The sequence below is a fragment of the Eschrichtius robustus genome, chromosome 2, assembly GCF_028021215.1.
Source record: "Eschrichtius robustus isolate mEscRob2 chromosome 2, mEscRob2.pri, whole genome shotgun sequence".
NCBI classification, from domain to species: domain Eukaryota; kingdom Metazoa; phylum Chordata; class Mammalia; order Artiodactyla; family Eschrichtiidae; genus Eschrichtius; species Eschrichtius robustus.
This window is the reverse complement of record NC_090825.1, coordinates 13604254-13748432: the sequence shown is the minus strand read 5'-3', so window position 1 is coordinate 13748432 and position 144179 is coordinate 13604254. Positions and strand designations below refer to the sequence as shown.

Here is a 144179-nt window from a genome sequence, read left to right as displayed (position 1 = left end):
TATGACTTGTTTCTTGTATCCTTTTAGAACTAATCAATGCACATCCAGCATTTAGGTAGGTGCTTCCTTTTTATTTCTTTCAGGTGATAATATGATATAAATACTATCCAGGACTCTGTTTTCTTTTCTACTATTTCCAACACATCTCGGCAATTATTCTATGTTTGAATGACCAGGGTTATGTCAGTGTTTTCAGTGTTGCATGGTATTCCATCGTATGATGTCCTATAATTTATTTTATAATTTTCTTATTGATGGAAATTTAAGTTGTTTTAATCTTTTGCTGCTATAGAAGTTGCCGCAATTAAAAAGTCTAGTACACTATCTTTAAGCGTATGTGTAAGTGCATCTGTAAGATAAAAGCCCCAATGTGGAATTGCTGAGGCAAGAGGTATACACATTTTAAACTTTAATAGTTATTGACAACGTTCATAAAGATAGTACAAAAATTACACCACCAATAACAATGTATGATGTTCCTATTTCTCCAAACCTTTGCCCACTCAGTGTGCCACATAATTTTGCCAAGATGACAGGTAAGAAATGCAGCCATATTGTATTTCATTTGCAATTCTCTTATTTTGAGGTAAATATATTTTCATAAGTATAAAAATATTTATATTTCCTTTTCTGTGAATTATCTATTCATGACATTTGCCTATGTCTATAAGATTATTGGTTTCTTTCTTATCAATACATTATAATAAATCAATAATATTTATAGTAAGCATTATATATATTTATGAGCATTAAAGACATTAACCTTTACATGAATATTGCTAAATGTTTTGCAGTTTGCTATTTGTCAGTTGACTTTGATCACGTTGTGGTGGAATGTTTTTATATGTTAACCTATTTTATAAGCAACATATTCTACCTTTGAAGGTTCCTGTTTGGAAGTCAAGACTATAAAGAATATACCATATTTGTTCTGTGACTTTAGATTTAATCTAAATTTTAAAGAAATGTTTGCCAGGGCCATGCAGATCATCATGCTTTCTAGGTGAAATCTGAGATGATTCTAAGAGTAACCAGGTGGATAGTGAGTCCCCTGAAGGAACTTATATTCCTCATAATAGTGGATCTTTGAAAGGATTCTGCACCTCAGATGACGGAGAACATAGCACTTAAGATACAGGAAGAGAGTCTACATTTAAAATTTTACTATGGAAAACAAAGGTTAGTTGGGGGAAACATTTGCTTTTATGCTCAATACAATTTAAGAGTAGATAAATTCTGGAAAGAAGAGATTGCTGAAGAGATGAAAATCCCAGTCTCACATGAATAAGAATACACCTGAGAGGCAGGTAGAAATAAGAAATAACTGATTGCAAAGGGGAAGACTGAAAACAATGCAAAGAAAAAATTACAGAAGTCAAGTTGTCATTTGAAGACCCATTGATACTGCAGAAAAACAAATCATTAGGTGAAACACACACACACATATCTTAGAATACACAGGAAAGGACAAAAATACAAAAAGGTGAGGCAAAAGAAGCAAGAAAAAAGAAATGAAAATGGAAGATGAAGAGCAGAGATGGAGAGCTGCCGATCTTGATGAAGACGCTAGAAGGAATGGAGTAAAGTGGTAATGAGGACACTTGAGCACTCAGCTTTCTTCACTGCAAGCTAAAGAAAACCATTCTGGTTAATTTAACAAAAAAGGAATTTACTTTAAAATATTGGTTAATTCACAAAATCTCCCAGAGGGTCCCAGAATCAGGCTTGGAGTCTAGGTAACCAGGATGTAGGCAGATAATCAGGCAAAGATATTACAGCTTGGACTGCAGAAGTATTGAATGCTGGATCCAAAATGCTTCCACTTCGCTGCTGTGCCTGGCACTTGGATACCGCTGCCCTGCTGCCGCCACCCTGTTTCTTCCCATAAGATGCTTTTATTTCAACGTCTGCAGTGGCACACCTCAGTGAATAAGCATAGATCATGTATCTGTAGGCCAGCCACCAGGAAGGTAGTGAATATGTGGCGTCTGACATTTTCATTTTCTGTAGAGGTTTATAGGCTTTTCCAAGTACAGCGGGGGATTCTTCAAACATAGAAAAAGCCTAGATTAAGAGGCGCAAACTTCTATGTATAAAATAAATAAGCTACAGCTCAGGGAATATAGCCAATATTTTGTAACAACTTTAAATGGACTATAATCTATAAAAGTATCAAATCACTATGTTGTACACCTGAAACTAATATAATAATGTAAATCAACCATACTTCAATAAAAAAGAAAGGAAGAAAGAAAAAGCCTAGAGGGTGGGCTGGACCTAGGGACTTGCTTTTAACGAATAGAATACAATAAAAGTGATGGGATATTACTTCCAAGAGTAGGTTACAGAAGACTGACTTCCCTCTTGCTGAATTCCCTCTCTCTGGCTCTTCTCACTTGCTCAGTTGATGAAGACAGCTGCCCTGTTGAACTGCCCACCTGGCAAGGAACTGAAGACCCCACAGGGCAGCAGCCAGGGCGGAACTGAGGCCCTCACTTCAGTATCCTTTGGAAAAATGGAATTGAGCCAACAAACCCATGAGTGATCTTGGAGGCAGGTCCTTTCCCAGTGGAACCTTAAGGTGGTTCAGTCCTGGCTGGCACCTTGCTTGCAGCCTGGGACAGGTGCTAAGCCAGGGGCACTCAGCTGAGCCCTGCCCAGGTTCTTGACCCATAGAAATGGTGAGATAATTTATGCTGTAGTTTTAACCTACCAAGTTTTAGAACAACAGCAATAGAAAACTAATTGACAAAAACAAAACCCAATATACTTCTTAATGATTCTTCGGCCAAGAGTTAATCAAAACTAAAACTCTTAATTATTTAGGGAAAAATAGAAATGAAAAAAATCACAAATCAAAACATACAGGTGAACTTTCACTTCTGACCTCAATTATACGGTTTGTAGTAGACCAATGCTTCTAGGAGAACTACCAGGAAAGCTGGATATATTGAAAAAGGGATTCTGTTTGAAAGCTTAGAGACAGCTGAAGCAGCTTGGACTTGAGGGGCCAAGTTCCTGGAGAGAAAGGAGCTTATTGGGTTGGATTTCTGCCAAGGCTGGGCATTGAGGAGCTAATATCCCAGAGAGAAAGAAGGGGATGGAAACTGGTAAAGTATTTCCCCTTCCTTGACAAAGAAGGTGCCATTCTTCCCCATCCCCTTCACATCCCCCAACACCCACACCGCCAAGACTGGAAGTGCAGTTCACAGAGCTCCTCAGGGGTGGGTCCTGGGCTCGGGGCAAGCACACCTACAGGCAGCCATCTCTGTAGCGCATGCTCACGTGGAATCGCCCATCTCCCCCTCTTCACTCCCCTTGTGCCTCTTTCCTGCTTCCGGGAATGGTAATTCCTAATAACTAATAGCTCATAAGCCCTCTGCCTGAGGCTTTGTTCAGCATTAAACTAGATTCAAAATAAATGAACAGAAACTAAAACATTTTTAAGACACCAGTGATGGGTAATTAGGAAACATAATGGAAAACACACCCCATAATTTTTATTAGGTTGTGTTTTCATTATCAGTTCAATATATTTTCTAATTTCCATTGTAATTTCTCCTTCTGAACCATAGATTAATATATGTGAAGTGCTTAAAAGGTACATGGTAAGTACTATATAAGTGCTAGCCTTTATTATTGAAAAGCATAAAGATATGTACACACACTCCTATACATATAGACACATAAACATACAGAATTACAAGTAGAAGACAACTTTTACAATATATATGACAGAGAAAATAATAACAACAGCTAGATTTTACGGAGTGTCCTGAACAGGGTCTCTCTAAGGCAACACTATGTCCTATTATTCACATTTTGCAAACAAGGAAACTGAGGCACAGTAATTTGTCCAAGTCAAACAGCTGGTAAATGATAGAGCCTAATTTTGAACATAGGCAATCTTATTGCATAAAGAACATTTGAATTCTGGTCCAGTTTACATAATGAGAGGCATAGTTAAAACCTTCCCTTCTCAAACCCTATTAAAATTAGAATATCTAAATAAATCCACAAGATATTGAAAAGCCAGTGGGGGGTGCCAGTGGCTTAATAAAATCAAACATTCTGTGACATACAAAGCAGTTGGTAATTGATTAATAGTAAATGCTAATGGAGCTGAGAAACTACAACCTTACCACTCTGTAACTTGAGCTCCAAAAAATTCGCAGGACCGGGAGAAAGCACGAGTACTGGTGGTCTGCTAGATTCTGAAAAGGCAACAGCTGAGAAAGAATTAGTTTTTTCCCCAACCCCACCCCTAGAGAGAGGCTGCTTCTGGAACTGATTCCCACCTCACTCCCTCTGGAATTGTGAAGGAGGAATTCTGATGTGGGAGGCCTTGGGAATGGGCCCCGGGCTGGAACTCATCCCAAGATGCAAGGTTCCTTAGGATCCCAGGTCCCCTAGGGCATGACGAGGGATGTGGGATCTCACATCCACAAACATGGAATATAGCCAATATTTTATAATAACTATAAGCAAAGTATAATCTGTAAAAATATCGAATCACTATGTTGTACACCTGAAACTAATATTGTAAATCAACTCTACTTCAATAAAAAGAGAGAAAGAAAAAGCCTAGAGGGTGGTCTGGACCCACACTTGCTTCTAACAAACAGAATACAATAAAAGTGATGGGATATGGCTTCCAAGAGTAGGTTACAAAAGACTGACTTCCCTCTTGCTGAATTCCCTCTCTCTGACTCTTCTAATTTGCACAGTTGATGAAGCAAGCTGCCATACTGAGCAGTTCCACATGGATCCAGCTTTAGATACCTACATAGTTTTGCAGGAAGCAAAGGTCAAGGACCTATCTCAACAAGCACAGCCAGCAACTGTTGAGATTCTCAAAGTTCAAGGCAGGGCCATCTGGAACTTAGAGAGTAACTGCAGCTTGGTTTTACATCTGTACTGTGTCCATCCCATTATGGCTTCAATTTTATACTGTTTGGCCCATGGGTTCTACTTTAGTGATTTTCCTTTAGGAAATAATCAGAAAAATGAAAAGAAAAATGTCTGTATTGATGCATATACAAACATTATTGCTAATAGCCCTGGCCTGCCCTTCTCGCATAAAAAACACAAAACAAAACAAAACCCAAAAATAGAAAAAAGAGAAAAGAATAGGCAATAACCAAAATATCCTAGGAGGAAATAAATAAATGAGACATCCATGTAATATATGGTGCCATCTCTCCAATAAAAAGTATATTTTAGAAAGATATTAAAAAAATGATCAAAATATACTCTCTGCAGAGTAGATTTCCCTTAGCTGAGCCATAATGCTTGGGAGGGCTAGAGGGTTTAGTTAATTAACTAAAGGAAATCTTTCTGATAAGTATGCATCCTAAAGACTAGCTTGTAGAGAAGATTTCTTATGCTGATAAGGGTGTTCTTGGTCCTTATGTCCCCTCCTAAAGTAATTGGTCCGTCTCTCCTCTGGCTCTTACTCTAGCATTAAAGCCCATCTTAAAGTTTCCTTGTCTTTGTCTTCCCTGGAGGCTATTGGTACCTAGTCAGTTGGTACCTTCCTGTTTACCCCCACCCCCAGGTGGAATGGAGGGGCTTGTGGAAGGTATCTCTGGGTGCTTCAGAGAAAAGTATGAAACAAAAAGAAAGCATTTGCACAACATAACTTTTCCCTCCTAGCAGACACTCTTTGACTCTACCTCTGCTGCATCATTATTCCAGTGGAGACTGTGGCTCTTTTCCTCCTCTTACCAAAGATCCTCCTCCTTGGAAGGGGTTTCTAGAGTGGAGAGAAAAGTTCCTTCCCTACAAATGCACATGTTTGTTATTCCCGGATGATAGAATTAGGAGTCACTGTTTTCTTTTTCTATTTGGTTTTCCGTGTTTTTCAAAATTTCAACAAACAACATATAGGTAGGGGAGAAAAAAATAATTTTCTCTCTACCTTTCTAGGTTCGTGGCTGAGAAGCCCCTGTTAGTAAAATGGATTAACAGGAGAAAAACAAACAGAAGTTTAATGACATGTATACCTCCTGTATACATTTAAGATATGCAGGAAAACTGAGTAACCCCTTGAAATGGCCCAAGCCACCACCTTAAATACCATCTTCAATTAAAGACAAAAGATAGATATGTGTGTGTTGGGACGGTGGGTACAGTTATGGGGAAAGCACAGTAAACAAGGATAAGGTTGTTTTGCAGATTTAGGTCATTGCCTTCTCCATTGACAAGAGTTTCTAGAGATTTAGAGTCATTCTTCTCTTTCTAATACAGGGAAGGATACAACCTTACAAATGGAGATTTTCCTTATAAATATGAATGTCCCTTACAAAGAGCAACTTCTTAGTTTTCAGAGCTTTTCCTGAGTCTGCTGTTTCTTAAAAATAATCAGCTCTAAATAATCCTTATGCCAAAGAGGCATATTTTGGGGTGGCATATTCTGCTCCTCTTCATATATAAGTGATAAAATTTGAAAAATAAGCAACTAATATCATATTAAATATTTTCTTTTTGTCTGTTTAAGAGTTACTAACATGATCTTTTTAATGATTGAGGATTTCTTCTGTGTGTTTTTGGTTTCAAACTCACTTTATTAGGATAACATTTTCTTATACTAGTCAGATTTTTTTTCATATCATCACTAACACCTCTTCTAGAAATACAGATATCATTCTCATTACCATCATCAAAATATTTATCATTGTTTAGTACACGTTGTTTAGTAGCATGTCCTTTTACTTTAGGAGTTTCAAAATCTAAATGACCAGGAGTCTATAATTTTTAATGTCTAATTTTTAGCTTCTATAAAGCTAATCTCAGAGCCAAAATATACTTTGAAATAAGTGGGAAGGCTGTCCACTGAGCATTGGAAAAGATGAAAAATAAGCTGAAAGATAGTGACTCTCACCAGTCTGAGTTACGTCATGCACATGCATTACTTTAATCTATTTTAAATTAGCGTTTTATTTTAAGCATATGCTCTTGTATTATGCAGAGCCTGTTCAATTAGTCTTTGGACATTGTCCTTCTTTCCTAATTGTTTCTACTTCTTTCAAGATTTAAAAAACTCTAATTTTAACCTTTCTTTTTTTTAATTCTAAGAAAAAATTAGAATATCCTCCTTTGTATAATTTATCATTTCCTTTTTAGTGTTGCTTTAAAATTTTTAGCTCTTTCTCCTTTACTCAGATCTTTGGGGAAATTCTGCTGTTATCTAGGGTGAGGGTTCTCTACCTCGGCACTATTAAAATTTGGGGCCAGATAATTCTTTGTTTTGGGAGCTGTTCTGTGTATTGTAGGATATTAGGCTGCACCTCCGGCCTCTACCCAACTCGGGGCCAGAAGCAGTACCCCACTAGTTGTGACAATCAAAAATGCCTCCAACCACAGACAAGTGTCACCTGGAGATAGGAGCGAGAGGGGGCAAAGTTGCTTCCTGTTGAGAAACAAAGAGTTAGGGTAAGTTTTAGGCTTGTGTTTCTGTTTTCAATCATGATTTATGAATGAATTATTCTCTGAAGCATTAAAGTAAATAGTTCTTCTATGGCAGGATTTCTTTTTTCAGTCAGTACACAGAGAAGGGTGTGCAAATTAATAAAGGGAAGCCTCAGTAAAACTGAGTGAGGAGATTAGAAGGGAGAGCAGTCATGCACATACCACTGGACATCAACATAAATCCCAATAAGAAGAGACATACCTGTGTCTCTGGAGGGAAGTGACACTACTTTACTACTGCCGGCAGGAGGAAGAAAGATTTTCTCCTAGCCTGGCAACAACTCAGCCAATCAGAGACTGTCACAACTCAGCCAATGAAAAGCCACTATATTTCAAATTCCCAGTTTCCTCCAATGAATTTTTTGTTTATAACAGTCGTTCCCAGTTTGCCTCTCTCCTCTATAAAAGAGCTTCCTCTCCTTTGCTTTAGTTGCACATCCTAAATTGCAATTCTTTGCTGCCCCCAAATAAATGCTGGTAAAATGACTGTCTGTTTTATTGTTTTAAGTTAACATTGCACCAGGAAATGTATGTCCTACTTACTCAACTCAGTGCCCCTCCTCTCCTGTTATTTTCTTTCTGCCAGCAGCATCAAAAAACAATTAAAAGGGTATGGTTTTGACACTTCATGCTATCAATCTCAAAAGGTCAGGCATGTAACACTCCCACTCCCTAACTTTCCCTGCTACTCAGGAGCAAAAATCTGAAAATGTAGATGAAAGTTCAGTTTACCTCTGTTAAAAACAAGACAACAGGCCCAAGACGGATTTACTTATGCTAAGCCCAATGTCACCAAAATGAGACATAATTATAGTTTCAGCTCTTCCAGAAATGAAATTTTAAACCAGTCAATCAGGAATCACCTGATCAGTACTAGTTAGGTAATCTGCATGATAGCTTGCTGCCATCCCCTAAAGAAAAGTAATCTTCCAATAACTAACCAACTTTTTTTTTTTACCTCATATAGCTTCCTTGTTCCTGCTCCCTTCTGCTTATAAAAGTCTTTCATTTTGTACAGACCTCTGAAGTTCCTTTCTATCTGCCACATTGGATGCTGTCCCATATGAATAAATTTTTACTCAAACTCTTAAAAATTTTAATATGCCTCAGTTGATCTTTTAAGACTGCACTCTCATGTCCATTGTGGCATTAGTCACAATAGCCAAAATATGGAAACCATCTAAGTGTCCATCAGTGGATGAATGGGCAAAGAAAATGTGATTTATATATACAGTGGTATATTATTTCGCCTTAAAAAAGAAAGAAATCCTGAACTGCTGAACAATCATTGACAGGAAGACACTGGAACTCACCAAAAAAGATACCCCACAACCAAAGACAAAGGAGAAGCTGCAATGAGGTGGTCGGAGGGGCGCACTCACAATAAAATCAAATCCCATAACTGCTGGGTGGGTGACTCACAAACTGGGGAACACTTATACCACAGAAGTCCACCCACTGGACTGAAGGTTCTGAGCCCGTCAGGCTTCCCAACCTGGGGGTCTGGCAACGGGAGGAGGAATTTCCAGAGAATTAGACTTTGAAAACTAGCAGGATTTGATTGCAGGACTTCCACAGGACTGGGGGAAACAGAGACTCCACTCCTGGAGGGCACACACAAAGTAGTGTGTGCATCAGGACACAGGGGGAAGGAGAAGTGACCCCATAGGAGACTGAACCAGACCCATCTGCTAGTGTTGGAGGGTCTCCTGCAGAAGCGAGGGGTGGCTGTGGCTCACCAAGGGACAAGGACACTGGCAGCAGAAATTCTAGGAAGTACTCCTTGGCCTGAGCCCTCCCAGAGTCCAACATTAGCCCCACCAAAGAGCCTGTAGCCTACAGTGCTGGGTCACCTCAGGCCAAAAAACCAGCACGGAGGGAACTCAGCCCCACCCATCAGCAGACAAGCAGATAAAAGTTTTACTGAGCCCTGCCCACCAGAGCAACACCCAGCTCGACCCACCACCAGTCTCTCCCATCAGGAAGCTTGCACAAGCCTCTTAGACAGACTCATACACCAGAGGGCAGACAGCAGAAGAAAGAAGAACTACAATCCTGCCGCCTGTATAACGAAAACCACATTCACAGAAAAGTAGACAAAATGAAAAGGCAGAGGATTATGTACAAGATGAAGGAACAAGATAAAACCCCCCAAAAACCAATTAAATGAAGTGGAGATAGGCAACCTTCCAGAAAAAGAATTCAGAATAATGATAGTGAAGATGATCCAGGACCTTGGAAAAAGAATGGAGGCAAAGATTGAGAAGATGCAAGAAAAGTTTAACAAAGACCTAGAAGAATTAAAGAACAAACAAACAGAAATGAACAATACAATAACTGAAATGAAAAATACACTAGAAGGAGTCAATAGCAGAACAACAATAAATAAGGTAGAAGAACAGATAAGTGACCTGGAAGACAGAATGGTGGAATTCACTGCTGCGGAACAGGATAAAGAAAAAAGAATGAAAAGAAATGAAGACAGCCTAAGAGACCTCTGGGACAACATTAAATGCAACAACATTCGCATATAGGGGTCCCAGAAGGAGAAGAGAGAGAGAAAGGACCCGAGAAAATATTTGAAGAGATTATAGTTGAAAACTATCCTAACAGGGGAAAGGAAATAGCCACCCAAGTCCAGGAAGTGCAGAGAGTCCCAGGCAGGATAAACCCAAGGAGAAACACGCCAAGACACATAGGAATCAAATTAACAAAAAATAAAGATAAAGAAAAATTATTAAAAGCAACAAGGGACAAATGACAAATAACATACAAGGGAACTCCCATAAGATTAACAGCTGATTTCTCAGCAGAAACTCTACAGGCCAGAAGGGAGTGGCATGATATATTTAAAGTGATGAAAAGGAAGAAACTACAACCAAGATTACTCTTGCTGGCAAGGATCTCATGCAGATTCGATGGAGAAATCAAAAGCTTTACAGATAAGCAAAAGCTAAGAGAATTCAGCACCACCAAACCAGCTCTACAGCAAATGCTAAAGGAACTTTTCTAAGTGGGAAACACAAGAGAAGAAAAGGACCTACAAAAACAAACCCAAAACAATTAAGAAAATGGTCATAGGAGCATACATATTGATAATCACCTTAAATGTGAATGGATTAAATGCCCCAACCAAAAGACACAGGCTCGCTGAATGTATACAAAAACAAGACCTATATATATGCTGTTCTACAAGAGACCCACTTCAGACCTAGGGACACATACAGACTGAAAGTGAAGGGATGGAAAAAGATATTCCATGCAAAAGGAAATCAAAAGAAAGTTGGAGTAGCAATACTCATATCAGATATAATAGACTTTAAAATAAAGAATGTTACAAGAGACAAGGAAGGACACTACATAATGATCAAGGGATCAATCCAAGAAGAAGATATAACAATTATAAATATATATGCACCCAACATAGGAGCACCTCAATACATAAGGCAACTGCTAACAGCTATAAAACAGGAAATCGACAGTAACACAATAATAGTGGGGGACTTTAACACCTCACTTACACCAATGGACAGATCATCCAGAGAGATAATTAATAAGGAAACACAAGCCTTAAATGACACAATAGACCAGATAGATTTAATTGATATCTATAGGACATTCCATCAGAAAACAGCAGATTCCACTTTCTTCTCAAGTGCACATGGAACATTCTCCAGGATAGATCACATCTTGGGTCACGAATCAAGCCTCAGTAATTTAAGAAAACTGAAATCATATCAAGCATCTTTTCTGACCACAACGCTATGAGATTAGAAATCAATTACAGGGGAAAAAAGGTAAAAAAACACAAACACGTGGAGGCTAAACAATACATTACTAAATAACCAAGAGATCACTGAAGAAATCAAAGACGAAATCAAAAAATACCTAGAGACAAATGACAATGAAAACACGATGATCCAAAACCTATGGGATGCAGCAAAAGCAGTTTTAAGAGGGAAGTTTACAGCAAAACAGTCTTACCTCAAGAAGCAAGAAAAATCTCAAATAAACAATCTAACCTTACACTTAAAGGAACTAGAGAAAGAAGGACAAACAAAACCCAAAGTTAGCAGAAGGAAAGAAATCATAAGATCAGAGCAGAAATAAATGAAATAGAAACAAAAAAAAACAATAGCAAAGATCAATAAAACTAAAAGCTGGTTCTTTGAGAAGATAAACAAAATTGACAAACCATTAGCCAGACTCATCAAAAAAAGAGGGAGAGGACTCAAATCAATAAAATTAGAAATGAAAAAGGAGAAGTTACAATGGACACTCAGAAATACAAAGCATCCTAAGAGACTACTACAAACAATTCTATGCCAACAAAATGGACAACCTGGAAGAAACTGACAAATTCTTAGAAAGGTATAACCTTCCAAGACTGAACCAGGAAGAAATAGAAAATATGAACAGACCAATCACAAGTAATGAAATTGAAACTGGGATTAAAAATCTTCCAACAAACAAAAGTCCAGGACCAGATGGGTTCACAGATGAACTCTATGAAACATTTAGAGGAGAGCTAACACCCATCCTTCCCAAACTCTTCCGAAAAATTGCAGAGGAAGGAACACTCCCAAACTCATTCTACGAGACCACCATCATCCTGATAACAAAACCAGACAAAGATACTACAAAAAAAAGAAAATTACAGACCAATATCACTAATGAATATAGATGTAAAAATCCTCAACAAAATACTAGCCAACAGAATCCAACAACACATTAAAAGGATCATACACCGTGATCAAGTGGGATTTATCCCAGGGATGCAAGATTCTTGAATATACGCAAATCAATCAATGTGATACACCACATTAACAAATTGAAGAATAGAAACCATATGATCATCTAAATAGATGCAGAAAAAGCTTTTGACAAAATTCAACACCCATTTAGGATAAAAACTCTCCAGAAAGTGGGCATAGAGGGAACATACCTCAACCTAATAAAGGCCCTATACGACAAACCCACAGCAAACATCATTCTCAATGGTGAAAAATTGAAAGCATTTCCTCTAAGATCAGGAACAAGACAAGGATGTCCACTCTCACCACTATTATTCAACATAGTTTCGGAAGTCCTAGACACAGCAATCAGAGAAGAAAAAGAAAAAAAAGGAATCCAAATTCGAAAAGAAGAAGTAAAACTGTCACTGTTTGCAGATGACAAGATACTATACATAGATAATCCTAAAGATGTCACCACAAAACTACTAGAGCTAATCAATGAATTTGATAAAGTTGCAGGATACAAAATTAATACACAGAAATCTCTTGCATTCCCATACACTAACAACAAAAGACCAGAAAGAAAATTAAGGAAACAATGCCCTTCACCATTGCAACAAAAAGAATAAAATACCTAGGAATAAACCTACCTAAGGAGGTAAAAAACCTGTACTCAGAAAAGTGTAAGACGCTGGTGAAAGAAATCAAAGATGACAAAAACAGATGGAGTATACCACGTTCTTGGATTGCAAGAGTCAATATTGTGAAAATGACTTTACTCCCCAAAGCAATCCACACATTCAATGCAATCCCTATCAAGTTACCAATGGCATTTTTTACGAAACTAGAACAAAAATTCTTAAAATTTATATGGAAACACAAAAGACCCCAAATAGCCAAAGCAATCTTGAGGGGAAAAAAAACGGAGCTAGAGGAATTAGACTCACTGACTTCAGACTATACTACAAAGCTACAGTAATCAAGACAAGATGGTACTGGCACAAAAACAGAAATATAGATCAATGGAACAGGATAGAAAGCCCAGAGATAAACCCACACACCTATGGTCAACTAATCTATGACAAGGGAGGCAAGGATATACAATGGAGAAAAGACAGCCTCTTCAATAAGTGGTGCTGGGAAAACTGGACAGCTACATGTAAAAGAATGAAATTAGAACACTCCCTAACACCATACACAAAAATAAACTCAAAATGGATTAGCAACCTAAATATAAGACCGGATACTATAAAACTCTTCGAGGAAAACACAGGAAGCACACCCTTTGACATAAATCACTGCAAGATCTTTTTTGGCCCACCTCCTAGAGAAATGGAAATAAAACCAAAAATATACAAATGGGGCCTAATGAAACAAAAGCTTTTTGCACAGCAAAGGAAACCATAAACAAGACGAAAAGACAACCCTCAGAATGGGAGAAAATATTTGCAAATGAAACAACTGACAAAGGATTAATCTCCAAAATATATAAACCGCTCATGCAGCTCAATATTAAAAAAAAACAAACAACCCAATCCAACAATGGGCAGAAGAGCTAAATAGACATTTCTCCATAGAAGACACACAGATGGCCAAGAGGCACATGAAAAGCTGCTCAGCATCACTTATTATTAGAGAAATGCAAATCAAAACTACAATGAGGTATCACCTCATACCGGTGAGAATGGGCATCATCAGAAAATCTACAAACAACAAATGCTGGAGAGGGTGTGGAGAAAAGCGAACCCTCTTGCACTGTTGGTGGGAATGTAAATTGATACAGCCACTATGGAGAGCAGTATGGAGGTTCCTTAAAAAACTAAAAGTAGCACTACCATATGACCCAGCAATCCCACTACTGGGCATATACCCAGAGAAAACCATAATTCAAAAAGACACATGCACCCCAATGTTCATTGAAGCACTACTTACAATAGCCAGGTCATGGAAGCAACCTAAGTGTCCATCGTCAGGCGAATGGATAAAGAAGATGTGGCACATATATACAATGGAATATTACTCGGCCATAAAAAGGAACGAAATTGAGTCATTTGAAGAGACGTGGATGGATCTAGAGACTGTCATACAGAGTGAAGTAAATCAGAAAGATAAAAATAAATATTGTATGTTATCGCATATATGTGGAATCTAGAAAAACGGTACAGATGAACCAGTTTGCAAGGCAGAAATAGAGACACAGATGTAGAGAAGAAACGTATGGACACCAAGGAGGGAAAGTGGGGGTGGTGGTGGTGTGATGAACTGGGAGATTGGGATTGACATATATACACTAATATGTTTAAAATAGATAACTAATAAGAACCTGCTGTATAAAAAAAATTAAATTAAATTAAAAAAGAAAAAAATCCTGCCGTTTGCAACAACATGGATGAACCTTGCGAGCATTTGTTAAATGAGAAAAAAAAAGAATAATGTATGATCTTACTTATATACAGAATGTAAAACAGTTGAACTTACAAAAACAGAGGGTAGAGGAATGATTTAAAAACTGAGTTTTTTTTCAAACTGGTGAAGCTATGTTGATGATCTTAGCCACCTCTTGTAGCACAAGTTTCTTTTCGGGTCTGTAATAAATTCAATAACACAGAAGGCAAATAACTGTGTGGTAAAGGGTGCAGGCATGGGAGCCAGAGTGCCCAGTTGTGAAGGCAGCCCCTTGTCTCTCACAATTCAGCTTCCTGAATCGTCACAACTCATTTTCCTTGGCCTCACTTTCCTCATCAGTGTAACGCGGGTAATAGTACCTGCTTCACAGACTGTGGCTGAGGATTGAACAAATTAACACATGTGAAGTGCTTGGACCAGTGTCTGACCCAGTAAATGATCAACCAATTTTAGTTATCACTGGTAAGTGCAAAAGAATTGTTCACGTAATTGGAGGCTCATTCATTTTTAACATAAATCTTCTTTAAAAGTGTTACAAAAACTTCATTTTTCTCTTGTTCATCATATTAAACTTTTTTGAATACCCATTACATACCAATGCATTTGTACTAAGCGCTGGGGACAAACTATAAATTTTATATGTATATAAATGATCTGGCCTCAAATAACTTGCCATCTGCTGGTGGAGTAAGGGGAGGGCGCTGGTAGCACATGCTCACAAGGGCGCAGTGCGATTGAATACGGGCACAGCCCAGGGTTGGGGGTGGAGGGAGGCTCAGAGGGCTGCCCAGAGAAGGATAAGGGAACTTTCTAATCTGGATATTTTAAGTGGTAAAAATTTGCAATTAACCATGTTGAAAGGGGGTCTTATGAACACATGTCTCATCATGCTTACAGATTAATCAACATACATGCCCAGGTGTAAATGTTTCTTGGATATTTGCACCCTTCATTAAAATTACCAGTGATTGTGCAAGTCTAAAAGGCAGACAGACCTCCAGTGGCTTACTACACTGCCTACAGAGCTGTTTGCTTTTAAATAAACACTTAAACTGCGGAGGTTTAAAAATCACTGGATCTGCTTCTTCAAGAGGGCTGGATTATTAGCTGTTGTTTCCTGAAGCTGCTATTCTGCTTACATTTCTAAGTTTGTTATTTGTAATTTGCTGTGGACAGAGAAATTAGGTAAGCATGTTTATTAGGATTATATTTAAAATCAAATATAACAGATTTAGTAGTCTCACCTGACAGGAAAGTGGAAGCATTTGTAAATGGATTTTTATGCGGTAGTGTGTGGGGTGGACTGTAGTGGTTTTTGGAGGCTGATTTACTTATTTCCTGGTCCTTGGGTGGCTCTGGTTGCATTTGATGGGATAGTGACTTCTTGGTAATTAAATGATCTAAATTCTACTTATAGTGACATTTTTCTAACAGAAGGTGTGCCTCTCTTCTAGTATTTCAGTATGTAGTAGGTCCACTTTTATCCTACTTGTCACCATCTTCATTTTTCATGAGCTCGAATCATATCCTCTCTCATCCTTCCTTGTCTCTATAGTCTTCACACTTAAATCTAAGGTCCACAGCAGTTTCTCTAACCTATTGAGTTTGTTGCTGAGATGGATCGTACCTGGCACACTCCTATCTAGCCTTCAGAGCCCAGCTCAAATACCCACTCTGAGAAATGTTTTCTTAGGATGAATCGTCTTTCTCATGCAGAATTGTTTATATCTGTACTTCCATAACACTTTTAATCCTTCTGCTGTAACTTGTAATGTATGTAACATGTTTATATCTATGTGCTTATCTTCTTAGTTGGATTAGGGCTTTTTTGAGGTCAGGTCCATCCATCCATCTCTCAAAGTGCATTACCAAAAATTGTCACTTGCTGATTATTGATTGCACAAAAAGATGGTGTTTTATGGCTTGCACTCATTTTCTTTTCGATGATACCCATCATTTGTGAGATACCCTGCCCAGTCATCCACTCATCCTCCCACCACACAGACATGTGGTCACGTGCGCGTGCACATGCACACACACACACACACACACACGTATGTTGAACTCATGCTTATAATATCAAAGGTTATTTTTCTTTAATTGTACTGTTAGGTCCACTTATTTAAAACTTCCTGCATTTAAGAAGCCTTGCTATAGCTGCAGTTTATAACTCTCGATTTCGCATTTCTGTAGCTTTTGGAGTGCAGCTTGATGTTGTTGGCTTAGCTGGGAGGGGCTAAGTTCAGGAGTTCAGCTGGGCAGGAGGAAGGAGCTGACAAGTACTGTAAATTGTATGCGCTAGATGTCAAATTCCACAATGTGGGGAGAGTTGGCATCTAGTTGTATCTGTCAAGCAGTCATTCCCCTGAAAGCAACATTTCTCTTCGAGGAGTTGCTGTTTACCCATAACGATGTAATTCTGTTGAAGATGACTTCAGCGACTGGTCAGCCGCTCATCTTCCAGACTGAGGCACTCATGGTCCTTTCCCGAAAACTTTAAAGTCTGGAAAAGGGGTGGATTGAGGTAGAATTGGGGATGGGGTATGAAATTCATGACCTGGTGTAGGTGTGGAGTTGCCTCCTCTTCTTGTCTGAACAAGGACTTTTCTAAGACAGAGGGAAACAGACCAGTGATCCTAATCTAGGCAGAGGCCCTGTGGAAAAAGTAGAGACCCCAGGATTCTACGGGCAGAGAAACCAGGGTTGAGACCAGGACCCCACTGGAGCCAAGCTCTGGCATAGCATCCTTGCATGTTTCCTGCTTCATTTCCACTCTTCTCAGATTGGTGGTGAAACTGATCACATCCTAGGTGAGTGAGATAAGTATCCTAAGGAAGAGTGGGCAGGGGAAGGGAGAAGAGAAAGGACACCCGGGTGTTTCACTGTACTTATTAACCTCAGATTGATCCTGACGGACTCTGAATCCTTTACCCATACAACGGTTTGTCTTTGTCTAGCAAGTTCTCTGTCTAGTATATAAACTAATTTACTGCACTTCATCCAAACATCATGGAAGCATAGCTATCTTTGAGTTGTTATTTGTGCAGAACTCTATCAGTAACTTTTAACAAGTAAATAGTAGTTCTTTTGAATTAAGATTTCTGTTAATATTTACTAGTGCACATTTATTGAGCTGCCACTAATGTCAGCCATCAGAGTATATGAAGATAAAAGGTTCATTTAAACAGTTAGGCTCAAACTCCAAGTAGCTTACAATCTAGCACAAGAGGAAAAAAAAAAAAACACACAAAACGCAGATAAGTGCATAACAAACCACAAGGCAAGGTATAATATAATAGAGGTCATAAAAATCATATTTAATATGTGAGTTTGGTAGAAAAATAGATGGTTTTCAGCTGAGGGGAATCAGGGCTAGCTTTATTCAAGATCCTTGTAAAGCTTGGGTGGTCCTGTCAGGTCCTGCTGATTCAACTGCATTCCAGATGTCAGTCAGGTCTAGGATTTCCAGTGTACATAGTGATTCAACATATTTCCATGTTTTCAATCTGTCAGGTAAAAAGCCCTTCTACATTTCCAGGTTTCAAGGTAGGGAGACCAAGGGAGAAAGGGAGACCAAGGGAGACCAAGGGAGACCAAGGTAGGGACAAGGAACAGTGGAGAGATACAAGAGGCAAAGATAGAAAAATGGAAGGAGAGTATGGTATCAAATTCTACAGGTAGAATTGACAAATGTTAGAACGCAGTGTAGTATAAAATCAAAAGAGGAGCATGATTCATGATCAATGAAATTGGTCAGAGATGGAGACCATCCATCCACACTCCTTCACTTTCCCTTAAGACCAATGGTGTGCGTTTTCGAATTTCTGATATCTTCATTGAACGTGAGGATCAAGGTCAACCAAGACTTTGACTTCACATACATGGTAGCAAATGACAAATTAGGCAGCTAATATAAATTACTAAGGGAAAGAATATTTTTAGGTAATTTGGCTAAGCAACGAAAAAAAATGGCATCACTTGGAGTGCACCAAAATGCTGTGACTACATCCTTCCTTGTCCTACAGATTGCATTCCCACCTGGAAACTATGGTTTAACAAGCTGCACAGTGCCTTAAACACAGAAGCTGATTAATAATTACCTGCTTGATTGCTTGAATTCTTCATATAATTGTTCTCTAAGTATTGGCCCAGCACTACTCTGACCAGGCACAGTTCTAGGCACAGTAAGGACAGAGCAGTGAACAAAATAGTCTCCAGTCGAGCCAGTGTTCCAGTGGAAGATATTAGATGAGAAAGAAAAAAGCAAAAGAAATGCACACAATATGTAAATATCAATATATAATGTTGAATAGTAAATTGATATGAAAAAGAGTAAAACTGGGCAAAGGTTAGAGTTCAAAAAAATGGGAGTGGAGGATTCTATTTCAGTTAGGAAGGTTGAGGAAGGTCTTTTTGATGAAGTGTCTCTGAGCAAGATCTGAAGGGAGTGAGGGAGTGAGCCATGATAACTGGAGGAGTGAGGAGGGAATGTACTTGGGGAGCAGCAAGGAAGTCAGTGGGGTAGGAATGAATAATAGGGACCGGGAGAGGGTGGCAAAGAGGATATGGAGATTGATGTCTTCAGAGATGTAGCCAGGAGCTAGACTGAGCATTGGTAGGGCGTGCTAAGATTTTTGACATTGCACCAAGTGTGTTGGGGAGCCATTGTTGGGTATCAAGCAGTGGGATGACATGACTGGATTTACATTTGAATAGGATTATCCAGGCTGCTGTCGGGGACAGATTCAAGAATAAGAAGCAGGGTGACAGCAGGCTATTTTGATGATCCTGGTGCATCACGTTGGTCTGAACTGGGATGGCGGGGGTGAAGTTGAAATATAGTAGTGAAATTTGAAGTATATTTTGAAAGTACATGCAAAATAATTTTGTGATACACTGAATATATGATGGGAACAATTAAAGTCAAGGGATGACTCCAAGGCTGAAGTAACTGGATGAGTGAACAACTGGTTTACTGGCATGATGAAGACTGGGAAATGAGCAGGTTTGAGAGTGTTGTTTGCTTTTGGACTGGGTTAGTTTAGAATAGCTCTTAGGTATCTAAGCAGAGCAGTCATAGAGGCGACTTGACACAGAAGGCTGGAATTCAATCAAGAGGTTAGAATAGGAGATATAAATTGTGGACTTTTCTGTACATGGCATTGGGCTGACACTGCTTCGTTTCTGGTGTACGACAAAGCTATACTCTGCACCAAGTACTCGCAATCCACAGATCACACTTCACTGTCCTCTTTAAAAATTACCCTCCCACTCACACAACATAACCTTATTGCTCTATAACATACTTGGAGTTCTCAAGTTCTTTTCTCTCAGATATTTGAAGACAGTTGAGAATTCTCTGTTCTGTACTCAGTGACCACAGAGACAAATAAATGCACCTCAAAGGTGCCAAGTGCAAAATTTTGGAACATCTCTAAAAGCTAAACTTAAAAAGAATTGAAAGACCATTTTTTAATTTTAATTTTTTATTGAAACTATACTTGGTTTACAAAGTTTCAGGTGTACAGCAAAGTGATTCAGATATATATATATATGTATATGTATGTATATATACATTCTTTTTCAGATTCTTTTCCATTATTACAAGATAATTGAATATAGTTCCCTGTGCTATACAGTAGGTCCTTGTTGTTTATCTATTTTATATATAGTACTTTGTATCTGTTAATCCTAAACTCCAAATTTATCCCTTCCTACTCCCCCCCCCTTCCCTTTTGGTAACCATAAGTTTGTTTTCTATGTCTGTGAGTCTATTTCTGTTTTGGAAATAAACTCATTTGTATCTTTTTTTTTTAAGATTCCACATGTAAGTGATGTCATATAATATTTGTCTCTGTCTGACCTACTTCACTTAGTATGATAATCTCTAGGTTCATCTGAAAGGCAATTTTAAAGAGCTCTTCAGGCTAACTCTCCTATTGGAGGACACATCAAGGTCATCACACCTAATATAGCTTCAAAGTCATTCTGAAACAACTCTGACCTAGTGTAGCCTGGATTGTTTTCTACCTAATATCCCTGAGGTGACTTCAGGGTACACCTTCAGGACATGGTCACTTGGGAAGTTCAAGGAGAATATCCTACAGATATCCATTAATATCACCAAAGAAATTTTTGGGACATACTTGCCTGGGACCCTCCCACCTCCCCTCCATCCTTGGATTCAACTCAAGAGATTCCTGGTGTCTAAAGAGTTTGCATGTTCATAATGGAAGACCTCTTTTGGTAAAGGGTATATTTAACTCTCTGCATGTATGGGTGCGTGGGTAGGGAGAAACATGAGAATGGAGACTTTTCAAGCATTTGTTGTATTTATATCTTTCTCTTCATTTATATAGGTTGAAGCAGGTTGGATGTGCCTTTCACTATTTGCTCAAATTGATAGAATTGCCTCTCCCTTCATCCATTTTTTAATTGGTGGATCCATGTTGGCTATTGGGTAGCTGTCAGCGGCTGTGGGTGCCCTGTTTTTCTTTATGCGATGTCTGTGTCTCTCTAGCAGCTCTTCTACTTGGGTCCCAGCAGCTGAGAGTGGTTCATCCTTTTTGTGTTCTCCATTGTTCTATATTTTTATGGCAGAGGACGCAATCAAAGTTACAAAGGTATTTTTCCTTGATCCATCGAAGACTCACTGAGTTAACTGAAGATCATGAAAAAGTCTCCCTTTTTCATGGAAAGGTCATCTTTGGAGGTCACAGATGCTAGGAAATAATGTTTTTATGTGGCTACTCACCATATCAAGGAAGGTTAATTTTCTCTTACCGGAGTTATTTTCCAACAATCAACTGAGAGGATACATCTAGCATTGTGGCCGTCTCTTCTTCCATCCATGTTACTTTGCTGCCTGAGTCACTGTGCATTGTTTATCCAGAACCCACAGCTTTTATGCTGTCCTTCAAATAATAATGTACTTTATCATACTTGGTAGAAATGTATTAGTCATAAATTGAATTTAGACACCGTTTAATTCAAGAATTTAGAATCAAGGCTTATGATTATCTTATGACTGTGGCAATACACAATCTTGTGCAATGTCATTTTGACAGGTGAAGACTGAAAATGAAAGTATTATCTACAACCACATTTCTTCAGTGTGGTAAGTTCCTAGGGCATTCAGGAATTATTATTTTTAACAAAACGTGCTTGCTGCTTGCCATTCTGCCACCAAAAATAAGCCGGTCTGAGGGGGCTAAGTGTTAGAGGACATTTCTGGGAACTATTTCATCTGGGACCATTTGTAACAAAGCATTCTTGACTTTTTTTACTACCTCCGTCTCTGCTTTCCAACCAGACCAATTTCTGTCAAAAGAGCTGGACCTTTTTTTTTTTTTAAGCAAATATACTTCTTACTGCCAAAATGTATACTGGAAAAATTAACTTAAGCTGGTAGTTTATCTTAACCATTTAAGAACATCTAACTATTAATGGGAGTCAGTGCCACCAAACACACCATGTATTACATATTGTTTTAGGAGGCAGGAGAGAGAATTGGGGGGGGGGGGAAATCATTCAGTGTTTGGGCCGGAAAATCTGCAGTCAGGGAGCTCAGAAGTTCTGTGTTAATAGTTCTGTGACCTTGAACAAGTTACTTTGCCTATCTGATCCCGGCTCTTCAGCTATGAAATGCAGCCAAAAATGACTGCCGGAAGAGCAAGTCGGTTGCGTCAAAGACATCAAAGGGTTACACTAGCGAAAATCACCAAGGCTTTGACTAGACACATTGCACTATATATAAATCTATTGCTTTATGCGTTTACACGGTTCGAATTTAGAAACTACTGCCTGTGCACTGTTTTCCGTCTAGTTTCCTGCAGGTAAGGTAGTTTATTTTCAGAAAAGAATTGAGGGCACTGTTGCCCTGCCGGAAGATAAGCCCCAGTAGAGGTTTTGCGGAGTGGAGTTAACTATAGAGAAACCAGCTGGCTTCGGGGTGCACACAACCGAAATCCACGGTTGCAGCAACTTCTGCACGAGAGGTGTCCTTTGAGTCCTTTTTCCTACGGCAAGGGTGGAAGAGCCCGCCCGCCACAGAACGTGGCACCAGGGTTCACTAGGAGGAACTACTGCAGGTAACGATAGTCACAAAGTCACCAGAACAGTTTCAAATAAACCCAGATCCTCCCTGCAGGAGGGAGAGGGCGAGGAGGGCAGAGGGAGGATGCAGGTTCCAGAGGCGTCGGTTCTGGGGGCTCTGGAGGGGCAGTGAGAGTGTGAGGGCGCACAGGACTGGAAGCGGTCTCCTGGCAGCGTCCGTTCGTCCTCGGGGCCCACGCGCCCTTGCCCTCGTCCCTCGCTTACCCGGCTCGGGCGCGCCCGCGGCGTCAGTCTCGCGAGCCCCTACGCCCTCGCGAGCCTCGCGTTCGGTCATCGCGGCCCCTTCCAGCCCGGCGCCGTGGCATCCCGCTCGCCCATCCAGTAACGGTTTCTGGACCCGTGGCCTCCGACCCTTTCCCCACCCCCCCCACCCGCCCCGCTCACGAGAGCTGCAGCGCCGCGCGGCTTGGGGAGGGTAATCCGCCCCGGAACACACGTGAGCGGCCCCGGGGCGGCGTCGGCCGAGGCGCCTGAGGGATTTCCCCCGCGCCCCCAATGCCGGCCCGCGGTCGCCGCACCTCCCCCGGGGTTCGCGCCCGCCCCTCCACATCCCCCTTCCCGGGAACGACCCTCCGCGCCTCCACACCCACCGCCCCGCTCCAGTTCCCTCCAAACACCTCCCGCCCGGCGCACCCCCTCCGCTGCGCCGCTCCTCGCCCCTCCCCCGGTTTCCCTGGCCCCCGCCCTCGGCCCCCCGCCCCCCAGCGGCCCGGCTCTCACGCGCCGCGGAATTCGGCACCGCCTCCTTCAGAGCCGAGCCCGCGGCGCCGCGGAGCAGCCGCCGCCGCCGCCGCCGCCGCCGCCGCCGCCGCCGCCGCAGCCGGGCCCTCCGCGTCCCCTCCCCGTCCCGCCCCTCGGCCCCTGGCGCCCCGGGCCCCGTCCCCACCCTCCTCCCGCCCCGCTTCGCTCCCTCCTTCCTCCCTCCCCCTCCTTTCCCCCGTCGCCTGCAGCCCGAGCCGGGCGTTCTAGCCGGGCTGGCAGGAGGGCGGCGGCGGCGGCCCCACCACCATGAGCTTTGAGGGCGGCCCCAGCGGCAGTCGGCGCCGCGGGGAGGAGAGCGGGGACGCCGAGCCGCCCCCGCCGCCGCCGCCGCCAGGAGTGCCAGCCTCGGCCCCCGCTCCCCCGCGCTACCTGCCACCGCTGCCCGCGCCGCCCGCGTCCCCCGAGCGCCCCGCGGCGCCCGACGAGCCGCCGGCGGAGGTGGCCCCGCGGCGCAGTGGCGCGGAGGAGCTGCCGCCGGCAGGGCAGGAGGTGGCCGCGGCTGGCGACTCCGGGGCAGGTCCGAGGCGCCTTCCGGACACGACGGTCCCGGAGGCGGCGGCGGGGAAGGGCGGCCCCGGGGAGCCGGAGGTCGGCGCGGGCGGGGAGGGCGAGCGGCGGGGCTCCGGCGAGCAGCCCGAGACGCGCTCGGTATGTAGCAGCCGCAGCAGCAGCAGCGGCGGCGGCGACCGGCGCTCCGGGCACCAGCACCAGCACCACCAGCCCATCTGCAAGATCTGCTTCCAGGGCGCCGAGCAGGTAAGGCCCGCGGGCCCCGGGGCAGCTGGCTGTGGGGTCCGGCAGGGCTGGGCTGGCTCCCGCTCCCGACGGCGCCCTTTCAGCACCACGGACAGCGCCCGCCTCTGGGTTCCTGGGCTGAGTGGTCGCCTGGCGGCTCCTGCGCGTTCCCTTTTCCTTTCCTGTGAAGGCAGATAAAATTGTCCCGGTGGCGAATAGTGTTTGCTTTGGGCTACACTTTATTTTTTCCACCTGGTTTTGCAGTTACACATTCCTCAGGTGTTTTAGTGTTAATGCCATAAGTATCTCTCGTGTGAATTCCTTGATGGATCTGGTTTATAGAGACAAACCTATATTCCTTTTCTACAGGTGTATCGTGAGGCAGATAGTCTTAGAGGACAAACAGGGGGTGAGTCATGTCAAACCCAAAAAGGGCAGGGTCTTTCCTTATTGCCCATTTTGGGGACTCAATATCACTGAGGTGAAAAGCATGTTAGAGTTTTCATAAGGGAACTAAAACTGTACTTTGACCTTGTGAAAGAAAGAAACACAGTTATAAAATTATAAACTCCATTAGAGGTGCATGCAAACTTACATGGGAGTAATCACAGAGACAACAGGGATAATACATCTCTCTTACAAAATGTGTGGTCTGAGAAAACATTAGGTTTAATATTTTTCAAAGTAAGGAAATTGCATAAGAATATGCAGGCTTTCAAGAATATAGTCCCCTAAGTCAATATTTATGATGCTACAGTTAGAAAGAATAAAAGCATAATGCTATTGCAAGCTACTTTCTGGGACGGCATGCATTTCTTCTTTAGCAATGATTAAGAATAACTGCAGAGGAATTGCATCGGACCGTCCACTTAAAAGTTATTAAAGAGATTTAATAGTACAGCTTTTCCCCTAGGGTATTGGGAGCTGTATCCTGCAGACATTTCGTATGTTGGTAGAACATTTATGTCATAACTCTAAGTAATATCTTTGAAATAGTTTTAAGACTTTAGTTGCATTCCCACCAGAGATATGAACATTTAATTTCATTTTCTAGGATAGAGTTTGATGCTTGTATCCTTCTGGGTAAATGACTTTGAAAGAAAAGAAAGCAAGTGTTGGATTTTTAAAATAGAGACACAATATAAATATTCATACTGAGTTGTTTTCTTTCCAGGGGGAGCTGTTAAACCCCTGCCGATGTGATGGGTCCGTTCGGTATACACATCAGCTGTGCTTGCTGAAGTGGATCAGTGAGAGGGGTTCCTGGACCTGTGAACTCTGCTGTTACAGATACCATGTCATAGCCATTAAAATGAAGCAACCTTGCCAGGTAGACATTTGTGACATTCTTTTTCCCCCTGAAATAATTTTGCTAGACATGAGAATATTTGCATATGCTACTTAAGACATTTTATGCAAATCACACTAAAACCAAGATTTAGAAATTGTAGAGATGTGCTTTGAGAAATCTGTGACATTTTTATCTGAGAAACTCAAAAGCCATTTTTATTCAAATGGTCTCCTTTATTTGTTGTTTATTGATGAAATTATACCCATCCTTGTTTCTAAAAGGGCAAGTTGGTACAAATGTCTTACACTCAGTTAACTCAATTTTATTCATTAGAAATGTTACACAAATTATTTTGTTAATTTAAGCATTGAAACCCTAAACGGGCTCCATTTACAGAAAATAGACGCACGTAAAGCAAAACTTTACTAGTCTGGAAACTTTGGTTGAACCTATTAGTTCTAATCTGAACAGTCTTTTTACTTAACCAAGCTTTCTTTTTCACATGAGTTTTTTTCACAGTTACATTTTGGCTACTTTCATTCATTGTTCTGTTCAGCTACATAGTGGATGCAGAAGTATTCCCAACAGTTACTCTCAATAATACTACTGAAATTGTATATATTCTTAAAACTTTTAGTGCATAATCACATAGTAACATAATGCCCATAACCCGACAAAAGCCCATGGAAAAATAGGCTTTTGAGTTTTTTTGGTATAGTGGAACGGATTCAGGTTCTTGGAATAGACTGGTGGGATGTAAAATAATATTAAGAATGACATCTTAGATTAAAGCAGAATAGTGTGTAATTGATGAGATCTGACAGTGACATGGGACTGAAGTTTAGCAGACATAAAAGAGTAGGTTCAAAACACAGAGACGAAGGAGGTAATGGAAGGAAAAGGAAGAGGGACTTAAAGTTAGGAGGGAAACAAAGTGATAAAGTTTAGTGTTCTCTATTTCTATTTAAATTACCAAATTTAGTTTGCATTGAGCAATAAAACAGGTGAAATTGTTAGTGATTGCAGAAGGAATCTGGATGCTGAATTAATAATTTAAATTTCATAGTTTTTAATTTGTGCAGCCTTCATACAGTTGCAATTAATTTGCATCTCTGATAGTCACCATTTAAGGCATGACTAGCAGGTATGAAATGAAAGTATGAATTTTCTCAAGGTGACCTCAGGCTTATAAATAATTTGGAAAGAAGAGGAATAACTAATTTGGATGAATGATGTTATCATGGTGAAGATAGGCACAAACCTGACATATTTTCTCAGAACTGCTAATTGATTGAACTGCTTGGTATCAATTTATTGATCCATCATAGTTCTCTTGAAAAACAGAGGGAACCTTGTCCAAATACCAGAATATGAGTAGTATAATTGAATCTGCAATCATTTTATGAATAGAGTATGTGGAGATGAGAAATGGAGAGCTTTGAGGCTCCAGTGAAAAGTCCCATGAGAAGTGCTATGGTCAGATGTTCAAGAGCTGAAATAGATTGCTAAATATTTCAAAAACTTTAACTTGTGGCCACAATATATTAATTCACTTGGGCTGGTTACTTCTGAAGTAAATATAAATAGGTCCTTGATATAATTTTAAAATAGAGAAGAGACAAAGGGTTGGGGCAAACAGTACTATTTACTAATTCTAATCCTATAGCAAAATGAATTATTACTGTATTTTGCTTCATTTAAAAAAATCAATAATCATTTTAACAAAAGCAGTTCCCGAAGTGTGTATATGATATGACCAAGAAAATCAAAAGAAAACAAAAAATAACCAAAAGCCAAAAACTAACCTGGTATTACTAATACATTTAGGATTAATTTTATTATGACATATGCAAAAACTGCCATAATCTGTAGCCTGATCTGTTTGTTCCAGTGAACTGCAAAATAATATTTAGAAACAAAATTGATATGAGTATGATGATGATAGTTCAGATCATGCCTGAGAACATAACTTACCAGGACTGCATTATGTGCTTATAAAGCTCAGGACACTTAATGAACAGAAATCAGTTATAAAATCTAAAGTGTGGATTATTATACCTAGGAGTAGTTTATTCTCACATAAAATGTGACTGATTGTCTGACATTTCTGTTACTGATGACCCAGAAACTGAGCATTTACTCTGATTTTTGGTTTTCTCCCTTGCTGGTGTGAGGCTAATCAGATTTAGCATTTATCATATTCATGCTTTTATGGCATGGCAGAGATCCATTTCCTCATGGTACAGGATCAGACAGGAACCATCGTATGGCCCTCCCCTTCACTTTCCATATCCCTTTGTTCTAAGTATAGAGCCCTCCGGTAGCTGTGAGTGGGTGGTTCCCTGGATGTACAAGAGAATAATAAACATTTACCGAACACTTACTTTGTGCCAGGCACTGTTCTAAGTGCTTTACACATAGTGATACTGATATTTAGTCTTCAAAATAAACCTATGAGGTAGAGAATATTATTATCTCTATTTTATATGAAGGCAAACTGAGGAACAGAATAGTTAAATAACCTCTACTAGGTGCATATCTAGTAAAAGGCAAAGCCAGGGTTCAAAGAGTCTGGCTCCGAGGTTCATGGTCTTAGCCACTGTGCCCCCGTTGAAAAGTGTTCTTTTCAACTTCATTGTAGCCATCCTGATGTTTCTGGGTCCACCACGACTTATCCTGTGTTATGCTAAGTCAAGCAGGAACTGGTTTCAGCCTGAGTCTCTTTGAGGGTCTAGAAAGGCTTTGACTATCTATTGCTGTATAGTCAAACTACCTCATATACTTAGTGGTTTAAACAACAACCATCATTTATTATCTCTTAAGAGTCTGCGGGTTGACTGAGATCAATTGGGAGGTTCCTCTCCACATGTGGCATCATTCTGGGGCTGTGATCACTAGAGTTTTGACTGGATGGGAACATCCAAGGTGGCTCACTCATTTGACTTGCTGTTTGTGCTGGCTGTTGGTTGGAAGCTCAGTTGGGGCTGTCAGCTGGTGCCTCACTTCTCTTTCCATGTGATTTGGATGTCTCACAATGTGATGATTGGGTTCCAGGAGCATAAAAGAGGAAGTCACAGATCTCTTAAGGCCCAGCCTTGGAAGTGACATGGCTTTATGTCTGCTGCATTCCCTTGATTGAAGCAAGTCACAGGATCAACCAGATTAAAGAGAAGGAAAAATAGACTTCACCTCTGGAGTCTGCCCTTCTTTAAAGGGAGTGGACATCTTTAATCCACAATAGGAGATAGCTTCTAAAATGGCACTATCTACCTACTCTGGTCTTTACATTTGGTCCTCATCAGGTCCAGGTCAGTCAACAGGCATCACCATAACTTCCCTCGCAGGGCTCAGAAATCAAGAAGGTTAAAAAAATGTATGGGAGTTTGACTTCATCAGTGGTGCTTGATGCATATACTAAACCACTTTCAGAAGTGATTATTGCCATGATGTACCTCTGGGTGCTCAGAGGGACATGGGGACAGAGAATGAAAGGAAGAGCTAACCAGGAAGCAGGTGTGTGTGAGGAAAACATGTTGCACTGTGTCTAAAACCTTAGTTTTACTTGTTTTTCTCATTGAGATTAGAATTCTTTGAGAATTTGGGTCTAAATCTCCCCATTTCGTGAGATTTTAGTGATGATTAATCTGTTTAATCACGTTGAATGCTTAAACATGACCCAATAGAAAACTGATGTATCCTCTACAATATATTTAAACCTTGATTACTGTATCATTAGCAGTAGGAGTTAATTAAGACATTAGAAATAATTAACATGCATTTACGTTCCTACTTCCTTGCAGAATCTCTTTTATTGATTACCATATTCAAGATGATACATTAATGATATTTTAAGAGTAAAAGCTAATTCTGTTTTGAATCTCACAGTATGGTATAAAATAAGTGCAATCTAAGAACCTATAAGATCAAATTTATTTTGAGATGGTGATATTTTAAACTAATTAAGCGAGTATATTTAAGTTTATGAATGCTTTCAGTACTTTTTCGAGAAATAGAGATGTTTGAAGAGATAACATTTACTAGATGAAGTGTTGTATGGGAAACTTTAAACTTTCTGTAAGAGATGGACTATAATGTCTAAACATAGGAAAATAGAGTGTTAACGGAAGGCAATGGCTATGTTACCGTGGACGAGTTACTTAACTATTTGTGCCTCAGTTAACTCATCTTTAAAAGATAATAATGGCACCTGTTTTACACATATTTTGAGGATGAAATACATATGTACCTATAGAGTGCTTAGAAGAGTGCTAACACATAGTAGGTGCCATTTTAACGTTGGCTCTGATGATTTTTACTTGTTCAATCAGCTAACAGATGGGGACCTTCATTTGCTCACAGCAGCAGTGCTCGCAGGTCCCTGTTGTCTCCTTCAATCTCTTGTCACCAAAATGAAGTTAATGACTCTTCTTTCCATATCATTCTTTATCTCTGGATATTTACTCCCTGCTTTTTCTAGGCGAGCCCACCTTGGTTTCTGACCAAATTTGTTATTGTAAATAAAGAAGGAATCAGCATTTAAAAAATCAGATACAGTGAGCTATAATGATCTCAGCACATGGGAGCGTATTACTCTCCAGTCGTCCCTCCCCATGGGTCTTCACTGGAGTCAGCTCATAAGCGGAGTTATGAGATGCTTTTGCACGTGGCCAAGCACAGGGCAGTGCTCTTCGGCATCACTGGGTACCAGTGTGTGTTTATGCTTTGGAAAGGCCCCTGGTGGTTGGGGTGTATGTGAGTAAAGCAGGAGGTTGAAGAACCCCCAGAGGTCCTGGGCAAGGGGCAGTTGCAAAGGGCACAGGCAGGTAGGTAGTCCAGCATCAGTCACAGTGAATCGTGGTGTCCATCAGCTTTCTTTCCTCCTTTGTTACTCAGGGCACCAGAGGAAAGGACTGGAAAAGGACTGGCAAAGGACTTGCGGGGTAGGGATTGAGACTTGCAGATGGGCCACCTGTCTTTGTGGATAGTACAGCCCTGGCCATCTTTACCAGCCTTTAACTTTTGTATTAGTCTTCCCCTTACTGCTTTTCCTTTAAACTCTTAAAATGGGCTGTCAGCAGCAAGTCTTCTTACAGCAGTGAGAATGACTGGAGAGACTCCTAGGAAGGAGAGTAGTTTTCATTTTTATCCATATTCTTATCGTGATGGGGTTCATCATGATAGTTTTGAATTAGACAGGAAGTTGGTACCAAGTAGGTTCACCTTGGCTACTGTTCTAAGGTACAGCTTCTGAACCTATTTGTAAAGCGTTTATAGAACTTTAATGAAATTCTTGAGGGCCCTCTGATCATTATTTTCCTAAGTAGGGCTCTGTCATGAAAGGGGTATTTCCTCCTTCAGAACTGATTAAGTTGTTCTCATGACATAGCTGATGCACCAGAAGAAGCTGACAAATCCTCATTGAAAATTGACTGCAATTTTGAAAGTGTATTAAGAAGACGTCAGCGCATGACAGTGTTGCATGCTGTCAGTTGCAATACTTCAAGGCGTTTGTATTTTATGGATTAAGAATGTTTGCATACATACAGCCTGGTTGAAGTGGTAAAGCCACCACTTTTCTTTTACTTTTTCTCTAACTGTTGCTCTTATTAACATTCTCTGTAGGTTTGATAGCAAATGACGAGCAGAGGGGAAGCTTTTTATTATCATGCCTGAATAACTAAGAAACAATGTTAAAGCGTAATATTTAAATACATGTACTGACGTATTTGATAGGTAATTAAAAACGTCAGAATTAACAAAGACCACATCACGAGGCAACTCTCTGGCCTTTGAGGTGATTTTTGTTTCATTTGCTTACTAATTCTCAAAACACTCAAATCTGCATTTTACTCACTAGAACAGATTAATGATCTTCTAGTGAATAAAATATGTAAATTATACTTTGTCTACTACTATAGCCATCTTATTTACTGTATAGACCATATGTACAGTGATTTTACAATTTGTTTCAAAGCCAGATGGTTCTGAGATGGTAGTAAAAAAAAAAAAAAAAAAAGATGGGGACCATTTAGGGCATCGTGGACTGGTGTTTGCTTTTATCCTTTATGCAGAGAGGATTGGGGTTGATGTGGTCCCGATGGTGATAACTCTCCAGAACTTTCTTCTCCACATGTGTTTGCTTTTCTACATTCTTTCTAGCTCTTTTTAAATGTATTTTCCTTTCGACTCCTTTCTCTTCTTTGCTCTCTTGGCCTCTCCACTCAGCTGCCTGTAGAAGAAAGGAAGATCTGAGTGGGGCAGATTTTGGAAAAAATTATGTGACACAGCTCAATGTAGCTTGACAGTCATTTTCTCGGTCACTTTATGGGTATTCAGTGAGTATTTGTGGTATGAATGAGTGAATGAATACATGAGTGAGTGTTTTAGAAAGGTAGAGAGAATCATGGGGGTCATGTTCATATTTCTGCAGTGAGAATAGGACTTAAGGAAACAAGTTGCATTTACTGCTCACCCATTAGCCATCTACTGTCAATTTTCAACTGGTTCTTAAATTGATCTGATAATTCTCTTCTGAATCTGCCTGGGAAAATATGTTCAGACCACAGGAAGAAGTCTTAAGAGCAGGATCTATTTTTAAAAACCTAGAATTAAAAAAATGCTTCCAGTGAGACATATCTGCTCTTTTCAGAAAATAAAATGTCATGAGAAAAGACTCCGTGAATGTGAAATTACCCATGTGTGACACACTTGGTTTCTTGAGGTTGTCACTGGTTGAAGGATTTCTTCTAGCATTTGTTCAGAGAATTTGAATAGTTTGTTGGAAATTTTACTGTATGATTGAGGATATAGATGAACTGCTAAGAATGTCTACTGGGTATAATTTTTTTGATGTGAAATCTGCCACTGGGCTGAAAACAAGGTGACGGATTTTTTTTTTTTTTTATGAGCAGTTTGTACAGCTGCAACATAATTTCGAAAATGAGTTTCCACTGGTGAGTACGATACTCCAACACAGGGAAGGGCGGCAAGAGAACAGACTCTTAATCCCTTACTCATTTCCTGCTTTGTCTTGGCGTGTGGCTTTGCTGTGATATGACTGATGTTTGCTGAAAGGATTGGAACAAAGGAAACTCAGCTTCCTTCTATTTTCGGACCTTCTAAGAGTAGAATGGGATGACTCTGAGGGCAAAGCTAGAGTGCTTCTGACCCTTCAGAGTCGCAGGGAGGGGACAAGATAATCACCTACAATTACAAGTAAATGGATGGCAGACACTGAGGACTTGGCCAAGAAAAACTGCACTTGTGGCTTGTGCTTTCTGTATCCTTGGATATTTGACAGCTTCTTGCCTGTGCCCATAACTCATAATTCAACAGCTGTTCTTATGATTCAGCCAAATGAAGTCCCACATAAGTAGAGGTGGGCTGGAAGCAGTCCCATGGGAAGATGTGACAAAAACCTGGAAGCATTTCTTTGTAGGTAAAGTCAATAAGAGAACTTATTGGGGAGATATTTCTTATTCAGTCCTTCCTTTAGGTATATATGCTCTGAAAGCTACTGTCTGAAAACTTGTTTTTTTCTCCGGTTTTCTTCTCTTTGACATAGTTCATTTTGACTGATGACACCTGGGCAGTGTATCCTTAACATGGTAACAGAGTTCCATTGCCCTAATATGCCTTTTGGTTTCATTTCTCGTTTTGGTATGCTAATTATGTGCAAGTGGCCAAGGCTTAATTTGGGCATAGGGGGCCCTCCCCATATGAACTGAGCATCAAGCTCTTATTTCGGGAACCCTCTGGGCACTCCTTTGTTATATATGGACCTGCAGTTGTGCGCTGACACTTATGTCATGGCTCCGAGGTACAAAATAGTTCAAATAAACAAGGAACTATTTCAAGAAATGTATACAGGCTTGCCTTGGTTTGTTCAGCTTGTTTTTTAATTAATTTATTTTATTTTATTTATTTATTTTTTATTTATGGCTGTGTTGGGTCTTCGTTTCTGTGCAAGGGCTTTCTCCAGTTGGGGCAAGCGGGGGCCACTCTTCATCGCGGTGCGCGGGCCTCTCACTCTCGCGGCCTCTCTTGTTGCGGAGCACAGGCTCCAGACGCGCAGGCTCAGTAATTACGGCTCACAGGCCTAGTTGCTCCGCGGCATGTGCGATCTTCCCAGACCAGGGCTCGAACCCGTGTCCCCTGCATTGGTAGGCAGATTCTCAACCACTGCGCCACCAGGGAAGCCCCAGCTTGTTTTTTTAAAAAAAAGTTTTTAAGAAGGATAACATCGATCACAAATATTAGGGGATTTTACTTATGTTATTGTGAAAGAATATTCCAGAAGCCACGGGAAATACTTTTGCTCTTTTCTCCCCCCCGCCCCAGTATTAACTTCTTTTCTGTGTTACATTTGCAGATTTTAATATCAGTATGTATGTAAGTGTCCCCTCTATTAATTTAAAGGAAAAAAATAAAGAAAATTTTAAAAACTTTACCAAATGTTGGTAAAATTAGTTGTAATCTTGAGAGTAGAGTAGTAAAGAGCACAGGATTTGCCAGGCATACATTGAGCATTCAGTATTTCTCTTACCCTCCTTCCACCTCTTTCTTTCTTTTCTTGACATGCCCGTATCTTTTTAGTGGGAGCAAGTAGATGGGAGGTTTCCAGGGGAACCTCCAGTTCTTTGGAGAGAAAGACACAGTGAACAGGGGTGACAGCCCTTGCCCACATTGTGTTCTCTAGGACCAACAAGCATGCCCAAGTGCAAACCTGGAAGGTTAAAGAAAATCTTGAATGCAAAATCCCTTTCAGTTCCCTCCCAAACTGTCTTTCTTTACCTTTCATACCACAATAGCTTCTATGAAAGGCATTTTCAGATCTAGACAAGACTTTTCAGCAATTTGAGCAGTAGAAAGAAGTAGAAAAATGCTAAGCCAACAAAATTACAACTAACTGTAGCTTTGAGTGACACATGGTCCTTAGACTGTGGGGGGAAAGACACTGAAACCTCCTTGGGTAGTTTAGTGAAACATGTAAGGATGGGTGAGGAATCTCCCTACCTCCTGTCTGCCTCTTCTCTCTGACCTACACCCTACTACGACTGAAGATAGTATATGTTACATAGGAGGAAATCTGAGGTAGAAATACGTTACTTTCATTTTGGACATGATTAAGCTCTACTACAGTAAACTTCAGGGGAAAATTGTCAAGCATTCCTTGAATTGCTTGTGGGGGAAATGTCAATGCCAAGTGATGGTGAATGCGTGGAGATTATTAATATAACAGGGCATAGCGTTGGATGAATATGTGTTTATTTTTCATTTAGAAGATGATCTTACTCGTATCAAGGGGTAGCCTCAAAATATTTCATCTTTTTTCTTCTACTATAAATTAAATAATCAGTACTTCTTTATTGATTATTTTTTCACTGATCAATAAACCACTACCATGTTGCAGGCACTGTTCTAGGTTCTAGAGCTCCAGAATTTGTTAAAACAGGCAAGACCTCTGCTTCTAAATTTAAATTCTTGATGATGAGGGGCAAACAATAAGGAAACAAACTAGGTAATTTTAGATTATGTTAATAATTCCAGTGGAAAAGAATCTGAGTGATTAAAAAAATGGAATCCTACAATGAACCATGTGATTCTGGATTAGAGGTAGGAACATCAGTATAAACTCATGTTTTGCTTAATATAGATACAAATGGTTACATATGGAAATATTTATAGAATATTTATATTATATTTATATTATATTATATTTATATATTATATATATTTATATATTATATAAATATTATATATATAAAGTATATATTATATTATTTATATATTATATATATTTATATATTTATATATTATATATTATATATTTATATATTATATTATATTTATATATTATATTATATTTATATATTATATTATATTTATATTATAATATATTATATATATTTATATTATATAAATATTATAAATATTTATAGATCTGTGCTTGTGCATGGGTTAGTATACACACATACATTTCCTAGCTCTGTTTATTGAGAAGGCCTAATAGTAACACCCCAGTAACAATAAGTTTACCTAGCACCAGATCTTGGTTTCCAAAACCATTCTCCAGTAAAAGGAACCAGTCTCATACAAGGTGCTATTCTTACACAAGATGAGACTGGAGTATCTTGTTCCAGAAAATAAAGTGCTCAAAAAGACAAAAGGATGAGGCATAGCAAAGGAACATAAGAGCCAACTTGAAAGAGCCCCCAGTGGCTAAACCAGGAATGATTTGAGCAATGAAACAAATAATGTAGTTTTGGATTATAACCTAAATTCTAATATGAACATCTATGAGTGCATATTGTTATAAATAAATGACTGAATGAATCAGTAAATGGGGGAAATAGACAATCTCCCTTACAGAAGAATTCCAAATTATTTATTTATATACCGTCCCCTCCAGGAGGTAGACCTCAACTCCCCCTGGCCCTTGAGTGTGGGCTGTAGTTAGTGACTTGTTTCCAAAGAGTAGGTTGGTTACAGAGTGGAAAGGGGGAGAGGGAGTAACTTTACAGTGGAGAAGCCTGGCAAATGCTACCTAAGCCCGGTGGCCAAGTTTAACACTATCAGTGATAAGTCATGTTGTTACTGTATGCCTTCGGTATGATGTGATGAGACTACTTTATCTCTGTGGTCTTCCTCCTAAAAATCCATAGCCCTAGTTTAACCATGAGAAAAACAGCAGATCAAACCAAGTCGGGGGACAGTCTGCAAAATACCTGACCGGTACTCTTCAACACTGTTAAGAAAAAACAAGGAAAGTCTGAGAAACTGTCACAGAGCAGAGAAAGCTAAGGAGACGTGATGACTAAATGTCATGTGGTGTCCTGGATGGAATCCTGGAACAGAAAAAGGACATTAGGGAAGAACTAGTGAAATCTTAGTGAAGTGTGGAGCTTAGTTAATATTATAGTAACGTACCAGTGTTGGTTTACTAAGTTGTAAATAAATGTACCTTAGCAATGTAAGAGGTTGACAGTAGAGGAAACTGTGCGCAGCATATATGGGAACTCTTTGTACTATCTTTGCAACTTTTATGTACATCTACAGCAACTTTAAAATGCAGTTTCTTAAAAATTTTTTTAAATTTTTTTATTTTTTGTACGCGCTGTGCAGCATGTGGGATCTTAGTTCCCTGACCGGTGATCAGCCCTGCATCCCCTACAGTGGAAGCACTGCAGTCTTAACCACTGGACCGCCAGGAAAGTCCCCAGTGTTTTGTTTGTTTGTTTGTTTTAAAGGGTATGGGGAAGGCTAAGTGTATTTAGATAGAAAGGGTAGGGAAAGTCTTTCTGAAGAGATGACATCCGAGCTTAGATCTAAAGATTGATGATGATTCCCCTCTGAAAAAACTCTTTGAAGAGCATTCTGGAAGGGGGAGCAGCTAGACTAAAGACTCTAAGTAGGAAAGAGCTTGTGTTGAAGGGAATAAGAAGAAGTCCACAAGTGAGGAGAAGTAGGAGATCTTGGGGAAGTAGGGATGCACCTTACCATGTAGGCCATCGTGAGGAAGGTGTGTTTCATTCTAAGAGCAATGGGATATCACTGTAGAGTCTCAGGCAGAGGAGTAATATAATAAAAGTAACAAATGCCTTGTAAAGACTGGATTGGAAGGAGCCTGGGCTGAGAGCAGGGGTGCTGTTAAAATTCTCCCTGATGGGTGGGAAGGACATAACAGGGGCTCATATTAGGATGATGGCAGCAGAGATGAAGAAAAGTGGATCCATTTGAAAAATGCTTTGAAAGTAGAAGCAAGAGTTAAAAAATTTTTTTGTAATTTATTTTGTGACAAAACACCTGAACTGAGTTGAAGCTATTTATAGTCTTTATCTCAGGTAGTGTCAATTTTCATATATTTTGCCATAGAAATATTGTGATTGGTTACAGGATGTTGACCTAGACCCTGCTGAGCATGTGGGATATTACATAATACAATAAAAATGTACCATATCATATTTTAAAAATCTGTACAATTTGGAATTCTGAAACACATATGGCCCAAAGTGTTTTGGGTAAGGAATTTCGGTCTAACATACGGTCTATCTTGTAGAATTGTTCCATGTGCTCTTAAGAAGAGTGCGTATTCTGCTGTTGTTGAGTGGTGTGTTCTATAAAGGTGTGCTTGGTGTAGTTAGTTTATAGTGTTGTTCATGTCTTTTATTTCCTTGTTGATCTTCTGTCTAGTTGGAAGTGGGGTATTGAAGTCTCTAAATGTCATTGTTGAATTGTCTTTTTCTCTCTTCAATTCTGTCAGTTTTTGCTTTATATATTTTGGGGCTCTGTTATTAAGAGCAAATACATTTATAAGTGTTAAATCTTCTTGACAGATCAACTTTTTTATCATGAGAAAATGTCCTTGGTCTCTAGTAACAATTTTTATCTTTAAGATATTGATATAGCCACTCCAGCTCTCTTTTGGTTACTGTTTTATGATGTATCTTTTTCATTCTTTTACTTTCAACCTATTTGGTTTTTGAATCTAAAGTGTGTCTCTTGCAGACAGCGTATAGTTGGATTATTTGGACCTGTATATAGTTATTCCTGAAATAGAGCCTTACAAAACTCAACGAATGTTGTTGAGATTGCTTTTTTGTACAATTATCAATTTAGAAGGATCTATTATTCTGTTGGAACACGTACAGTTCTGCCAGGTTTTGGATTTGTTGTTTATTCATTTATTTATTCATCCATTTAATAATCCAGCAAATATTTATTAATTACTTTACTAGGTGCCAGGCACTGTTCTAGGGACTGGAGATGAACAAAAGAATAAACAAAAGAAATAAAATCCCTGCCCTCAGAGGGCATACATTCCAGAGAGGGAGATTGATGATATACAAGTAAAAATTCCAAGTAAAAGAATTAGTAAATTAATTAATGGTAAGTGCTAAGGGAAAAACACTGGGCAAAGAAGGGGGATATGAAATGTTGAGAGGGGTGGTTAAAATTTTAGATGAAGTGTTTAGGGAAGGGCACCAATGCATGATCTTTGACATTGATTGACAGAAATTCTTCATCTATGGCTTTCTAGAAATAGGATATACTAGTGAATGTTTGCCATGATTAGTTTTCCTGCTGAAGTACATTTCATTCTGAGTTTTAGTTTTCCATGAGTGGACTGGAGAGGTCAATATTTTACAGCCTATAGTTTTATAATTTGCATCAATATATTAAATGCCTCAATAGGGGCCCAATTTCCTTGATCCATTGTATGTATATCTTGGATGTTATGGTGAATATTCAAGACATTGGTTTTAAAAGCCAGGAAAAAAGGGTACCATCAGACAGGTATTAAGAGAAAAAGAATAGGGAGAAATAGTGAAAAATGTATTCTAGATTCTAAGAATCACAAATGCTCAATTTGCTCTTCCTGAGTTATTTAAAATATATATTTATGTTGTCACATTCACTGTTCAAGCTACAGAATTATCAAGAGGTTAGGATCTTAAAAGCCATCATCATATATGAGAAACATATGAGAAATTCAGCCTATTTGTATTATAACTATTTTTAATACTGATTTTTATGAGTATATTTTGTAAATATAGTGATAGTAAAACACTCTTCTAGGACAAATACACTTTTTTTCTGTTGAAAAACACACATTTTCTGAGATGGATTGTTTTGAAGAGAGGCTCCATCATCTCATGGAATGCCATCTAGAAAACTTGGCTCTTTGGAGAATGAGTGTTTGAGGCTGTAATTTTCAAGTTACTGTAATTAGGAGCTATTGATGTGGCTTGTACATGACTTGGCCACTGTGAAAGTCATGCAGTGGCTGAAAGAGGGGAAATGACTTTTTATGTTGTTCTTAGAGCTACAGAAATTGATATTTCAGCTTCCAAAATCCACTTGACATAAATGGCTTCCATTAATCAGTACAGTGGAATGCCGGGCAGCCCATCTTTGTTGAATCTCTGTCATTGACAGAGAATGAACACAAAGGAGTTCTGAAGGTTGAACACTTCTTCCTCCTCTTCAGAAAACTTTTAATAATATGGAGACAAATTTTGTTTGAGCTTATGGTACTTGGAATAAATCATTCCCCAAATTTGATGGGAAATGTCTTCTGAAACTCAAAACCCCTAGCTTTCGAAGGCATGAGCATAGGTGGGTTAGTAAGATTTTTTATTCAGGAGAAAAGTGATGGTTGTTTCATGGGGAGTGAGATGTTATAGTCATGAACATGTGTAGGAAGGAAGATAGATCATTCTTAGGACAAGTATTCTCCATGGAGCCCTAGTGTGGGTTTCCTGTGTTTGTTTGATTGTACTGGACTAGTTTAGATCATCTGTTAAAAGTCTAAAACCTTTCAAGACAAGTCAGTATCTTGAGGGTTTATATAAAGAGCAAGCATCTGATTATTGGTATCCCTTTTGCTAATTAGATGTCAGAAGAGCTTCTCTGTGCAACTCTGCCCTCTAGTGTCTCCTGATAACTACAGTCATGTTCTTGAAATTTGACCCATGGTGCCCAGAATTCCATTAGGTTAGAGATATTTATATATATTTTTTCCATCTCATTTGAAAATAAATTTGGCCTAGGTTCCATTTACTTAAAAGGCTTTGACATCTGTTATTATTTACCTAATTTGTTTCAGAAAAGGCACTTCCCCCCACCCCCCCCACCCCGATTTGATTAGATTTTGATTATATGAAACATTGTCTGTTTTCTTTATTCTACTTTGCAAGTTTGGGGGTTTAAACTTTAGTCTGTTCAGAGATTTTGGAATAACTACTTATTAAATAGTTTAAGAATATAAATCATGTGAACTCAAGCAGAATGTTAAATCCATTTAAAGTTATTTTAGGGAATACATTCACATTTTGATTGCCCATTGAATATTTGGGTACAACAAGTTTAAGCAGAAGATAATTATGACATCTAGCGTCTCTGCCAAAGTATTTGTAATATATTGATGATCAAGTATTTTAGATATTTTTGAAATAAGACAAAAAGAATATCCCTTATTTGGATTCATATATTGGGGCAGTTTTATTATTTGAAAGAGAAACTGATTATATTTTGGCTCCTTTTGTTCAGCTTTAGTCTTTTTCAAAGAGGGCCTTTTATTTTGCTCAGGGCAACATTTTTAAAGAGTATTAGATGAGAAGCAATTTTCATGATGTAAAACTTAGGAACTATGTGTGAAAATGAGGTTTTTAATTACTACTGATTGTTTTTACTAATGGCAGGCCATCTTGCTTGAGGGAGAAAATTTTTTCCAAGAGGGTTAAGTTCTTAGTTAACAACCAGAGGAACCTTAATTAAGCGGTAACTGTTGAGGTCCCGGCCATCTCCTGAGGTTCATCACTCGGGGGAGGGACCATGAAGAATGAGTGTTTCTGTCTGGTTTTGAGTCCCCAGGAAAGGCTTTATACCCTGGAAATAACTGGAATAGATAAAAAGGAAATAGAGGAAGGAAAAAGGAAAGATAAATAGAATTTTCTTTTTCTAAATGGGAACTATATTTTTATTTTGGAGGTACAAAGCATTTCAAGAACATTAATAGTGGGTATTAGACAAACAGATTATTTGTCTGGAAGCATGTGACTATCCTTTCCAGAGCAATGAGGCCACAGTTACTCTTGGTTCAATGCTTGGAAAAGGTGACCTATTAGTTACTGAAAATGAACAATACATAACTAGCTCAAAGAACTTGGTTAGTAACACTGTCCCTGCCTTCTCGGCTGAGTAACTCATTTATTAAGAAGGACAGGAAATCATGGTAAAAGGTGGAAAGGATGTTATGCTCTGTCGGGGAAAACCATTTCAGCACTGTGGCTTCCAGCATCACAGGCAGGGTGGGGGCCTGTAGGTACATGAGGCTTCCGATAGATGACTATGGGAGCATAACATTCATTAAATATATTTTAAATAGAGATAAAGTGGGGGGGGGCGGATTTTAAGTGAACAGATAAATATATAAAAGAAGTATACTGCCTTTTACATAAAGATACACATGTAATACTCTTGCCTTATTAAAAATTGGAAAGTATTTTGAGGCCAGCATAGATTTCAGAGAAGATTTAAAAAGCTAAACATGATAATGATTGCATAAATTAGCAATTAATGGTTAATTGCTGAATGGTTAATTTATAGCTGAATATCTTGATCGTGTATGTTTTAGTTTGGACAGCTAGAAAAATGTTCTTCATCAGATTTTCATAGGGTGAGAAAAATGGCTTATGTTACTTAGTAAATGCTTTTTTGTCTGAGTAGCAGACCATAGGTGCTAAATGAAATAAACACAAGTAAATTAAAATTATTTCACGAGGACAATAACATGTTTTCAGCAGTTAAGTCTTTAGCAAAATACAGAGCGTATTCATTTTATGGTGCTATTGCAGCAAAGGGTTGATAGCAAATTGGGACGGTTTTCAATGAAATAGCATGAAGTTTCATTGGGAGTAAGGAGAGAAATTCTTACATCAATAATGTATCTGCATTACACGTTCTGTATTAAAACATATTCATTCAACCATTTCCCAGCAGCTCCACATTGACATAAGACTAGTATTTCCATAAAGAACTAGGAGAATATTGGCCACTGTTGAAGGCAGTTTTAGTTTATAGTTTGAAGGCAAACTATACTTCAGATAAGGTGCTAATTATATATGGATGACAGTTCTATGATATAAAAAGTAACACAGAACTCCTTATCAATTGTGAGTCAGCATTTGGCCAGCACTTTAGAAAAGAGCTCATTTCTCATGTGGTATCAGAGTCTGATAATGGAATTTCTTCTACATGTCTGATCAAAACCAAACAGTGCCAGCAAAGTGACTTTACAATGATTAAATTATACGATTATTATCTTTTAAGGATCTAGTAAATCCATTCAGAACTCAGTACAAAAATTATATTGCTTTGTATACTTAGAGATATTTATGGATTAAAACTAACTTGATTGCATAGCAAGCAACAGTGTAAAGTGATGTAGATCAGACAAGCGTTTACTTTAAGCAAATCCCAATATGTCATTTCCAGGACTGAAAATATTTCTTAAGTGTGGTTGAGAGCGATCTGGTGTAGGAGGATTAGAGTATATTCGGGCATCTCGCCTTGTACACGCTTTCTCAGGCTGACTGTGGCTGAGCCTTTGATGAGCTCGGAAAATAAGCACATTTATTGTAAAGTTTGTGTCGCACTACAAGGACTGCTTGTAGAGATTCTAACTGATAATAATAATAATAGCTGCCATTTATTGAGCTCTTATGTGCTTAAGAGGCATTGCCTGGCTTAATTCTCACAAATGCTATAAGAACGGGCATCTAGAAAAGTGTATCTCACTTGGAGGTGCTTCAGTATAAGTTGTGCCCACATTTACAGGATCAATCAAACTCTCTGGTGTTCAGAAAAGTTTAAATCATTTTGGGAAAATGGAAAAACACTTTCTGATCTGTTAAGGAGACTGAATCCTAGTTTATGAGTCACCACATATCACTGTGAGATTTGGGGTAAATTTAATAATTTACTGAACTGTTTTTAACTACACAAGTAACTCAGGAAAACATAATAAAAAGTATGTTAAAATTTTAATAATTCAGATAATATAGAGACCAGTAAAAATGGATAATCCCTCTCTTTTTTTACCCCCAAGGCCCCACCCCAATCCAGGTAATCACTGTTAAAACATTGGTCTGTAGCCTTCTAGTACTTTTTGAAGAATGCATTTACATGTATATACATATATGTTTGTGTATTTATAGTATTTTTCCCTCGCTTCGTGCCTTATTCTTTAGTTTCTTTTACTTGACAGTATGTCATCACATATGACTATTATTTTTTTAACTAATGCATTAATTATATTCTTCAGAATGAATCTATTTATTTAACAGTTTTCCTGTTGAGGGACACTTAGGTAGTTTATAATTTTTCACTGTTATAAAAATGCTGCAGATAACCCTACACACATGTTGGGAACATTACGGTAGGATTGAGCCAGATGTGGAAATGTTGGGTTATGAAGTATGTGCCATTAAACTTTTGAAAGACACTTCCAAATTGACCACCCTCAGCACTGTATTAATATGACTCTCCATCAGCAGTGTAAGACAGTGGCCATTTTCTGTATCTTCACCAACACTGGAAATCATCAATTATTAATTACTGGTAAACTAAATTATTAATGTTTTATAAAAGTAATACCTTGTTATTTTAAATTGCATTTTCTTAATTATTAGTGAGGTGGAATACTGCTTTCTGTGTTTACTAACCATTGGCATCTCTGTGTGTGTGCAAATACGTCCATATCCTTTGCCTATTTTTGATTGAGATCATGTTTATTTGTTTAAGAATTTACGTTCACATCATTACAAACTTTTCCCCTTTTCTTGGCCAGCTTGATCTGTCAGTTTCTCTTATATAACTTAGAATCTGATTGGGATATAGACATTAACAAGTCATCATGCAGTTAATTTTTAAACGTATGAGGATTATCTTTGTGTTACTGATAGCCTTGTGATTAGAAAACATACTTGATATGAATTCAGTCTTTCAATATTTGGTGAGACTTGAATTTTGGCCAGCTATATGGTTAATTTCTGTAAATGTGTAATGTGTGCTTGAAAAGAATGTGTTTTCTTCAGCTATTGGATGCAGTTTCTCAAGTTTAATTGGATTGTCCAGTATGACTTGCCCCATCCCTTACAGAATTCTTGAGTTCCTAAGGTGAAGCTAACAGATTTGTTGGACATGTAGCTACAGAAAGCTCCTTTCCCAACCATGTCAGATAGGATTTGGTTTAGGTGCCAGTGGTGAATATCCAAAATATCTGAAGCTCAGAAAATAAAAGAATTTCTTTCTTTCTTTCATAAAAATGTCAGGTAAGGTGCTCCGGGCAGTGCAGGTGCTCCATGTGTCAGAGTCCAAGCTCTTCCTCTTATTGTCCTGATATATGTGACTTCCATCTCAAGTTCATCTTATTGCCGATAATGGCTGCTTCAGCTCCAGACATTACATCTACGTTCCAGGACAAAGGAAAAAAGAAGGGAAAGAACACTCCTCTAGAGATGTGTGGAAATGTCTAGAGGCCACTGCTCAGAAGTGGGGCACAGCACTTCAGACTATGTCCCATGGGCTACCATTTAGTCTAATGATCACATCTAGCTGCAAGGCAAACTAGCAAGTGTTTGGTCTTTATTCTGGTAGCCTGTGACCAGCCTAATTTTGGGAGTTCTTTAACAAAAGGGATAAATAGGTATTGGGCAACGATTAGCAGTCCCTGCTATAAGTTCTATCAGTACGTACATCTATCAATTAAGACTCAGTTTATTGAATACAAGTGTCCTGAAGTGTAAAGAACACCACACTTAAGTTTGTGTGCAATCTTTGTTAAAATACTTAGAACTCCACCTTTTCCACATCTTAAAGACAACTCTGAGCAAGCTGTACCCCTTCTTAAGAGCCTCTTCAGCAACTACCAGTTGCCTACAGAGTCACGTTCATGCTCCCTAGCATGGTGTTGACGTCAAGGGCTTAATTGAGCTGGCCATATCTGAAGCTACCAAATGTGTGCCTGCTTGCTGTGCTTCTTCTTGTGATCCTGCCAAAGAGTTATTCTTGTTTTCCCAGCACAAACCGTGAACCCTGTCTTAGTTCCTGTGCCGATGACACTCCTTTGTCATCTAGGAATACGATTTCTCTATTTTCTACATGGAGAAATCTCCTCTTGCTTCTTGAGTCTAATCCGAAAGCCACGTGTCCATTGAGACATCTCTGATCACTCCAAAATGTGCGTAATCTTCCTGTTGGAACCACCACGACACTTTATCTTTTCTGTGCTTCTGTAACTGTGTCCACATTTTGTCTCTCCACTACACCAGGAAGCACTTGAGGGCAGAACTGGTGCCTGAGTTACTTTTCCATCTTAGCCATGTGTATAACATTGGACAATGATACATCAATAAAGGAGGTTAAATAAAGTGAATGATTGATTGCTTGTAAAATGTGTGCATTTAGTGCCATAATATTTATTTTATACAAATCTACAGTATTACATTACATTAACGTAATCTATTCTCTGTGTGGTCCAAATGACATGGCCAGTGCTTGATCACAGTAATAAGCAGAGATGCTTTTAGTTCAAAGATACTATAAGTAGCTGCAGGTGGTGAGAGAAAACATGATACCACTTACTGGCATATCTTAATATTTTAACAGATTTATTCTTAGCCAAATAGAGGAAGCAGAATTTAGAAACAATGCCAGTTCCTGAAATTGGATTCATCAGAGGGCACTTTATTTCATAAACTTTGGGAAGGAGTGATGAAACATCTTGGGCTCCATTTGTGTCTCACTGAGGGTAAGAAATGGATGTCTGATTTTGCTGTGAAAGCTGTTTATAGGTAATCTTATCCTGTGGTTTTATATCTATCTTGTCTCAAACAGGATTTCTTTACATCAGACTGTATCTTGCCAAAAATTGGCTTAGTTTCTCTAAGATGAAATTAATAAACAGGGCTTGATACGGTTTGTGACATGGATCTTGATAATAGTTATTACTCTTATGCTGTACATACACTCAGGACATGTGTTTTAACTATGTTTTTGTACGTTAGTCCAGAAACGTGGAACAAACCTCGTGTTTGGACAGAAACTGAAAAAGTTCTTTGTTAGACAGACGGGTAGGCAGGTAGAAACTGTCTGGTTTATATCACACCCATCGTAAGCATCTCAATCAGTGTGTATTTATCTTGAAAGATAAGCAAAAACTTCATTTGTTAAAAGTCATTTAATTTTAAGCGAACTGTGAGTGAAATATAAATAAAAATATAAAGTTCAACTAAAAACTTTTTTGTGCTTGATGACTGAGATGCTGGAAATACAACTACTAGTGTCAGGATAAGAACAAGCGTGCTGCTATCACCACAGTAGTGTGAAATTGTTCTGGAAGCGCCAGCTACCGCAGTTAGGCAAGAGAACCAAAAAATGAACATAAGTGTCTTTTCCCCACACTTGCCTCAACGGAGAATATTATTCTTTGCCTTCACCCCCAAATGACAACAACAGCAAGAAACTAAAACCAAAACAGTCATTATTATTTTATTTTGCATTCCTTTGATTAGTGGGGAGATTGGGTATCTTTTCATATGTTTATTGCCAATGTTAAGAGTGAGAGTTGAAATGTTTACTTGTGGCAATAACTAGAGACATGGAAGGGAGAATTCTGATTGACATCGCCTTTCAATAGTGCGCACGCACACACACACACACACGCACACACACACACACAGACACTCTTAAGGCAAAATGCAAAATTAAGCTGCCAGGTTTTTGTCCTTCTAGGAGAGAAAGTAATTAATCAGTCTCAAAGAGTGGGATGTGGTGGAGGAGTGGTTCTGGGCAAAGGATTTGGGCCTATTAACCGACACTGTTTTTGGAAAGTAATCTAGGAATGTTTATACAAATATAAAATCTTTGACTCTTTGACTTGGCAATCACACCTCAAGAGGTTTGCTCTAAGGATATAATTATACCAGTCTGAAATGATGTATGTACTAAGATATTGATTTCTGCCTTGTTTGTGGTAGAGAAATATTGGAAAACACTTAAATGCTCGTCCATAAGGGTGTAGTACACCATACAGTGGTGTACTACGAAGCCAATGAAGTGTATTGACTTGGGAGAATTTCTACAACCTATTTCGAGGACAAAAAGGAGGTTCCAGAACACATGTATGCTCTAATTCTACTTAGTAGTTGAATAGATATGTAAGTTCATATCTATATATCTAAACATATCTATGAATGTAAAGAGATAGCTAGAAAAAACATTTGCTAAAATATTGACGTTGATAATTAAACATCTAACTGGGAAGATACATGCAAACTCGAAGCTGATGGGGAGTGATGAGAGATACTTACAATGAACCCTTGAAGGTCTCAGGTTTTCAGCGAAGGGGAAGCTCGGTGTAGCCAGAGAGGTCAAAGAGAGTCTCACACAGGAGGAAGCACTTGAATTGAGTCATTTATCCAAGTTAGGGTTTGGATGGGTGGAGAGGCGGGAACAGCATCTTAGGTTGGGGTAAAGCATTCCTTCGTCCACAAAGTTTGTGTGATGCAGTGAGGCAGGCACCAAGAATCACATATACGTTGTGGCCTTCAGACTCAAGGAGCTTATAGCCTAGCGGAGAATAAAAGCACATAAATTACAATCCAGTGTGGGAAATGCATCTGTGAAGCTGTGCCCAGGGCACTGTGAGAATACTGGAAACGGGTAACTACCTAAGCCTAGAGTGTGGTGAATAGGGGGAGAGGGTGAGGGGCTGCATGTGGGGAGTTTCCAGGAGTGGCGAGTGTGAGCTGAACTCAGAGGATGAGTTAGCAAGCTGGGGAGTAACCAATGCTAGAAGTAAACATGAACGTTTACAGGGATAGAAAAGGCTGCCTTCAGCCTACCAACGGGTAATGCATTTAACTTGTCTGGAAGTAGCAGTACTTTTTCACTCACGGAGACAGTGTAGCTTTAGCAGGCTTGCCCTGGAGGCCAGTCAGCCTGTATGTCCAGTAGCAGCACATATTGTGCTTCTCAGGTGAATTGATTTCTGGATTTGAGGGTGCAGGAAACACATTTCTCCTCATCTCTACTCTCTCCAACTGCGTGACAGGCATCCAGGGCCTGGGAAATCAAACCCCCTCCTCCTACTCTATCCTGCTTCTGAGCTGTGCAGCTTCTTCTCTTGGTGCAGCCAGAATTGGTTCTCAGAGCTTCCTGCTGTTCCTGAAGCAGACACACGACCCCTCTAAAGCCTAAGAATTATGTAATTTATTTGTAATAATGTACTCTTTCATGGAAGAATGACTCATAGAGAATGAAGTGCACAAATCTAGCTTGATGCATTTCTACGTGTGTAGACACACCTGTGTAAACACCATCCAGGTCAGTCCCCAACACGCTTCCTGGTGCTCCCTCCCCGTAGATGGTCTCTCAAAGGTAAGCATGATTCTAATGTCTATTAAACTAGATTGGTTTTATCTGTTTATGGACGTCATAGACATGAAATCTTAACGGTATTTACTGTTTGTCTTGGGCTTCTTTAGCTTATCATTAAATCTGTGAGATTCATCATTGCATGCAGCAGTAGTTAACTCTTTCTTATTGCTGTGTAGTACTCTGTCATATGGCCACGCTAGAGATGCACATCCATTGGTCAGCTATACTGCTGTCTTTCCCCTTGGACCACTGGACATGTTGTTCTCAAGGAGGTGGCTTAGGCACAAGAGAACATGACAGAGCATGCAAGCAACATCTGCTAACGTTCCATTGGCCTAAGCCAGTCACATGGCTGGGCCCGAAGTCAAGGAGCAGAAAGTGTATCAATGGATGTGGGAAAAACTGCAAAGTTACACTGCTAAGGACATGGATATAGGGCAAGGTGCAGAACTTGGGCCGTATATAGTCAGCGACACTGGGTTATAGGGCATATGTATATATAACTTCAGTAGGTTCCACCAAAGAGTTTCCTAAGTGCTTGTACGAATTTATATTCCCACCAGCAGTATAAGAGAACTCAAGCTGTTCCACATCCTTGCCAATACTTTGGTACTTATGACTTTTAATTCTAACCACAACCAGGAAGCATCCATATTGTAAAAAGACTCTTTCCTCATCTCAGCTTTCCATTGCGCTTATTCTTCATTTCATTTAGACACTAGGTCTTTAAAACAAGATGTATTCATGACTTTCTGGGAAGACCTCACTTAGGTTTCAAAAGAAGGCCTTGGAAGTTGGGGTGAAGGCTTGGGGGAAGAGCAGGGCTCCAGAGCAGGAGCTGTGCTGGACAGGGTAAGTAGGACACTGGGTAAGGAAATGGGTAAGGGGCGGCTCACAAGGTGCCTAGTTGTTGGCTGGGGGAGAATTAATAGGTGGGATGGGGAACTGGCCATGAGAAGGTAGGAGACTTACTCTCTCTTTCCCTCTCTTCATCACCAAACCCACCATTGTGCACATGCATTTGGACAAGGGTCAATACTAATTATAGTTGGACTTTGGTGCCAGGGGTAGGGGAAGATGGCCAAATGTTGGTGGGGTCTGTGTGGGCTAGTGAGGAAAGAAGGAAAGAGGAGAGGAAAATCCCACGTAGCCACTTGAATTTGGTCAATTTCTGGGTAGCCATTGTTTTGTAAGGGGTATAGAAATCATCTGAACTTGGGACTGTGAAGTAGTGTTACATTTATGATGTGTATGTTTTTTGACTCATTGTGTGTGTGTGTATATATATATACACACACACACACACGTATATACACATATATGATTTTCCCATAAATTTAATCTTACAAGTTGTTTTTCTTTTAACAAAAACTAAATTCATGTCCTCTGCTTCCTAATAGCACACTTACTTTGTACTCTGATCATTCATTAAGTAGATATGCTGTTGAATGCAACTGCCCCCCCCCCCCATTTTTCCTGAAAATTTCCTAAAGTGTGCAAAATTTTAGAGGCAGATTAAGAAAAACACACTTTATAGAAATTTCCTCATGACATGTTAGTGCCACCAAGGGTGCACCCCAGTGGCCTTGCAGGTGGCGTAGACACTTCCTGGAATATACAGTTGTATAAACCAGCCGTTCCTCCCTGGGTTCCGTAGCTGATTCAGTCCATCGGGCTGTGCTCATTGAAGGTGAATCATACTCAAGACACCGGCTAGACAGTGCAGAGGAATGCAGTGATGAATTATGTTTCCTGCCTTCAAGGATTTCTAGTCAGACATAGACATGGACCCAGATAACTACAAACCAACGTGCAGAGTGTTAGGAATTGCTATGTGTGCAGCACAATATTAAGTTAGCATAAATAGATCCAGTAGGCTCCACTGTCCCGGACAGGCTTCTCTGAGATAACTAGGACAGAGTCATGGTCTTTCAACATATCTGGGTGATCCCAATTTTAGATTTCCCTGGACACATTAGAGATCATCTAGACCAATCCTCTTTACTCAAAGAAGGGATGAGGTAGCCAAGCTCCCTGAGGTAATTAATGGCTGAGCCGTGTCAAGAACTAGGGTCTGCTGTTTCTCCCAAGTGGCTTTGCAGGTGAGGGCCTGGTTTAATAATCCCACAGGTCAGGTTTTGAGTCTGTCTGCTTTTACTTGCTTTGTAAACTTGAGCCACTTTTTTAACCTCTCGGTGTCCCAGTTTTCTCTGTTGTCAAGAGCGGATGATAATAATAGTAATTGTGTCATAGAGTTTTGGGGAGGATTAAACGAGATGCTGCATGTGGTGCATGGAGTAAGCACTCAGTAAATGCCAGCTGGCATTAGCAAGGTTTTTCTAAAGGAAGGGCTTTACGGTTGAAGGCGAAGAGAAACTAAGTATTGATTCAAAGTGTTCAAGGTGTTCGTAGCAGCACCTGTAGATTAACCAGTCAAAACCAGTGCTGTTACGGCTGCGACCTACTCTAAACACAGTCACCTCAGACATGACATCTACCATGATAGCAAATGAAGGGAGTTCTTTGAAATGTTCCTTCTTTTGATAAAATTGATTTGAGAACTCTTGAGCTGCTTCCAGTGTTTCCACTCTGGTTGACTTGAAAGCTGTTATAGCTCAGCATCTTCTCTGTCTCTGTCAGTCAGTCTCTGTTTCCATCTTTTAAAGATTTTTAGCACAGAATAGCTAAGCTAGAATTTCCGGTTTTACCCTTAATGTCTAGTCTCCTACAAAGCACTGTAATAGAAGGCAGGAGTCGTACTGCTTAAGCCGCACGCCTGCTACAGCCTGTATTTCTGCCTCTGCACCAGCTGGACTGCTTTCAAATGTGTCACAGCAGAAAGCTGAACTGAGATGACTGATTATCCTCCCGTTTAGCTATTGTGCCGCAAACTTAAAAACTTGGAAACAACACACCCCAAACAGTTTCTCCTTCTTCTCTCAGCCTTTCAAATCAGAACCTTGAATTAGTTTCAGGTTTTTAGTTGTTCGAGCTGCAGGGACTTTAGACATCGTGTACTCCAAACCTTCAAGATCATAGAGCTGGTGGAGTGAGCCCTGAAGTCCCAGTCCCCCAGTCCAGGGATATTTTCACTCTTCTCCAGGTGGTGGTGAACCAGAGAGAATTCTGCAGTCTTGAGTTGAGGTCTTCCTTTCTTAGCATGAATACCCTTTTTGAAACTATTTCAGTCATCAGAGCTAAAGAGAAAAAAAATAGGATGCTTTTAGCAAATCGAAGACTTTGCTTGTCTGTACCTTGTTGTGATTTTAACTGATGAGTAGTAGGCATCAACTTCGGTGAGTTAGAATGATTGGTATAATACAAAGAAGGCCACTGTGAGAGATTATAGGGACACTACCTGCCCCTTTATTTTAATAAAATAGAAACACATTGGGTCTTGGCAATTACACAGGGAGATGAACAAGATCGTCAGCCGCTCATGATTGAGGAGGTTGACCTTATGTCCCAATTCTTTTAATTATTTACAAAATCAAGCAGTTTCCCCCTGTTCTTGAAAATTATTATGAGCTTTGCATTCAGATGTTCACGAACTGAATGCAACTGGATGATGCACCCCAGTTATGAAATTTGGGGGAGTATTAACTGAATTAGACATAAGGCATTTGAAATGCTGCCACACAGAACCCTCTTTTAAGATCCAGTGCATAAAAATGGTAAAATTTTATCTAATTTTTTCCCTGGATAAATATGGATAAAACTTATCTAGAAAAGGAAGGAAATGTACTGTGTGTAGGGCACCCATCTGAGGGTCATGTGTCACGTGCGTATTGAAATATGGAGATAGTGATTCAGTGAATCACTTTTTTCCCATAAAGAAAAAATCTTTATGCATTCGATTGGATAAGACCATGTGCTGGAATGAGAAAAAAAGGGACAGGGTTTATACTTTTCCGAAATACACTCTGTCAACATTGACAAACTGATCTTTTCAACAAGTATCATTTTACAGAGAGTAAATATGTTTGCTCCCATATTCTAAAACTACTTTTTCTTTCATAAAGAACTATATTAGTCAGCTTGTGCTGCTATAACAAAATAGCACAGGCTGAGTGGCTTAACCAACAGACCTTTACTTCTCACAGCCCTGGAGGCTGGGAAGTCCAAGATCAAGGTGCTGGCTGATGCGATTCCAGGTGTGGCTTTCTTCCTGGCTTGTAGATGGACATCTTCTTCCTGTGTCCTCACATGGAGGACTCTCTTCTTCTGTCAGATTAGGGCCCCACTTTTATGACCTCATTTAATCTTCATTACCTCCTAAAGATCCTATATCCAGATACGGTAACATTGGGGATTAGGGCTTGAACATTACAGATTTTGTTGGGGGACATAATTCAGTCCACAGGAAGGACTTACTTTTGGTCTTAAGTAGATAACTGCAAAATGAAAGCAGTTTAGTTGTTGATTTTCTTTAAAGTCTGAGTAGGACACTGAGATTTAGTTTACACATTCAATCCAGCTGTCTCCTTGAAGAGTGGGCCCTCTAACATTCCCTGGGCATGATGGAAAAGTCCAGAAAAGCTTGCTTTACCCCCCAATTTATGGACCTTTCACATTAAATTCATTTTGTTGTCTTTAAATGAATTACTCCAGGTGACCTGTAGATTACTTAAGAGCTATTGATACATTAACATCAATGAATGGATTAGTTACTCCCAGGGAACAGGGGGTGGAGTTCAGGGTAGAGCCAGGAAAGGGACTAAGTTTAGGGCCTTTAGAGGGAGAGCTGGCTAGAGATGGAGGCCTCTCCTTGGCAGTTTAGTGGCAGCAGAAGACACCTAGCACCAGGGCAGAAAGGGGGACAAGAAGATGAAAGAGAGGCCTGATTTGGAATTTGAGGATGTGGAAACAACAATAAAACAAAATTTACCTTCTATTTATCCGAGCCCTATAAAGTGCTAGCATTGAAACTAATTAATTTTAGTTTTTCCAGTTAATGATCTGTGATATTTTGATAAACTTTTTATTTTAGAATAGTTTTACTTTACAGAAGAGATTCAAAGATAGTATAGAGTGTTCTTCTTAAATTATTTTTATTGACGTATAGTTCATTTACAATATCACATTAATTTCAGATATACAATGTAGTGATTCAACATTTTTATAGCTTATAACCCATTTAAAGTTATTATAAAATATTGGCTATATTCCCTGTGCTGTACATTACATCCTTGTATCTTATTTATTTTATACATAGTAGTTTGTACCTCTTAACCCCCTGCCCCGATCTTGCCCCTCCCCTTCCCTCTCCCCACTGGTAACCACTCATTTGTTCTCTATATCTGTGAGTCTGTTTCTGTTTTGTTATATTCATTTATTTATTTTTCAGATTCCACATATAAATAAAAACTTACAGTATTTGTCTTTCTCTGTCAGACTTATTTCACTAAGCATAATAACCTCCAGGTCCATCCTTGTTGTTGCAAATAGCAAAATTTCATTCTTTTTTATGGCTAATTAATATTCCACTGTATATATGTACCACATCTTCTTTATCCATTCATGTGTTGATGGACAGTTAGGTTGCTTTCATATCTTGACTATTGTAAATAATGCTGCTGTGAACATTGGGGTGCATGTATCTTTTTGAATTGGTGTCAGTTTCTTCAGATATAGACCCAGGAGTGAAATTGCTGGATCCTATGGTAGTTCTATTCTTAATTTTTTGAGGAATTTCCTTACTGTTTTCCATAGTGGCTGCACCAATTTACATTCCCACCAACAGTGTACTAGGTTTCCCTTTTCTCCACATCCTTGCCAACATTTGTTATTTGTTGTCTTTTTGGTGATAGCTATTCTGGCAGGTGTGAGGTGATATCTCATTGTGGTTTTGATTTGCGTTTTCCTGCCGATTAGTGATGTTGAGCATTTTTCATGTGCCTGTTAGCCATCTGTATTGTTTTCTTTGGGAAAATTGTCTATTCAGGTCTTCTGCCCATTTTTAAATTTTTTTTTATATTGAGTTGTATGAGCTGTTTATATTTTAGATATTAACCCTTTATCAGAGATATTATTTGCAAATATTTTCTTCTGTTCCATAAGTTGTCTTTTCATATTGTCAGTGGTTTCCTTTGCTGTGCAAATGCTTTTAAGTTTTATTAGGTCCCATTTGTTTACTTTTGCTTTTGTTTTCCTTGCCTGAGGACACAGATCCAAAACAATATTGCTAACACTTATGTCAAAGAGTGTATTGCCTATGTTCTCTTCTAGGAGTTTTATGGTTTCAGATCTTACATTTAGGTCTTTAATACATTTTGAGTTTATTTTTGTATATGCTGTGAGAAAATGTTCTAATTCATTCTTTTTCATGTAGCTGTCTAGTTTTCCCAGCACCACTTGTTGAAGAAACTGTCTTTTCCCCATTGTATATTTTTGCCTCCTTTGTTGTAGATTAATTGATCATATGTGTGTGTGTTTATTTCTGGGCTCTACTCTGTTCCATTGATCTATGTGTGTCTGTTTTTGTGACAGTACCATACTGTTTTGCCTACTGTAGCTTTGTAGTATAGTCTGAAGTCAGGGAGCATGATATGTCCAGCTTTGTTCTTTTTTCTCAGAATTGCTTTGGCAATTCAGGGTCTTTTGTGATTCCATATAAATTTTAGGATTATTCTACTTCTATGAAAAATGTCATGAATATCATAATAGGGATTTCTTTAAATATGCTGATGGCTTTGGGTAGTATGGACATTTAACAATATTAATTCTTCCAGTCCATGAACACAGGATAGCTTTCCATTTCTTTGTATCATCTTCAATTTCCTTCATCAGTATCTTACAGTTTTCAGAGTATAGGTCTTTCACTTCTGTGGTTAAGTTTATTCCTAGGTATTTGATTCTTTTTGATGCAATTTTAAGCAAGATAGTGTTCTCGTTTTCTCTTTCTGATAGTTCATTATTAGTGTGTATCTCCCTTTATTTCTGTTACTCTTTGGTGTATATATTTACTCCTACATTTGGTGCATACATGTTTATGAATGCTGTAGTCTCTTCTTTATTGAGCCCTTTATCATTATATTGCTTATGTAATGCCTATATAATATAAAAATTATTTGTCTTTTGTTATAGACTTTGTTTTAAAGCCTACTTTGTCTGATATGAGTACTGCTACCCCAGATTTCTTCTTGTTTCCATTTGTATGGAGTATCTTTTTCCATTCCCTCACTTTCATTCTGTATATGTCTTGAGCTCTGGAGTCTCTTGTAGGCAGCACATAGATGGGTCTTGTCTTTTTGTCCAATCGGCCACCCTACATCTTTTGGTTGGAACGTTAAAGCCATTGACATTTAAAGTGATTATTGATAGGTCTGTACTTATTACCATTTTGTTGCTTTTTTTCTGGTTGTTTTTATAGTGCTTCTCTGTTCTTTTCTTCTTCTTTTGTCTCTTCCCTAAAGAGTTTGATTATTTTCTTTAGTGTTATGCTTGTGTTCCTTTCTCTATAGTTTTTGTGGATCTGTTGTAGGTTTTAGATTTGTGGTTACCCTGGAGTTCATATATGTTAAATATAACTATATCTACTTGTTTTAAGCTGATAGATCATGCCGCTTCCTCTGTTCTGCAAAGTTTCTGTGGAAAAAGCAGCTGATAGCCTTATGGGGGTTCCCTTGTATGACTCTGTTTTTCTTTTGCTGCCTTTAAAATTATCTCTTTAACTTTTGCCATTTTAATAATGATATATATGTCTTGGTATGAGTCTTTCTGGGTTCATTTTGTTTGGGACTCTCTGTGCTTACTGTACCTGGGTATCTGTTTCCTTCTTCAGGTTCAGGAAGTTTTTGGCCATAACTTCACCAAACATGTTTTCTACCAATTTTTCTCTCTCTTCTTCTGGGACCCCTATAATGAGAATGTTAGTATGCTTGATGTTATCTCACAGGTCCCTTAAACTATCCTTATTTTTTAAAAATTTGTTTTTCTTTGATTGGGTGTTTTCCGTTATTCTATCTTCCAGATTGCTTATGCATTGCTTATGCATGCTTCGGTATCACCTAGTCTGCGTAACAGTGTTCCTTCTAGTGTATTTTTCATTTCAGTTACTGTATTCTTTAGCTTTGACTGGTTCTTTTATATATTTTCTAGTTCCTTGTTAAAATTCTTACTGTGTTCATCTATTCTTTTCCCAAGTTCAATTAGCATTCTTATTACTATTGCTTTGAACTATTTATCTGGTAAATTATTTATTTCATTAGGGCGTTTTTTTCAGGTTGTTTTTCCTTGTTCTTTCATTTGAAACATGTTCCTCTGTCTTCTCATTTTGTTTTAACTTTCTCTGTCTCTATGAAATTAGGTGAAACAGCTACCTATCCCAGTCTTGAAGGGGTGTCCTTGTGTGGGAGCATCCCTATGCAGTCTGTGTGTGCCCAGAGGCTTTGGTAGGAGAGCTGGATCTGAGTGAGCATAGGTCACATCTTCCCCCAGGTGTGCTGCAGCCACCTCCTTGGTGGGAGGTAAGGCTGGAGATGGAAGGCTAGAGCCAGAACCAGTTGTGAGCCAGGGCTTCTCCTGTGCTCAGTGGTGGTCACCATCCTATCAGGGGTAAGGTCAGGGCCCAAGGGGCTGGAGGAGAAGCCCCGAGGGATTGGGCTTCTCCCGAGTGTGTGACAGTAGTCTCCACCTTGGTTGGGGTAGTGGCAAGTGGCTTGGGGCTGCACTTCTGTGCCGGTTTCACTTTGTCCTCACTGTGGGTCCTTTGTTTAGAGGCTGAGTCGGGGCCAGAGGGGTTGGTGCCTCACGACTGAGCTGGCTTTGCTCCTGCAGGGAATGTTGTTCTCTGCCCTGGAGCTAGTTTCACTCCTCCCACATGTGGGCAGGGACTCGCACACTTGTACATGCCGCCTCCACCCTTGTTAGAGGCAAGGTTGGGTCTGAGTTGGTTCTGTGTCCTCTAAGTATGCACACTCTCCTTGGCAATGGCAAACTTTGCCCTAGTGGAGAGCAGGACCAGAGCAAGAAGGGCCGGAGCAGGTGCCTGGTTCAGGCTGGGCTGCACGCTGGGGCCGTCCTGACCAGCCAGCCTCAGGACCAGGCAGTTTCTATCTGCCGCCTCCATTCTGTGACCAGGAGTGAGCAAGTGTGCATGTGCTCTTCAGGAGTGGAATGTCGGTTTCTTACAGCCCTCTGGTAAGTCCCACTGGTGTTCAAACCAGCTAAGGGGACTCACCTTCCTGGTGTCTGACCCCAGGGCTGGGGTGCCTAATATGTGGCTCGGACTCCTCGCTCCTTAGGGAGGATCACTGTGCCTGTGATATCCTCCTCCTCTTCCGTGTCCCCTGCTAGGGGTGCAGGTCCCCTCCCTTCCTACCAGACTCTGTGTGGACCTTTCTTTACAGCCTTGCCTGTAGGAGAGCCTTTCTGCCAGTCTCCTGGTTGCTTTCGGCGAGAGACGCTCCACTGTAGTTGTGGTTTTGATGTGTTCATGAGGGGAGGTGAGCTCAGCATCCTCCAACTGGACCACCTCCATCTCTGCCACCTAGTATAGAGCGTTCTTGTCTACCCTACACCTGGTTTTCCTTATTATTAGCATCTTATATTAACTATGGTGCACTTTTCACAACTAGGAAAGAAACACTGGCACATTATTATTGATTAAGCTTACTAAAATTTCACTATTTCCCCCCTAATAAATTTTTTCTCTTTCCGAATCCTTTCCAGGGCACCACTTTATGTTGAGTTGTCGTGTCTCCCTAGGCTCCTCGTGGCTGTGACATTTTCAAGACCTTCCTTGTTTTTGATGACCTTGACAGATTTGAGGAGTATTGGTCAGGTGTCTGCTAGAATGTCCCTCAGTTTGGGTATGCTGATGTTTTTCTCTCTTAGATACACTGGGATTATGATTATGGCTTTTGGGGAGGAAGACCATAGGCGTGAAGTGCCGTCCTTAACACATTGTATTAAGGGTACGTGCTACCAACAGGACTTTTATATAACCATTGATGTTGACCTTGATCACCCAGTTTGTGACAGTGTTTGTCAGGTTTCTCTGCTACACAGTTCCTTCCTCCTCCCACCTCCTTCCATAATTTGCTCTTTGAAAACAAGTTGGCAAGTGCATCCCACATTCAAAGGGTGTAAGATTTTTGGCTTCATTAAATGAACGTATTAAACTCTCTTCTATTAACCTGTAACGTCTAAGTGAATCCCGGTTCTTATCCTTATCCTAACTCTAATGGGAAGATTCTGTCTAGTGATTTTCCTGCAAGCTCCATGTACTTTCTCCTTTTCTCATTTCTGTCAGCTGTCACTCTTAATTTTGCCTTTTTTTCTGTTGTGTGCACATGGCATTTAAAATCCAGATTAAGACTGAAAAATTTAGTCAGCTATCCTCATGTTTCCACTTAATTTAAATGTTTGCCTAATAGCCTAAAAATTCAGATAACAAACTGAAAATTATTTTTTAATCACAGAGTTTGGCGCTGCAGAGTGAGACACTTACTTTGGCACCATGAATTTCTCACTTTGCTATTAAACTATATATAGTTTCAAGGGATGTGGAGCCATGTGACTCATATCTGAGCATTCCTCTGTGTGCTTGATAAACAGATTGCAATATGTTGCTTTGATTAAGAATCAGAGTGCTGCGTGCTTTAACTAAAAGCAAAAACCCCCCAAATCAATCAAACGGGCTGATGGTAAAACAAGAGGAAGGATTATGTATGGGATAAAGAGGGGAGAAGGTCGGTGAGCACACATTTAATAGTGCTAGAGGACGAAGAAAAGAGAGAATAAGAGTGTAAGTGATGCTGTTAGAAAGTGTTCCATTATGGAGAGGGAAGTGAGGACCTGCTGATGATGGCAGATGATTGAGATGATAACACACCAGGAGAGGATGTATGGTCTGGGCGTCTCGGAGCAATTTGATAAATCTTATTTTAAAGGGCATTAAGTCATCTCAATGAACATTTAAAGAGGATTCAAGAACATATTCTTGACTTTTTTCTTTACTAAACTCATTTTACAGTGTTAATTCTGTTTCTCTGAGAAACAATAATTAACATTTTCTTCTTGTTTTTCTATGTATAAGGTGCTTTCACATGCATTAGCTCAGTAATCCCATGTGAAAGTATATGATGTTAATTTCATCATTAGTCCCATTTTACAGTTGGGTCCATTGAGGCTTGGGGAGGTTAAGCAATTTATTCTGGATCACTTGTTCAGAGATAAAGAAGCAGGAATTTCTGTTAGTCAGTTCAAGTCAATTGGCTTCAGTTAACACGAGTGAGTGACCTTCACTGCTAGGGACGGCTGAACGGGGAGGGAGCCCTGCACGTGGGTCTCTGGACGGCGGCTCTTACAGTGGGATCCACTGCAATCCATTTAAATCAAACGACTTCTGATGTCCTGCCAGTTTCTGTTTTGAGGAGCTTTTCCTATCAGGATGTCTAAGCCAGGTTTCTTTTTTGGGAGCAGTCACCCAAATGCAGGTCTGAGGATTACGACTGCACCTGCCACTCCGTGCTCACCCTCTGCTAGACAAAGACGAACTTCTCTCAGTACCTGCCTCCCTCTCTCTTTTTTTTTTTAAATTATTTTATTTTATTTGTTTATTTTAAAAATCTTTTATTTTTGGCCGCGTTGGGTCTTTGTTGCTGCGCGCGGGGGCTACTCTTCGTTGTGGTGTGCAGGCTTCTCATTGCGGTGGCTTCTCTTGTTGCAGAGCATGGGCTCTAGGCGCACAGGCTTCAGTAGTTGTGGCTCGCAGGCTCAGTAGTTGTGGCTCGCGGGCTCTAGAGCGCAGGCTCAGTAGTTGTGGCGCACGGGCTTAGTTGCTCTGTGGCATGTGGGATCTTCCCAGACCAGGGCTCGAACCCATGTCCCCTGCATTGGCAGGCGGATTCTTAACCACTGCGCCACCAGGGAAGTCCGCCTCCCTCTCTTTGACCTTGCTGTAGTCTGTCTGGTTGAGGTAAAAAGAGTGAATTGGAGTTGAGGGAAAATTCCTTTGTTCCTGCAATGCTATCTAGGGCGTGGCTCTTGCTCAGGACAGCTCTCGTCCACGGACACGTTCTTGTTGAATGGCGTTCAGGTTAGCTGCTTGCGAGGCCAAAGGGACTCTATAAAGACAAGTTCATTTCAGAAGGGGGAACGTCTACCTTCAGTGGCACAGTGAGCCAGCTCCTGGGAGACAGTGAGGAGGAACAGGCCAGCCAGGGAGGACCAGGGCAGCCGAACTGCCTTGGCCCAGGAGGCCAGCCAGGCATTGAGTTGTTAGAGGGACAGGGAATGACTGGGAAGCAGGAACAGAGGGCGGGTCAAGATGTGTCTCCCCATCAGCTGTCCTCTCCCATCCCACCCTACCTCCCCGACTCCAGCACGTTCACGGTGCTCCCTGACTCTCCACCTCACTGTGCTCTCTTAGAAACAGGGAGGGAACAAAGCAATCAGCTAGAAGAGTCTCAGAGTGGAGAGCCAAGGACAGGTGAGGGGGCAAAGAACAGAGAAAGGAGGAGGGAGGAGATACGGGCTTAGGGTGTTTTGCCCCTTTTAAGGTCTGATACTCTTTGCTTTTATGCAACAGAAGGTAAAACGCACAAAGTATAAGCAGGGCTTTCCCTCTGAGTGGACTAACAAAGGAGAGGAAGGCAGGGGTAAGAGAAGCAGTGATGGTGGTGAACTTCCCCTGGTCCACCAGATGGCACGGCACACGGTGCTCCACTGAAACGCTGGCCTCCGGAACTTGTCGGCAGTTTGAATCCTCAGGGCAAAACCAGGCTGCCTTGTGGTACTTACTCTATGATATATTTTTTATCTGGTTGAGTTACAAGCCCTCTACTTGGCTTCAGACACTGTTGGACTCAGAAGAGGGAGTTTTGAAATCTGTCCCAATGGTCCCAGAGCAGAATTACTCTTCATGTTGTTATTTTAACAAGGAAAGTGAGTGTGGGTAGAGGAGATGATGAAGGTTCCAGGTGGTCCAGAAAGCCATGTATGGTTGTCAAGTTCTTGGATGCTTTTGCCTCTTAAACATCTCACCTCAGAAATGACTTGCCTTTGCAAAATAGAGTACACTTTAATAGTTTCCCCTCCATTTTATGTACTTGTTGATAACTATTTTGGTTTCGGAAACAGTGGTGCTAGCGCTTCCAGTGAGGATTTTAGTCATACTGGCCTGAGCTGATGCTCAGCGAATAAGGCAGAATCTGCTGTTTTTCCTCTTAAAAATGATCACAAGGCTGACTTCTAAATTTTTGGCAGTGACTCATGTGGAAACCACGGGGAGGCTCTGACTTGCCTTTTAAAATCTCTGTATTAAAGTGATTTGCCAGGAAAAAGGGAGAGAAATCTCTTAAAAATCAAGCAGCATCCTGGTTGCCGAAGGCCCTGAGGGGTCCCTGTGCTGTGAGGTAATGAGCATGCAGTGCTCAGGTACTGGAAAGTACTTTCCACAGCGTAGAGGTTTTGAAGGCAATGCCACTCTTTTTGCTCAAGGTCAGAATATATTGTTCTCATGTGCTTCTTGGCTCTGAGCTTCAATTCACATTTTCAAGGTGAATGGAAAAAAAATTTTATTGGTTTTTAAAAATGTCATTTTCCTTCAAAATATTAAGGTGACGCTGCTGTGTAGACACGGGTGTTCCCAGGCCATTGTTTAGCTGCTGGTGGGTGTATCTCTCTCTTGTTTCTGTTTATCACTTTCCAAAGACGCCCTTCTTTTATTTTGCCGATAGGAAACGACTAGGTAGTCACAGTTCCTGTTTCCACGCGGCCTGCGCGGCCTGTGCGCGCTGTGGGCGCCTTGGGAAGGACCGCAATTTTGTTTTCCTTTTACTCAGTGCCTACGATTTTGGGACTGTTTGCTACTAACAAAGAGGATTTGCACTACTCATTTCTTCCTGCTTTTAGATTTAGGACCAGAATGTGAGACAGACCAGGGCAGTTTATTCTACTGGTAAACCTCCAGCACCTAGAACGGTGCCTGGCACCCAGCAGGCACTCAGTAAATATTCGCATGTTCCACGAGTGTGTTTGCCATCTGATGGGTTATGCATCAGCTCTTGGATAAAGCAGAGCACTTTGTACACAGTGCCTGAGGTGTCCTGTCTAGAGGGTTGAAAGAACTATGGGAGGTAGGCTTTAGATGTTTCTTCCTCTGGTTTGGCAGCTAGATGATTCCTGCAACGTTCAGAAGAAATCAGGAGCCTAGAGTGTGGGCTCTGCTTCCCTGCATCCTTCGCTCCCACTGCCATTGCCTTACTTCCCCATCACTTTAGGAAAAGAAAAAAGCGCAGTTCTGAATAGGTACACATCCACCTAAAACAGCACCGGGCACGTAAGAAGCACTTTATAAATGTTAGTCATTATTATGATGTTGCGATGTCGCCGTTTCCTATTTTATTAAGAGTTTTTAAAAATCAAAAGTGGATAAATATTAAATTCTATCAAATTTTGTCCAATTAATTAATTAGTGGAAAACATAAATTTTCTCTTTTTACTTACTAATACAAAGAATTATGTCGACATATTCTCTAACTTTGAACAGTCCATGAACACCTGTTGTGAGCCCCAGTGAGCTGCACAATTGGTTCATTGGGGCTCACAGCACATATTTAAAATTTTTGCATTGAGAATATAAGTGAAATTTGCCCATAGTTTCTTTTTGTGTGGGTGTGCTGTCTCTGTCAGATGTTGGTGTTGATGTTATGCTGGCTTTGTCGAAATCGTCAAAAGCTTCTCTTCCTTTTCTGGGTGCATTGTAAATAGCGTTGAAATTATCCATTCCTTTAAGGATTTGTAGAATTCACAAGTGTGAAATTGATTAAGTCTGGTGCATTTTGGGACGGATCATTCTTTTCTTTTTTTTTTTAATTAACATCTTTATTGGAGTATGATTGCTTTACAATGTTGTGTTAGTTTCTGCTGTATAACAAAGTGATACATGTATCCCCATATACCCTCCCTCTTGCATCTCTGGGAGGGGTCATTCTTTAAAAATGTACTACGGTTTCATTTGTGGTAATTGGTAATATACAAAAATCATCCATTCATTTAGGATTTTACATTTATTATAATATTTTTCAGCCAAGAGGTTTTTATAATTCATATATTTCATGAACAATTTGTGATTATTTCTATATTCTCACTTTATTATTTTTTTTCTTTATTTTGGTTAGAGGTTTATCTCATTTATTGGCCTTAGAGTTCTTAACTTGAAAAGACGACTCTTTGTTTTTTATTGATATAAGTAGTTTAGGTGGTACATTTTCCTTTGAGAACATCATAGCTATATCCCAGAGACTGCAATAGAGAGCACTCCATTTTATTATTTTCTGCATATTCTGTGTTCTTGGTTTTAATTTCATTTTTGACACAAAGTATATCTTGGAGAAGTAAAAATTTTTCAGATGGTGGGATCTCTTGATTTTCTGGTTTTTTGCTATGAACAGAAATTATTTTTATTTCATTTTAATTTTGTAATTGATTAAGGCTTTATTTTTGACCTAATAAATGGTCAAAATATTCCATGGAGATTTGTAAAGAAGTCATATTTTCTGCTTTAAGATATGGAATTCCATTTATATACCAGTTAGAACAGCTTTGTGATTTTATTCTTATTTCTTGTTCATGTGATCCTTCTTCAGCAGAAATAAATTTCAATAGTCTGTATTTCTTATGCTTTTGTATTTCATATAGGTTTTGCTATATAAATGATGATGCCATATTTATAACTGCTTGTTGTGGATTGTACTCTCTTGCAGTTTTAAAGTAACCTTTTCTTATCGGATGCTATTTGCTTTGAATTCAGTGTGCTTGATACTAAGATCAGGATTTCTGATTTTTTGTTGGTACTTGCCTTGGCATGCCTTTACCCAGACTTTTATTTTCAACTTTTCTGAGTCACTTTATTTTAGGTGTTTCTGACATAGAGAATACAATTTGTTTTTTTCTTTGGGAACCAGTCTGGGGCTTTTTGTTTTGACTTTTGCACATAATGCAAATATGTTTTTTACTATAATAGATGTATTTAGTCTTAATTCTGTAATTATACTTTATGCTATTCTTTGCTTTATTACTTAACTTTTAATTATATGGTCTCAGTTTAATTGTATGTTTTTTTTCCTGTTATTTGGAAAATTCTTGCCTGAGTTATGTCATAACTCTTTTAGTGGTAACCTTTATAACTATAGCTTCATAGTTATATTTAGTTAATTACAATCTTTTAACCAGTATCTATTTATGCCTCCTAAGACTCATGAAGAAATATGTGTAATTCTACTTATTTCTACATTCCATTTCTTCCTTCTACCACCTAATTTTAGTTGATTACACTACGTATTTTTAGTTATTCTACTATTTCCCTTTATATTTTTAATCTGCTTAAATTTCTTTTTCTTTTTCTTTTCCTTTACCGGATTTAAATGTTATGTTTTTACCCTGGCTATAAAAGATGAGTCAACCAGTGCATTCTGCCACCTCTCGGCTTCTCTTCCTGTTTTCACGGTGGCTTTAATTCTCATTCCTTGATTAAATGCAGTCAGTGATCACTACTAGGCATTTTGCTGAAGTTTTTTATTTGTCTCTTGGCTTTCTTTGCCCAAGCACTTTGGAGGGCTTATACCATGTCTCAATATTGAATGTTTCTGGGGAGAAGCCAAGGTTAGCTCATGTCTTTTCCTTCAAGATATATTTATCTCTTTATCCTATCTGGATGCCCAAAGGATTTTTCTTTATCGTTGAATTCCACTAGCTTCATGTTTATTGTTACTTATCATTTTTTTTTTTCTGGTACCCAATGTGCACTTCCAGTCTGTTTATTTCTAAACATGTTCTTGTATTACTTACCTGTATGTATGTACATACGTATGTATTTATCTGTCTCTTTTGCTTTTCCTTATTCTAGGACACCATTTATGCAAATATAGCATCTCCTTATCTAACTGCTATCACTTTCTCCCTGACTTTTTAGAGATCATATTTCATTTATCATCCTTCTTAATTTGTAGATGAGAAACTGAGGCATAGTAAGAGACAGGACTGGCTAGGATTCAAACCCAGGTCTACCTTCTCTCTGTCCTTTTAGAGGGGCACCTGTCTTCCTATTGAAGACCTTTCCAAGTTTGTTCCTCCTCTTTCCCTCCTTTCCTCTGCCCACACCCTCCCCCAACCACACACCTCCCTCACTCTCCTTCCCTCCCCTCCTTCATTCTTATTGTCTTTGATATCTTTTCCCGCATCTTTTACAGCCAAACAAAAATGTGGCTGTAACTGTGCATGTCGTTGGAAGCAGGGGTGGAAGAGAGGGAGCTGGCATGATTATCACACGATTTACTCATAAGGTTTTTGGGGGCATTTTCTCAGTAGACATGGAGACCACCTGGTCACTGGCAGCTTTCACCTATCCGAAGACTTCTAAACTTTTCAGTAGTGTTCCCTTTGGGCTACATGATCTCTACCTGAAGAGATACTATTATATAATGTTTTCCTTTGAACTTTTCTTTTTAAACTCTGGATCCAAAAAACTATAGATGATACTCATAAAGACTATATATGGCCAGTAGGGTGGGGAGGAATTAATCTCATGTTTTATTGTAGTTTTGATGTAGTTTTCAGTAACGTACTTGATTTTATACACAGCTTTCTAATTCACATCCATTCAGCTCCTGGTCCACCAACTCCTGGTTCTGTATTAGACACACCTGCACTCACTCTCTGTATTGCATTGTGTAATTTGTGCATCCTCTGTAAATGACCCAGCAGATGTCCCTTTTGGATCTCATCCTGTTCGTTTCCGATCACTTCAGCATGTAACAGTGTCATTCTGAATTCATAAAGTCTTCTGGTTTGGTGAAAGATCCAAAGTTATTAAGTTTATATACTGTGCCACTGTGTAGTGACCAATGAAGAGATTATAAAATGTACTGGGCCAGGAATTGACTTCAAAAATTCATCCAAACCTGTAACAATTGTTTTTTTCTTCCAGTTTTATTATTGACATACAGCACTGTATGAGTTTAAGGTGTAGAGCGTAATGATCTGACTCACATACATCATGAACTGATGGCCACAGTGAGTTTGGTGAACAGCCAGCATCTCGTACAGATACACAATTTGAAAAATAGAAAAAGTATTTTTCCCTTGTCATGAGAGCTCTTAGGATTTCCTCTCTTAACAGCTTTCCTGTATAACACAGCAGTGTTGATTATATTTATCATGCTGTGCATTACATCCCTGCTACTTACTTATCTTATGACTGGAAGTTTGTACCTTTTGACCACCTTCATGTAATTCTCCCTCCTCTCACCCCCCACCTCTTTATCCATTCGTTTGTTGATGGGCACTTAGGTTGCTATATAACTAATTGTTTAAAAAGTGTATTTAGTGGTTGTATTTATAAAATTAATGTATGCTTACTGTAGGGCATTTGAAAACTCTGTGTATGTGAGTGTGTGTGTGTAATATCACCCATAATCATACTCCTACAGGTACAGAGATTACTTAGCATGATATTGTGTTTCCTTCTGGTCTTAAATATATATACACACATAATTTTATTAAACTTTAGTCATGATTTAAATACCTAAAATTTAGTATTAAGTTTTCCTCTTTGTACTGCTATGTTATCTCATTTTGGTAAATATTCTTTATTTATAGTTTTTGTAATGGCTGCATACTTTTAAATGATAAGGCTATACCAGAATTTAGTCAGTCACTCCCTTACTGTTGAAGTTCTTGTATTACCAAATTTTGTCCATATTTATAACTCTTTTATTAAGATAGTGTCCGAGAGGTAGAATTAATAAGTGAAAGAGCATGAGGATGTTTTTTCGGTGCCAATTTGCTTGTTTGTTTTTTAAGTGTTTTATTGTGAAGTACTACATGTACAGAAATATAACATAAGCATGAGCATTTTTCAGGCTCAAAATATGAGATTAGTCATGAGAATGGCCGTACCATTTTACATTCTCACCAGGAATGTGTTTTGAGTGGTTGCCTTCCCATGCCAACCTCAGCATGTAGCCTTATGAGTTTTAAATTTTGTTGTCAATTTAATATAGGAAATGGAAAACTGGCATTCCTTTGCTTTAATTTTTCTTTCTTTCATCTGTGGAATTGTGTAAACTGTGATATTTATTAGCCATTTGTATTTTTTCTGTAAATTGTCTAAAGAGATTCTTTGCCCAGTTGTCTGTTGATGTATAGAGTTTTGCTTATTTCCTTTGAAGGCATTTCAAATGTTTCAAGATTTTTCATATTTTTACAAATATATGTGTATGAATATGTGGGTGCATGGGTGTGCATGTGGCGATTTTTTGTTCCTATTTAGGTAAATTAGTTAGCTAGCGCTGTGTAACAAAAAATTTCCCAAACTCAGTGTCTTACAACAATAATCCTTTGTCATTGTTTATTAGTCTTTGGGCAGTCTATGTGGTCTTCTGGTCTTGGCTGGCGTGTCTCATGCCTCTGCAGTCAGCTGTGGGGTAGGGAGTTGTTTCTGCTGATCTTAACCAAGGTCTCTTGCATTTTGGGCAATGGCAGGCTGGCTGAATCCTGATGGCCTAAGCTAAGGCAACTCAGTTCTTTCTTCTTCAGCAAGCTAGCTTGGCTTGTTCAAATGGTAGGGTTCCAAAGAGGCTTGGAACTGGTACACAGCTATTTCTGATACATTTATTGGCAAAAACAAGTCACAGAACCAAACCAGATTCAAGGAATGGAGAAATAGCCTCCACCTCTCAACGGGAGGAATTGCAAAATGCATTGCAAAAGGCATGGATAAAGGGAGGAGGGGATAATTGTGGACATTCTTTTAATTTTCCACAGTAGGTGACTAGTTTGGTTTTTGTTTGTTTGTTTTTTGTTTTTGTTTTTTCACTGTATTCTTTTAGGGTATTTCCTCATCCTTTTGTTTCAAATATTTTTCTAGGATATATCTAAGAGACATTTTAAAATTAATTTTACTCTTTTTTTTTAAGTGCAAGAAGATTTTCTTCAGTATGTCTTTGATTATTGTATCTATTCCTATTCCTTGTGTTAATGTCAGTTGCTTACTCCAATGTGAATTTTGATTTGCCTATTATATTTTTTTATTTCCTTGCAATTATTTGTCTTTACCTCTGTCTTTGTAAGTTGTGTTTCTATCTGTTCCTGTTGACTTTTCTTCTGAGGATTTTCTTTCCTTGTTATTTTCTGCTTCTAGTTCTTATAGGCATTGCTTCTTTCATACTTCTGAGGCTTCCAAGAAGTCTTCTAAAATGTTCTTTGAGTTCCTTTAATAAAACGTCAGCTCTCTTATTTTCGGTCTCCAGGCTAACACTCCACACATCTTGTTCTCTTAACACTTTAAATATAAATCACCCAAATCCAAATGCAACCCTTTATTTGCCTGTTACTGAAACTTTTTCCATATCTTAGTACCTTGCTTGTAAAAAGCTGTCCATATACAACTAAATTTCCATGTACTGTTGACCCTTGAACAACATGGGTTTGAACTGTGTACATCCACTTATACATGGATTTTTTTTTTCATATTACAGTACTACACATCCGAGCTTGGTTGAATGAACAGATGCAGAACCTCAGATACAGAAAGCTGTCTATGGGACTTGACCATCCACAGATTTTGGTCCTGGAACCAATCCCCTGCAGATACCAGGGAGGACTATACAAACTTTCCATCATTAAACATCATTGGTCCTGGCAGTCCAGACACTATAGGGGGGTTATGAGGACCATGTTAAGGAGGAAGAAGCCAAAGGTGGATGCAAAATGGAAGCTCCTAGACCAGCAAGGAATGGAGCCCTGAAATAGGGACTAAGTTGGACTGATAGGACACACTCAACTGGCCTGAGGCTGGTAAGAACAGACCAAAAGGAACATATTCAGAATGGTGCTCATTATACTTTATACCTTCTCCTTCTCAGCCAGATAATTATTTCCTCTTTGCTCTTAAGCCATTTAAACATCTTGAGAATAACTCACATTACGCTTGGTTCTGAACATGGCAGCTGCTCTGCTTTAAAGGTAATAGGAAGTGCTGCCCTTGCCACATTGTCCTGCCACAGCTGGGGATGCTTTGAGCTCTTGCCCTGGGGCCATGGATCAGAGATGAAAGGAATCCTCCATAGCTGGCTCTGGACTACACTCTGGGGCCGAAGTCATTGGCTTCCTCTCTGCTTTTCTTTTCTGTTCTGTCTATGTGGGTGAAACTTACCCTACCTCAGAGCATCTGTGACTTGATTATTGTGTCTCCCTTTTAAATGCCACATCACCGCTATTTAATACCTCACATCAGAAGTTGGCAGAAGAGAGAACTGAGTAGGTATTTAGATTAAAAAAGGACATGTATTTCAGTTCCTAAGCACAAAGTAAAGTGATCTTTCTGTTTAAGCTGTTCTTTGCGAGATGGCAGTGTTCCCAGAATATTTGAGCTGAAAGGGATCTAAGAGATCATCAGGTTTAACTGGAAGAAACTGAACCCCAAAGGGGTAGGAATGATTCATTCATGATTCCAGAATGAGAAATCAGATCCAGGTCCCATCAATCCACTGCCTTTTTATTCTTTATTTTCCCCCCAGCTCTTTACACTACTTTGCTGATAACATATTTTATTTTAGATTGTATTTTCTTTTCTTTTCTTTCTACTACCAGGGTCTAAAACTTTTTCACCTTCGTCCTGGTATAATTAGAATTTTCTGTATTTTCTATATTTCAAAATTGAAAATATTTCCAGAATCTATTTCTGGTTGTTGAGAAAATCATAAGTAACAAATTGTAATTTACTATTTTCTGCTTCTATTTCGAAACAAAAGGTAATTCTACTGGGATTATGTTACTGCTTGTGAATTAAACTACATTACTGCCTGCTATTTCTTTCATAATGATTGTTTGGTTTCTTACTTACAAAGTAATGAGGAGTTATTGCCATTAGGATTAGAATTTGGAACTTTTTAAAAAAGAATTATGTTTAACTGTTGTAGCACTTGCCTTAATATTACATGTGCGTCCGTGTTAGTTGAGCCTGTCCTTCTATCCTAGTTCTCCAGGCTATCCTCTGTTAAATGGAAGAGTCAAGCTACTGCTGGCTTTAAAATGCGTATCTAAAGCATGTGTAAATATTCACCATTATTTCATCTATTTAAAATGAAGGATCCTGTCAGATCATATTTGCATGGTAAACTAACATGAGCCTTCAGACATATAGATCACAATAAATTTTGTCAGATGGAAAAAGATTTAGGAAGTGAACTAATTTCAGTAAGAATGGAAAATGTAGTACCTATTATATAAACACATCTGGAGTTAGACTGTCAGCTTATGGTTGGATCTCTGGCAGTGTTACTGGTTTGATTTGCGAGTGATGACGATTGTCTTCTACCTCAATAATGACAAATTAGAAGTATATTTTGAGCACTCTGACTTTGTTTAATAATGCTTTCTCAGTTGTTTTCATCTATGAAATTGTTACTGCCTTTTGCCCTTTTATGTCTATCCCTTTAATGTATGTCATCATCAGATTTTTTCTTAATGCTTATTTATTTATTTATTTATTTTCTTATTAGTCATCAATTTTATACACATCATTGTATACATGTCAATCCCAATCTCCCAATTCATCCCACCACAACCCCCACCCCCCGCCGCTTTCCCCCCTTGCTGTCCATACATCTGTTCTCTACATCTGTGTCTCAATTTCTGATCTGCAAACGGATTCATCTGTACCATTTTCTAGGTTCCACATACATATGTGTTAATATATGATATTTGTTTTTCTCTTTCTGACTTACTTCACTCTGTATGACAGTCTCTAGATCCATCCACGTCACTACAAATGACCCAGTTTCGTTCCTTTTCATGGCTGAGTAATATTCCATTGTATGTATGTACCACATCTTTATCCATTCGTCTGTCGATGGGCATTAAGTTGCTTCCGTGACCTGGCTATTGTAAATAGTGCTGCAATGAACATTGAGGTGCATGTGTCTTTTTGAAATCTGGTTTTCTCTGGGTATGTGCCCAGTAGTGGGATTGCTGGGTCATATGGTAATTCTAATTTTAGTTCTTTAAGGAACGTCCATACTGTTCTCCATAGTGGCTGTATCAATTTACATTCCTACCAACCGTGCAAGAGGGTTCCCTTTTCTCCACACCCTCTCCAGCATTTGTTGTTTGTAGATTCTCTGATGATGCCCATTCTAACTGGTGTGAGGTGATAACTCATTGTAGTTTTCATTTGCATTTCTCTAATCATTAGTGATGTTGAGCAGCTTTTCATGTGCTTCTTGGCCATCTGTATATCTTCTTTGGAGAAATGTCTATTTAGGTCTTCTGCCCATTTGTGGATTGGGTTGTTTGTGTTTTTAATATTGAGCTGCATGAGCTGTTTATATATTTTGGAGATTAATCCTTTGTCTGATGATTCATTTGCAAATATTTTCTCCCATTCTGAGGGTTGTCTTTTAGTCTTATTTATGGTTTGTTTCCTTTGCTGTGCAAAAGCTTTGAAGTTTCATTAGGTCCCATTTGTTTATTTTTGTTTTTATTTCCATTACTCTAGGAGGTGGATCAAAAAAGATCTTGCTGTGATTTATGTCAAAGAGTGTTCTTCCTATGTTTTCCTCTAAGAGTTTGATAGTGCCCGGTCTTACATTTAGGTCTCGAACCCATTTTGAGTTTATTTTTGTGTATGGTGTTAGGGAGTGTTCTAATTTCATTCTTTTACATGTAGCTGTCCAGTTTTCCCAGCACCACTTATTGGAGAGACTATCTTTTCTCCATTGTATATCCTTGCCTCCCTTGTCATAGATTAGTTGACCATAGGTGTGTGGGTTTATCTCTGGGCTTTCTATCCTGTTCCATTGATCTATATTTCTGTTTTTGTGCCAGTACCATACTGTCTTGATTACTGTAGTTTTGTAGTATAGTCTGAAATTAGGGAGTCTGATTCCTCCAGCTCCGTTTTTTTCCCTCAAAACTGCTTTGGCTATTCGGGGTCTTTTGTGTCTCCATACACATTTTAAGATTTTTTGTTCTAGTTCCGTAAAAAATGCCGCTGGTAATTTGAAAGGGATTGCACTGAATCTGTAGATTGCTTTGGGTAGTATAGTCATTTTCACAATGTTGATTCTTCCAATCCAAGAACATGGTATATCTCTCCATCTGTTGGTATCATCTTTAATTTCTTTCATCAGTGTCTTATAGTTTTGTGCATACAGGTCTTTTGTCTCCCTAGGTAGGTTTAGTCCTAGGTATTTTATTCTTTTTATTGCAGTGGTAAATGGGAGTGTTTCCTTAATTTCTCTTTCAGATTTTTCATCATTAGTGTATAGGAATGCAAGAGATTTCTGTGCATTAATTTTGTATCCTGCAACTTTACCAAATTCATTGATTAGCTCTAGTAGTTTTCTGGTGGCATCTTTAGGATTCTCTATGTATAGTATATCATCTGCAAACAGTGACAGTCCTACTTCTTCTTTTCCAATTTGTATTCCTTTTATTTCTTTTTCTTCCCTGATCGTCGTGGCTAGGACTTCCAAAACTATGTTGAATAATAGCGGTGAGAGTGGACATCCTTGTCTTGTTCCTGATCTTAGAGGAAATGCTTTCAGTTTTTCACCATTGAGAATGATGTTGGCTGTGGGTTTGTCATAGAGGCCTTTATTATGTTGAGGTAGGTTCCCTCTATGCCCACTTTCTGGAGAGTTTTTATCCTAAATGGGCGTTGAATTTTGTCAAAAGCTTTTTCTGCATCTATTGAGATGATCATATGTTTTTATTCTTCAACTTGTTAATATGGTGTACCACATTGATTGATTTGAGTATATTGAAGAATCCTTGTATCCCTGCATAAATCCCACTTGATCATGGTGTATGATCCTTTTAATGTGTTGTTGGATTCTGTTTGCTAGTATTTTGTTGAGGATTTTTGCACCTATATTCATCAGTGATATTGGTCTGTAATTTTCTTTTTTTGTAGTATCTTTGTCTGCTTTTGGTGTCAGGGTGATGGTGGCCTCATAGAATGAGTGTGGGAGTGTTCCTTCCTCTGCAATTTTTTGGAAGAGTTTGAGAAGGATGGGTGTTAGCTCTTCTCTAAATGTTTCATAGAATTCACCTGTGAAGCCATCTGGTCCTGGATTTTTGTTTGTTGGAAGACTTTTAATCACAGTTTCAATTTCATTACTTGTGATTGGTCTGTTCATATTTTCTATTTCTTCCTGGTTCAGTCTTGGAAGGTTATACCTTTCTAAGAATGTGTCCATTTCTTCCAGGCTGTCCATTTTGTTGGCATAGAGTTGCTTGTAGTAGTCTCTTAGGATGCTTTGTATTTCTGCGGTGTCTGTTGTAACTTCTGCTTTTTCATTTCTAATTTTATTGATTTGAGTCCTCTCCCTCTTTTTCTTGATGAGTCTGGCTAATGGTTTGTCAATTTTGTTTATCTCCTCAAAGAACCAGCTTTTAGTTTTATTGATCTTTGCTATTGTTTTCTTTGTTTCTATTTCATTTATTTCTCCTCTGATCTTTATGAATTCTTTCCTTCTGCTAACTTTGGGTTTTGTTTGTTCTTCTTTCTCTAGTTTCTTTAGGTGTAAGGTTAGATTGTTTATTTGAGACTTTTCTTGTTTCTTGAGGTAGGCTTTTATAGCTATAAACTTCCCTCTTAGAACTGCTTTTGCTGCATCCCGTGATTTTGCTGGATCATCATGTTTTTATTGTCATTTATCTCTAGGTGTTTTTTCATTTCCTCTTTGATTTCTTTAGTGATCTCTTGGTTATTTAGTAACGTATTGTTTAGCCTCCACGTGTTTGTGTTTTTTACGTTTTTTTCCCTGTAATTGATTTCTAATCTCATAACGTTGTGGTCAAAAAAGATGCTTGATATGATTTCAATTTTCTTAAATTTACTGAGGCTTGATTTGTGACCCAGGATATGATCTATTCTGGAGAATGTTCCATGCACACTTGAGAAAAAAGTGTAATCTGCTTTTTTTGGATGGAATGTCCTATAAATATCAATTAAATCTATCTAGTCTATTGTGTCATTTAAAGCTTGTGTCTCCTTATTAATTTTCTGTTTTGGATGATCTGTCCATTGGTGTAAGTGAGGGGTTAAAGTCCCCCAGTATTATTGCGTTACTGTCGATTTCCTCTTTTATAGCTGTTAGCAGTTGCCTTATGTATTGAGGTGCTCCTATGTTGGGTGCATATATATTTATAATTGTTATATCTTCTTCTTGGATTGATCCCTTTATCATTACGTAGTGTCGTCCTTGTATCTCGTAACATTCTTTATTTTCAAGTCTATTTTATCTGATATGAGTATTGCTACTGCAGCTGTCCTTTGATTTCCATTTGCATGGAATGTCTTTTTCCATCCCCTCACTTTCATTCTGTATGTGTCCCTAGGTCTGAAGTGGGTCTCTTGTAGACAGCATATATATGGGTCTTGTTTTTGTATCCATTCAGCAAGCCTGTGTCTTTTGGTTGGAGCATTTAATCCATTCACATTTAAGGTAATTATCAATATGTATGTTCCTATTACCATATTCTTAATTTTTGGGTGTTTGTTTTTGTAAGTCCTTTTCTTCTCTTTTGTTTCCCACTTAGAGAAGTTCCTTTAGCATTTGTTGTAGAGCTGGTTTGGTGGTGCTGAATTCTCTTAGCTTTTGCTTGTCTGTAAAGCTTTTGATTTCTCCATCGAATCTGAATGAGATCCTTGCTGGGTAGAGTAATCTTGGTTGTAGGTTCTTCCCTTTCATCACTTTAAGTATATCATGCCACTCCCTTCTGGCTTGTAGAGTTTCTGGTGAGAAATCAGCTGTTAACCTTATGGGAGTTCCCTTGTATGTTATTTGTCGTTTTTCCCTTGCTGCTTTCAATAATTTTTCTTTGTCTTTAATTTTTGCCAATTCGATTAGTATGTGTCTCGGCATGTTTCTCCTTGGGTTCATCCTGTATGGGACTCTCTGCGCTTCCTGGACTTGGGTGGCTATTTCCTTTCCCATGTTAGGGAAGTTTTCGACTATAATCTCTTCAAATATTTTCTCCCGTCCTTTCTCTCTTTCTCCTCCTTCTGGGACCCCTATAATGCGAATGTTGTTGTGTTTAATGTTGTCCCAGAGGTCTCTTAGGCTGTCTTCATTTCTTTTCATTCTTTTTTCTTTATTCTGTTCCGCAGCAGTGAATTCCACCATTCTGTCTTCCATGTCACTTATCCGTTCTTCTGCCTCAGTTATTCTGCTATTGATTCCTTCTAGTGTATTTTTCATTTCAGTTATTGTGTTGTTTGTCTCTGTTTGTTTGTTCTTTAATTCTTCCAGATATTTGTTAAACATTTCTTGCGTCTTCTCGATCTTTGCCTCCATTCTTTTTCTGAGGTCCTGGATCATCTTCACTGTCATGATTCTGAATTCTTTTTCTGGAAGGTTGCCTATCTCCACTTCATTTAGTTGTTTTTCTGGGGTTTTATCTTGTTCCTTCATCTGGTATATAGCCCTCTGCCTTTTCATCTTGTCCATCTTTCTGTGAATGTGGTTTTTGTTCCACAGGCTGCAGGATTGTAGTTCTTCTTGCTTCTGCTGTCTGCCCTCTGGTGGATGAGGCTACCTAAGAGGCTTGTGGAAGTTTCCTGATGGGAGGGACTGGTGGTCGGTAGAGCTGGCTGTTGCTCTGGTGGGAAGAGCTCAGTAAAACTTTAATCCACTTGTCTGCTGATGGGTGGGGCTGGGTTCCCTCCCTGTTGGTTGTTTGGCCTGAGGCAACCCAACCCTGGAGCCTACCTGGGCTCTTTGGTGGGGCTAATGGCAGACTCTGGGAGGGCTCACGCCAAGGAGTACTTCCCAGAACTTGTGCTGCCCGTGTCCTTGTCCCTTGGTGAGCCACAGCTGCCCCCTGCCTCTGCAGGAGACCCTCCAACACTAGCAGGTAGGTCTGGTTCAGTCTCCTATGGGGTCACTGCTCCTTCCCCTGGGTCCCGATGTGCACACTACTTTGTGTGTGCCCTCCAAGAGTGGATTCTCGGTTTCCCCCAGTCCTGCCGAAGTCCTGTAGTCAAATCCCGCTAGCCTTCAAAATCTGATCCTCTAGGAATTCCTCCTCCCGTTTCCAGACCCCCAGGTTGGGAAGCCTGTCGTGTGGCTTAGAACCTTCACTCCAGTGGGTGGACTTCTGTGGTATAAGTGTTCTCCAGTTTGTGAGTCACCCTCCCGGAAGTTATGGGATTTGATTTTATTGTGATAGCGCCCCTCCTACTATCTCATTGCAGCTTCTCCTTTGTCTTTGCATGTGGGGTATCTTTTTTGGTGAGTTCCAGTGTCTTCCTATCGATGTTTGTTCAGCAGTTAGTTGTGATTCTGGTGCTCTCGAAAGAAGGAGTGAGAACATGTCCTCCTACCCCGCCATCTTGAACCAATCTCCATATTTTTTTTTTTTTTTACCAGAACCAAGGATGTTTTATTTTCCAAAGAGTGAGTAGTCTTCCAGTGAGTGGCACACTGCACTGATTTTGTTCTGTAACATCCCACAGCTCTACAGAAGTCTGGAATACAACAAAACTATGTTTATAATACCCAAATATCATCAGCACAGCATTTTGTATCACAATATCCTAATTTTTGAGTGTATTTAGCATAGCAGAATTCTTCAAGTTCAAGGTCTGTACACACAATCTTTTTGAAGAGCTCATGATCTTCATTGGTTAGAAACACTGACCAACGTTTAACAAATGGTTAGTAAAAATATGAACACACCTATAATATGTGTGTGTTTGTCACCTAGAATTGATGGTGTTTCCATCAGCACAGCAGTTAGTATGAATTATTAGCTGAGAGGTGGACCAAATTTCCAAAATTGAATCTGGGTATAATTATTGAATTTACTAAATTGAGATTTTACTTATATTTACATAATTCAGTTAGATAAAATCTTAAGGGCAATAAATAATTATCTCATTTTCTCTGTAACTGATGAAATATTTTGTCTTTATTAATTTCCTAGGAAATACATCTTGAAATGCTAAGAAAGGGAAAACATGGAAATTTCATCCTCTTTGTATTTCATAGCACAAATTTGACTGCATTCTCTTTTTTTTAATTTTGATTTATTTTTCTTTTGGTCCTTGTCTGACTGATAGGCATTCCTCACTCTGGTAACATAGTCCCAGTGCAATGTAAGGACAAAATTAAGTTGGGACAAGTGGCATAAAATGACCTCAAACAAAACAATTATGTACCTTACTGGGATGAATGTCAATTGAAAATTACTATTTCTCTATTGAAATACCTGAAAACAAACTCAAGAATGGTACTGTATTAATAATATCTTACTTAATTTACAGCTATCTTTTATACAGTCTTTTTTGGAATCGCTGAAACTCAGTGTAGAAATAAAGTATTGCTCAGTCAGCAAGTTGTTTGAAAAACAATTTACTTAAGGTCAATTTACTTAAGGTATAATAGGAATGTAAAATAACCCTAAAATAAATATTTTAAATATCTCTATTTGGACATCTTTATATTAAATAAAGTTAAATTTGGCATAGCTCTTTCATATAAAACACTTGTCTGAAAAATAAGGAAATTTTTCCATTGTAAACTGTGACTTTAAAAATTGTTTGTTCTAGTACATTGCTTTATAGAAAAAAATGAAGGGCACAACTATATGCTAGAAAAAGGTTTCCTGAGCAATGCAAGAAAATATAATCAAAAAACACTGATAATAGTGTGAAGATGATAGAAAACATTCCCAGCCATTCCCCAGCTTTAAATACCTATAAATGTCTTTGGATGGTCAAACATATACTGTTTTATTTGTAAGACATCTGGCTTTTCAGAAATGAGAAAAAGTATTACTCCAGGGTAAGCAGCAGCCTAGCAGCTCGTGTCAGTTACATGTCAATTGTGCCAATTGCCTGAACTGTGATTAACAGTTGATAAGTTCTGAGTTGCCACATAAAGGACTGAATTATGATACTAAAATTAGAGACGTTTATCTGTAAGCTCGTCTTTTAATGAACCCTTACTAATCAAGGGTTAATGGGACTTCTTTGCATAAACATGAATGTTGAAAGGGGAGTGGTCTTATGTACAAAATAAAAGAGACATTTTGGAAAATGAAAACAAGTAGGCACCAAAGGGCAGAGTAAGTGAATGTCTAAGGTTTAAATATCCATCTGGAATTGGTGTTTTATTAGTTACTTGTATGAACAGATGGTCAAGCTCACTCACATTTTTTCCCCTAAATTTTGGAATATTGGATCAGTTTTCTTACGGACTTTGAAAGACACATTTGAAGTGGTGGTTTTACACACACACACACACACATACACACAGTTTAGTACATGACTGGTAAACTCTAAAATTCATTCCAAGGAGGTTATTTCTTTTGTTAGGACACATTCTACACTCAGAGACTTTTCCCACACCACCTTCTCTAAGAAAGATTATCTCCCCAGGCCATGTCAGTATAGAATTACATAGCTGGTGACTTCAACAGCATTAAATTCTGTTTCTCTGGTTCTTGCCATTCCTTCCTCTAGAGGGACCCTGAACAGCTTCAGGCCCTTTCCTGAATATTCCTGGGCATCCCCAGGGGTCATTTCAGGGGGCTTGAGTATGCCTTGGCAGTTAGTAGTTGTTCAGCAATTTGCAAAGCTGCCTGGAAGTACCCAGCAACCTCTTGGGCCCACGTTTGAGCTGCCTGCAGACTGGCATGGTCCCTGCGGGTCCCTCCAACCAGAGGTGTGAGGCTGCCAACTCACTCACTAGGGCCCTCATGTGCCCGTGGGTTTCTGGGAGCCTGCAAATAGCCCAGCTGCACTGTGCCCTGAGTCAGAATGGGGGAGCACCTCACTTCCTTTGTTCGGTCACACTTCACCTGATAATGCTGCCTGTGTCTTGGCGTCTTACAGAAATTTCAATAAAGATAGTTTTAGCCTTTTAAATTACACGTGGCCTGCATCAGCCCTGGTAGGAAACAGATGGATCACTGGATGTGTCTTGTGGATGGTGTGAGCAGGGTTAAGAGAACCAATAAGAGATGGTGGACACCTACGGTGTGAAGGGGCAGGTGGAGCCTTCCTGGAGACTGTCTGTTCAGAGGTGTGGCTGTGGAAGAGGAGGTGAGCTGAGGTTAGAAGAATGTAGCCACTGCCATGTTCATGGTCAGGTAAGGAAAAGCAGGGGGAGCAGATACCCCGACTTCACTCTGCTCCCTCCCTCTGACCTCCTTCAGGCTCCTCCCATAGCCGCATCCAACCTGAAGCCAGAGGGCAGGGGAGGTAATGTGATGGTTTCATAAAGAAGAGAGCAGGAAAAGACAGAATTGAGATGTGGAGGCCCAAACTAAGAGTATTTGGCACATAGCTTTTCCTTCCCCTCCCCTCTCCCACACTGCACTAGACATGGGTCCTAGGAGCTGGGTCAGAGTAGAAATCTGCAAAGCAGATGCCTTGCCACACTCAGAATAGTCCCTCTTCTCTGCAGAGCAATGAAGATTGTAATTGTGGTGCTTGAGTCCTCATCCAGGGGGCTGGTTACTCAGGCAAGTAAACTTCTCCTACGTTGACCCAGGCACTTCACCAGACCTGCCCAGACATGCCTTGTATTAATCAAATGAGGTTAGGTTTTGATGTGGGTCAAACCCCCAAATCTCAGTGACTTAACCCAAAGAGAACTGCTTGCCCATGTTCCAGTCCAAGATGGGTCAAGTGCCTTCTGTCCTGTAGATAAACCGTTTGCAACACGGGGCCTCCAGGATCCAGAGAAGAAGGAAGAGAGAAGGGGGATCACATAAGATGATATTATGGCCAGGCTTGGTGTGGCTGGCATCTCGCCACTCACATCCTCTTGACCACTGAGTTACATGGCTCCACCCTGAATGCAACGAAAGGCAGGATTCTGAAGAGTTTTGACAGTCTCTGTTCTGTGCCTGAATCCCAAACATGAATGTGATTTAGAGTGAGTGGAACTCCTTAGCCCAAGTTAATTGAATACTCAGCCCCCATGACTGCATATCCATTAATTCTTGTTATTCTAGGGATTTCCACCATACGCTGTGAAACCTGAGTGTTTAACTAGTTACTCTAGATATGCTACTTTAATTATCTAATTATTTAATTATATGTGACTTTATCTCCACCATTCATTTTTGGAAGAACCGTGGGAGATGCTTTTTATTTTTATTTTTTTTGATTGAGTCGAGATGATGTAAGTAGGTGGATTTATGTTGTGATTAACGATTTACAACCCTTCAAAAATATGCCCCCAATTTTTAGTGCTTTAATCAAGTTATTAATTTAACTCCATATAAATCGTCCATGGCCATTAAAAGTAGATGCTTATCAAAGCAGGACTTCTGAAGATGTCATATCTTAAGCTTAGAACAAACAGTATTATGCTGAGCAGTTAATATGGTGAATTGATTTAATGTCAGCACTTATTAGAATCTTAACTTTGCAATTAGAATCTTAACTCTACATGTCCCATTACATGAGACTCTTGAAGTATTTGAAACCACATATTTAGGACCAAAGACAGGTCCAGAGGAAGAATATATCATTTAGCTTTTCTTGCCCTAAGAAATATAGGACCATCATACATGCTAATATTTTTCTTTTTTTTTTTTCAGGAAAATTCTGCCTAAGACTATTTTATTTATTTATTTTTAAACATCTTTATTGGAGTATAATTGCTTTACAGTGGTGTGTTAGTTTCTGCTTTATAACAAAGTGAATCAGCTATACATATACATATATCCCCATATCTCCTCCCTCTTGCGTCTCCCTCCCACCCTGCCTATCCCACCCCTCTAGGTGGTCAAAAAGCACCGAGCTGATCTCCCTGTGCTATGCGGCTGCTTCCCACTAGCTATCTATTTTACATTTGGTAGTATATATTAGTCCATGCCACTCTATCACTTCGTCCCAGCTTACCCTTCCCCCTCCCTGTGTCCTCAAGTCCATTCTCTACATCTGTGTCGTTATTCCTGTCCTGCCCTTAGGTTCTTTTTTTTTTTTTTTAACATCTTTATTGGAGTATAATTGCTTTACAAAGCTGTGTTAGTTTCTGCTTTATGCCCTTAGGTTCTTCATAATCATTGTTTTTTTTTTAGATTCCACGTATATGTGTTAGCATACGGTATTTGTTTTTCTCTTTCTGACTTACTTCACTCTGTATGACAGACTCTGTGTCCATCCACCTCACTACAAATAATTCAATTTTGTTTCTTTTTATGGCTGAGTAATATTCCATTGTATATATGTGCCACATCTTCTTTCTCCATTCATCTGTCGATGGACACTTAAGTTGCTTCCATGTCCTGGCTATTGTAAATAGAGCTGCAATGAACATTGTGGTACAAGACTCTTTTTGAATTATGGTATTCTCAGGGTATATGCCCAGTAGTGGAATTGCTGGGTCGTATGGTAGTTCTATTTTTCGTTTTCTAAGGAACTTCCATAGTGGCTGTATCAATTTACATTCCCACCAACAGTGCAAGAGGGTTCCCTTTTCTCCACACCCTCTCCAGCATGTATTGTTTGTAGATTTTTTGATGATGGCCATTCTGACTGGTGTGAGGTGATACCTCATTGTAGTTTTGATTTGCATTTCTCTAATGATTAATGATGTTGAGCATTCTTTCATGTGTTTGTTGACTGTCTGTATATCTTCTTTGGAGAAATGTCTGTTTAGGTCTTCTGCCCATTTTTGGATTGGGTTGTTTGTTTTTTTGATATTGAGCTGCATGAGCTGCTTGTAAATTTTGGAGATTAGTCTTTTGTCAGTTGCTTCATTTGCAAGTATTTTCTCCCATTCTGAGGGTTGCCTTTTCGTCTTGTTTATGGTTTCCTTTGCTTTGCAAAAGCTTTTAAGTTCATTAGGTCCCATTTGTTTATTTTTGTTTTTTTGTTTTTTTTTTTTAATTAATTATTTATTTATTTTTTGGCTGTGTTGGGTCTTCGTTTCTGTGTGAGGGCTTTCCCTAGTTGCGGCAAGCGGGGGCCACTCTTCATCACGGTGCGCGGGCCTCTCACCGCCGCGGCCTCTCCTATTGCGGAGCACAGGCTCCAGACACGCAGGCTCAGTAGTTGTGGCTCACGGGCCCAGTCGCTCCGCGGCATGTGGGATCCTCCCAGACCAGGGCCCGAACCCGTGTCCCCTGCATCGGCAGGCAGATTCGCAACGACTGCACCACCAGGGAAGCCTTATTTTTGTTTTTATTTCCATTTCTCTAGGAGGTGGGTCAAAAAGAATCTTGCTCTAATTTACGTCAGAGTGTTCTGCCTATATTTTCCTCTAAGAGTTTGATAGTGTCTGGCCTTACATTTCGGTCTTATATCCATTTTGAGTTTATTTTTGTGTATGGTGTTAGGGAGTGTTCTAATTTCAGTCTTTTACATGTAGCTGTCCAGTTTTCCCAGCACCACTTATTAAAGAGACTGTCTTTTCCCCATTGTATATTCTTGCCTCCTTTATCAAAAATAAGGTGACCATATGTGCGTGGGTTTGTATCTGGGCTTTCTATCCTGTTCCATTGATCTATATTTCTGTTTTTGTGCTAGTACCATACTGTCTTGATTACTGTAGCTTTGTAGTATAGTCTGAAGTCAGGGAGCCTGATTCCTCCAGCTCCGTTTTTCTTTCTCAAGATTGCTTTGGCTCTTCGGGGTCTTGTGTTTCCATACAAATTGTGAAGTTTTTTGTTCTAGTTCTGTGAAAAACGCCATTGGTAGTTTGATAGGGATTGCACTGAATCTGTAGATTGCTTTGGGTAGTATAGTCATTTTCACAATGTTGATTCTTTCAATCCAAGAACATGGTATATCTCTCCATCTGTTGGTATCATTTTTAATTTCTTTCATCAGTGTCTTATAGTTTTCTGCATGTAGGTTTCTTGTCTCCTTAGGTAGGTTTATTCCTAGGTGTTTTATTGTTTTTGTTGCAGTGGTAAAGGGGGGTGTTTCCATAATTTCTCTTTCAGATTTTTCATCATTAGTGTATGGGAATGCAAGAGATTTCTGTGCATAATTTTGTATCCTGCTACTTTAGCTCTAGTAGTTTCCTGGTAGCGTCTTTAGGATTCTCTATGTATAGTATCATGTCATCTGCAAACAGTGACAGCTTTACGTCTTCTTTCCCAATTTGGGTTCCTTTTATTTCTTTTTCTTGTCTGATTGCTGTGGGTAAAACTTCCAAAACTATGTTGAATAATAGTGGTGAGAATGGGCAGCCTTGTCTTGTTCCTGATCTTAGTGGAAATGGTTTCAGTTTTTCACCATTGAGAATGATGTTTGCTGTGGGTTTCTTATATATGGTCTTTATTATGTTGAGGTAAGTTCCCTCTATGCCTACCTTCTGGAGGGTTTTTATCATAAATCGATGTTGAATTTAGTCAGAAGCTTTTTCTGCATCTATTGAGATGATCATATGGTTTTTCTCCTTCAGTTTGTTAATATGGTGTATCACATTGATTGATTTGCATATATTGAAGAATCCTTGCATTGCTGGGATAAACCCCATTTGATCATGGTGTATGATCCTTTTAATGTGCTGTTGGATTCTGTTTGCTAGTATTTTGTGGAGGATTTTTGCATCTATGTTCATCAGTGATATTGGCCAGTAGTTTTCTTTCTCTGTGACATCTTTGTCTGGTTTTGGTATCAGGGTGATGGTGTCCTCGTAGAATGAGTTTGGGAGTGTTCCTCCCTCTGCTATATTTTGGAAGAGTTTGAGAAAGATAGGTCTTAGCTCTTCTCTAAATGTTTGATAGAATTCGCCTGTGAAGCCATCTGGTCCTGGGCTTTTGTTTGTTGGAAGATCTTTAATCACAGTTTCAATTTCAGTGCTTGTGATTGGTCTGTTCATATTTTCTATTTCTTCCTGGTTCACTCTTGGAAGTTTGTGCTCTTCTAAGAATTTGTCCATTTCTTCCAGGTTGTTCATTTTATTGGCATAGAGTTGCTTGTAGTAATTTCTCATGATCCTTTGTATTTCTGCAATGTCAGTTGTTACTTCTCCTTTTTCATTTCTAATTCTATTGATTTGTGTCTTCTCCCTTTTTTTCTTGATGACTCTGGCTAATGGTTTATCAATTTTGTTTATCTTCTCAAAGAACCAGCTTTTAGTTTTATTGATCTTTGCTATTGTCTCTAGGTCGCCTGAGGGCATCTGTTCTTCACTCAGACAGGACGGGGTTAAAGGAGCAGCTGATTTGGGGGCTCCGGCTCACTCAGGCCGGGGGGAGGGAAGGGTACGGATGTGGGGCGAGCCTGCGGCGGCAGAGGCCGGCATGACGTTGCACCAGCCTGAGGTGCGCTTTGTGTTCTCCCAGGGAAGTTGTCCCTGGATCATGGGACCCTGGCAGTGGCAGGCTGCACAGGCTCCTGGGAGGGGAGGTGTGGAGAGTGACCTGTGCTTGCACACGGGCTTCTTGGTGGCTGCAGCAGCAGCCTTAGCATTTCATGCCCATCTCTGGGGTCCGCGCTGATAGCCACGGCTTGTGCCTGTCTCTGGAGCTCGTTTAGGCGGCGCTCTGGATCCCCTCTCCTCGCGCACCCCAAAACAATGGTCTCTTGACTCTTAGGCAGGTCCAGACTTTTTCCCGGACTCCCTCCCGGCTAGCCGTGGCGCACTAGCCCCTTCAGGCTGTGTTCACGCAGCTAACCCCAGTCCTCTTCCTGGGATCCGACCTCCGAAGCCCGAACCTCAGCTCCCAGCCCCTGCCCGCCCCGGCAGGTGAACAGACAAGCCTCTCGGGCTGGTGAGTGCTGGTCGGCACCCATCCTCTGTGCGGGAATCTCTCCACTTTGCCCTCCTCACCCCTGTGGCTGTGCTCTCTTCCGTGGCTCCGAAGCTCCCCCCTCCGCACCCGTAGTCTCTGCCCGCGAAGGAGCTTCCTAGTGTGTGGAAACCTTGCCTTCTTCACAGCTCCCTCCCAGAAGTGTAGGTCCCATCCCTATTCTTTTGCCTGTGTTTTTTCTTTTTTCTTTTGCCCTACCCAGGTACGTGGGGAGTTTCTTGCCTTTTGGGAGGTCTGAGGTCTTCTGCCAGCATTCAGTAGGTGTTCTGTAGGAGTTGTTCCACATGTAGATGTATTTCTGATGTATTTGTGGGGAGGAAGGTGATCTCCATGTACTCCTCCACCATCTTGAAGGTCTCCATATTTTTCATTTTTATAAGCACTTAGTTCTTGCTTATAAAATGTCTCTGCAGGGCATTAAAAAAAAGAAAAGTAGCTATTATAACAATAAGAATAATCTAAAGAGGCTTTGCAATTAAGAACTTAAGTTTAATTCCAGCTGCAAAGTATTATAATTTGAAATAAAGTACAAAATAATTCATGTGTTAAAAGTTGGTCTATGTGCCAACGTTTTCTTGTAAAAGATTTAGTTGTTAATTAGCGGCATTTATATGGCACATTCTTGGCGTGTGACTTCATGGAATTGGTGAGCGCCGTGCTGATGAGAAAGTGATTTATCTTAATTCTTTATTCTCCTTTCTGTAGATGTCAAGTGATCCCTATGTGCTCCTTCCACCCACCACCCCAACTTACAACCATCCATAGTTTATGTTAAAATGATGACTCCTTTATTCCTTCGTTAACAGTTTCTCCTTGACTGCATCACATTGCAATGCTTAATTTGCACAATAACCATTAGCTGGAGTGATGTTATTTAAGAAACCCAAGCTCAACTAAAATAGTTAAGGGAGTCATCTGAATTCTTTACAGTGAGCACATACTCTGATCACTTTCTAAAGATTTGCAGGCAAGAAGTTATGTTCACAAATCAGCATGATGAAATTCTCATCACATTGGCTTAGTATGTACAGGTTTCAGGGGCAACATGTCTTTGCTGTGTCTTTTTTCTCATAGAGAAAACGTAGGTTACCTCACACGCCTCCTGACATTTGTCAGCTGAACTTGAAAGTGATTTGTATTAAATTTCTTATGACTTATTTATGTAACTTTTCTGTCCCTCACAGAGCAAATACAGTTAGATTTTCTCATAATCAGGCCACATATTCTGGATTTCTTGACATGGCTCCCTTAGATAATATTATGAAGCAGAGGTCAGTATGAACTTACAGGTAGCCAGGGTTCCCCACCTGAAAGGTGTCCATGGATGAAACAGTCCTAAGGTCTTGGCTACTTTTACAAGCTCCAAATCCATCCTTAGATGCCAGCCTTGGGGCTAGATTCTTCATGGCAGCTCAAGCATTGCTGGAGAGTTACTCCATACTTTAAAAGCCACATGGCAGGGGTCCATTTTGGAGACTTTACAGCACTGAGGGCTCTAGGATAATGATAATAATAGGGTTTATTGAACTTGAACCACGTGCCATCCCAGTTCTAGGACAGTTACGTGTATTATCCTCAATCCACACAAAGGCAGCTTTACTGATGTTTAATGTACAGGTTGGCTCTTGTGCCAGTGCTCAGTTCAAACGTCAGATGGTCATGAATATGCTATCAGCAATGTTCCAAAGAAGGAGCGGTTGGCAGTGTCACCCTCACTGGTGTTGCATTTCAGCTTAATGTGACATATCACGTTATCAGAACCCTGTGGGATTGATATTGTAGATTACAACACTTGGTTTAAACTCCACTTTACCATCACATAACTGACAAGAGGCTGAAAAATATTCTGGCAAAGAAACCTTGGATTGAAGGCAATTATAATAATACACACCTAATCAAACAATAAGAACATGGCTCAGCTGGCCTTCCTCATACCCGTGCAAATCTAGCAGATCTGATGAAAAGTCAGCCCAAAACTTAGAAATGATTAACAGATTATTAGAAATCCAAAGATGTGGATTTGTGTCTTCTACTGTTAATTATGAATCTTGCCCCTAAGTGTATTGTTGTGTTTGAGATATAAACTAATGATTGTACAAATCTCTGGCTTGGAAATTTATGCCCAGAAACTTCCGGGGATACCACCGGATATTGTAAATTTTCAAGGAAAATACAGCACCACCTGTTGGGAATTGGGTGAATTACTAGCTCAGGGTAATTCATGGTTTCAGGTTTCAAGTTTCCTTTTGATGATATCATAGTTGGTAAAGTCAGATTTTCAGGATTGCAGTGATACAGTGAAAGTGACCCGTGAAGACAGATGTGGAACAGGGAATGGCAGTGACAGTGTCTTCTCTCAGTCCAAAACTTGAGAAGCTGAGCAGTGCCCAACAGGGTCACATGTTCTATTACAAGTAATTGTGGTCATTTAATAATGACAATTATTATTATTTTTTCAAATGGCTGCTAAGTTGTTAAGAAATAAGCACTTATTAAATTGTCTGGATCTGACTACTTCATAAACTGAACTGTAAGCTATTTCTTTTGGCCTAGGGGCAATGTGAGAAAATTTACTGTGATGCTAGGGGCTCCAAAACCGAGAAAATTTGGGAACCTCAGCTGTAAATCCATCATTACGAAGACCTTTTCAAAGATTAATATGCAAAACAGAGAGACAGATCTATTACATTGTTTCTGTAAAGATAGTTCCCAATCACGTTTGAACAAAGCAGATCATTTTTATTCATGTGCCTCAAACCTTTTGAAGGTCTTACGAAATCTGATAGTTCTCACCACGTCTACAAATTTGCATTAGGCTAACCTCAGTTCATATCTTGAGACATTATTTACCCTGAATTGGTGACTGAATTTCCAAAACCATGGCTTACCTTGGGTTTTAATTTGATTATGCAACTGAGATGACACAGGCTGAGGACATGCCTCAAACACCAGATTCCCTGTAGCTGTCTCTGAACTGAATGGATGTGAGGTTCCTTAGTAGGGTAGCATGTTTCAGCCTGCCCTATGGGAAGTAGCGAACTTTATTAATAGAGCATATAGAGGAAGAGGTCATGCCTCCACTCTTGACTCCACTTCTAGGAAACATGCTTCTGTATTCCCTGCTCGTCTACTTTCAGTCCATTATGCCGGCCTCCAGATCCAACTCTCCATCCCGTGTAGAACTGTTTGCCTACAACTCATGGTTCTGTCCTCTCTTGGATTAAAGAAGAAGAGGGGTCATTTTTGTCTGGATTACTGAGTCTCATCTTTGAATTCCTTGTCATCCTCGCCACATTCTAACAATACCAGGTAACCAAATCAAGTCATAAAATAAAACCCTAGGCATTCAGTGACAAGGCAGCACAGGACATATCCTAAGGCTATTTATGGTGTATGAGTTTGCTAGGGCTGCTGTAACAGAGTGCCACATGCTGGCTGGCTTGAACAACAGAAATTTATAGTCTTACAGTTCTGGAGGCTAGAAGTCCAAGATCAAGGTGTCAGCAGGATTGGCTCCTTCTGAGAGCCATGAGGGAAAGGTCTGTTCCCGGCCTCTGTCCTTGGCTTGTAGATGGCTGACTTCTCCCGTGTGTGCACATGGTCTTTCCACTATATGTGTCTTTGCATTCAAATCCCCACTTCTTATAAGAACACCTGTTATATTGGATCAGGGCCCACCCTAATGACCTTATTTTACGTCAGTTACCTGGGGTTATGGACTGAATGTATGTATACATCTCAAATTCATGTGTTGAAATCTAGTCTCCAATGTGATGGTATTAGGAGGTGGGGCCTTTAGGAGGTGATTAGGTCATGAGGGTGGAGCCCCACGATGAGATCATTGCCCTTAGAAGAAGAGGGAGGCCAGAGAGATGCCTAGCTCTCTGCCTTGTGAGGATACGATAAGAAGGCAGTCTGCCACCCTGGGGAGGGTCCTTACCAGAACCAATTATGCTGGCACCCTGATCTCAGACTTCCAGGCTTCAGAACAGTAAGAAAAAAAGTCTTTTGTTAAAAGCCACCCAATCTACGGTACTTTGGCATAACAGTCCGAATGGACTAAGATACGTGGTAATACCTGTAAGGACCCTAACTCCAAATACGATACTGAGGGTTAGGACTTCAATATAGGAATTTTTTAGGGGGGGGGCACAATTCAGCCCATAACACGTGGGAAATAAATGGAACAAACAAGAAGTGATGAGTTTGAAAGAGGGAAGGGTTTGCATTGGAGGAGGTGGCTTCTGAGTTGAGTGTGAAGAGCGGTGGCTTTTCAACAGTGATGGACAAGGTGAGGTCGTGAGGAAGTGCCTCTGAATTTACAGGCTCTCAGCACGGTTGCTGAAAGAATGACTCATTGTAGGTAACACACGCAAGACTGAGATGGCGCAAACTCGCCTTTCTGCTTAACAGAGCTTGCCTTACCGGTGGTGTTTTCTTCAGGGAACATGGGCGTGTGCGGTCTGGTTTTTCTCAGACATCTCCGTGGCCCTCTGTTTTGGTGATGTGCCCTTCATTCTGAAATGGGGCAAACAAACCTCCATGGTACCGGGCTCCTCGCCTTACTGCCCAGGTGGTTTAATCTGCAATTAGAAAGGAACGAGCTGGGTAACCAAGGCAGAGGGAAGCCAGGGCCGCTGAGGTGTGTCGTGAGAGAATGCTAGAGAGGAGGAGGAGAAAGCCACAAGTCTGCACGGAGCTCCAGGCTCGATGGAGCAAAGTCGTTGTGGCCACCACTGTGAGACAGAAAAGCGAGGCAGTTATCAGGCACAGTGAGAAGAAAGCCATTTTGTGAGCTTCTGGCATTTGCGTAATTCTCCTTGTTTTAAAAAGGTTTTCCTAAATGAGTTACAGGTATAGAATGTACGGCGTGGGGAACATGTTCAATAACTGTGTAATATCTTTGTGTGGTGACAGATCGCAACGAGACTTATCATGGGGATCATTTTGAAATGTATGGAAATATCGAATCACTGTGTTGTGTACCAGGGACTAACATAGCGTTGTAGGTCGATTATACTTCAAAAACCAACCAACCAGCAAGCTCACAAGAAAAGAGACCAGACTTGTGGTTACCAGAGGCAGAGGGTGGAGGAGGGGGAACTGAACAAAGGCAGTCAAAAGATAAAAACTTGCAGTTGTACGTTACCAGGGGTGTAATGTACAACACGATAAATATAGTTAACGCTCTATGTTACATATGAAAGTTGTTGAGAGTAAACCCTAAGAGTTCTCATCACAAGGAAACACGATTTTTTAAAACTATTTCTTTAATTTTGTGTCAATATGAGACGACGGATGCTCACTAAACTTAACTGTAATTATTTCATAGTGTGTGTAAGTCGTATGATTATGCTGGACACCTTAAGCTTATACAGTGCTGTAGGTCACTTATAGCTCAATAAAACTGGCAGAAAAAAAAGACAATTTTTTTTCCCTTACATATTACTTATTTCTGCTGGGCTCTTAAGAGATAAGAAACATGAATATCACATACGTGATGAGCACTGGTATTTCAGATTGCTGACCAAAAGTGGGTTCTGGAACTTGAACAGTCAGCAGATGGCACAAGGCTGGCTTTCACCTTTCACTGTGAAAGTGGAGAAGCTTTTCCGTTCTCTCCTGGGAGACTCGGCTCCCTCTCTCTAGACCCATGCCCCATGCCTGCTTCAAGGCTTCCCAGGGAAAGCATGATGCTTAGGTCCCAGGGCCCAGAAGTTTCTTTCTGTCAAAGTTCTGAACAAGGCATTGGGATCCACGTGAGGCAGTGTGTAGTGGATGAGAAAGAGTGTGGGCGACAGAGCCAAATTGCCTGTGTTTATTTTTTTTCTAGGTAAATAGGTATTTTATTTTTTTAGTTTTTATATTTTTCAAAGCAACTTTTTATTGAAGTGTAGTTGATTTACAGTGTTGTATTAGTTTCAAGTGTACAGCAAAGTGATTGTTATACGTATACTTCTATTCTTTTTCAGATTCATTTTCGTTGCAGGATATTATAAGATATTGAATATGGTTCCCTGTGCCATAGAGTAGGTCCTTGTTGTTTATCTATTTTATATATAGTAGTGTGTATCTGTTAATCCCAAACTTCTAATTTATCCCTCCCCCAAGTTTCCCCTGTGGTCACCATAAATTTGTTTTCTATGTCTGTGAGTCTACTTCTGTCTTGTAAATAAGTTCATTTGTATCATTTTTTGTATCATTCCATGTATAAGTGATACCATATGATATTTGTCTTTCTCTGACTTCTCTTAGTGTGATAATCTCTAGGTCCATCCATGTTATTGCAATGTACTTTTTAAAAAAATGTTTTTATTTTATATTGGAACATAGTTGATTAACACTGTTGTGTTAGTTTCAGGTGTACAGCAAAGTGATTCAGTTATACATATACATGTATCTATTCTTTTCTGAATTCTTTTCCTATTTAGGTTATTACAGAGTATTGAGCAGAGTTCCCTGTGCTATACAGTAGGTCCTCGTTGATTATCTATTTTAAATATAGTAGGTGTACATGTCAATCCCAAACTCCCAATCTATCCCTCCCCCTGCTTCCCCCCAGGTAACCATAGTTGTTCTCTAAGTCTGTGAGTCTGTTTCTGTGTTGTAAATAAGTTCATTTGTATAATTTTTTAAAGATTCTGCAGATAAGTGACATCATATGGTATTTGTCTTTCTCTGTCTGACTTAATCACTTAGTATGATAATCTCCAGGTCCATCCATGTTGCTACACATGACATTATTTCATTCTTTTTAATGGCTGAGTAATATTCCGTTGTATATATGTGCCATATCTTCTTTCTCCATTCATCTGTCGATGGACATTTAGGTTGCTTCCATGTCTTGGCTATTGTAAATAGTGCTGCAATGAACAGTGGGGTGCATGTATCCTTTCGAACCATGTTCTTCTCTGGATATATGCCCAGGAGTGGGATTGCTCAAATTGCCTGTGTTTAAATCCAGTCCTACTGCTTTTGAGTCCTGTGCCTTTGGACAAAGTACCTAAATTCTCTGTCTCCTAGTTTCTGTCTGGACAATGAGGGTAATGATAGTACCAATGAGTTAAAACCCATGATGTACCTTGGACATTACCTGGCACAGTACAATCACTTGAAAAGGTTCATGTGATTATTGGCAGCTGTGATAGTGTAGCTATAATGATATTGATGGTGTAATTGATGAAGAGGACAGGAAAAACTACCTACTTCAGGACGGGTACAAAGCTTTTCCTTGCGTTTTGGATCTATCAGTGGACACTGTCCCTCAGCCATTGTAGCAGACTCAGCTGCAACTGGGGACAGTGACATTATTGGTGTGACACTTACATGCAAACTGAACCTTGTATAGTTAGAACTTGAATTTATTCAGGTGTCCACTCAAATGTCACCACCTCAGTGATGCCTTCTGTCACCACTGAATCTAAAGTGAGCACCTGTTCACTTACTACCTCATAACCCTATAGTAGTTATTACTATCCTATATTTCCTAGTTTGTTTCATTCACTCATTGGCTTGTCATTTAACCAATATGTATTGCATTCCTACCATGTGCCAGGCATTGTCTTAGTTACTGGAGACATAAGGATGACAAAACAAGAGAAAGTCCTGGTCCTCATGGGACTTATATTCTAATGGGCAAGGTAGATTAAAAACAAATAAGTAGGTTAAATATATGGTAAATTTCATATGTCAGATGGTGAGAAACGCTATGCAGAGAAACAAAGAAGTGCTGGACTGGAGTGGTGGGTTTGCAATTCTATATAGTGTGTGCAGGGAAGGCCTCCCTTAGGGCTCACAGTTGGGCAGAGATCTGAAGAGAGTGATATATGTGGATATCTGGGTGAGGAGTGCTCTTAAGTATTGGGAGTAGCAAGTGCAAAGGGTCAGAGGTACAAAATTTACTTGTATTCATGTAATGGTAAGGAAGCGGGTGTGGCAGGGATGGAACAGATAAGGGGAGATGTATCAGTTAGCTTTTGCTGCATAATAAGCCACCTCAAAGCTTAGTGGTTTAAAACAATGACCACTCATTTAGCTTAGTAAACCTATTTGTGGGCATTTGGCTGGGCTCAGCTGGGCAGTTCTTCTGCTGGTCTTGACGGGGCTCACTCATGTGTCTCTGGCAGCCATCAGGAAGCTGAGTGCTGATTGGCCTTGGGGACCACAGGCAGGATGGCCAGTCTCTGGTCCACATTGATATTCCTCCAACAGGTTATTGGATGCTTGTTCATATGGCGGGTCCCTTCTGCCGCATTCGGTCGGTCAAAGCGAGTCCCATGGCCAATCCCAGATTCAACGGGTGGGGAACTGGCTCCACGTCTTGATGGGACAAACTGCCAAGCACTGTGGCCATTTTTTTGCAATCTACCCTGAGGAGAGTGGCAGGGCATGAGGTCAGAGAGGAGTGCAGCCTTGCAAGCTGTAAATGTAAGTTGGTATTTTATTCATAATGTAAGTTGTAAATGTAAGCTGGAAAGCCATCTGAGGCTTTGGAGCAGAACTTTGACATATCTGAATTAATAATTGAAAAGTATTTCTCTGGCTGCTCTGTGGAGAAGCGATCATAAAGGGGCAAAGTGGAAGTTGAATGTCCAGTTAGGAGGCTGTTGCAATAATCTTAAGTGAGACTTGGTGGCAACTTGAATTAGGGTGGAAGCAGTGAAAGTGGTAAGAATTGACCACATTCTAGATATACGTTGGAAGCCATCCCCTGCTTATTCTCGCTCTCTATCATCTTGAGTGAAAGCTCCTTGTGGGCAAGGAATGTTTTATTTTCCACAGCTTTCTCAGCACCTAGGACCATGGCTGCCACATGGTGGATGTTCAATACATACTTGTTGAACGAGTGAATGAGTAAATGAATCTGTTGGACTTTAGATTTCCAAGGTGAACTTACAGAAAGAAATGGAGCCCCGTTCTCAGAAACTCCTCCAGGGGCCCCACTGGCTCTAGGATGCTCATGGATGCCGCTCAGGTGCAGGCCCTGCTGTTGTCCTCGGACCATCTGCTGGGAGGACATGGTCCTTGAGTTAAGCACTTAGTGGCAGAAGTATGGACATAAAGCCTAAGGGAATCCATTTGTGAAGGGTTATTTAGGACACAGTACCTTTTAAGCTAGTTCATTTTACTTCATTTCATTCTGCATGTTTATTTGAACCTGTGGGTTGAGTTTTTATTACTATAAATAGAAGTAATAAAGCACAGAGCCTTGGGTCTCTTTGCCTTAGAGGAATAACTGGTGAAATAAACTCAGAATTGGAGGATTCTTAAAAGGTATTGTCAGCAGTCAGTAAACATAATTGTTTTGTTGGCTGATAGGACTTCAGCATCCCACAACGTATAGTCTTCGTGGGTAGGCATCCTTTAACATTTTAAAATCTCAAGGCTTCCGATCTTCATGGCTCTGGGAGTTTGGATTAAAATCAGTTTTTTTCCAAGCCCTGTGTGTAATGTAATGATCTCTCCCCACCTTGTACCAGAGAGGACATAGTAGCCTCTTCAGGACTTCACGTTTCTTCTCTTGCTCCAGACCTCAGCCCCCAACAGCTCAAGGCTTTTGTTCCCTGGTTGTTTCTTCTCTTTCTGGACCCTTCAGCATCTCCTCTTCGATTAGATTATTTCCAAGAGTAGTTGTAAAGAGTTCTATAGTCTCCTCCCCCCATTCTAAGAAACAGAACAGAAAAAGCAAAAGCTAACAAATAAACCTTCCTTTGACCCACTCAGCTACTGCTCTCTTTTTCTTTCCCATCACACTCCTTAAAAGTATTGCCCGGGCTTCCCTGGTGGCGCAGTGGTTGGGAGTCTGCCTGCCAATGCAATGCAGGGGACACGGGTTCGAGCCCTGGTCTGGGAAGATCCCACATGCCGCAGAGCAACTAGGCCCGTGAGCCACAACTACTGAACCTGCGCGTCTGGAGCCTGTGCCCCGCAACAAGAGAGGCCGCGATAGTGAGAGGCCCACGCACCGCGCTGAAGAGTGGCCCCCGCACCGCGCTGAAGAGCGGCCCCTGCTTGCCGCAACTAGAGAAAGCCCTCGCACGAAACGAAGACCCAACACAGCCATAAATAAATAAATAAATAAATAAATAAATAAATAAATAAATAAATAAATAAATAAATAAAATCCTTCCCTCTACTTAAAAAAAAAAAGTTTTGCCCATGATTAACTGTTTCTACCTCTTCACTTCCCTGTCATTCTTCAACCCACTCTAAGCAAGATTCTTCTTCTGCTACTTTCCTGAGACTGTTCTTGACAAACCCAGTCATGGCCTGGAAGAGGGGTCTTCAGACATCCCAGAACATGGCACGGTGGGCAGTGCACTCTTCCTTTCTTCTATTGCTCTTGATTCCTCTCTCCTGGATTCTTATCTCTCTGACTGCTTTGTTTTGTTTTGGTTTTCATCCTGGTTCTTCCTTCTCTATCGAATATGGTAATTCTTTCATGCTCATAAATCTAAGTACCGACTTGATATCTCCACTTGAATGTTTAATGGGAATTTCAAACTACATGTCTGTAACAGAACTCTTGGTCTTTCCCCTCAAACCTTGTCCTCCTCCGGTCTCCCCAACTCCATGTGCTGTGCCCCCATTCACTTGCCCTCTCAAGCCACCACCTGGCCCGAGTCATGGCCACCTCTTATTTGGACCAGTTGAATGACCTTTCACATGGATTTTCTACTTCTCTCCTGTTCAGATCCATTCTCTGCCTATATGGCAGTGAAGGAAACATCACCCCCTGCCTTAAAACCCTTCAGTGGTTGGTTCCCCTGTGAGCTTGGAAGAAAACCTCAATCCTTAAAAGGACTCACAGGCTGTGCCTGACCCAGGCCATGCCTGCATCTTCGAGCTTCTTTCACATTACTTGTATGTTCACCTGCCATATTTCATCTACGGTTCTACGTGTTCCTCAAAATCCCCCCAGGTGCTCAGTGCTTTTCCCTTTGCCATGCACACCTGTCCCCCGGCTCTTCTTCTGATGAATTCTTTATCCTGAGACCTGAGACCCATCCCTCGGGTCTCAGGATAAAGAGGCTTTTGATTGAAGAGGCTTCCCTGAACCCCTAAACCCAGATGAGTACTTTCTGCTTTCCTCCTTCAGAGCAGCCTGTGCTTTCCCATAGTAAGTGTCACAATGTATAGTTACATGCCACTTTCTTTGTGCCATTTTTGTTCTAATGTCTGCGTCTTCTGCTAGCCTGTAAGCATCACATATGCAGGATCTTGCCTGTTTTTTCACCAACGCACGTCCCACGTCAGACACCTAGTAAGCACTAATTTATAGGATGAACGAGTGAGTTTTATTTCCTAGTTTATTTTGGAAGAAAGCAGTCATCAGTTTCCTTGGGCCTGTGACCTTCCTGAGGGACCAAGTCCGCATGTGGGTGTGACTGTGCTCTGTTGCTTTGTGTAGAGCACTTCCTACGTGTATGTTGTTTTTTCCGGATGTATAAATGGAAGTTAGTTCAGGACTGCAAAGAAAGAAGCTGGTCCTGAAGCATATCTACCCAAATGAATCAGTTTAAGAAAAGTTTGCATCATTTTATCAGATGGCTTTATTAAAAGGTTAGTGAGTCAACATGCCAAATGGGTATGCAGTCAGGAATAAATAATTCACAGCATCCCAAATGAGCCATGTTACAGCACAGCTGATTCAGTCATATTTTATTTATTTCTGGATTGAAGGAAATCAATTTGAGACCTCCAGAGCAATCCTGGTATCCTGGTGCTTACCCACTTCCCCTCCTCTGTGTGTTAAGTTAGGTGGTTCTTTTCAGATGGAAGAGCTGTAAAACTCATCCTCTCTCTTGCTGTTATTACCTCTCTGGTAAGATCCCCACTGCCGGTGCCACTGCAGTGTTTGCGCATTTGTCCTTCTCAGTGTAATTCTGACTTGCAATTTAAATAATTGCTTTGAGGTTCTAATCACCAGAATGACATTTACATTAGAGTTTAGTTCTTCTCCATTATCTGTGTCCTCCTTAAATGTCCTAGCTGGACAATGTCAGCTCTTTTCCTTGAGCTTTTATCCCTGTGCCTGAAAAAAATCTTAGCACTTCCTACTGTCTGACCCTTCATGAGGTGATGGGACTCTGAGAAAGCAACTTCTATTATAAGAGTGCTTTTGGGAATTTTACCCAAATTCGATTTCTTAAACACTTGTCCCTAGGTCTAGATAGTTTTGTTTAAATTTCCAGAGCCATGAAAATTACAAGCCTTGAGATTTTAGAATGTTAAAGGATGCTATTCACGAATACTATTTGTTTTGGGATGCTGAAGTCCTGTTCATCATTGCATGAAGTGATACCTTTGAGTTCTTTCCAGATATTTCAAAATGTGATATCATTGTGCACGGTAGCATAGCAGCTTTTACTTGTCATTCCAGTAACCTAAGATTAATTTTTCTAAAGTCCTTATAGGATCTTTTTATTCTGTCAAAGTAGACAGAGTACGGTCAGTGGTTCAGTATTGCTTTCTTTGAGGAGTTCATATGGTAGCAGAAGTGATTTTCTAAATCACCTGTAATATCAGTTCTCTGCAATTTGGGGGTAGAGGTTACAGGGAACTAAGCCATTGGAGGTACTCAGAGTTGTTTGATGAAATCATAAGCATGGAAAAGCAGGCAATCCCAGCTCCCTGTTAGACGGGGCACATGTCATGAAGGTAGTGTAGTGAGTGCAGTACATTTCCTGGTGAGAGGGAATCAGTCCCAGGCTCTAGGCACCAAAGTGCGGTCAGTTTGATTTCTTACAGATAGATTCAACTTTGTGGTTGCTGACAGACAGATAAGATTGAGGACACTAACGTAAAGAATACTCTTCATTGGCTTGACATAATGAAACATAAAGAGGATGATTTTATTTGCTGCCTGCAGTGTCTCTATTGGCGGTCATTAACAAGTACATTTCTGAAGGCGAGAATCATGCCACTAAACTTTTGCCATCTCACTGTAAATGATGCTCAGCCTCACAAAATGCATGCAAAATGCATGTCAAACTGTGCTTCCTGTTCCCACAGAGGAACCTGCAATACCGATCTCAACCCAATTGTTTATACTGAAATTTTCCCAGAAAAGAAGATGAGGTTTAAAAAACTAAACAAGCTCCAAGTTTCAGTTTAACTGATAACAAAATTTTTATATCACTCTTTTTATTCCATCCCTCTTACCCAATTTGTTAAAAATTCCAGGTGACTCCTAACTTGCATGCTTCCTGCAAATGCTTCTTTTAAGAAGCAGTATTCTCTTTGCTTGTCATTGCTTCTGTCCTCTCCTCTACCTTCCTGGGCTCTTGATTCAGATTTACTGATGAGTTCATTCTTCTCTCCTAAACTCATGAGGCTGTGACATCAAGCTGCACTTGACGGTGCTCCTCAGCTGAGGAGAAAGCCAGCAGCACAAAATACGCAATTCAGGGAAGCACAGGAAGAGGATCTAAGTGCATGCTGAATGCAAGTGTTATGACGGAAATGGATGAATTAAGGAATGAGAGGGCACTCATTACAAAATAATGGTTTAAATTCGACTCACAAATTTTATCATAAGAAATAGGTTGAGTAAATATTTCATTTCAAGTTATGCTCATTGCAAAATGCCCTTTACAAAGTCCCACCTCAGCCTCCGTTAAAAATGTTACTGCAGAGTCAAGACTCACAATCTTATTCATGACCCTCACTGATGACAGGAATTTATTCACTGCAAAAGGATGAAATAATTGCAACGGGGTAAGCCATGGTGTGCAGCTAAATGCTATAGATAAATACCATCAACTAGAAAAGCTTAGACTAATGGCTTTTGATTCCACAACACAGGTCTTTTTTTCTTCTTAAAAGAACAATCCAAGTAGTCAAAGTAGATTTAATCAAGGGAAAATACGAGAAAACACATTGTATTTCATTTTCATATTTATAATTATGGCAACCATGTCTTCCTGATAATAAAAGACTTCCAAGAATGTCAGCCCTTGTGCACATGCCAGAAGGTCTTCCCTATCTACTGTTTGGGCAATGTGACACTTCTGGACCAAAAAGGGAGATTACTACTCAAGAGTAATGATGCTTTCCTGGAGACAACCAAGCTGGAAGTAAGAAAAAAGGGCATGTTGGCAATCGACCTACAAACCTAATCACTGAACAAATGAAACACAAAAAATCTTTTTCAGATTTTAGCCTCTTTCTGTGTTTTTTTCTTGAGTTGCATAAATCTCGGTTTACATATTAAAACCAAGATTTCTGTTAACTTTTAATTCTTGCACTATAAACCAGCTCTGTGAAAAACTAAGATAATAGCCTTCTTTTGAAAATAAAAATATGCTCTTGAAATAAAGTATTGTTATTAGGAGGGAGGATTGTATTTTTAAAATTTTTTCAAAGACATCATGGTGCTGAGATTTTTAAAATTAAAGTACAGTTGATGTGCAATATTATATAAGTTACAGGTATATAATATAGTGGTTCACAATTTTTAAAGGTTATACTCCATTTATAGTTATTATAAAATATTGGATATATTCCTTATGCTGTATATTACATCCTTGTATCTTATTTATTTTATATATATTAATTTGTACCTCTTAATTCCCTATCCCTACACTACCCCTTCCCCACTTCTCTTTCCCCACTGGTCACTACTAGTTTGTTCTCTATATCTGTGAGTCTGTTTCTATTTTGTTATATTCACTAGTTTATTGTATGTTTTACAGTCCACATATAACTGATATCATACGGTATTTATCTTTCTCAGTCTAACTTATTTCACTTAGCGTAATGCCCTCCACGTCCATCCATGCTGTTCCAAGTGTCAGGATTTCATTCTTTTTTATGACTGAGTAGTATTCCATTGTGATATTCATTCATCTGTGGATGGACACTTAGGTTGCACCCATGTCTTGGCAATTGTAAATAATGCCGCTATAAACATTGGGGGGCATGTATCTTTTTGAAATAGTGTTTTCATTTTTTTTTTCAGATATATACCCAGGAGTGGAATTGCTGGGTTATATGGTCGTTCTATTATTAGTTTTTTGAGGAATTTCCGTACTGTTTTCCATTGTGGCTGCACCAATTTACCTTCCCACCAACAGTGTAGGAGGGTTTCCTTTTCTCCACACCCTCTCCAATATTTGTTATTTGTGTTCTTTTTGATGACAGCCATTCCGACGGGTGTGAGATGATATCTCATTGTGGTTTTAATTTGCATTTCCCTGATGATTAGTGATGTTGAGCATCTTTTCATGTGCCTGTTGGCCATCTGTATGTTCTCTTTGGAAAAATGTCTATTCAGATCTTTTGCTCATTTTTTAATCAGGTTTTTTCTTTTTTGATGTTGAGTTGTATGAGCTGTTTATATGTATTGGATATGAACCCCTTATCGGTCACATCATTTGTAAATATTTTCTTCCATTCAGTAGGTTGTTTTCTTTGTATTGTTGGTGGTTTCCTTTGCCATGCAAAAGCTTTTAAGTTTAATTAGGTACCATTTGTTTATTTTTGCTTTTATTTCCTTTGCTTTAAGAGTGGGATCCAAAAAATATTGCTGAGATTTATGTCAAAGAGTGTTCTGCCTATGTTTTCCTCTACGAGTTTTATGGTTTCTGGTCTTACATTTAGGTCTTTAAGCCATTTTGAGTTTATCTTTTTATACCATGTGAGAAAATGTTCTAATTTCATTCTTTTTCATGTAGCTGTCCAGTTTTCCCAGTACCATTTATTGAAGAGACTGTCTTTTCTCCATTGTATATTCTTGCCTCATTTGTTGTAGATTAATTGACCATAAGTACGTGGGTGTACTTCCGGGCTCTCTATTTGCTTCATTGATCTGTGTGTCTGTTTCTGGGGCAGTACCGTGCTGTTTTGATTACTGTAGCTTTTGTAGTATAGTTTGAAGTCAAGAAGCATGATATCTACAGCTTTGTTCTTTTTTCTCAAGATTGCTTTGGGAATTCAGGGTCTTTTGTGGTTCAGTATAAATTTTAGGTTTATTTGTTCTATTTCTGTGAAAAATGTCATGGGTATATTGATAGGAATTGTGTTAAATCTGTAGATTGCTTTGGGTAGTATGGACATTTTAACAATATTTATTTTTCCAATACAGGAACACAGTATATCTTTCCACTTCTTTGTATCATATTCAAATTTCTTCATCAGTGTTTTATAGATTTCATAGTACAGGTCTTTCACCTCCTTGGTTAAGTTTATTCTAGGTATTTTATTCTTCTTGGTGAGATTTTAAACATGATTTTTTTCTTGCTTTCTCTTTCCAATACTATATTATGTGGAAATGATGAGAGTTGGCATTCTTGTCTTATTCTTGATTTTAGAGCAAAGACTTTAAGTTTTTCACTGCTGAGTATGATGTTAGCTTTGGGTTTGTCATAAATGGCCTTTAGTTTGTTGAGATATGGTCCCTCTATACCAACATTGATGAGAGTTTTTATTATGAATGGACGTTGAAGTTTGCCAAACGCTTTTTTCTGCTTCTATTGAGATGATCATGTGATTTTTATCCTTCTTTTTGTTAATGTGCTGTATCACATTAATTGATTTGTAAATATCAAACCGTCCTGGCATCCCCGGAATAAATTCCACTTGATCATGGTGTATTATCCTATTTATATGTTGTTGGATTTGGTTTGCTAAGATTTTGCTGAGGATTTTTGCATCTATATTCATCAGAGATAATGGCCTGTAATTTTCTTTTTATGTAGTGTCTGTGTCTTTGGTTGTGGTATCAAGGTAATGGTGACCTCATAGGATGAATTTGGGAGTGTTCCATCCTTTTCAACTTTTTGGAATAGTTTGATAAGGATAGATATTAGCTCTTATTTAAATGTTTTGTATAGTTCCCCTGTGAAGCTGTCTGGTCCTGGGCTTTTTTTTACTGAGAGTAATTTTTATTACAAATTCAATTTCACTGCTAGTGAACAGTTTTCCAGTTGTTTATTTCCTCCTGATTTGGTTCCAGCAGGTTTTTGTTTCTAGAAATTTGAACATTTCTTCTAGGTTGTCCAACTTGTTGGCATGTAACTGTTCATATTATTCTTTTAAAATTTTTTTGTATCTATGTGGTATTAGTTGTTATTTCTCCTCTTTCATTTCTTATTTTGTTTATTTGGGTCGTCTCTCCCTTCTTGACAAGCCTGACTCAAGGCTTATCACTTTTGTTCATCTTTTCAAAAAATGTGACTCTTGGTTTCACTGATCTTCTCTATTGTTTTGGGGGCCTCTGTTTTATTTATTTCCTCTCTGATCTTTATTATATTTTTTCTTTCAGCTGACTTTGGGCTGTGTTTATTCTTGTTCTAATTCCTTTAGATGGCAGCCTAGGTTGTTTATTTGAGATTTTTCTTGTTTCTTGAGGTAGGCTTTCTAAGTGCTTCTTTTTTTTTTGACCTCTAATATTCTCTAGTTCAAATAAATATCTATTTAATATTATATAGTTTTATTTTATTGTATTATAATTGTGCATTCATATATGAAAAATGCTGGTCTTCACCCACAACTAGTAGCCCACATATAAGCAGTGGAAAAGTGCAGTAGATGGCTGGGCTGTATGGTTTTCTTCAACTACATCTGGTCTCCTTTGAGTCCAGTGACAGGATGTAATGATGCACTTGTGCAAAACAGTCTTAAAAGTATGGAAACTGAATTCTGTGGTCTCGGTCTCAGTTAGTGTCCTAAACAATATTCTTTGTCTTATCATTTCTGTCTTCTAAAGGAGGCCTTTAAAATTGCATATATTATAAATTTTCTAAATTAATAAAAATATATGAATATAATTTGCCTAGTTTTTTAGAGATCTGTGAAGAAAATATATTCCCTAAATGAAACGTCAATGGTATGTTATACCAGTGGTCCTGGAAAAAAGAAAGTGGCAGTTGCTGTTTTTGCCTGTTGGATTAAACATGCCTGGGCCTGCCTTCTCTCAGGGCTCAGCTGGTGAATTTCTGGGAACTCTGTCTTTTTTACAGTTAATAGCTAGATGCAGTTCATTGAGCACTTCTGTTCCAGGGATGCCGCTAAGCATTTTATGAAAATTATCTCCTGTGATGCTCACAACAATCCTATGAGGTAGGTATTATTATCCTGTTTTGCAAATGAGGAAACTGAGGCTCTGAAAGGTCAAGCAAATTTTCGAGGTTATGTAGGAAATAGCAGAATTAGGACTCTCATTGAGGCTGGACCACACTGAGGCTTGTGATGTTAACCATCATCAACACCAGGAGGAGGACACAGGTATGTGGTCATAAACACACACACACTCACACACACGTATACACGTGTGTGTCGACGGAAGAAAAACGCACAACATACAAGTTGTGAGTTAAGTTTTATTTGGGGACCTTACTGAGGAGTATAGCCCAGGAGCCAGCCTTTCAGATAGCTCTGAGGAACAGTTCCAAAGAGGTGAGGAAGGAGCCAGGGTATATAGGAGTTTTTGCTGAAAAAAACATGCTGTCAAACATCAAAAGTACTGCTAATCACACAAAAATGATTATAGTGATTTTCTATGTAGGGGAGATGCAGGAGTCTAGACTCATTGAAATTGTTTCTTAGATATGCATCTTAACGATCTAGGGCCAGTATCCAGAATATAGATCATTTCCTGTTTTTCTTCATTCTGCATTCCCCTCAGGGCACACCAGTGGATACCACTGCAGGGGCTGATGGCTTGATGGTGGGCAACAATGGTAGTTTACTGGAGTGGCTGGCAGTGTTCCCTTTTCATGGGCACGCACACACACAGACACACACACACAGACACACACACACTACACGCACGCTCTCTCCGTAGAGCTCTTTATGCAGAGTTCTGTTTCTGCAGCTGCAGGAGAGACACAGGCCAGAGCACACTCTTCTCATGTGCCTCAGCTACCAGGAAATACATGGGCCTTGTTTTGTGGTGCCTGCTCTCTTGGGCCACTTCAACTCCGAATCTCTCACTTTGCAGCCCCCTCTTCACCCTCCCTCCCCTGCCCCAGGCCACTGGGGCTTATGGAAGTGAACAGATCTGATCCTCTGGGCCCCTCCTTTTCTCCTTCTGGAGCTTGTCCTGCATAGGGACAGTTCTGCCACCGCAGGTCCCCCTTCTCTTCCCTGATAGATGTTAAGACAGGACCTTCCAAGTTCTGCATCTGCCACTGCAGCCCTGGGCCTGCCCTCCCTCTCCAATCTCTTAGCTCTAACTTGCCCAGATTTAGGCTTTATTTCTTTTAGTGGGGAGGCACATTTAATATTGTTGTAGCTATTTAATAATTTATTAATTATTTGGGGATACAGGTTGCCTTATTTCACTGTTTGCAAAGTATGCTTAGTTTCAGTCATTCATTCCTGCTTTCAATTACAAAACTTTTGTCAAAGAAGTTTGTTGAAGAATAAATTATTGTTTAATAGGGATATAACCTCCTAAAAAGCAATAATGTGGTAATCTAATTTACAAAAAAATCAATAGTACTTCCCTCAAGCCCTTCTCTTTTCTCTAAACCACTTAGTTTATTTTTTTCACTCTAAGCATTTCTTGGGGGAGGGAAAGCTCTAGAAAAGTTGCCTTCACATCTCCTATCAGATAAATCCTGTTTATAAGTAAAATGGCTTAAGAGCTAGTTTAGCTGTCATATGAGTAATTTCATATTCATTCCTTCTGTAATGTGCATCATTTTGGAATGTTTTTCAGGATAGACAGAGATTTCCTAAGAAGAAGTACAGGAGCAGCTTTGTGAAACATCTGACCTGCAACCAGGTCCCTGGCCAGGGTCGAGGGTCCTCCCCGAGCTGCCTCTGACATTGTGGGGCAGGTGGTTTCTGCCACTATCATAAGTAATGGGCTGTCTCCGTGGGACTGGCAAGAAAGAATTAAGAGTGAATAAATAGTACATTAGCCCATAGGAGTGAGAAGATGACCCAGTTGGAGACAGGGAGAGGTTTCAGGATGAGTTCAGAGGCATCATGGCAGAGTAACAGGATGGCTGGATCAATGCCAGCGGTCACGTTGCTGACCCGCCAGCCAGCTCGTGGCCTCGCCCAGCAGTTTACTTCTCTACGTGGACCACTCTTTCCCTTCCGTAAAATAAAGGGCCTCTGAAGAGCTTTCTGCCTCCTTCCAAATGTGTCTTTATGAGGACAGGTTTTCAGATATGTATGTTCAGATCTGGAATAGGCTGATGTCTCTCCTCAGTGGACACATTTTTTTTTCATCCGTGCCCATCATTTCTCTCAGAACCAGACTGATTTTGCTTTTCTCTCTTATCTGAAGAGCTATCCATTCTGCAGAACAGCACAATCATTTAGTTTGTAAGGTAGTTTCCCTCTCTGATTTGCCTAATCCGGAAGCTGTTTGGTGTCAAAATATTAGAATTATCCTAACATTTTTGAATAGCTTTCTTCCAATTCCTAATCAAAACCAGAAAAGGCCAGCTGCTTTTACTAATCTGGGTTATTTCTGTGAATGGAGACACAGTGCAGGATGACCATACAGTTATTGATGTTATAGTGACCTTGGCTGTGGCCTTGGATGAGGGTAGCTCAGTCTGTCTGTCCATCTATCCATTTATCCATCCATCCATCCATTTATCTGCCTATCACCCATCCATCTACCCATCTATCCTTCCTTCCTCCCTTCCGCCCTCTATCGCTCCCTCGTTTCTTTCCATGCATCCCTATCTATCTAGCCCATGTTATAAAGAAATCTTCCCTTAAGCAACATGCTTTTCCTTCCTTTATCAATGCTTCATTGAATCATCTATCACTCATTTCAAAAATTAGCATCCTGTGTCACAATATAGCTGTAGCTTATTTCATGCAGGACCACAAGGAATTTGAATTTGTGTTTGATTAGGCTCCTTGAGAGTGTCAGCGTTATCAGTCACCATCTGACATTATCCTCCCTGTACTGTTTCTCATGCATTTTCTGGCTGAGTCACCATGTAATGCAGTTTGCTGGCTGATGAGATGCCCCGTGACACACTTTGGACATCACTGCTGTTAGGTTTCCCAGGAAATTAAGTGCAATTATCTTGAAAAGAATCAGGCTCTTTCCCCCTCATTTTTTTTTAAAGATAAGCATGCTTTAAGCTCAGAAGAGAGTACAACTAAAACAGCCACAATCCAAACACAGCATCTATTTTAGTCTTACGTGTGATAGACTAGGATTTCTTGACCTTGGCACTATCGACATTTTGGGCCTGGTTGAGAACTAGACTAGAAAGTTACAGTGCCTTTGGGGTCCTTTCATGCTGTCAAAACAAATCACTCACATAAAGAGAAAAAGCAAAACTAAGTCTCCTTCACTGACCCAGTGTGAGTTCTGTTGATGTGCCAGGCACTGTACCAAGTAACAAGGGCTCAGTCAGACATCCGTAAGGTCCCATCCCTGCCTGCACAGAACTCACAGTGAGGTCAGGGAAGCAGGCGTGTAAACAGATAATCATGTATCAGCATGACTTAATAGGGAGAAAGTTAGTCATATTGCTGGATGTTCTGTATCTATCAGATTGTTCTCTATCTATCACTTATCACTTCTCAAATGGTTCCTTGGGGGTTCTGCAGACACAGCCTTACTTTAAGTTGGGCACCACAGAAACATCCCTTGTTCATTTCCCCACCTTGGACCCTTGCTTAGGTCGCTCCTGCCTGGAAGGTCTTAATCTCAGACTTGTACATCTCCATATTCTCCCTGCCATTCATAGGCAGGCCAGTCTCCTCCAGGAAGCCATTCTAGATTGCTTGAGTTTGTATTGATGTCTGCCCACCAAACTCCCATTATGAAACTCACAGTCTCTTCTGCACAGTTTATGGCTTAGCTGCATGCTGCATTATTTGATCCCCCTCTGTTTCCCATGTATTGGTCTCATCACTCAAGTAGATTATGGGCTATTTGAGGTGGAAACCAGGTCTTATACTGGAATATTTACGTTAATGGTCTAAGAAGTCACTATTTGACTGCTGTTGGCTTGCAAAACTAGGTGTGGGAATTGAACTCAAATCTATTAGAAAAGATGAGTGAAAGATAAAGTGAAATTAAAGCAAAACCTGTAGCCAAAGAGTGAGAGCTGCTTGGTCTTCTCTCTGGCACGTTCTTTTCTGCCTAATGAACCACTACTGATGCTTCCAAACCCCAGAGCACATTACCTCCTTCTTTATGCTTTTGTGGCTCCCTATTATGAAGGCTATCTCTGCTCTGCACTTGGAGAACGCTATGTGCACAGATGTGGTTGCTGGGAGATGCCCTGCGGGCACCTGTCATGTGTCTCTTCCTCACTGGACACTCAGGTATCCAGAACAGGGCCTGACATATCTCACAGTAGTGTCCCATCCTGTACTTCTGCCTGGCCTGGCAAATAGCAGGTTCTCAATTAAAATGTGAACAAATGACCTCAAGTTTAAGCAAAGGGAAGCTCTCTTAAGTGAGGAAAAGCTTCTTCTTTATTATTCCTATAAAACCTTTATGATGGGAAAACTACGAGACAGTGAGGAATTCCAGGAACTAGTAGGAAGCATTCGTCTGTTTGTTTTGTTCAAAATATTGCTCAAAGTAAAGAATAAAATATGAGAAGATATCGTAGCTATTCTTCCCACCACTCACCTCCCCCTTACTGGCGATTAATGAGTTGCCAAATCTTGCTTAAGGAATTTGTAGTTCCTTATGTCAGTGGAAAGGAGGATTTTTTGCACTTAAGCAAAGTGTTATGTTAACCGTGGCAGGATGTCAGGAAATGGGTCACGGTTTGAGGTGTATCTGGGAGCTGGGTGGGGTAGCCGTCCCCAGTCACACTGGTGATCGTTCTCCATCAGACTTCCTCTAGGAACATCTAAAAGTGGAGGGCTCAGGGTTTCCCTGTCTCAGAGAAGCTTTCAATTAAGGCTGTTTTGCCTTTGGAATAATAATTTTAGCTCCCTGAACACCGGCTGTGTACCCAGGCACTGTGGTGTGTGTGACAGGACTAGGAAGCATCCTGTCACCTTCAGACCTCGCTCTTTCTTGTGATTATCTAACAGCCGTTGCCTGATGGGATACAGTGCAACTCCATAGCCAATCCTGGAAGCCCCTCATGAGCTGGCCCGCACCGCTTGCCAACCTGAATTCTACTCTCCAGTAGAGAGTAAATAAAATCTCACTATTTCCAAAATATACTAGCTCCTTTGCACATGCTTCTTTCTGCCTGCCCTTCCCATCTCTCTGCCAAATCTTCAGCATACTTTCTTTCCACCGAGCCCTTTTTTTTAGCCTAAACTTTTAAACTCAGCTCACTTGTCCTGGAAGCCTTATGTATTTCTTTTTCTATTTGTGAGTGATCCCATGAGAAAAAGACTTTTTCCTCAGTCTAGTGCCTTCTGTAGGGCCTGGCACATACCAGGCAGCCGGTAAGTAAGTGTATGTTGAATGAACAACATATACATGTCAGAAATTTAAAGGCGGCAGAATTCCATGCACCTTTGCGTTGGTGGTGTCACCGCACAGTGAGACTTCTCTAACCAAGAACTGAGGCAAAGCCCAGTTTCACGCAGTAGACACTGCACGTTCAATGTTCAGTTTGATGGGCTCCGTCTTCCCTGTTACTGATTCACCAGCTTCATTGTCTTACAGCCACTGGTTCAGAGTCTAGAACCCAGTTAAAGAAGGAGAGCTAGGTATGGAGGTGTCAGTACACAATTATTCTGAGACAGCTATGTCAGATGTCACTTTATACTGAAGAACACTGAGGTCCTTATGAGAAGAATAACTCACTTGGTCAAAGAGCCAATTCACAGCTCTCTGTTTGAACCAGCACATTATACTGCCTCCCCATAGCCAAGGAAAACCACTATGTAAAGACTCTGCATAAATTACACAGAAGAGGTGACCTTGACTCGTGCTATGGTCCTTAATTACCAAGGGTGCTCTTCTGACCACCAGGAGAATATACAGTGTTTGGTCTTGTTGATGAAAATAATAAATAAACAATCTATAATAAGAATAGAAAAGAGTTTATTTGAGGCAAACTGAGGACCATATCCCAGGAGACACCCTCTCATATAACTCCAAGGAGCTGCTCCAGAGAAGCGTGGTTTTCAGCACAGTTTTGTATCTTGTCAGAAGAAAAAACGTGAAACAAGTCAGGGATACATTCCTTCAAGGTTTCAAGAAAAACAGACCAGCACATACACAGCCAGACAGTATGGCCTTGGCACCTGGGAAGACAGTCTTATTATCAAAGAAGTACCAGCATTGGCATCCAGGAAGGGAGACATTTAAACTTTATTTTTAACCTGGACATTCTTTACTTCTGGTCAGTGCACCCTTTTCTTTAATAATTAAAGCAGGCGTACAATGTATGTTTGATGGGCCACAAACAAGATGTTTTAGTTAGCATAAAATTCATGTTAACTCATGTGTAAGCCAGAATGACTTCCCCATACCTCAATATGTGAAAATTTATTTTATCAGTCCACATGAACTGAGTATTTCAAATGGGAAGGTAGTTGCTTTCCATGAAAATTCTGTTCCAAAAACGAGGTTGAAAACAGTTAACAGCCCACTGAGAGTTTTAATAAGCTCCTTTAGCAAAGGTAGCTTTCAACTCCTTGTGGAGAGAACAAATAAATACGATTATGACCACCTACTAATTACTTAGAGATCCCCTGGGGAGCTTGTGTTCAAACATCATTAATACCAAATACTGAGAAGACTATTGAAACAAAATTGCATTACATGCAGACATACACTTTTAATTCATATGGGACAAAATCTGGTTACTGAGATTAACTGTATTAGACAGTTGACACTTGGGGCAGATTTCCCTGATTTGAAATAATGGATAGCACCTGCTTTTGTTGCAAGAAAGAATTAACACAGGGACGGAAAGCGCAGTATAAGCTCTTGAACGCTGAAGAGCTGAAGTGTATTTCTATTTCAACGTTTATACTGTTACATCTGGATCAGCATGCCCTTGAAAAGTATGGAAATCTGTAGCAATCAAAACAAACAAAGAGATTACATTGAGAAATGAGATATGGATGGTTTTGAAAGAATTAGAAAAAACTGGAGGAATAAATATGCTTTTTCTTAAGTGAGATCCAGAATTATGGTATCCTCGTGTAGACTCCATACCCTATAGTCGCTAAAATAATGCTTGCTTATTAGTTCAAAAAGCTGTTGCTCCTGTTGATACTCAGTCACTTGCGAGATTTTTCTCAGTGAGGCGAAACCTTCCAACTAAGGATACTCGTCCCTTATGAGAAAACGTCACACCTCCTACTCCTTTGATCTGCTATCTTCCTGTGAATCTGGAGACAGCCAGATAGGGTAGTCTCCGGGACTCAGCCTCCTATTTCCAAAGACTTGGGATCTGGATAAGGGACAACTTTTGTTAGAAGGGTTTTTCTGGACAGACATTGTTTGAGAAGGCTCGTCTCACATGTGTAATTAGTGTCCTGGGCCCTGGCTGTTCACAGACGCTTCTCCTGTGTAGCATCCCTCGCTACTCCACGTCCATTTGTTTTTCTGATACTATTTTCCTTCTGTTTTAACTTTAAACTGCTAGTCTTGATTCCCACTTAGTGACCAACCTTTCACTTTGGAATTTTCTCGAATCCCGGAATTGAATTTTCGAACTTTCCAGGCTTATCTGATCACTCTCTCCCAGCCCTGAATTCTTGGTCCCTGTGCTGTTCCATGTGGCCTCAGGCCAGTTTAACCTTTGTCCTGATTCATCCACTCTTGGGCTTAAAGTCAATGGGCAGCCTTGCCTATTCATGTGTCCACCCCATTGTCATGAGGGTGAGCCCAATTGTCATGAGGAAAGCTGGGAAGGCTCTCAATACCGGAGGGAAATCTTCTTAGAGACTGTCTTCTCTCTGAGGTTTCCTTCCTAGGGGAAGAAAATTTCTCTCCTACTTCATAATCTTAGGACCCAGGCACACAGTTCTGGACACTCATCCCAGGAACCCCCAAGGTGACCCTCACCTCAAGGCACTCGGTTTCTTCTCCCTGAGCTACAAACCAGGCTGAGCATAGCTCCGTAGACCTGGGGCATGGCTTATCAAACCTCTTGGGATTTCCATGTTTCTGGAAGAAGATATTTTATTGATGTTCTGGGTCCTGTACAATAATAAGAACCCCTCACAACATTCCCTAGTACACATGGGAAGCCGCCCACCCGCCTTTCTGCTTTTCTCTTGGTCACAGGATCTAGTTCCAGTCGTTGTAATTAAACAAAGCAGTGATCTGTGGCCAAGACACTGTCCCTCCAAGTTTATGCATTGCTAACAGCCAAGCGAGTGGTAGTAAAGATTGTTCCCCACAAGAAAGTGGTTCAGAGGGCTTTCTCCTGCCCAATTCTTATGGAAATTGCAACTAACAAATGGAGATAAGTTTTTCTTCTTTAATCTCTGTGAGTTAAAATTAGAGCGATAATATCAACTGACTGATGATCATTCTAAATGAGTGATTTCTTTTTTGAAAATGTAAACAAGAAACATTTGTTTTTCTGATACTATTTTCCTTCTGTTTTAACTTTAAAAGTTAAATTTAGAGAGAATAGTTATTTGAAAAATAGTGAATCTTCTAATTCATAAGTGTTGTTTATCTAGGTCGTCTTTAATTTCTTTCAGCAATAATTTGTAGATTGTCCTTTAAAATTTTAGTCCTAAGTAATTTCTGATTTATGGTGTTTTTATGTAGTATTATTTTTGTAATTTTATTTTCCAACTTCTTGCTGCTGCTGTTTAAATCCACCTGATCTTTGTTTATTAACCTTGTATTTTGAGGCTTTGCTAAATTAGCTTCCTAATTCTATTAGGTTTTCTTGTCAATTCCCTAGGATTTTCTACATAGATAATCATATCATCTACAAATAGAGCCAATTTTATACTTCTTCCTTTACAATGTTTATACTTTTTTTTTTTCCCTTGTTCCATTGGCTAGGACATCAATTCGATATTGAATAGAAATAATAGGGGTAGATATCTTTGTCTCATTCCTGATCTTTGTAGGGGGGATGCATTTTTCCCCCCCACCCTTAAACATGATCCTAGCTTTAAGTGTTTTGTAGATGCCCTTTTCAGGTTAAAAAGTTTTTTTTCCGGTCCTAGTTCTCATCGTGAGTGGGTATTTTTCATATAGTTTTACCACATCCACTGAGAGGATCTTTTTCTTTTTTAGTTTTTAGTTTATGATCAGTTGCATTGATTGATTTTTTTTTAATTAATTTTTATTGGAGTGCAGTTACTTTACAATGTTGTGTTAGTCTCTGCTGTACAGCAAAGTGAATCAGTTTTACGTATACATATATCCCCTCTTTTTTAGATTTCCTTCCCATTTAGGTCACCACAGAGCACTGAGTAGAGTTCCCTGTGCTATACAGTAGGTTCTCATGAGTTATCTATTTTTTTTTAACATCTTTATTGGAGTATAACTGCTTTACAATGGTGTGTTTGTTAGTTTCTGCTTTATAACAAAGTGAATCAGTTATACATATACATATATCCCCATATTCCCTCCCTCTTGCGTCTCCCTCCCACCCTCCCTATCCCACCCCTCTAGGTGGTCACAAAGCACGGAGCTGATATCCCTGTGCTATGCGGCTGCTTCCCACTAGCAATCTCTTTTACATTTGGTAGTGTATATAAGTCCATGCTATTCTCTCTCTTCGCCCCAGCTTACCCTTCCCCCTCCCCGTGTCCTCAAGTCCATTCTCTAGTAGTTCTCCGTCTTTAGTCCCGTTTTTTTTTAGACATTGATTGATATTTGAATGTTATATTAACCTTACATTCCTAGGATAAACTCCACTCACTCGTGCTGCATTATTATTTTTATATATTGATGGATTTGATTTGCTAATATTTTGTAGAGGATTTTTTTTTTCATTTATGCTTATAAGGAATATGGCCCAAAATTATTTTTTTCTTGTAATGTTTCTGTCAGGTTTTGGTATCTGGTTTATGCTGACCTCATAAAATGAGTTGGGAAATATTCTGTCCTCCTTTATTTTCTGAAAGAGTATATGTTAAATTGACATTGTGTTTTCTAAATGTTTGATAAAATTCTCCAGTGAAACCATCTGGTCCTGGAGGTGTTTGTTCATTTGTTTGTGGAAGGCTCTTGATTAAAAATTCAATTTATTTTATATAGCCTTATTCTATTTCTATACATTCTGTTTCTTCTTGAGTCAGTTTTGATAAGTTGTGTTTTTCAGAGAATTTGTCTATTTCATCTGTATAATTGAATTCATTAGCATAAAGCTGTTTATAATATTCTTTTACTTCTCTTTTCATCCGTAGGATCCGTCATCATATCCTCTCTTTCATTTCTTGGTTAGTCTTGCTAGTTTTATCAATTTTATTAACATTTAAAAGAAGCAGTTTCATGTTTCCATAATTGTTTTCTCTAGGTTGTTTAGATTTCACCTTTCTCGCACAAAGCAAATTTCTTTTGTCTGACTTTTATCTCATGTCTGATAAGTCTATGAAAATGCTTTTCTCGCAGAGAAGACGCATATTAAACCATGAAATCATTTTTAATATGCAGCCTATAAATACAACTCTACAAAGAATGGGCATATAATTAACGGAATGTCTTATCCGCATGTCAAATTGATTACACATTGAGATGTTTTCTGCCAGCATTTCAAATCCCAACTTTAGTGGTTCAATTTAAACACCATCTAAAGAAGACTGAAAATAGGTCTCAGCTCAATTCATTTTTCTGAAGAGGACACTTCTTAAGAGGAGGTGTCCTCTCCTGTGACGCTAGTAAGTAATCCCACCTGTCACACTGTGCACTATAAATCGTTGTACTACAAACCTATTAGCTAAGATTCATATCTGGCCTACCTTGTAAAAACAAAGATGAAACAGTGCTTCAGACTGAGTGATTTAATGCATACTGAAAGATCTACCTTCTCTGAGTTCAGCCTCATTCCCTCTGAGCACGTGTTATTTTCAGGGAGGAAATTGATTCTAAATTGAGAAGCTGCATCAACTCTTTCAGACAATGGAACGACAGGAGCGTCTTTCTAAATAGCTTCCTGGAGGCCTGATGGAGTGCACTCCTTTCTCTGGTTCTTATCTTACTGGCTAGAAGTGATTTTTACAAGGGGAAGACTCGGTCTTGTCATGGCTTGGACTCCCATCATTTCTTTAAAGAAAATTCCCAGCTTTTTCTTCTATCCTTTTTTGTCTGAAGGCAGTAGTAAACCTGTGATATAATTTCATTGGTAAGGGCAACAATTAGTGCCATGGTTTCAGCGCAGTCTGTGGTAATTATTGGGGTAGTTATCCAGTTTCACATGAAGGGTGGCACACCAACGTGGACCCTCACACACAGTGATGCCCAATTTGGGGCCACACACGTTGTATCTTTCCAGGGCTGATGGATCTTACTTGGTGCATCTCTGAACAGTCATATATAAAGAGAATGTTAAATAATTTCCAATATGAGTTTATTTAATTCCCTCCAAACTTCACTAAAATTAAAGAAGTATAATTCCTTGAGAGTGTTATCTTTATGTTAATACTCATTTAATAAACTGCAGCTTTCAGACTCAAGAAGTATGTGAGGATGGCAGTTGGAAAGTTATAGGTCAGATTTAGTCAGTACTCTGCTGAGCTGTGTTTTGCATTTGTTGACTTTTTTTCACCCCTACAGCTACCTTTTAGATAGGTGTAACTCTGTCCTTTTTGGTTTTGCTTTTAGATGTAAAATGTGTCAGTTTAAGTAGGCAGAGAGAAGGTGTGAAGGGCAGACGTTATGCAGAGAGAAGGACACTTTAGAAAGAACTTAGGCTTTGGAAACAGATCTGAGTTTAAATTCTCACTTCTCTACTCACTGGTGGTTTAGCCAGAGCTGAACTTTATCTTGTAGGCAATGATAGGATGGATGTGGAGAGAACGTTAATCTGGCAATCAGATAGGTGATGGAAACTAAAATCAGGATATGGTGCATTTAAAGCATTGACTAGGTGTGTTCAGCTGTTTGGTGAACATAAGGGGAGGTGAGACTCAGCTTCTGCTATCATGGTATGCAGTCCATGACATACAGGGAGAGAAACAACTATCTGGGATTCCAGTGAAAGAAATACACACTAAGCAGAAGTATACACAGTGGATTGTGGGGTCCCTAAGGAGGATTTCTGCTTAGAAAAGGAGGAGCAGGAGGGGGACAGCTTTTTAGAAGAGCTGGCATCATAGCCAGTTACGGATGGATGAGAGATTTCATCAGGTGAGAACGTGCTCAGAGGCAGAGAGGGACCAAAGTACCTGGCATTTGGGAGAATACAAAGAATCAGATGAAGCTGAATTGAGGAGTGTACCTCTCTCTCTCCTCCCTCCCTTCCTTTTTTCTTCCCTTCCTTTTTTCCTTCCTTCCTTCTTTCCTTCCTTCCTTCCTTCTTTCTTTAGCTTCGTCCTTCCAACTTTCTTCTTCTCTTCTTTCCTCTCTTCCTTGTAATATTCCTACATCCCTTTTTTTCATCCTTCCTGCAGCAGTTATGTGCCAGGCCCTGGGAATATGGGCTGAACCAAATATTTAGCCTCCTTGATGGAGCCTGGAGTCCAGCCCAGCAGGGGCAGCTTTTCTTTCATTAGGAATGTAGACTGGGCAGTTACTTAGAGGATCAGCGAATGACTCACAGCTGGACATCCAGCTAGAAAGCTATTTCAGTAGACCAGAGAAGACAGACTTGAAGCTTTTATCAGGAAATTGCCATGGCACTGAAATGATGGGAGGTATGCAATTAATTGTTATCAGAGCTCAGTGGAATTACTACACAGAATAGTATAAGGGTTAAGAGCATGAACCTAGAAGTCAGACCATCTGTGTTTATACCTCAACTCCAGTCCTTACTAGGTGTTTAACCTTGGGCAAATTGTTTAACTTATCTCTGCTTGTGTCTGTATCTGTAAAATGGGATTATAAAAGTACCTCCCTCCTAAAGTTGTTGTGGGAATTGAATGAGTTAGTACATATGACTTAGAAAAGTGCCTGGCACATATTAGCCCTAGATAAATACAGGCCATGAATATTTAATTACTTCTTCTAGTACACAAAATTAGAATGAACTTCCCAAAGAGGAACCAATTGGGCCCATTTTTGCTAGAAACAATAGGTTCAATAGTTGTGTAGAAGTGAACAGCTTTTCAGGGCTATAAAAGAGTCACACATATTCACATATTATGGAAAGAAAGAAAATAATAGCAATTATTGGCTCTAAGCCAATCTGGTTATTGTTATATTACTTTCTAAATATGGGAAGAAATTTAAGTGAAAAAATACATATACATACTTATATATCAAGTTTTAGAGGAGAAAAGTGTGCTCAGCAGTTGACAAATTTTGTTCAAGATTCAGAAGTGCTTTACAAACTGAAATTCAGGCCTTGCATACCATTGGGGTAGAGAGAGAAGACCCAAGACCCTCATCTTCTGTTTTCATTGTCCAAGCAAATGGTCCATTAACACAGCTCCTTTAGGCTGAGCCTGGTAGATGATGTGTGTCTTCCAGGGCAAGGACACTAGGTGGGTGTTTCCTAGTGGTAGGAAGCAGCATTATTTTTCCTAGGGGAGGAATGTGAGCAATCCCACTTTTTGCACATAATGGTAAAAATAAGAGAGCAGTATATAGTGAGAAAAGAAATTATCAAGATGTTATCAGTGTTCAAAGGGAAATCCCTAAGTTCATAATTGGTTTAATAAATTTTGTTTCAATAACAGTTTGTCCTCATTAGCTATTCAGTGAAATGGTATTAATTTTAGGGTTCATCAGTATGTGAAGAATATCCATGCACTTTCAGACACATTTGCACATCTGCATTATTAGCGAAGTGACATAAAACCAAAATTTTAAGGGGCTCATTATAGATTTTAAACAGTTTATCCCTCTTTAAAAGTAAACTTCAGAAATCCCAAATTACTTCTTATATCCACAACAAAAAATAATTTCTATGATAATAGTAAACAATTGAGCCTCCCAGTGTATTGTAATCAAGAGTTGTTCTTTTTTTCCTAGCTTTCTGACATAATTTTAAACACATTAATTTCAAACGACCAGGCATTTGAATTTTAAACCATTTTAAATTTGGTAACACCAAACAAGTGTGAAGCATTGATGTTTCTTTTTTTTTTTTTTATTGAAGTATAGTTGATTTACAATGTTGTCTTAGTTTCAGGTATACAGCAAAGTGATTCAGTTATATAATATATATTATATATTATATATTATATATATTCTTTTTCAGACTCTTTTCTCTTATAGGTTATTACAAAATATTGAGTAGAGTTCCCCGTGCTATACAGTAGGTCCTTGTTGGTTATCTATTTTATATATAGTAGTGTGCGTATGTTAATCCCAACATCCTAATTTATCCCTCCCCACCCCCTTTCCTCTTTGCTAACCATGTTTGTTTTCTATGTCTATGGATCTATTTCTGCTTTGTATATAAGTTCATTTGTATCAGTTTTTTTTTAGATTCCACATATAAGCCATATCATATGTTTCTTATTCCTAGTAAGTCTGTCCCTTTGCTAATTCACCTTCCTTGTCAAGGAACAGCTGAGCCTCACGTCTGGGAAGCCTGCCACCTGAGCATGGCCTCCCGGTCCTGGCAGTCATGATGACTCTGAGACCAAAGCCACCAGTTTCCTTGTCCCAGGACGCACCACAGCACCATAAAACCATACCCACCAGTTCACCCAAATCCGAGTGCCTGCTAGGGTCCACCGTGTTGTTACTGAACTGGCATGCAGGCAGCCTGGATCAACTAAGTAATTAATAAGCCTAACTGAAGCTAAATAGAATTAATTATACAATATTGAGCTGTCCAAATTTAACTCCACTAAAATCACATAATGAATCTGGAACATAAAGGATTCCTGGCAAAAGAAAAATAGATTTCAGTATGTAAAACGCATTCTTGGTGAATCCTCTTCACTCATTTTTGATTACCCGACTTCTGTGTTTCAGGCATATGTATTTTGAAACATGTAGCACATCATGGGAAAATCAAACACACACACACACGCACACAAGTTGGACACCTTTGCCTCATGGATTTAAAACGATGATTGGTTTTCATCTATTTGATGTGATTAATAAATTGACAAAGGCTAACATAGTGCATACAGACATGATAGCATCCATCTAGGATGGATATTAGTTGGAAGTAGTTTTCTATATCATTTACCATGTTGTTGTATTTAATGCAGATTTTAATGAGCATCAGAACTAAACAAGACCGCAGACGTTGACACTTCACACTTGTCTGGTGACACCAAATTTAAAATGGTTTAAAATTCAAATGCCTAGTCATTTGAAATTAATGTGTTTAAAATTGTGTCAGGATGCTAGTAAAGAAAAAAAAAAACTTCAAATACGTGCTTGAAATACAACATTGATTCATTTGTAATGATAAAATTATATTGACTAGTTCAGTTATTATTCATGCAAAATTGTAAAAGCAAGAACCACTTTTCAATCAATGAATCTTAGTATTAAAATGGTGAGAAATACCTTTCTTATAGAATCTACAACGTTTGTCATTTGGTTCTGTTTTTTTTTTTTAAGAGAAACATGAAGTAAATGCCCTGAGAGAATGAAATATTTCAAATGCATTTTGATGTTTAATCTTTAACAAGTGTAGAATTTAGAACCTTGCATCTAAGAATATGCAAGGTTCAAAGCATATTTAAAATCATTATATGTTAATTCTTTATTATGAGAGACAGAGGCAGTGAGGGAAAGAGGGGATTTATGAGTAGTGATAGACCCCTATCTGGGGATGCACGTATTCAGACTCCAGGTAAGTAAAGAGGTTAAGGAAATATCAGATTCACCCAATGGATGCTGACTGTTCAAGTTCATTTTTTCAAGGTTATTTAAACTGTTTAGGGATTCTTCTGACCAGCCACATGTTGCAGCAGGCGTAACTCTCACACACAGGGAGATTGTGCAGGTTGTTTTGAGTTTCATTGTTTACTGGCAGACTATAACAGAAATTCTAGTTTTGTTTCTGTCTCAGCGATGTGAAAGTGAGAACATGACTAATTAATTCTCTCAAGTTGATAACACCCTTGAAAGATTTTTCATCATTTATACCATAAACCCTCTCAAACGTTGATGCTTCAGACACCAAATTACTTTCTCCACTGAATGGTGTGTGCTTACACAGTTTGTGAGTTTCAAAGATACTCCTTCAAGTACAAATTCTAAATCTTGACAAGAATGGCTTCATGGATTACTCATTAGATAATGAATGGCCAGTAATATCTGAGCATATGAAATGTACCAGTAACAGATAACATACAATTTTCTAGTTCCCTTATAATTATTTCAGTGTGTTAAATGACTTTTTCACGGATGTTCTTATATAGCTGATTTATTTGCTTTTTACATTTTTTCATAAAAAAAGAGATAATTCCCTTTTTTTGCAGTAGCCAAATGTGTTAAGAGCAAAATAAATTTCCAAATAGAAGAGTCCTCACCATATTTCTTCAGAGTGTATTTAATTTCATGCACATGTGAAAGATGATAATGTGATTCCTAGGTGCTAAATAAACATTCCTCAGCCATTCACACTCAGTGTGGTTATCTGGAATAAAACTAGATTAAACTTGTAGAATGGTGAATTACTGAAAATAATGAAGTAGAGGCCATTCATTAATCTTTATCTGCTTGTCTATTTTTTATAGCCTGGATGAAATGGAAAAACTCGTTTGGGGGCCGATCAGATTGAAAAGGGTCTAACATGAAGAGAAACATGGGGCTGAAAATGTTTTTTTTTTTCTTTTTCAATTATACACAGCACCTTTTTCTTACATGCCTCTGTTTTTCTTTTAGTGGCAAAGCATTTCTATAACACTGGTTGAGAAAGTTCAGATGATTGCTGTAATCCTAGGATCCCTGTTCTTAATAGCGAGTGTGACCTGGCTCCTCTGGTCGGCCTTCAGCCCCTATGCAGTGTGGCAGAGGAAGGACATCCTTTTCCAAATCTGCTATGGAATGTATGGTTTTATGGATCTAGTGTGCATCGGTAAGATCATGACCTTCAACGTTAACAAACTGTCAGTAATCCGTTTCTTGCAGCTCTTACGTTTTCATCAGTTGGTTGTAACACAGAATGTTGTGGTTCACGTGACCTTGGTTATCCAGCTCATTGACTATCTGGGGCGTCACAATCTCGCCACTTTTCTCAAAAAGCATAGCATCTCTATTCTCAAGTAGTCTGAAAAAATGAACAGGATAATGCCCGTTTAAAGTGATCTATTTTGCAATACAAAGAAGGAGGAGCTGAAGAAATTATTTGGGGTGGGCGATGGAAGGATAGTCATTTATTTCTAAGGGACAGGAGCAAATAAATCCCCCTCACAAAGCTGGGAAAGCACTGACTAGTGCCAATGGCGATATTGTACATCTGGGGAGAGCACTGATAACCTGGAGGTCTTACATGGTGGTGTGGTGACTCCGAGGGCATAAAGGGCCCCTTGGAAGGGTAAGGACTTGGGGACAGTTTTCCTTGCTGTCCTGTGCCTCTTTGTTTCACTTATTAAATTCAGTGGCTTAGAAGAGAAATAAAGGATAGTACGTTTTAGCTTAAATAGACTGTACAAAAAAGGTTCCATACGTGTTTCACTTAACCCATCTCTTGTTTCCCTTATACCATGGGAAAATGGAGGTTGATTCTATTCATGCAGCATCTACCCGGTGTGTGTGAGGTGCCACAGGCATTGTGGTGGTGACCAGTTGGCAATAGGAGATGGAGATGTAGAGAGACAGCACCGTATCCAGGAGATTCCCTGCTCTGATGTGGTTTACAGCTTAAAGGATGTAAAAAGAGTTGAGGGAGGCAGCCGTGGTTTGCAAAGAATGGTCCAAGGGCCACCCATGGCAGCAGCATCTGCAGTGCTTTTTTGAGAAATGCACATTCTCAGGACCCACCCTAGATCTGCTGAATCAGAAACTTCCAGGTGCCCCCCCTCCCCAGCAGTCTGTGTTCACAAGCTCGCCAAGGTGCGATGAAGCTTGAGAGCAGCTGATTTCAGGGAAAGGATTCTCAACCTGGGATCAAGTGCCTTGGTTTGTAACGCTGTCCTCTGCTTGGATAGATCAACTTCGTCTCTCCATATTCCTCTTCTCTCACCTATAAAGATGGGAATAAGCATCCCTAGCACACAGGCTTAAATAAAGGAAATAACTATTATAAAATAATTGTGCTGTTAACTGGAAGTTGTAGATTAAGAGTATTTAAATAAGTCACAAACATTGAAATACTTTAAACCACCTAAATTAATGCCTCTACTCACTAGACCCGTAATTTAACTAGCAGTTTTAATAGTCTCATTTTTTTCTAAAAGAACTCTATACGTTTAAAAAATATGATCAGCTTGGATTTCACCTCCTTTTCTTCTTTCCTCTCTTGTTACTAATATAAGACTAATAAGAAAGAAATGTATAAAATTTCAGGCCAGAAACGAAAACAGAAGGGAGGGAAATGTCATGAATAATATATAAACTGAACAGATGTTGCCTGAATAATTGAGCTAATCATGTATATGAACAATTTGCATTAAATGTGACAATGCATATGTAAGCATTTGGAAATTCTAAATCTCTATACAAATATAGTCTCTGGGGTATTGCTTTAAATTAAGAAGGATTTCAAAATTGTTCTACAAATCCCTCAGCAAATTCAGAAATAGTGTTTATTCTGTATTTCAACATAAAAGTTATAAAACGTGGTATTCCACTGATATTAAAAGGGGAGATGAAAAGCAAAAGAGCCATTAGGCTCCCAATCCAACCTGAAGGGAAAAAACTTCCAGTTGACTTTATTACAGCACTGAAAAGGGCCATGTATTTCTTGGTTAGGAAATCATTTTCTTGAATTCCACAGCCTGCATTTAATGCTGAGTTATTATATCTTAACTTTTCATTGTTAATGCCAGTCTTTTAATCAAGATTATTAGGATTCTGGTTTTAAGAGCACATACGTATAAACTAATGATCTTTTTGACAAAGTATGACGTCTTTGGGCCTCCCTTTTGAAATCTGGGTGTTTGCCCTTTTTATAAAGTCGAGTTTCTTAGGAACAAAAACCAATTGACGTTTTCCTGAATAAGCTTTGGAGAGTGGATTTTTATCTAAGTTTTAAATATTGACAATACTTTTCATTGTCTTTTTGTTCATCAAATCAAAATCCCATCATATGATAGTTTATGTATATTTTGAAAAATATTAAAGAATTCAGATTGAACAACAGTGCTCATTTCATTTGGCAATCTCATTAATTAGCCTGTTTGGACCCAGAGAAAATCTCATTTTTTTTTTCCCAAGAAATTGAGAAACCACTATAGTCAGAAAGCAAATACATGTAGGCTACCAATAGCCAACTGGATCATAGCAGGTAATAGCTCCTGCTAGCATTTCGAATTAATTAAAATGTCTTCTAATTAAATGTAGACAGTAACAAAGTAGACTACATTGATTATACCTCAGATACCCCTGACTGCAAGAGCAGAGTCAGAGTTAGAGTGAAAAGCAGGCTTTTCAACTTTGAGTCCGATTTGTTCAGCTCAGTTCAATAAACTTTGTATGTGTCAAACACACTACTAAGTGCTGGGGATGCAAATGAGTCGGTCACTTTCGTGTCCCCCTAAGAGCTCCCAGCCACAAGAGCAGGACAGACGTGGAAGTAACTAGAATTCAGCTGGATGTGCAGAGTGATGGATGTATGCACAGGAGATGGTAGTCAGACAAAGCAGGGGGAGATTGATGCTGGCTGTTTTATGCAGGGAGGGCACATTTTCAGGCAGATTTCATGGGGGAAGTGATAGCCAAGCAGGCTGATGGCTGAAGAGATGCTCGGCAAGTGGGGAGATGGCCCCGCTGTCACCGTTGGAGGATGTAGGATTGGCTCCCCATACAGAGGGCTTTAAAGTGGTTGGAAACATGCCCGTATTCCTGTTCATCCAAGCTTTTCAAACTTGTTTATACCTAAATGAAAAGGAGCAGATTGACAGCTTCATAAATGTTCTTCTTAAAAAAGAATTCTGCAAATCCACAGAAGATTATTGCAGAATCAAAAAAATGTTATAATCCAGCCAGTGTATGTAATGTTTAGGAAGAGATTTTTATTGGATTGTTAAATAGAAAAGTAAAGATTTGTAGAAAATTTATTTACTTGGGGAAATTTACTTATTTCCAGGCAAAGTAAATTTGTTTGTTGCTTTCATTTATTTTTATGTAAAACATTTTCTGCTTTCCCAAGATCCAGTTTCTTCTTACTATTAAAGTTTGAATTATCCCAAGGGTCTAGGTACCATTATTGTTCAAATACCTAGATCAGGGCTGTCCAACAGAACTTTCTGCAATGATGAAAATGTTGTATATCTGTGTTGTCCAATACCATGGACACTAGCTACATTTAGCTGTTGAGCACTTGAAATGTAGTTAGTGAGAATGAGAAACTGAATCTTAAATTTAATTTTATTTAAATTAATTTAAATTTAACTCAATCACATGTGGCTACCATATTGGACAGATTTCTAGATGATGGAATGGTAAATGTGTGAGGGTTTGATGAACAAGTTTCACCTTGTCTATGTAAACAGGCTGTATTTCCTAAATGATAAAGTAACTCTGTTCCATGAGAGATGAATAAAGTGAAAATGAGTTCAAGAGGATTAGGAGAAGGGTATTAAAGGTGAGAGGGTGGTGGTCAAGAGATAAACAGAGAGCTGTAAGAGGGAGACGTCTTAAGGAAATGAAGTACAAAGAGATATAACTTTGTATTATATTTGTGGAGCTCTTTTAAATATTTACATAGATGGCATTCAGACTATGATTGTGCACCAGGAAAACTAATATAAAGGATTTAAATCACCAAGACGTTGTAGCCCAGGGTCAGCAATTTAGGGAGAAGTAATAGTCACAGCAGGCCTGCATTGGCTCCCTAAGAAGATTTGCACAGTGGACAAAGAAAGATTAGCAAACTTAGAAATGAAAAGCAAATGCCTGGCGGAAGGCTCCGGGCACAGGACCTGGGTCTCAGCTCCACACTTCGCACATAAAACACTTCCATCAGCCGTGTAACTCAAGGGAAGCTTGGGCCACGAGAGAAATACGTTTGTGAATGACTCACAGAAATGAGGGACTAAGTAAGACTCGGCCATAAGGACGGGGAGTCATTTGATTACCTTGCCTCTGGAAGGTGAGGGCAGTTTACCAAGTCTCGTCAGTGTCTGGTAGAACCTCATGAGGTGAGTTCAGTCTCTTTGTAGAAGCAACAAACTAAAACGAAAAATGGGATTCCCGAAACAGAGGTAGCAGTGCTTATACCTAATCTCATTAACACTCCAAGTTAGTGCCAAAACCACGTCGGGAAAATATTTGTATCTTCCCTGGGGTGATAAGGGAAGGAACTGGTTATGGCTACAAAATTTAAAAACTTGAATTACTTCTGTTCTTTTAAAAGATTGTCTTAATCGTCCACACAGTATAAATATATGCCTATTCAAATTAAAAAACATTTTGTGTTTACAATTGTGAAATATGTAAAGTTTTAAAAAAGACGATTTCCCTCACACTGCCCTTTTGTTATGTCACTTCCTTTGCAGAAATGTCCCCTCTCAACATTTTGATGTGTATCCTCCAGATCTTTTTCACAGTTTGCTTTTTTTTTTTTAACATCTTTGTTGGAGTATAATTGCTTTACAATGGTGTGTTAGTTTCTGCTTTATAACAAAGTGAATCAGTTACACATATACATATGTTCCCATATCTCTTCCCTCTTGCATCTCCCTCCCTCCCACCCTCCCTATCCCACCCCTCTAGGTGGTCACAAAGCACAGAGCTGATCTCCCTGTGCTATGCGGTTGCTTCCCACTAGCTATCTATTTTACGTTTGGTAGTGTATATATGTCCATGCCACTCTCTCTCTTTGTCACATCTTACCCTTCCCCCTCCCCATATCCTCAGATCCATTCTCTAACAGGTCTGTGTCTTTATTCCCATCTTGCCACTAGGTTCTTCATGACCCTTTTTTTTTTTTTCCTTAGATTCCATATATATGTGTTAGCATACTGTATTTGTTTTTCTCTTTCTGACTTACTTCACTCTGTATGACAGACTCTAACTCCATCCACCTCACTACAAATAACTCCATTTCGTTTCTTTTTATGGCTGAGTAATATTCCATGGTATATATGTGCCACATCTTCTTTATCCATTCATCTGATGATGGGCACTTAGGTTGCTTCCATGTCCTGGCTATTGTAAACAGAGCTGCAATGAACATTTTGGTACATGACTCTTTTTGAATTATGGTTTTCTCAGGGTATATGCCCAGTAGTGGGATTGCTGGGTCATATGGTAGTTCTATTTTTAGTTTTTTAAGGAACCTCCATACTGTTCTCCATAGTGGATGTATCAATTTACATTCCCACCAACAGTGCAAGAGGGTTCCCTTTTCTCCACACCCTCTCCAGCATTTATTGTTTCTAGATTTTTTGATGATGGCCATTCTGACCGGTGTGAGATGATATCTCATTGTAGTTTTGATTTGCATTTCTCTAATGGTTAATGATGTTGAGCATTCTTTCATATGTTTGTTGGCAATCTGTAAATCTTCTTTGGAGAAATGTCTATTTAGGTCTTCTGCCCATTTTTGGATTGGGTTGTTTGTTTTTTTGTTATTGAGCTGCATGAGCTGCTTGTAAATCTTGTAGATTAATCCTTTGCCAGTTGCTTCATTTGCAAATATTTTCTCCCATTCTGAGGGTTGTCTTTTGGTCTTGTTTATGGTTTCCTTTGCTGTGCAAAAGCTTTTAAGTTTCATTAGGCCCCATTTGTTTATTTTTGTTTTTATTTCCATTTCTCTAGGAGTTGGATCAAAAAGGATCTTGCTGTGATTTATGTCATAGAGTGTTCTGCCTATGTTTTCCTCTAAGAGTTTGATAGTGTCTGGCCTTACATTTAGGTCTTTAATCCATTTTGAGTTTATTTTTGTGTATGGTGTCAGGGAGTGTTCTAATTTCATACTTTTACATGTACCTGTCCAGTTGTCCCATCACCACTTATTGAAGAGGCTGCATTCCTATACACTAAAGATGAAAAATCTGAAAGTGAAATTAAGAAAACACTCACATTTACCATTGCAACAAAAAGAATAAAATATCTAGGAATAAACCTACCTAAGGAGACAAAAGACCTGTATGCAGAAAATTATAAGACACTGATGAAAGAAATTAAAGATGATACAAATAGATGGAGAGATATACCATGTTCTTGGATTGGAAGAATCAACATTGTGAAAATGACTCTACTACCCAAGCAATCTACAGATTCAATGCAATCCCTATCAAACTACCACTGGCATTTTTCACAGAACTAGAACAAAAAATTTCACAATTTGTATGGAAACACAAAAGACCCCGAATAGCCAAAGCAATCTTGAGAAAGAAAAATGGAGCTGGAGGAATCAGGCTCCCTGACTTCAGACTATACTACAAAGCTACAGTAATCAAGACAGTTTGGTACTGGCACAAAAACAGAAACATAGATCAATGGAACAGGGTAGAAAGTCCAGAGATAAACCCACGCACATATGGCCACCTTATCTTTGATAAAGGAGGCAAGCATATACAGCGGAGAAAAGACAGCCTCTTCACAGTTTGCTTTTTGACATTGTCATTTGTAGTTTGGACTATATTTAACCCCGTTCTAGTGGTTTTCTTAAAGATCCATTCTATGACAATTTAGGTTTGTGGGGCAATTTTATCTAAGCAAGTAAGAGTGGGCATTGCTGCTATGCAGCTCATCCTGCCTGGCATCTTTGGGGGACACCAGCGATGCCACGTGAAGCTTTCAAAAGCAGGATGGCATAAACAGTCATCTTATACTTTATCTCATTATTTCAAAAGCGCCCTGAGAGTTACTTCTGGTTGCTGCTGGTTTCCTCTGTGTGTGTGTGTGTGTGTGTGTGTGTGTGTGTGTGTGTGTACCTCTTCTGTTCTGCATGCTTGCACTTGAATTTGAGAAATAGAATAATCAGGAGATCCAGCAATAACAGAATCGGTACTTTAGCCACAGAGCCATGCGACAGAGGGAAGCAATTTTTCTTAAAGCAATTTCAGGGAGCATTTACTACACGAAAAGAAGAGATTGAAAAGTGAAATCCCCTCAGTGTCAACAGTATAATAGGTAGAAGAAACTGACCCCAGAGCTCCTAAACATGGAGAAGCCAGGGGTTTTTGAGAGGCAGTGATCTGGATCACCCCTGCTGGATTTTATTTTCTAAAAGAATCGGTGCAGTGTTTATAGCACAGATACAGTATTTCAGTATGGTATTCAAAAATAACCTGAAATATACTAGGACGAGGATCTGATCAAAGTTTCTTCTTCTTTCTGTATCAATTATAGTCCATATTGAAGAACGCTTCTTCTGCAGAAATCTCATACTCTTCAACATGAAGTTTTCTTTTCCTAAGTTTCAAATCTAACTAATTTTTTTTTAATTCAGATAAATTCTTATATATATCATGGCCCTTTTGAAAATCTGTTTTTCACAGTTGGTAATGTATCTAGCTAAAGCTGCTTGGGCACATGTAAGAAAACTATTTAGAGTTACCAGTTGGTAACTTTTATTCACATTTCATTATAGAACTTTAGAACAATAAATACATAAATACAACCTATTCCTATGGTTTTGGATTGATGATATAAGACCTATATTTACTTTTTAAAAGACACAGCAATTCTCTCTTGCTTTTGGTATTGCTTTACTTTGCTATTTTTTTCTCCAGATAGAGCAGCTAACAGTAACACATGATTTAACATTTTATTGATGTGAAATGTAAAGTGTACGTTTCCTATTTTTTTGATATTATTTGAGGAAAGGTGAAGAAGTTTGACAAAGAATTTCAGGATAATCAGAGTCTTGGTTACCACAAATGAGTCCTTGCCACGGAGGATGACCAGTTGTCTATTGAATGCCAGGGTTATTTCCACCTAAAATGGTGCGTTTAGGTCATCTTCCTTCCTGTGGCTCATTTTCAACACGTATAACCCAATTAGCATAAGCAAAGCATAAGAAAGTGAATCAACTAAGGGAAGAAAATTCTAATGCATTCCAAGCAAAATATAAATGACATTGAAACCATCCCCTGTTTAAAATTGTCCATGCTCGCTGGCATTTCCCAGCATGATTCAGAAGGTGACAATATTTCTTAAAGTATTTTAGGTGAAAAACATATTTACTGAAAGAAATTAACATTGGAATTGAAACATGCCATAATTTAGAGCGGAAAAAAATGGGTTTGCTGGGGAGCACCCTCCAGAGGGCTTCTGCTTCTTACCTTGTCACAGAGGGTCATTACCATACAGATGTGTGATTGAAAGGACAGCAGTTGGAGGGATTTATAAAAAGTTCAGCTCCCGGGTCGTGATAGAGAGATAACATTTTTTTAAGCTGCAGTATATTTACGGACAAATATAAAAGTTATCAAATAGTTCCAGGAGAAAAATGTAAAACTACCAAGAGAACACTCAAGTTCACCACACTCCCGAGGGCCTGTGGGGCGCTCTCCTTGGCAGAGCGGGTTGTGGATGCCGGACAGACGTCTCAGCCCTCCCGGGGGACAGCCTGGACCACGGACTCAGTCCAGTGTGACCTGACATGGGGCGTCTCCGCATCGAAGAGACTTTCTCTCTGGGAAGTGGGGACGCCTCTTCTCAGGGCCGCCAAATGGTACAGCGCCAACTCATTTAGAATTGTCAGGGAGTTTGATCGTAAGATTTCAAATCTACGTAAAGTAGATTTTTTTGGTGGGCGGAGCCCACCTTTCATCACACTCCACCCCCTCCCTCCCCAGTCACCACCACTACCACCAAGTTTGGGATCTGAGCCACCGGGGTCACTCAGGAAAACGGAGCTTGGACGTCAGTAGGTCCACATTCGGCCACGGTGGGGAGGCGGGGGGCTGGGGGGCGACGCAGAGGCTGCTTGAGTGCCCGGTTGGCGCTTTAGGTTGCAGAGGGTGATGGGAGGCGTTGTTGCCCTCGTCTCGCTCCGAGTTTCGTAGGAAGCGCGGATGTGGGTGAGTCTGCGTGAACCATAAGGCGTGAGAGAAACGCAGCTCAGCTTGAACGGTGTCCAGCAAAATGACTAAGGAAGTCGATGAGCCCGGTGTTTCCTTCTTGAATCGTCCTCTCACAGTTTGCCCTCCAGACGGGAGAGGACTGCCAGCCACCTCTGCTCCATTTCCTGCTTCTATTTCCTGATCTCTAATTTGATCGGGGACCAACGTCCCTCCAGCGTCTCAGTTTGGCCACTTGGGAGACCCTTGGCCCAGCCGCTGGACAGAGACCTTCTGCTCCGGCCCAGAGCCCCCCCTGGGCTTCCCTTCAAACTTCCTCCCAGGCGAGGACTGGCCTGCGAGGTGGGCCGCGCTGGTTGGTCTGTTATCTTTGCAGCCGTGGCTGTTACCAGATTCGAATGCTCTCCTGGCTTGTTTGGAATCATTTCTCAGAGCAGAATTCCTTTACAAGCACAGATCATTATTTCCTGATCTCAGAATGTATTAGTGTGCTTGATGCCCCAGGAAATGCCCCAGCTTCACTTAGAATCTAGCCAGGCCCCGTGGACGGAGAGGCAGAATGGGCCCTTGTAATTCAACATCGTTAGAGAAAGAACAGATCTTTACCCTTTATATGCTTTGAGAAGCAGGCCGTTATTATCTCTTTACTCTGGAAGAACCAATTATAGGCTATTCTATGCCTTGATCACACTGATGTTTACCAGTTTTTCCAAAGATGATTATCCTAGTTTGTTATTAGTGGTATCGATGCCTTTAAAAACCCCAGGAGAGAATGTAGAAAGGAGCTTGCTTTTGCTACTTGTCCTCAGGGCTGTGCCTGAAATGGTCTCTCAAAGTGAGTTAACTCTTTAGGCCTCCTCCTGGGGGAGAAAACCCAACCCCAAACCTTCCCCTCTTGTGACCTGGTACAGTTCAGGTTCTTTTGGAGAAACATGGACATGATTAGCCGAGCAGCAGACCAAATATATTGTTATTGTTGACTTTTCTTTCCTCCATAGGAAATAGTGTGACTCTTTCAGCCTGTCTCAGTTGGGGCAGTTTAGCCAAATAAGTATTAGTCATCTATTGGGCCAACATTCACTGGGTATTTATTGTGTCCCAATAATAAAGAACAGGTTAGAAATACAAATAGTTCACAGTCTGCTGCCTGTTTTTGTATAATCCATGATCTAAGAATGATTTTGAAATGGTCAAACATTAAAAGAAGAATATCATTTCACTGCATGTGAAAGTTATATCAAATATAAATTTCAGTGGCCATAAAAAAAGTTTTCTTGGAACCCAGTCATATCCATTCACTGATGTGTTGTCAGTGAGTGCTTGCAGCCTCATCAAAGTGGGACCATGATGTGTGCATGACCTACAATATTTACTATCTGGGCCTTTGCAGAAAAGCTTTTGGAATATAGCATCCTCCCTGCTCTCCAGCTGCTGGCAAGAGACAGTCAGGGAAATAAGCAATTAAAATACAACGTGGAAAGTGCCAGGAGAGAAATACATGTGAGTGCAGGTGGGGGAAGGTTAATCATACTTAGGGTTGGAAATTTGAGCTGGGGATTTATATCTGGTGGTTGAAACCAGCGTCTGCGAGGGAAAGTGATTCGGGTGATATGAGTGGCAGTTTAAGGAGCACAGTGAGACAGAGAGAGAGCAGGCGGAGAGAGGAGTGTGGCCACAGAAGGAGAGAGTGGGCTCGGGCGAGGTGCGGAAGGGACTTGGGGGCAGAGGAGCAAGTGGCCAACAGTGCCAGATGCCTTATCAAGAGTAGGTGAAATCAAGACAAAACGTATCACTGGATCTGGCAATATGGGGGTTCGGTGGATAGACACAAGATTGATGAGAATGGCTGGGATAAGCAGAAGGGGCTCAAAATGTAAGTTTATAAGTCTTGGCTGAAAAGGGGCACAGTTAAATGAGGGTAGAATCGGGGGGGGGGGGGGTGGGTGGCGGGTAGACTTGAGGAAAGTTCCTGTTTGTTTTAATGGTGGAGCGAGGTTTGAGCAAAATGCTGAGAAGACAGACCCAGAAGAAAGCAGAAGGCAGATTGAAGATCCAGGTGGGAGGGGACATCTTGGTGCCCCTGAAGTGCGGAGATATAGCCCAGCACACAGGGAAGGGGTCTGTGTCTTGCACAGGAAGGGCCCCCTCACCCCTGAGATGGGCAGGCAGGAGAGGAGAGGGTGGGCGCAGCTGGAGATGCCGCACACGCTGTTCTGGGAGGGTAAACGGATGGTCCTCCTTGCCAAAGATCTCCCCTTTCTCAGGCAGGCAGATAGTATGGTCATCTGTGGAGACAGGGAAGGCACAGCGTGGGGACAGGAGTCTGCGGAGAGAATTAAAAATGACAATCAGCAGCGCAGGGCTTTGGGGAGGGGAGCTGAGCCAGGAGACATGCAGAACCACTGGGCATGATTGAGTGCCCTCCCGGGGCTGGGCCGGGGGTGGCCCCAACATCCAGGGCTATGAGGCTGTGTATTCTTACCCACTAGCGCTGAGAGTGAGTGCAGAGCGGTGAAATGGTGAGACTGGGCTAGGCTGAGGTTTTATATACAGAGCTGCTGGAAGACCAGCAGCGAGATCAGCCTTGCCCTTCACCTGGAGCGGTGGAGGGTGATTACAGGATGGGGTTGCTTTCTCAGTGGCTGGGGAAGGAGCCAGAGCCAGGAAGAAGCTGGCAGATTGGGGAACGATTGCCCAGTAGAGGGGCTCGAGGTCTGCAGGAAGTAGAACGGGTGCACTCATTGAAAGGAAGAAAGCGGGTGAGTGAGAAGCACTGGAGGTGGTGGTTGTCAGCAGTGCTGGTACAGTGTCAGGGCTTTTGCAGTTGGCCCAGTTTCTGGAAGGGAAAGGCCCGGGGTGGAGTGAAGGAGGGACAGCGGAGGGCAAGGGTTATGCAGGTCAGGTCATGGTCAGGTCTTCCACATGGACCTGAAGAGTGTGGGTCTGTGGGGCTGAGGAGATCCAGGAGCCAGGGGACAAATCATCTGAGATTGTAGGGAGCAGCTGAGGTGTCAGGAGGGGACCTCCCTTGTGGCTTCACTCTGTACGTGAGCATTCGCGCATGCACGCACGCGTGTGTGTGTTTTGTGCGACTTCACTCTTTCTTTGTCTTTACTGTTTTCCACGAGAGTGATTGTGTGATTTCTAAACACATGAAGGTTGGAACAATTGCAACAACTTTAGAGAGATCTGAGTACATCCCTAGGCTACTCTAAAATGAGGTTATTAAAGAGGCCAATTCAACTTGGACATGGGAAGTTTTCCTTGGAAGAGAAAGCAGAGTAGACCATGGTAATGGGAACCACGACAAGATGACACAGCTCCCTTAACCTAAGAACCTGGAGATTGTTCTTCAGAACTGGCACCGACCTCTTCGGGGGCCTCCCTCTTTGGGGGCCTCCTGGCTTCACACTATTTTGCAACAAAGAACTTTCTCACTACGGAGGGTGTGAACATGATTTTTCTAAATGATGTTCCTACTTAGAACACGGAGGGTACGGGACTGTGGTGTGCTGACATGGTGTCTCTGGGCTCATGAGGAAGCAGAGAGGAGCATAGAAATGGAGCCTGTGTATGTTTCCAACTGCTTCCAGATATGTTGAAAGGAGGTTTAAAAACCAAATCTCCAGTGATGGCTAAGAGTGTGCTTACCCTGGTCCAGGCAACATTCTAAGCACTTTACCTGCATTTTCACACTCAGTCCTCACAACAACCCTATGAGGTGTAGGTACTGTTCTCCTCACCTCAGAGATGCGAAAACTCAGGCGCCATTAACCCGTTTCCGGAGGTCACACAGATTGGAAGAGGGACCCAAGATTGGACTCCGGACACTGTGGCTCCAGAGCCTGTGTAAAAATATTTATGTGATTAATTCTATCTATCTCCTTATATGGTGAGCTCAGATGGCTAATTTACAAAATGTTGTCTATTCAATAAAGTGAAACTACTTCGTTAGTTGCTGTCTCAAACACCTAAGGCATGGAATCAGGAATAAATACTTTCTTAAACTACTGATTTTAGATCAGAAATGGAGAAAAAATTTTCCCTAGAAACCCAAAATAATGTAGCTGATTTGTGAAGCCTTTATTTATTGTAAATTCATAGAACCAAAACATACAGAAACATTAGTAAAGAGAATGGAAAATATTTAATATACCATACCAAAAGCCATTTCTCTCTCTTTGCATTATTCTGAGTGAAACAGTTTCTTGATGTAAAGAATCGCATCTCAACCCTGAATTTTCTTGCTACATCACAGAATAGAATATTAAAGAAACTTAAGGTCTGAGCACTTTTATATTCAGGTTAAAATTTTTTATTGCTTTTTCAATTAAAAAATCTTACTGATGTTATGTGGATGAATTCAAAGAGTTAGAAACTGTACTTATGCTGAGATGGCAGCTTCTGTTTGGAATTTTTACCCACAGTCTGTGTGATTTAAGAGAAATGAAAAGCAAAGCCAACAAATGTGAAATAGCCTATGTCAGTTCCAAAGATAAACAGGTTTTAATTAGATATTCCAATTAAAACTTTTAAAATGCCGTTCTCACCCCTGAAATGGAACAATCAATACATGTATTGTTTACCCCAAAGATTAATAAAATCATAATCTGCAAGTTTGGAGTAGACAGTTTATCCATTGGAGATGGAAGGGAAAATTAGTTGTACATATTTCGACTTGCCACTAGGAAAAGTGCACTAATAGACTCCTTCTAAGAACTGGCTTTGGTCCAGAGTGTGGGAAACAAATGGAAGTCTACCAAAGTAGATTCCCAATCCTTGAGGCGTTAATTAACACAGAAGATAGACATTGATAGGCTTTTTAACCAAATACTGTAATCTTGAGGTTTGCAGAGTTATTTATTTTATAAACTGGGAGGATCACTCCCATCTCCTATCAAGATGCTGCAATGCACACTTTAGAATAAAGGCCAGAGGAGAACTGACCATCTTAGTCTGAAAAGAGATTTTGATTCTGTCTACTTCATAGTCAGTGTAATATCCCTTGGGCCAAATAGACACTAGTGAGGACCAGCTTCAGCCAGGGGTGGCTCCTGAGATCTGAGTTCTTGCAGAGGGAGTGCATTGGATCAGGCATCAGGGGTCTGGCTCTGATTCTGGGCTTGGACACTTAACTGTGGCCCATTGGTCCAGCCATGTCACTTCTCTGGGCTTCGGAGACTTCATCCCCCCCCATATGAACAGGTTGGGTTAAATCATACCCAATATTTCCTAATTTTGAAATTCAGTGACTACGTTTGACAACTTCTCATCTCTGTGATATGATGTTACTCTTTGCTACCAGGTGTTCCATCCGTCCATGAATTGAAGGACAGAATTGGAGTTGCATTCAGCTGAAATTAAACCGATTCTAAATCATGCTCCCAGTTATAGGGGAACTCTAGGATACCTTTATGATCTATAAAAGTATTGGACTCATTCCTTTATTTCTTTTATTGAAATAATCATATCCATAGATCTTTTTTTCCTCAAGCACTTTTGGATGGAAACTTAGATAGTATAACAATTCTTCTCTCCAGTGAATTCTTTTAATCCTTCTTTTTAAAAATTAACATACCATGTATTTTATAATGTATAACAAGTTTGCAGCTTTTGAGGAATATTCTGTGAATATGCCTATGGTAGATTTGTGCTCCAGGGCTAGTAATTGAAAGTTCAGGGGAATCTCCTCTCTACTAAGGAAGAAAAAAAATCATTAAAATAATTGATTGATGGATTGGCTTCTTAGAAGAGCAAGTGGTCAGATAAATGGACAGCATTTTTTTATTCTCCTATTTTGCCTGGAAATAGAAGAGAGGAATCCATGTCTGCCTCTTAGGCTTTTGGCCTGGGCACAGTCATTTTGTAACTATTGGGTTCATGACAGTAATTGAAGTAGGACTAGGGTTCCTGTCCTCAGGGAGCAACATGACTGATTGGGGTCACAGATAGATGATTCTCTGCTTCATGGTTTTATCTCAGATTTGCTAAGAAGACAGAATTAGAAGAATTTAGTGCAAGAGGATAGACTAGGTGATTCTTGGGTTTCAGCTTAACTGACTTGGGGGATGATCGCTAACTGAAATAAAGATGGTAGGTTAAGAACCAGATCCAACCTATGTCAGGACCTTCTAGAAAAGGGGGTGCTTCCCTCACTGCCAGCTAGTGAGAGGTTATACTCCATGTTAAAATTTGCCTTTGCATCTTGTTCTGTGCCCAGGCAGTGTTGGTCATCAGCATTGAAGGAACAGCACGAATGTGGTCTTTGCAACCAGGCTGATGACGGCAGATTTCATTGAGTGGAGAGGAAGACATAGAGGGTGGCAGTGTCGTAAGACAAACACCATGAATTTCCTTTTGTGTGCTCTCAGAGAAACAGTCATTTAGGCTCTATTGTCATAATCATTGTCATAATCATTTCTTCATGTGTGCTGTTCTTTACTTTGGGGGTGAGGTGGATTAGATCACCCATATTTGGAAACTAGCCAGCCTCTAGTGTCAAGGGTTTTCATGTTGTGGAAAGTTTCTGAATAATTCGTTGTCCTTATCACATTTCTTAACAAAGAAGATTTTACTACCAATGCTAATGATGAATCTGTGTTTGAACCCCTGAGCTTTAAACTTTCATGACCAGCCTGCCATTCTCAACTTGGTTCTTATTATATATATATATATATATATATATAGTATTCAACAATAGAAAAATCAACTCATCTTTTAGAGATATAAGTACATTTTATGTAGGATATTTCTTTTCATTATTTGTTCTGATGGGCAGTATTGGAAATATGTTTCACAAAAATCCCCATATATAATCAGGATATTGTAGTTCCCAGAGGCCTAGGTTTTAGGATATCAGCTGATGACAGCTTTCTTTTGTGAGCTTAGTGATTTCTGTAATGGAATATGTATTGTCTTTCAACCTTTGTATCTCTCTTTAAGTTTTATATTTTTGCTTTTTTTTTTCTTTCCCGGTTTTTGTTTTACTTTAAGCTTCATATATAGTTGAGTCCCAACAAAAACCATTCAGTATATATAGAAATGACTTGTGGTTATTTCTTCAAGATTCATATTAACAAGATTCAACAATGGAAGAGTGACTTTTAAAGTGATTACCTCTACACTTATATCTAAGTTTCCATAATGGTTGGCATTTAAATGTAGAGTATCTTAGGAAGATGTGCCAGGAGGATTCATGCGTTTGATTACATTCTAGCAACGATGATCCCAACAAAGGGTATCTTGGGCCACAGTCTCATTTAGTTAACCCTCTTTTGTGCAACCACACTCTGGTCTTCCCCAAGTTCCAGTGGGAATTAAGGACTAAAAAATGGAGCCACTTTATGAGGTTGACTCTAATCTTCTCTAATCTGTTCTTCTTAACTGTAACTATAGGGGCCCCAAAGTCACCATTCTGCTCCTGGTGAACACTGACTTTCCAGAATGACACAGATTATATGTATAGAGTTTGGTTATATGGAAACTCACTGAGAGAGGTAGGGGGAGAGAGAGAGAGAGAGAATGAGAATGAGAATCTTGGCCAGGGAGAATGGTTAAATTTAACTGAGAAATCTTGGACATTTTCACAATCAAGAGAGCCTTTTCTGGCCAAATATCCGCTGCGAGCTCTTTAGCTTTCCCAAGGGTCTCTGTGATTGAACAGCACACAGGCGTTTAGGTTGTGTTATCAGGATCTTACGTTTCTTGGGAAAGCTAAGGATGAGTGCAGCTTACCAGATGGAGTGTTCACCACTTGCAGTGTTGCCTTCATATAAGGTTCCTCAACCCTTTTCTCTCCTAGGATGGGGACAGATGGAAGGCACTGTTTTATTGGCACTCCTAGAGATGAAACAGTGTCGGTGACACACAAGGATATTAAAAATGGCAACTAATTGTATAACTTTGCCCAAATCATAGTCTCCAGGGCTTAATTTACTCATATTTTAAATGAGGATGATGTAGTTTATATACCAGGTCTGTCTTAGCCTGTTTGAGCTGCTATAACGAAATACCACAGCCTGGGTGGCCTAAACAACAAACATTTATTTCTTACAGTTCTGAAGGCTGTGGGAAGTCCAAGGTCAAGGTGCTGGCACATTCAGTCTGGTGAGGGCTCTCTTCTTGGTTTGCAGACAGCCATCTTCTTGTTATATTGTCACATGGCCTTCCCTTGGTGCATGCACACACACATACACACACACACACACACACACAGAAAACTTATGTCTCTTCCTCTATTTATAAGGGCATTAATCACCCTCATGAATTACCTCCCAAAGATTCCACCTCCAAATACCATCATGTTGCAGATTGGGGCTTCAACATATGAATTTGGGGGAGATACAGACATTCAGTCCGTAGCAATATCTCTTTCAGTTGGTCATTCTATGACAAGGAGAGGCTGCCATCCACTGGATATTTAGAATGAATAGCACTGTAGCACTCAAGGTTTACATATAGACAAGTTTTGGGCTTCCTTCTCAGAGCTGATATCTTCATAATGTAGGACAATTGGCTAAATCTCTCTAGGTCTCAATTTCCTTAACAATGAAACTATTCAATAATATATATTTGTAGAGTCACAGTCAAGATTAAATGAAAATTGTGCATGTAAAAGTGCTTGGCACAGAACAGATCCTTGATAAAAAATTTAGTTTTTAAATTATGAAAAATGACAAAATCTATTCAAACAAAAGCTGAAACAAGCAACACAAGAAGTGAAATGGTTAGACTGTTGGTTTGGTAGTTAATATCAACATTTGTTTGTATTTGAACATAAATTTTGCAAGTCTCTGTTAATTGTAACACACCATTTGTCTATATTGAAATAAACATAGACGAATGGTGAGTGTGTATGTGTGTGCGCACACATGCACATGTGTGAGTCTGTGTACCTTGAGAGTCTTCCCATTATTTCGTGGGTAGTTAGCCCATTTTCTACTACATTGTAAGAATTTCAGCTAACGCACCACTTCCAAATTTGGGATATATTTTACTTGCATAAAACACTGTGCTTTTATTTCAGTTAAACCAGAAAATACTTAAATCTGCTCTGTCGTTAAAGATTATTCCCTAACAAAAATGTTTCTTTGCACATCAATAAGGGAATGCTCCAATTAATGTTACTGGCAAGAAAATGATACGAAACAACGAACTGCACACACAGGGACACCTACACACACACGCTCCTCAAGTTTCAAAACCCCAAGTTCCCATGAATCACACCTTGTTGGCATAAAATATTTAATATTTACATTTTATAGAAATTATCATTGCTTTTCCCTTCAGAGTTAGTGACTCAGATGAAGCAAATCCAAGCCTGTCTTCCTATGACCTGAAATGTCAAGGTGACAGATTCATTTTAAGGCTTAACTTGAGGTATTACACAGAGAGTGAAGGCTACTCAAGGATGTGAACTGATCAGTTTTGAAACAAGAGGGGACCTATCATCAGTAAGACAGGAGGGCAGTACGATTTTTAATAGCCAGATTCTCAACACATTGAACTAGAGTTAAATGAATCCTTACCTCTGGATTTCAATGATCACAGTAGTCAAGTCTTCTCATAACCACTAGTACAAATGGCATTTGCCACTGCCCCAGAAAAATCTTAAGGAGAAAGGGGAAAAGTGTACATTACAAAGGAGGGTGAGATGGGGTTCCTCCTATTTCAGTAAAATTTAAGCCTCTAGAGGATGAGGAGTAATTCCAAACTTTCATGGGGAATAAAGCAAAGTCTAAACATCACTCATAACCTGAATGCAATGAAGAAACAGCACATGGAGCTGGAAATTCAAGAGGACTGTGTCTTCATGAGAACTTCAAGTAGTTCTCTTTCTTTAAATTCAGTTCAAAATGTACTATAAAAACCTGTGGGACTTATTTCTGCATGTTGGGTAGATTTATGTATAATATTTAGAAAAGTGCTACCAGGAATATATTCCCAGAAAATGACTTTCAGCTTGAGTAAATGATCTGATTTCTGGCCTTTGAAAGGAAATCACTAAAAAAAAAAAAAGAAGAGGATCCTGTGAAATGAGTGGTTTCCCCTGGTGAAGTCAGCCCCCCATCACTGCACTTACCAAGAATGAACCTGTCGCAGACTGTAATGGTCTTATGATTAGTGTGAATGAATGCTCCTCACCACATAGATTCACTATTGATTTTTTAATCAATAAGAATGTCTTGTATTTAGATAGTTACCGTCTCCAAAGAAATCTGAGTGCTCTATAGTTGATGAATTCCAGTTTATATTCATACCATCCCACTGAATGTATAGATTAGGTATTGCAATTGCATTTTAAGGAGGAAAAACAGAACCAGAAAAGTTAAATCATTAGCCAGGAGATTTCAGAAAGCTAATATTAGAATTACCAGTTAAAATCTGGTAGTCTTGACTTATAATTCTGACTGTTTCCCCAAAACATCTGGTCAGTTGGGTCAACTGATTATTCCTTAGGAAAAAGGAATCAAACAATTGAATTGCTATGATTAACAGAAGTTCCCATTACTTCTCATTATTTTGGTGGTGTACAATAATTGGGCTTAAGACATTTTTATTTATTAGAGCACATGCATTTTTTAGTGGCCTATGTTAGTATCTTTGGAACGCTCTTAAGTCATGTGTGCCAGAAGTTTATCTCCTGGTAAGGGATAGATGTAAAATTTAAATTCTCATATTAGGTAGGTGTGATTTTTCAAAGATTGGGTATCTCCATCACCTATGTGGCATTGTTTTAGTTGATAAAAAAAAAAAAAAGAAATAATCTCCTCAATAAAAACTGGTTCAAAACCCGTACTCATTATACCTCTGGGAAGGTTACTATCATCCTTTCAGTCACCCAGTCTTCTAGCCTTAAAAATGTGAGCCTCTGATTTTTCTTTCCCCTTCTTGCATTTACAATTTCTGTCAGTTTTTCCTCTGACAAGTTTATTACTTTGTTTCTCTGTGTTCTCCTTACTGCTGACACTCTGCTTTTCACATATAATGTGGTAACCTCCTTATTTGTCTCCCCTACTTCTGTTGTCTGTTCTTCAACCCATCTTAGGTCAACTTTCCAGATAAATTTTCCGTAATTTTTGAAATTATGAATTATTTGGGTACATGAAAAGTATATAGAATAACACATTAAACATTCATATCCCCACCACCCAGCTTAAAAAAACCATGATATTAAAGACACAATAGAAAGCCCTCTTTGAAGCCTCTCTCCAATTTCACCCCCCCCAACTCTCATGAATTTAATGGTTATTATTCCCATGCACGTTTTAACATTTTAACCATATGTACCTGTATCCATAAAAATGTATAGTATTTCTATACTCCAATCATTTATACTCCTGAAATTTTCATTTGTTATGTGGCTTTGAGATTTCCACTATTATTTTAAGATTTATCCGTGTTAGTGCATGTGACTTTGTTCCCTTCTCTTTCATTGCTGTAGTCCTTTGGATCCACCCAGTACAATTTATCCATTCTTCTCAGGATGGACATTGAGACTGTTTGCGATTTTTTTTCTCAAACAAATATGTAGTAAACATTTTTGAACATGCTTCCTTTTTCATATTTATGAGAGTTTCTCTAGGACATACTCCCAAGATTCTAAATGCTAGGAGGTGATAGGATCTTCTCATTTTCAAATTTTGGTTGAAAGTAATTGTGTCAAAACTGACACATCCTCCTTACGTGCCATATTCCATCTTAAGAAAGACTTCATTGGCTTCTCCTCCAACTTTCAATGGAATTTCAGATTCCTCTAAGAGAAGCTCCTCCTCACTTTTCTATCTGAAGGGACCTCCCCACCAGGGAATCCTTTTTGTGATAGGTCACAGATTCAAAAGCTTTTGGACTACACACTGAAATATAAATGTGTGAAAAATGCAGGGTATGGTGGGATCTGGGGTGGATGGTGGAGATGGAGCTATGCAACAGGGCACCATATCCGACTTACGGATGGCTAGTTTGTAGTCCCCAAGGTTCCCGTATTATTTTGTTTACTTTCCTGAAAGTTTGTCTCAGAAATGTGTAATCATCAATTCCCTGTATAGCAGCAAAGAGCCCTCTGGAGCCCGCCTGCCTGGGTTTGAATCCCTGCTCCACTGCTGCCACCTGTCTGCTCTTGAGCAACTTTTTGTTTGTAAAATGGGGGACATGCTAATACTTACTTTGTGAGGGGGTGGTGAGAAATAAATGAGATAATATACATAAAGCTCTCAAGTATGCGCTTAATAAATATCTGTTGAATTGTTGAGGAGAGGAAAAATAACAAAAGGTTCGATCGTTATCTCCTGTGTGTCAGGCATTGTTCTAGAAGCTGGGGAGATGGCAGTGACCTTGATATTTGTCTCTTTCGCAAATCAAGTTGCCAACTGGGACCAAGTCCCTAACACATCGCTTGGCTCACAGTGGGCACTCAAGAAAGAGATGCTGGATGAATAAACGAACCTAATGGTTCTCCTAAGGCAACGTAAATGCCTAAGCATGTTCTGAGCCATAATGGAGCAAGTAATTTATACCCATGATGACTTTACTGTCTGCATGTCAGTGGATTCTTATTTTTGAATATTGACAACTCCTGCGTAATACAGGTAGTAGCTTGCCATTAGACATAGTATTTGAGCAGTGAGAATACCACGTTTTTGATGATGATGCGTAACAGAGAATTGACTATTTCTTTAATCATACTTGTATACAAAATAACATTCTCAACTTTTGATGATGAGCAGTCTTTTTCATTTTTCCCTCAAATTTAGGTCTCATTGTCCATGAAGGAGCTGCAGTTTACAGAGTGTTTAAACGCTGGCGAGCTGTCAACTTACACTGGGATGTATTAAATTATGACAAAGCCACAGACATCGAAGAAAGTAGCCGGGGAGAGTCTTCCACAAGCAGAACTTTATGGTTGCCATTGACGGCTCTACGAAACAGGAACTTGGTCCACCCAACACAGTTGACCTCCCCAAGGTTTCAGTGTGGCTACATGTTATTACATCTTTTCAATCGGATGAGGCCCCATGAAGATTTGTCAGAAGATAACAGCTCGGGGGAGGTTGTGATGAGAGTGACTTCAGTGTGACAAAGCTAAGAAGGTGTGGTGTGGACCACCCTGCACATTTTGGAATGTAATTGCAATGAATGGCAAAACCATAGCACTTCTAAAAACACACATCTATGAACTTTTTAAAATTTATGCTTTTTATATGAACATTTGAATTGCAAATACATTTTTCTGAAAAAAAGAGTCCTCCTGTTCTTTGCTTTCTGATTTATCACATCTTTTATAAGTTGGTACTTGAAATCATTATACATATTATTTGACTCTACTTGGTTAAAAGAATGATGAACATTCTCCTTAAGGTCAAAACTATTTTTTTCTTGCTTGTTTTAAATATATTTTTATCAAACGTTTTGCTCCATGTGTAATTTTTCAGGCATGCTACCAATGGGGAAGAGTTTAGAATGCTGTGGGCAAATTCCAAAGTGCCCATCAAGGACGAAGCACAGAGGTGCTTCTGTGATGCACTGGTCTTCCTCATGCCTCAGGCTGGTTGGCAAACTTGAGCATGACTTTTTGTGTGGGATGAATTAACCTGTCACCAGGAATGCAAGTTCTAGGAATTATGGCTTGTTTTCTAACTTCTGAAACAGTACAGAGAGCTTGTAAAAAGATAAAGATAATTGGAATAAAATAGTCTTACAGGCATACTTTGAAGATATCGCGGGTTCAGTTCCAGACCCGCCATAAAGTATCTCAATAAAGCAAACCACTCAAATGTTTTGGTTTCCCAGAGCATATAAAAGTTATGTTTATACTATACTTCAGTCTATTAAGTGTGAAATAGCATTAATTCTTAAAAAAAAAAAATGTACATACCTTAATTTAAAAATCTAAAATATGCTAGCCATCATCTGAACCTTCAAGTTGTAATAATAACATCAAAGATCACTGATCCCAGGTCACCATAACAAGTATAATAATGGAAAAATTTGAAATATTGCAAGAATTACCGAAATGTGACACAGACACATGAAGTGAGCAAATGCTGTTGGAAAAATGGTGCCAATAGACTTGCTTGACACAGGGCTGCCCTAAACCTTCAATCGGTAAAAAACACAATGTCTGCGAAGCACGATTTAAAAAAAAAAAAAAAAAATTAAGCGCAATAAAACGAGGTGTGCCTGTCCTGAAGTACGTATTACACAGGCAGGGCACCCTGCATACTTATAACCCTAAAAGCTCACCAAAATGTTGCACCATTGCACGTGTAATAATAACACTGCCTCACATTTGCATAGCCCTCTCATAGACCAGCCGCAATTATTTTTGTTAATTATTCGTGTCTTGATTTCTATGAGTACCATCTTAATTAGATTTTCTTTTTGTGAAAACTTATATACCTACTTAATCATCTCAACACTGATTCTATTACTTGGTTTAATGAAGTCCTGGGAAATATATTCTCCAGCAGCGAGAAGTGTTTCTCTTTTACTAGATAAGTATTTTTCAAATGAAAAGAGGAAAAGAAAAATGAGGCTATTGACTCCCCAGGAACAGGTTGCTAAATAGTGATACCTGGGGATTTTGCACCTTTTTCTCCTTCTAATGGAGGTAAATGGCATATTTTAATGGGTAGCAACAGAATAGATGAGGAGGCAGGAGGTCATGCTTTCCTTAGAAACAGGAGTTGGACATGTAGGTCATTTGAAGTAATTGATGATTAGATTTTAAAGCATATGAAGTAAAATGCTTTACATTCTATTAATATTTTCTAAAAATAACCTTTGAATGATTCATAATAGAATAGTTAACATTTACAGGTAGCATTATGATTCCTACATAGCAAATTCTACCAAAACTTGAAATAATATTTTCCCAGTTAAAAAACTGTGTCACAAATGAATTAAAGATGTGACCATTTGCAGAA

At 39.7% G+C, this 144179-nt stretch overlaps 1 protein-coding gene across 1 annotated transcript; it reads left to right on the top strand.

Moving 5' to 3' along the window:
* Positions 1-23735: 23735 nt before the first annotated feature.
* MARCHF11 (membrane associated ring-CH-type finger 11) lies at positions 23736-142330 on the top strand. Its single transcript, XM_068532023.1, has 4 exons — positions 23736-24245; positions 25399-25554; positions 120002-120194; positions 142008-142330. The coding sequence occupies exons 1-4, from the start codon at positions 23736-23738 to the stop codon at positions 142328-142330; spliced, it is 1182 nt and encodes a 393-aa protein (XP_068388124.1).
* The last annotated feature ends 1849 nt before the right edge of the window (positions 142331-144179 follow it).

Bases quoted from the DNA above. Each gene is read 5' to 3' on its own strand.
- MARCHF11 (XM_068532023.1), top strand. From the start codon at position 23,736: ATGAGCTTTGAGGGCGGCCCCAGCGGCAGTCGGCGCCGCGGGGAGGAG. The intron at 25,555-120,001 runs GTAGACATTTGT...TTTTTCTTTTAG, and splicing joins AAATGAAGCAACCTTGCCAG to TGGCAAAGCATTTCTATAAC. The intron at 120,195-142,007 runs GTAAGATCATGA...CCTCAAATTTAG, and splicing joins TATGGATCTAGTGTGCATCG to GTCTCATTGTCCATGAAGGA.